A 136816-nucleotide genomic window follows, 5' to 3' on the forward strand; every position below is an offset into this window, starting at 1 on the left:
GATCTATATCCAGTCCATCAGTAAGCTAATAAAACTCCAAAATACATATGAAATCCATCCACTTCTCACCATCTTTTCTTGTGCTTGTGAAGGCACCCTTGACTGTTGCTGGCATGATAGTTATGCTGATTCAGATCCTTACACAGGCCACAGGGACATTTCAGGGGTCAGGCCCTCCTGCTGGTGTCACTCTGAATCTGATGGGCACACTGAGTTCTTTGCATTCCCTTCTCATGCTCAGTTACTGTTCTCAAAACCATACATGCATGTACACACACACACACACACACACATATTAAAGAGAGAGAGAGAGAGAGCACAATGTGAGCGGGGAAGGAGGGGCAGAGGGAAAGAGAGAGAGAATCTTAAGCAGGCTCCACAGTCAGTGTAGAGCCCAACATGGGGCTCGATCTCATGACCCTGAGGTCATGACCTGAGCCGACATCAAGAGTCAGATGCTTAACCAACTGAGCCGCCCAGGCACCCTGTCAAAACACGTAAATCTTCTCTACATGGAGAGATGGAGTACAGAGCTCTAACTCCAGCCATGAGTTGTGGCAGGATAGCGACCCATGTCCTCATGCAAGGGAATTGGGGCCTTGGTGTCTTTTTTTTTGCAGGCAGAGCTCAGTACCCACTTCCATCAACTAAGAATGTTGTAATGAGGGCGCCTGGGTGGCTCAGTTGGTTAAGCGACTGCCTTCGGCTCAGGTCATGATCCTGGAGTCCCGGGATCGAGTCCCACATCGGGCTCCCTGCTCAGCAGGAAGTCTGCTTCTCCCTCTGACCCTTTCCCCTCTCATGCTCTCTCTCTATCTCATTCTCTCTCTCAAATAAATAAATAAAATCTTTAAAAAAAAAAAAAAGAATGTTGTAATGATGTGACTTCACTGCTTCTGGGAGGTTCCTTGGCTGGAATGCAAGTTTTTCTGCTTCCTTCCCAGGGACCAGATCAAGGGGTAAAAAGAGGGGATGTCTTTTTCAAGACACCAGGGTCCGGTGTCACCCTTTGCCTGGAAAACACCAGGACCATGAGTCCTAACCTCTGCACCCTATCCAACCAGTGTATTGGAAATGTCAATGGCAGGCCCAGATACAGACATGACCTGGAAAAATCCAACAAGACTGGTTGGAAAAATCCAACAAGAAGGAAGCTGGTGCAGCTGGGATACACATCACTGAGATCAGCAAAAGGGACAGATGTGGGAACTTCTGGAGTCCTTCAGAAAGGCCCCACTGAGGAGACATGGCCATAGATGAAGAGTCTGAGTGAATGTGGGTCCTACCAGGCCTTCTGGACTCTCAGCTGCCTCTCCTTTCCTTTACAACGGCATCCCCAGCACTAACGTAATACCTGATACAAAGAAGCATTTGGTAAAACTTGGTTAAACTAATAAGTAAATCAGGGGCGCCTGGGTGGCTCAGTTGGTTAAGCGACTGCCTTCGGCTCAGGTCATGATCCTGGAGTCCCGGGATCGAGTCCCACATCGGGCTCCCTGCTCAGCAGGGAGTCGGCTTCTCCCTGTGACCCTCTTCCCTCTCGAGCTCTCTATCTCTCATTCTCTCTCTCTCTCAAATAAATAAATAAATAAAATCTTTAAAAAAAAATTAAAAAAAAAACTAATAAGTAAATCAGTAGTCCTCACTTAATTCCTAGATCAGCCACATTTCTGAGAAGCAGATACAGGCCCAGGGCTGGATAGCCACATCCACAAAGAACATGAGAGAGCTTACCCTTTTTGAAAAATTCAGTCATCCAAGTCCACTTCCTGCTGGTGCAGGTTCAAGGGCCCAAGGAGTGTTGTGAGGGTTGAGCAATCAGAGGCTTCTCAGGGTGGGTTTGAGGCTTCCTTGATAGCACAATTCCTTAAAAATTAGGAGACCTTCGGTCTATTTGGTTCTAGTCAGTTCCAATGTGAGTAACCACAGCCAAAGACCTTATCTGGACATGGTTTTCAAGTCTGAAAACTCTGATCTTTTCTTTATTGGCCATTCTCCCAACTGGATGATGGCTCTCTTCAGACCATCTGAAACAACACACTTGAGTGGGAAAGCACCATCCTTCCTTGCTAACAGGCCCACTGCTTTTCTGAAGAGGGCACTTGTCTTAACTCCTCCTACGACTGTCACTTCGCAGTCAACCCTCTTAAGTGCTTCAGTGCAGAAGAAATTGGCTCCTGCAAAAACTCTACAAAACTCAAAATTAAAGGAGTCTTGGTCAACTCAGATTAAAGGTAATAGCAAAGCATTCCTCCCTTAGTAAAGCTCTACAGAGTAGCTATCTCCAGTTTGAGTTTCTGTATTTCTTTCTCTCTAGTAGGATTTTGCTAAAAGTAGCAAGACAGAGCCAGAAAACATCAACATACTAAATTGTCCTGTCTTTCTACATTGCTATGATGCATTGCTACCTCAAGCAGTCTATGATTTGCCTTTCAAGGTGAGGTAGCTAGTGCCTGAAACTTACCCCCAGTGAACCACCTCTTCTGGTATTCACAACCATGTAGTACCCTCCCTTTAAATCTGGGCTGGTCCTTGACTAACTTTAAAACCTTAAGAAGGTCGGGGCGCCTGGGTGGCTCAGTTGGTTAAGCGACTGCCTTCGGCTCAGGTCATGATCCTGGAGTCCCGGGATCGAGTCCCGCATCGGGCTCCCTGCTCAGCGGGGAGTCTGCTTCTCCCTCTGACCCTCCCTCCTCTCATGCTCTCTCTCTCTCTCTCTCATTCTCTCTCTCAAATAAATAAATAAAAATCTTTAAAAAAAATAAATAAAACCTTAAGAAGGTCTGGCAGCTTTCATGTTTGCCTAACTGGGATCCAGCTACCACGTAAAGAAGCCCAAGCTCAGTCACATGGAGAAAGAGGTCACAGCCCTTCCAGTCATCCCACTCAAACATGAGGTGAAGTCCTTGGATAGTCCATCACCAGCCACCATCTGACTCATCAAAGACCCTTGTGAGACCAGCAGAAGAACCACCCAGTTGGAACTATCACAGTCAACCCACAGAATCATGAGAGGTAGTAACATGCTCATTGTTTTAACCCATCAAGTTCGGGGATGGTTTGCCACACGGTAATACGCAACCACCACACAATTTTTTGATCAAATGTTTTGCTACTGTATAACAAGAGTCACGAGCTTTCCAGTCTGCAGTGCCCGAGTCCTTGCCATCTGCAACCCAACGCACTCATTAATTAAGCACCTCAGTTTTGTCACTTGCAGTGCCCTATTTCTAGATACCAAATACAACATTAATTAGAATTAGGTTTACCTCTGACAGAAAAATTAAAGTGGTAGTGGCTTAAACTAAATAAAAATTTATTTCTCTCTCACATAAATGTAGTCCAGAGATAAGTAATCTAGAGCTGACTTGACCCTCCACAGTTTCAGGGACCCAGCCTCTTTTTTTCTTGTTCTACCATCCTCAACACATGGCTTTTCTCTCATGATCCAAGATGGCTGCTTAAGCTTCAGCCATATGGCTGCCTCTCAATCAACAGAAGGTGAAAGGGACAAAGAAAGATATGTCTCTCCCTCAAAGGACATTTCCTGAAGTTGCACAGGACACTTCTGCTTATATCTCCTTTGCCAGAATTTACTCACATGGCCACAATAAGCTGGAAGATATGCTGAGAGAGGTGGTCTTAATTCCAAATGGCTATGTGTCCCAATGTAAATCTAGGGTTCTACTAAGGAAGAGAAGAAGAATGTGGGGTGTGGGGCACCTGGGTGGCTCAGTCATTAAGGGTCTGGCTTCGGCTTGGGTCATGGTCCCAGGGTCCTGGGATCGAGTCCTGCATTGGGCTCCCTGCTCGGCGGGAAGCCTGCTTCTCCCTCTCCCACTCCCCCTGCTTGTATTCCCCCTCTTACTGTGTCTCTCTCTGTCAAATAAATAAAATCTAAAAAAGAAAAAGAAAAATGTATATTGGGGGTAAACTAGCAGTTTCTGCCACATATTGCTCTGATTACATTGGCTTTCTAGGCAATCCTGTTTTCTGGAGAGCAAGTCTCTCCCCTGTTCTTATTTTTCATACTTCCTTTGTCAATTCCAGAAGGAGGAGGAGGAGGAGAGAAGGAGAAGAAGGAGAAGAAGAAGGAGGAGGAGGAAGAGAAGAAGAAGGAGAAGGAGAAGGGGGGGGACTTAGAGTCAAGGAACACACCATTAACAATTCAGCATAGTTTAGTAAAATGAAAGTTCCTGTCAGTTTCACCCTGAGATGAAAGAAGAGAAAAGGCCAGAAGTGCCTGATGCCCTGGTACATCTAACCCCATGATTTGGTCCATCTTCTGCCCGATAGCAAACCAGCTAGGACAAGAAAAAAATCTCAATATTCAGATCAAGATAAGCCAATCTCTTATATCATGAGAAAGATCCAAAATCCATAAAAAGCCATATCCGTACAGAGAAACCAAATCTATAAAAAGTGGAAAACACAAAAGCAAATTTAAAACCGTACAGGCAACAAAAGAAAGACTCAGGACCTTCATACAGAACTCCACAGCATGTGTGATGAGTCAGATCAAGTCTCTGGAGGAACGTTAGCTAAAGATGAAAGACCTGATAGCTCACCTTGGGTAATAGGTTGGAATCAGGAGGTGGAGAAGGTATTTATGACCAGACAGGAGGAGCCAGGAGGATACTGACTGATGTTGAAAAGTCGAGTGTGCATTTAAACATCCAAGATGGAGAGAGACATCAATTCTACATCAACATTGCTAAAGAAGGGAACAGAAAAGCCAACATGACAGATCATCTTAAAAGTCTTCAGGATGAGGGGCGCCTGGGTGGCTCAGTCGGTTGAGCATCCAACTCTTGATCTTGGCTTGGGTCATGATCTCAGGGTCATGGGGTTAAGCGTCAGGCTCAGCGGGAGATCTGCTTGAGATTCTCTCCCTCTCCCTCTGCCTCTTCCCTGCTCTCTCTCTAAAATAAATAAATAAATCTTAAAAAAAAAAAATTCTTCAGGCTGAGCAAACCTCCGCTGAAAAAGTGCAGATCAAAATCTTCAGGGGAGAGGAAATGAAGTGACTGAACCTGTCAAGAGAAAGAAATGGAGTCTCTTGAGAAATTATCAGTCCAGGAAGATCATTATTTGGAGCAAGAGGAGGAAAGTCCTGAAGCAAATGACAAGATGAGCATGCAAATGATGAGCTGAAGACCTTCAGAGTGCAAGTCAAAGACCTTGAAGAAAAGCTGGAAAGCATCATTTATCCTTCTCAAAACCCAATTACTTCCCTTGAGCTAAAAGGTCATGATCATTGGACAAGAGCACAGGAGGCGGAAAGAAACTTTTTATCTCAAGACAAGAGATTGCAAGCATGAGACAAAGAACAGTGGAAGCAGTAATTGAACTTGAGCTTCTAGATGATGATCCAGATGGAGCAGTTTTCAGGGAGCAGTTGCTCTGGGCGTGGGGTGCTGTGTCTTCTGAGATGGGAGGGTCTCAGTGCCCCTCCTGTCAGACAAATCTGGTGTTTCCAATAGATTCAAATGGGAAGTTCAGGACAAGAAGACATGTACTTCCTCCCTGTATCAGAGAGAGTTCTGCAGAGAAACACAACCAGTAGGCTACCTATGCATACATATATAAAGAGTTATCTCAAGGAATTGGCTTCTATGACTTTGAGTGCTGGCAAGTCTGAAATGTGTAAGGCAGGCATGCAGGCTGAAAACTCTCAGGCAGGGGCTGAAACTATAATCCATAGACTGACTATAAATGTAGTCTTCTTCCTCAGGAAAACCTAGGTGTTTCTCTTAAGGCCCTTCAATTAATTGGATGATCATTGAGGATAATCTCCTTTACTTAAGGTCAACTGATTATAGAGGTTAACCACATCCACAAAACACCTCACAGCAACACCTAGATTAGTGTTTGATTGAATAACTGGGTACTATAGCCTAGCCAGGTTGACACATAAAACTAACCCCTCTGTTCCATGAAGACTGGATGAACCTCCCCCCCTCCTCCCCAGGTGGCTTTCCACCAAGAAGTTGTTGTGCTCCTTATCCTCACTCAAGGGCTGGGTTTTTCTCTGGACACTCCCATCCCACCTTCTGGGCTCATTGAGCCTCTGCATAACCCTTCTACTCAAACTCCTGAAACACGAAGGACCTTAGACCATCTCACTTAGTTTTTCTTCAAAATTATTTTTGAATTATCTACAATTTTTTAAGTTTAAACAACTTTTTACAACCCAACAATAAAAAACAAATAATCCAATTAAAAGTGGACAAAAAGTTAGAATCAACGTGTCTTTAAAGAAGATGTACAAATGGCTAATAAGCACATGAAAAGATCCTCAACATCATTGGCCATTAAGGAAATAATCAAAAAGATGGACAGTAACAACATTGGTGAGGATGCAGAAAAATTGGAACTCTCACAGGCTGCTGATGGGATTATAAAATGGTGGAGCCACTTTGGAAAATAGTTTGACAGTTCCACAAAATGTTAATCATAGAGTTACCATATGACCCAGCAATATCACACCCAAGAGAAATAAAAACATATATCCACACAAAAATTCTCACAATGTTCTTAGCAGCATTATTTATAATAGCTAAAAAGTGGAAACTACCCAAATGTCCATCAACTGATGGATAAATAAAATATGGTATATCCACACAATGGAATATTAGTTGTCGATGAAAGGGAATGAAGTACTGATTCATGCTGTAACATGGGTGAACCTTGAAAACATCATGTTAAGTGAAAGAAGCCCATTACAAAAGGCCACATATTGCATGACTCCGTTTATATGAAATGTCCAGAATAGGCAAATCCATAGAGACCAGGTAGATAGTGGTTGTTGCCAGAAGTTGGGGGGAAAAGGGTTTGAGAGTGACTGCTAAAGGGTGTAGAGTTTCTCTTTGGGGTGATGAAAATGTCCTGAAATTAGATAGTGGTAATGGTTGCACAACTCTGAATATATTAGAACGCTGAATTGTACACTTTAAAAGACTGAGGAGTGCCTGGGTGGTGCAGTCCGTTAAGCATTCGACTCTTGGTTTCGGCTCAGGTCATGATCTCAGGGTCATGGGATCAGGTTTTGCATTGGCTCCCACTCAGCCCTGAGTCTGCTTGAGTTTCTCTCTCCCTCTCCCTCTGCCCCTCTGGCTCATTCTCTTTCAAATAAATAAATAAATAAATATTTAAAAATAAAATAAAATGGGGTGCCTGAATGGCTCAGGCGTTAAGCGTCTGCCTTCGGCTCAGGTCATGATCCCAGGGTCCTGATATCGAGCCCCACATCAGTCTTCCTGCTCAGCGGGAAGCCTGCTTCTCCCTCTCCCACTCGCCCTGCCTGTGTTCCCTCTCTCTGTGTGTATCTCTGTGTCAAATAAATAAATAAAATCTTAAAAAAAAAATTAAAAAAATACTGAATTTTATGGTATGTATGTCACTAAATGATTATTAAAAAACCTTTTACATAACTGGTTTTTACTTTTGCTCAAATTGCACCTTAATATAAATTTCAGAACTTTAAACTAGAGATAGCATGTTATTCTCATTATGTTACACTCTAGAAAATGTAGGTAGCAAATTTTAATTTGATAAGCCAGTCCACTATTCTCTAAACAATATATTGTATGAGCTGTTCATCCACTAGAGACATTTGAAATAGCAAAATGCTTTTTTTTCCTCTGCCAATGGTTCTATGCACTAGTTACAGGAGAAACCTGAAAGTTACTTGTTAGCTTGTTGGTCTCAATATATTTTAGTTGATTAAACAAACCAGCTCTCAAAGCCAAGACTTTGGGAGCTGGGATTCCTGCTATGCTTTCAGAGTCTCTCACCTGTCAACCTACACTCTTTCCAATGGTCTACACAGCTCTGGAAATTAGAAGACAAACTCAGCAGTAATTGTCGTGGCTTCAAGGTCTACGAACTCCCAGGAATTATATGCAAAATGTGATATGTGTGTGCATTTTTTCCCTGGGCAGAGTCTATACCTCTTATCAGCTTTTCAAAGAGGGTCATGGACCCATATTTTAGAGACACAAGCCAGATGGGGTGGCATTTAGATTCTGTAACGGGATCTGTGGTTTTAGTTTACCATGTACCATTCCCTTTTTCCTTGACAGAGCACCCCCTCTTTGGGAGGTTGGTGGGGGTCCTCCCTCTGAATTCCACACTGCTGCTGGAGAATCTTCCGTTTTTCATCTAGTTACTAAATCCAGAGAATGTCATCTAGAACCTGTCTGCACTGCTCGCCCCACTTCCTCCTTCTCCTTCCCCTCTTTACCTCCCTTGCCTCCCTTCTTCCTTCCTTCCTTCTTCCCTTCCTTTCTTCCTCTCCTTCCTTCTCTTCCTTCCCCTCCTTACCGTCTTTCTGTCTTCCCTCCCTTCCTCCCTCTCTTCCTCCCTCCCTTCCTCCCTTGCACTGTGAGGCGCCAATTTCAGCCAGAAGGCAAGGGTGGGACATTCCAGGGACAGAAAGGCACAGGGTCAGAAACAGCGTGGTTTGGGAGAGCTGGTGCCTGGGGCTGCAGAGAGACTGTGAGCTCAGCGGCTAATAGGATTGGCCATGGCGAATCCCCCAGCAAGGCACGCACTGCACGAAGAGGCGAAGCGCCAGGGTGACTCAGGGTCAGGATTACCGAAACTCCGAAGCTAGAGGGAAGCTTAAAGAGCCAGGCTGTGCTGCCAGGACTAGGGTGATGGCACTGTCCAGCCAGGCGGGAGAAGGCAGATTTAGACGCGCTCCGACCGAGGGAGGAGGACTAGACCTGCCCCTCCGCTCCGGGAATCTTAAAAAGATACCAGGCCAAGACCACCTCTGAGTCACGGATGATTTGTTATCCACTGAACTGAATGACAGGGTCCGCGGCCGATATAAGTCGGGAAGGTTGGGGAGTGCCGGAGAGAGGACGATTTTCTCTGGGATCTGTTTGCCTCCTCTTTGCCTCCCCCTTCCGGCTCCCACTTGGTAGCATCTTCCTGATCCCCTTATCTCTTAAGGCGCTCAGGGAAATGCTCCCTGCAGGAGCCATCTGGGAAATGCTACCCTGGCGGGCCAAAAACCATGAGTCCTGCAGCCCCGGTAAGGAACAGGTCTCTGGGACAGGAAGAAGGGCCCAAGGCAGGGTGGGTGCCCCTCTCAAATAGGGTTTGTGTCCAAGAGCCCTTCAGGCCCCCGACAGCCCCTGTTCTCTGAATGACATCCTGGGTCTGCTCTTAGCTGGGGTGGGGTGGGGGTGGGGGTGGTTATGGGTTTGAGCTCTTCAAGGAAGTGATCCTGGAGAGGCAGACCTGGTGGTAGATACAGAAACGGTCTTCTTTTTCCAGTCAGGCCTCTTCCAATCATTTTGAACTATGCCCTAAAGAGACCTTTTCAACCCACAAATCAGACCACCTAACTCTTGAAACCCCTACTCCGCAAGCTCCAGCCACTATGTCATAAGAACCAAGCAAGTCTTGAGCCTGTCATCCGAGGTTTCATGTTATGTCCTTGCAAACCCTGCAGCTTCATCCCCTGCCACTCCCCATGCCCTCCCCCCACCCACCCCGCACTCTATTTTGCAAACACACTGAAATACTGGGCACACTCTGAACTTCCTAATCAGTGCTCATATGATTCTCTTAGCTCTCCCCTGGGAAACTCCTACTCAACCCACAAGAACCCTTTTTAGCTTCCTTGGGCGGCCTTCCTGAACCTCTTGGGCAAAGTGAGACTCTTCTCTCCCGTTGTTAAATCATACGCTGCGCTCTAATTGTGTTTACATTTAGTCTCCCCCGCCAGACTGGAAGCTGGGGAAGGAAGGAGGAAAGGCCTTGTCGGATGCTCCTTTGTGCCCTCCACTAGCACCCAGTACAGTGCTAGGCACAAACTGAGTATTGAGAAAACATGACAAAACTAGGAGCCTGGCTCCTCCTTGTAACCTTACTTTTTTTAGAGAGTGAGTTAATGATTCCTAGGAAATGTATTTCATAATAAATGAGTGCACAAATGTTTAGCAAAATAAAATTACAGGTGCAGCTTCTCACCTGTGCTCCCGGTCCGCTCAGGGTTACCACCCAGGAGAGGCCTTGTAGAGCCCAGCTCTAGGGCTGCAGACTACAAGTCCCAGCAGCCTCGTGGGCGCGCATCTCTCCCCGCCCATCCCCTCCCTGGAGGTGGGGCGGGGCCAAAGGGCGGGGCCCAGGGGTAGCCTGGCCCAGGGCGCAGCCTGGGGGTTGAAATGCCCCAGGCGTTCTGGGGCACACAAAGCGCAGGCGCAGCAGCTTGGGGAGTAGCCGCCGCAGCAAGTAGCGGCCGTTTTGGCAGCAGCCTCCGCAAGAGGTGTGGACAGGTGGGTGCATCCAGGGGAGGCTGGAGAGGGAGTTTGCAACTGACCCTCTAGTCTGGCCAGTGTTAGGGCTTGGAGAAGGGAGGGAGCCGCAGGAGAAGCAGGGACAAAGTCGGGCCTTCCACTCAGGTGTGCCAGCCATTGCTTCGCAGCAACAGGTGTGAGCAGGTGGGGGCGGGGCAGAGGCACCTGCTCGCAAGTAAGTCGCCCTCAGGAACAGAGGGAACCTGGATTCCAGGCCAAGCTCCTTCACATACATGGACAAGTCATTTGCTGTCCCTCAGTTTGTCCATCTGAAAAATAGGAGGAAAGATTCTACCCATCAAATGGAGTTACAGTGGGGACAAGGTGAAGTAGCATAGTATGTGCAGCGATTTCCGAACTTTGCTGCACGTTAAAATCACCTGGGATCTTTAGAGACTACCAGTGCTCGCCTCCCAGCCCCAGACCTTCTGATCTCATTGGTATGGCATATAACCTGGGGATCGAGAGTTTTTAAAGCTCCTACTGGTGTAATGGTTAGAAACTGGGACTGCTGGGTGTGAGGGCTGCCTCCCCTGCTTACTAATCAGGGGGATCTGCATGAGTGATTGAACTTCTCGTTTTCTGGTAATAACAAGGATTTTTGTGAGGCTTCACCAAGATAAGAGATGCCAACACTGAGAAGCGTGCCTGGCACATAATGCTCAGGCAATCAGAGCTGCTTTTGAGCTATCATTTTACATACTTTGTAAATGCTTCAGGAGAGGTGCAAATGGGAGGGAGGCTTTTCTTATCATGAAAGTCCCTCATTCATTGCCATGGTTTTAATATTCTGTGCTGTCAGCATTTCGAAATTCCAGGGTTTCCAACACTGTAAGCATTCCTCACCCCAGCCTCTACCTGCCTGATAGACACACTTTCACAGATCTAGAAATGGAAGCCGGGCAGAAGGGACAAGGTCAAGGTTATAGAGCTGAGGTTGGAATCCAGGCTCCCGACCCCCACTCCCACCCTCGCACAATGGGTGGCTGCCCTGCTAACCCCACAAGAACAGTGCTCCCATTATCCTGCTGAAGCAGAGAAGGAGAAGGAGACAAGCAGGCTTGCCCTTGTTTGTTTGTGAACACTCCTGTAAACGTTTCCTCGGTGGCTCCCCCAGGGAGGACCAGCGAGGACAGGGCTGGGGCTTCTCTCCGGGAGCTGCTGATGAGGCCTGTGTGTCCTGTGGCTCTTCTCACAGGTTCCGCCTGACCCCATCCTGGAAAGTCCTTTTGAAGAAATGGCCCTGGTGAGGGGCGGCTGGCTGTGGAGACAGAGTGAGTGACCCTGGGCCAAATCCTTGTCTGTCTGTACCTTGTCCAGGGATGGGGGGAGGGAAGTGGCTTGTCAGATGTGCCCCAGTGAACCACTCTCCCAAGAAACAAGACCCTCATTCCCCCTCTCCTCCTTTGTCCAAACTCCTGTTCCTGCTTGGAATGCCCTCCCTGTTCCTGACTGCCTGGTAAATGTCCCCTTCTGTGACGAGCCTTCTCTGACTTTTCCCCTAACCTCCGCTCCAGCCTCTGCTGTAGCACCAAGCTGGGTTAGAGCCCCCCACACTGTTCCCAACGCTTCATACATACCTCCATGATAGCACTGACCCCCTACAACAGAACCGCCTTTACCTATGGGTCTTACCACACCGCATACTGACCCCAGACTGTGAGCTGCTCAAGAGCAGGGGCCGGGTTTGATGCTCTGCAGATCCACAGCACCCTAGCCCAGGGCTGGCCACAGAACAAGGCTTAGAATAAAATGAAAACACCTCTGTGCTTTGGAATCTGTAAAGCCCTAAGAAGCTGCCTTATGTCTTTGCCCTTTGTGTTAAGATTTTCAATTGTAAAATGTCTGAAGGTAGAGCTCAGGCTTCCGGACCCACCTCTGGCCAGAATCGTGATGTGAATGAGAGCTATCCTAGGTTAGGAGCTCCCCAACGACCCATGACCACACTCAGTTCATTCAGTTCAGCAACCACCGAGCCCAGGTCCTGCTGGGTGCCAGGTCCAGTATAGGGAGCTGTGGGCCCCCCAGTCTGGTAGCTACACAAAAGACTGTCACACAAGTCAGAGATAAGAGATAAGATGGAGGTTCAGTGTAGGGAGAGGTCTTTGTCCTTGAAGAAACCTGGGGCTTGGCCTTGGAAGCCCCCAAGGAAGGAATCTGATTATTCATTTACCATTCAACACAGTTATGGGGTCTCTGTTATGTGTTAGGCCCAATGGGAGGCACTGGATGAGCAAGACAGAAAGAGCCCTGCCATCATTTCAGGAGGTAGATAGATAAGAAAGGGGTGGTCACAACACCGGGGGTTGGGGATAAGGGGATTCTGGGAGCCTGTCTAGGGCTCCCCCCGCCCCACCCCCCAGCAGGCTCTGCTGTCAGCCTGCATAGCAAAGGTGGAATATTGCACAGGCTCCATTCTCCGCCGCTGGAAGCGGAACTGGTTCGCCCTGTGGCTGGATGGGACCCTGGGCTACTACCATGATGAGACGGCGCAGGACGAGGAGGACCGCGTGCTCATCCAGTTCAACATCCGCGACATAAAGATTGGCCAAGAGTGCCACGGTAAGAAGCCATTTTCCCTCTGGCATTGCGACTATGGCCATGGTCCTCCCACTGTGTTACCCTCTGGTAACACCTGCCTCAGGCTCTTTGCAGCTTCAGAGGGCTTCCACAGACATTGCTTCTGGGCCTCTATCAACTCCAGCTCATGTGGGTGTGAATTAAAAAATGAGTTCCTTATTGAGTTCCTACCCTGTGCTGGGCCCGGGTCCTATGCTGGGATCACAGAGGTGAGTCCAACATAGTTCCTGCCCTCCAGCTGCCAGGAACAGGTTAAAGATGAAAAGAAATAAGGAGGATTAGAGAAGTTCAGTAACTGGCCCAGAGTCACACAGCAAATCTCCTCAGCCAAGACTCAGGCCACAATTATAACACGGTAATTGATAGATGTCTCTAACTAGGGCAATGGGCAATGTGGAAAGGTTGGAAGGCTCTAAAGAGTAAAGCAGAATCCCCAAAGAAATTGTGTGGGATCAGAGGAGGTTGGCAATGGCCAAGAAACAGGACCCAGAGGTCGGTTCCTATTCTTGTTACTGGTTCATTGGGAGACCTGGGCCTGTGCTTCGTGAAAAGCCCATATATGTGTGTTTGCCTTTAGATGTGCAGCCCCCAGAGGGCCGGAGCCGAGATGGCCTGCTGACCGTGAACCTACGGGAGGGCTCCCGCCTGCACTTGTGTGCAGAGACCAAGGATGATGCCATGTGAGTCCTCCAGGAGAGGATAGGGTGGAATCTTGGGGAATGTAACCAGATGCCTCCTCTTTGCTGGGCCTTCTGATTCCCAAAGGGTAGGAAGGGGGGGTAGACAAAGATTAGTCATCAGGGTGGAGGCTGGGCGGAGTGGATTTGAATGGCTGATGGTGATTGGTAGGGTACCCAGGAAAGTCCTCACACAGAATGTGATGGAACTTGGGACTGTTGAGGGAGGAGTGTGCATACCTGCCCCAGGTGTGTGGTCCCTGATCATACAGAGTCTTGTATTTAGCCGGCTCGGAGATAAGCCCTCACTTGGGGGTGATACAAAGGAAGAGACAGCTCTGTGACATCCATAAAGGACCCTCCTTCCCACTATGTTCTGAGAAGATGCCTTGGCGGGTGGCCTTCAATCTGAGGCACAGACCCTGACCCGCCAAACAGAGGCAGCCCACTATGTTGGGGACACCCAATGTCAGCCCACTATGTTGCGGGGACACCCAATGTCAGATGCAGATCCACACTGTGAGACTGGGTGTGCCTGCTTCCTCACATTCTTTCCCTTCCTACCCTCTGGCCGAGAGTCAGTCAGCCTTTGCACTGTAGAGAGTGAAAGAGACGGGGTGTGTGGGAGTGGGGGAAGCTGAGCTCTGGGCAGACAAAGCACAGAGCCGCCTTGTCCACCCCAGCCAGGTGCCATGGCAACCAACAAAGGCCCGATTGTCCAGTGTCCACTGGGCCTTCACGGGCTCTGGGGTCAGAGTGTTGGGGGACTGTGTTGGTAGGTTTGGGGTGTGGAGGTGAGCTGCAGCGAGAGAACCAGCCCAGGCGTGACAGAATCTAAGGCCCCGAGGAGACCACCCAAGCCCAGCTGTCCATCGTCTAGACAGGGAAACTGGAAGAGGGGAAGACTGGGGGGCTAAGAGTGAATTAAGAGGCTCCAGCTCAAGTGAGGGCTCTGTCCGTGTGACTGGGGTGGGAGGGGGGGCCACCTTTGTCTACCCAAGGGAGTCATGGGGATCTCCACCCTTTACAAGAGACTGGGTTGAGGACGAAAGTAGGGGCCTACATGTAGGGGCCTAATCTCCCCCCTCCCTCCTCATGGTTGGTGGGTTCACTTTGCAGAGCGTGGAAGACGGCACTGCTGGAGGCGAACTCCACCCCGGTGAGCCCCCATTCTCTCCTTTTCTCCCCTCCCCCCCCCCCCCCCCCCGCTTCCTGCCATGGAATCATGGTGACTCAGACTCGGTCTCCGCCTGCAGGAGTTCTTACTTCCCCTAGATGTGAGCGAATAGGTTTGTGTGGACTCCAGTGCGCTGAGTCCTGAGTGGAAAAGGACAGAAGACAGACAACTGGTGCTTGGAGGGAAGAGAAAGAAGGAGGTGGCATGTGAGCTGGGGGCAAGGAACTGCCTTTTATGGAGCACCTATCGTATGCCCGGCTTGACGCGGGTAGTCCTCGCGGCTCCTCGCAGCAGTCCTTTGAGGAGGGATGGTTGTTCCTTCTCTGCAGATGATAAGATTGAGCTGCATTCATCCACACAACAAATATTTACCGAGTTCCTACTATGTGCCAGGCACCGTGCCAAAGGGCAGGGACCAAAGGGGAACTAAGTCAGGAGATGTAGGCCCTGCCCTCCTGGACTCAGCCTAGTGGGCAGCCCGGTGTGAAGCAACTAATCACAGTGCATGATTCTGTGGGGGTCGTGGTAACTGCTCTGACAGAGATGTGCTGTATGCATTCAATGTGTGACCACCTTGGTGGCCTGATCCTGGTGGGAGTTCAGACAAGGCTAAAGATGAGACCTGAAGGATAAACAGAAATCGACTGGGTGAAAGGGGTGGGATGGGGTGAAGGGAACAGCTTTCCAGGCAGAGGAACCGCATGAGCAAAGGCCCTGAGAAAGGTTATGACTTTAGCAAGTCCGAGAACAGAATGAAGGCTGGGGCAGCTGGAGCTTAGGGAGGGAGAACAGGAGAGGAGGGTTGGCAGGGCCAGGCATTATGGGCTGTGTTACTGACGTTGGTTTCTGCTAAGAATACCAGGAGGTCATTGAAAGCTTTTCAGCAGCGGGAGGAGATGAACAAATCAGACCAGATTTGTATTTTTTTAAAAAGATAGTCTGGCTGGTAGGTCGGGAATAGACAACAGAGAGTTAAGAGTAGATGCCAGGAGACCAGTTAGAAGGCTGGGACAGAGCCCTGGTGACTGGCTGGAGGTCTGGACTGAGCTGAAAAGGATAAGACATATTTACAAGGTAGAGTCAATGGAACTTAGTGATTGATGAAAGTGTGGGTTTCCACACAGGAGCCGCCCAAAGCCCGCAGCTCGAGGGTGGCCCAGCTTGGCCCCTGTGCCTTACTCCACATTCTGTGCTTGCTCCTTCTGTCTGTGGCATGGTGGAGCCCAATCTCATCTAGAGAGAAAGTCTGCTGGCAAGCAGCAGAAAAGACCAGATTTGCATTTAGAACCCTTCTTGGGCATGCACCTGCTGAGGGCTGGGCATCGTGCTCAGTACCTTCCATTGCTTATATCATTTAACCTTCCCATAGCCTTGGTAGGGTTGGTACTTTTAGTCCCATTTTACAGATAGGGAAGCTGATGTTCAGAGAGGAAGTGACTTATCCAAAGCCTCATAGTCTTAAGTCAGTGGAAGAACCTGTACTGGAACTGAGGCCAGTGAGATTGGGAGGGAAGGGCGTTATCTGCAGAAAGAACTGCATGAGCAGAAGGTGGAGAAGTGAGGTGTGCGTGTGCGTGTGCGTGTGCGTGTGTAAGGGCCCAGAGTCTGGCCTGGCTTGATGATAATACATGGAGGGAAAGAAATGGGAGAGATGACCTCTGGGGAGCAATAAAGGGCATTAAGCAGGAAGGATTGTGGCCAGACTTTGGGGAGCCAACTCAGGCTTCTGGGTGGAGGTTGGATTAGAATCTGGGAGTGAGGAGGCTGGGGCAGCAGTCAGCAGGGTTGGCTAACTTGGCTCTGAGCTCCAAATCGTCCCCCCGCAGGGCAAATCAGTCCCACCCAAAAGAGGCGGAAGGAGGTGAGGGCTGACCGTTCTGTGCTCTGTGACTCTATGAAGCTACCGTGTCCCTTTCTCTGCCTGCGCACCTTCCCGCTACTCTGCTTACCACAGCTCCCTGCTCTGATGCTCTCTGCACCTCCCACTACCCTCCCTTCACACCACCCCTTTGGCCCCAGGCTTGCTCGAGTGGAATGTGTTTGTGCTTCTGTCTCTGTACCAGGGTCTGCCTGGCTCTGAGTGTTCATGCCTGTGTGTGGCTTCTCTCCGTCCCGTGCCTGTGTAGGAGTGACCTGCACTTTGTCCCTCTGCGTCCTGCAGATTTATACCCCCTTCTGGATGGAGGCCGTTCCAGGGAACACGGGGCCAGGGACACAGCCAGGGGCAAGGCTGGGAGGCCAGTGAAGGGGGCAGGTGGGTGGGAGGGCAGATCAGAATTGTTCTGTCCTCCCTGGAGACTGGGAGCCTCAGCAGCCTAAAAGAGGTGAAGGTGGGCTAATTCTGGAGAGACACTACTGATCCTTCTCCGTGTGACTTCGGCAAAGTCACTGCCCCCTCTGAGCCTCCCTCCATTACCAGGGGCTGAGGAGGCGGACAACTCTTTCCCATGCCCAGCTGGCAGAGGGCTCTGGGAGGGCCTGTCAAAAGCTCTGAGTTTCTCTAGATATAGAGGGCCTCTGACACCTCCCTCCCTCCCTCCCCCTTCTTGGGTTTCTGTGGCTTGAGCAGGCCCCAGCTGGAGCCACCGTCCCTCCCAGGAGCCGCCACGTTTGCCCCAAGGTCAGGTGTGTGACCCGCTCGTGGAGCCCCTGTAAGGTTGAAAGGCGGATCTGGGTAAGTGGGGCTCAGCCCTCCCTGCCTCCGTTCTGGCCTCGAGGCTGTGCCTCCAAAACTGGGCCCAGTCACATCCCTTCCCTGCTCACAAACATTCCATGGCTCCCTGTCACCCACAGGACACCACCCACAGCCCCATTTCCAAGGCCCTCAGGATCTGGCCTGGGCCAGTCTCGTCTCCACATCCCCCTCCTCCCCTGCGCTCCCGGTGCTCTGCTGTTTGCTCTGTTTCCAGCTGCACCAGACCTCTTCCCTCTTCCCTCTTCCCAGGCTTTGCACGTGCCATTCTCTCTGTTGCGAAAACTCTTAGTTTCCTTATTCACCTGACAAACTGATGCTTAGCCCCTAAGAGCCACTTCAAAGGCTGCCCCCTCCTCAGGGAGGACTTCCCAGACCTCCACTCCCAGCCTGCTGCACTAATGCTTAGTATTGTCTTATTAGGCCTGGTCTCAAGTCCCTTTATTTTGGTCTCTATTCTCCCAGGAGACCTGGGACTTCCTCCAAGGTAACGACCAGGTCTGATCAGCTCTGCCCCTAAGGTGCCTAGCACAGTGCTGGGTATACAGCAGGTGCTCAATGAGTGCTCAGTGATAAGGACAGTCTGTTTTGATCCCTTGTTCCTGGTGCATCGAGCTAGGGCACGAGTGGGTCTCAGGCAGTGTTTGTTCACCAAATGAGCGGATGAGTGAATGACTAAAGGGAGGAAGGAGGAGTGAAAACTCTCTGTTAATGGCATCACTACCATGTGTCATAATTTAGTCTATAACTGTCTCCCTTCCCCACCTCAGAATCTCTGGGAAGCAGAAGTGGGGGGATGAATCCTCTCTCTGTCGCTAGTAATCAGCAGGGTATGGGGTAGGTGCAGGGCAGGCTTGTCTCAGAATGCCTGTCCTCTTACAGCCAACTCGGAACTCCTTCTCTGGCACCGTGGTGTTCGATGTGGTTCTGCCTTTGAATCACTTCAGGACTTAAAAAAAAACAAAATCCAAACATTCAGATCCTACCTCTGGATGCTGTAATTCTGTAGGTCTGGAGTGTGGCCTTGGAAATCTGTGGTTAAAAAAAAAACTTATTCAGGGGCGCCTGGGTGGCTCAGTCGTTGAGCGTCTGCCTTCGGCTCAGGTCATGATCCCAGGGTCCTGGGATCGAGCCCCGCATCGGGCTCCCTGCTCAGCAGGAAGTCTGCTTCTCCCTCTCCCACCCCCTGCTTGTGTTCCGTCTCTCGCTGTGTCTTTCTCTGTCAAATAGGGGAATGAAATCTTTGAAAAATACCAAAAAAAAAAAAAAACCCACAAAAACTTATTCAGGTAATTCTGATGTGCAGAACCACTGAACCCAGAAGTGCCAGGCCCACCTAGGTCCAGTTGCATAGACGTGGCTCAGCTGGATTCTCCTTGTGCCTTAGAATGCGCATTGTAGGAAGGACTGTTCCCATTTGCGATGTGAAAACCGAGGTTCTGAGAGGTGATATAACTTGACCAGGTCGCTTGATTCATCAGTGGCAGGACTAGGACTTCTCTCCCAGCATTCTGAGACCTCCCCCTTGCCCAAATGAGGATATAAGTTTGTTTAAAGTGGAGATGCCTAAAAATGGGATTTAAAAAGCTGTAAGCCAAGTAACAACAGCTTTTCTGAGGGAAGGGATCTATTTGTATGTGACCTCCTGATTGGGTGACCCTGTGCTTGCAAAAGAGGCTGGGCTTGCAGAGAGGAAGAGGATCCGAAATCAAGCCCTTAGGTTCTATCCATGAGGTCGCTGGAGGATCCCCTGCCCTGTTGCCAGGTGACCCACATGAGTTTACCTCTGGGCCTCCCAGACCAGAGGGTAGAAACAGGTGCCACAAGGGGTATGAGGTGGTATTTTCCACTCTCTCTCAGGCCCGACAGGGCCACTGGCTCACTGTGCAGCTGCTGGGCAGGTGCAGGCTCTAGACCTCAAGTTCTCTACAAATAAAAGTGGGGATCTGAGTGCTTGGCTCTCTCTAGGCCCTTCTAGGCATGGAGCTCAGTTCCTGGCCACCCTCCACCAGAAAGCCTGATTGGATCACCTTTAGGGGAGAGCACAGTGAGGGAAGTCACTTGAGACTGAGCATTGCTTGTCTGAGCCTCCTGCATTACCCTGGGACTGGTCATTGTCCCTAACTTGAGGTTGGACTTAGAGCTGGGTGACTCACTGGTATTTGGCTCACTTGAGATAAATTCAATCCATTAGGCACCTATCATGTTCCATTGAGGCCTGATTAGACCCCACTTCATGGGGTGGGGGTCTTCAAGTCTGATGGGAGAGATACACACTCACAGGGATATGAACAATGACACTATAGAGTGATTGGTGCTGTGATAAGGGGAGTCTAAGGGCCCCAGATGGGACCCCATCAGAACCTGAGGTTCAGGGAGGGTGATACTTGGGTTCAGTCTGAAAGATAAATTAGGTAGTTTGATGAAAAATGGGGAGAAAGGCAACCCCATCAAAGAGAAATGGCATGGAGATTTGAAATCACAGGTGTCCTTGGAGAACTCCCCTTTATAGCCAAACTTTTTTTTAATTTTATTCATTTGAGAGAGAGAGAGAGCACAAGTGGGGGTGGGCAGAGGGAGAGAGACGAGCAGACTCCCTGCTGAGCGGGGAACCTGATGTGGGGCTCAATCCCAGGACCCCAAGATCATGACCTGAGCCGAAGTCAGATGCTTAACCGACTGAGCCACCCAGGTGCCCCCTACAGCCAAACTTCTTGAAAGAGATGTCATGACATGTTGATTCCATCCTTCACCTCTCAATCATTCTTCAGCTCTCCATGGTCTGGATTCTTACCTCAGCCACTCCTCTGAAAAATGTTTTTTCAAGGTCACCCACAACTTCCAAGTTGCCAAAACCAATGGCTTATTCTCTTGGCACTGGCCAAAAAGATGGACAGAAGAGCATATTTAGAAGTTAAAATCATGAGACCTGCCTGGTAGCTGATGTGATGTAGAAGACAAGTGTGTGAAGTCAAGAGGTGCCAACCTGATGTCCTGGTTTGAGTGCATGGTGGTGGCATTTAGAGAAAAGCATTTATAGAAGAGCGAGTTTGGGAGATGGAAGGGTGATGACATCACTTTGAGATTGGAGTTTAAGACACCTGGACTTCTAATGGGAGTTGGACCATTCACGTGTGACACCCAGTTAGAGATATAAAGTGGGGGGGGACTAAGAAGAAGGGGCCAGGAGAAAAGGGGATCCTGCCCCCTCTCCAGGTCTGCTCCCCCGTGGATAAAATGAGGGGCTTGGATTAGGAGCTTCCATTTAATTCAGCATATATTTATTGGTTCTTGCTATTCATTAGGCCTTACATGTAACAGAAATTAATCAGAGTCCTTGCTTATAAGTAGCTCACATTTGGGGTGCAGGCAGGAAAGGCCAGGAAGAAAGATAGGAACAGAAGGCCCAAGCAGAGTCCATAGAGAACTCAGGAAGAAAGGATTCTTTCTGAAATCAGAAGGGCTTCCTGGAGTGGGTGACTTTTGAGTTAGGCTTTGAGGGGTTGATAAAATTCTAATGGAGAGACTGCATGCCTCCCTCCCAGAGACAGCAATGACCATTCTTCTCGGAGCCCCCGTCCCCAGCTCTGTGGTAATGTGACGATAATGTCTGCAGTAATGACTAGAGGAAGTAACACAATATGGTCACTTCCCTCAGGACCTGGTACATGATGGATGCTCGATAATACTTTACTTTCCCTCCCTACCCTTCCTTTCCTTTCCTTCCTCCCCAACCTGCTTTTACTTCTGGGCCTGGGGCTTGGCCAGGTGCCCCACCCCATGACTAGGAGAATAGAGAAATCCATTGGATTTCTCCAAATGGGACCGTTGGAGTGGCCAGCAAATAATAGACTGTGTAGGGAAGTTGGGAGCCATGGAGAATTTTTGATCAGGGGAGTCCTAGCTAGGAGGTCAGGGCAGGAAAATGGGATCACTGGGAGCTCTGGATGTAGGGGCTAAGGTTTTAGAGGACAAGGACCATGGACCATGTGGGGAGGCAGGGCCTTTTTCCAGGAGCTTGCTGGTTCCTAGGGAACCATTTCAAAACTTGGGGAAGTGGTTTGGTGGGCCCAGAAGGACCTAAGCCGGGTGTGTTGGGTAGGAGACCAAACCTGGGCCAGAGAGTTCCCGGGCAGCTAACCCAGTGGAGCTCCCCAGGTGCGTGTCTACAGCCCGTACCAGGACTACTATGAGGTGGTACCCCCCAACGCGCACGAAGCCACATATATCCGCAGCTACTACGGACCGCCCTATGCAGGTAAGTCTCCCGCCTGGTCCGCCCCCTGCCCCTGTACGGCGCCAGGCCCCACTCTTGTAGTGACCACGGATTTTCCCAGGCGGGACCCTCCACTGAGCCCTCCCCATCCGGAGACTCTTAGACCAGCGGCCCTCCACGCTCTATAGAGCTGACCTCTCCTCTCAAGGGCGGCCCCTTTTCACTGGCTGTCCTGCAAGACCCGTTTCTGAGCTGGTGGCGACCCCTGGTGGCTAGATGCGGGAACGGCCACCTCCTCCCGCCCCAAGGGCTGGCGGTTGGGAACGCCCATCCTCTGGTGTGGCCTGGAGGTTCTTAGAGATCCCGGAGTTTCCGCGCTGTTGCACCCTAGATGCACAGCCCCAGAACGTCCATAGCAGATTCAAGCTTGTAAGCCCTGGGGAGAGAGCGCAAGTCCTTCCCGCATCAAGGCCTCAGTTTCTCCAACTGAGATGTAGGAGAGTGGGCTCAGCCCCTTGTCCTGGGTTGGGCATGAGTCTAGGGGAGGAGAGGGACGAAGATCTCTCTGTTCTCAAGTCCCCAGCCCTCACGGCTCTCTCCACAGGCCCCGGCGTGACACACGTGGTAGTGCGGGAGGATCCCTGCTACAGTGCTGGCGCTCCACTGGCTATGGGCATGCTTGCCGGGGCTGCCACAGGTGCAGCACTGGGCTCGCTCATGTGGTCGCCCTGCTGGTTCTGAGCCCTGGGACTCGGAGCGTGGACCCTGTGCATAGACCAACAGACCCCTGTTCTTACTTGACCCGGCCCTCCACTATCTAAGCCCTGCCATACTTTGGCTCCTTCTCCATTAGCCGCTTCTGGACTTGGATCATCCATCCCACTCCCCCACCCTCTATACTGGAAGAAGCTATCATCCCAGGCACAAACATAGTCAAAATCCTCATATCTACTACCAGACACCCCAGAATTTTGTTATATATGGACACGTTTCCCCCCAAATATACCAGGACACAGAAAACACAGCTCAATGTGACTTAAAGTTCCCCTGTGCTGGAGACACAGGAGTCAGGTTCTTTCCTCCAGCTGCTCCAGGGTTGGTGGGAAAAACAGAAGTAAACAAACACTTGACAAAGCAGAGTTATCCGTCCTTTGACACATGAGGGTAAAGAGCAGAAGAAGGTAGGCTAGGAGTAGGGTTGTTGGCAAGAGTGCAGAGCAGTGAATATCATGGCATGTCCAAGGAATTAAGAGTTCATTTAGGCTGGGGTGAGGACTGGGATCAGATCATGATCATCTGATCAGCTCTTTAGCTCCAGGCTAAAGAGCTTGCCGGGTAAAGGCGAGATGTGAGCTTTTTGGAAGGAAGTTTCATGAATGTGCCTATAATGAATATATTGCCTGTTTTGTTAATACTGACACATGCTCAAATCCAAAACACTCTCTGAAGTTAGCCCCATCCTTTCCACTACCACCTTCCTGGGTCCCCTGTTCGTTCAGTGCTCAGAAAACATCTGTTCCCCATGTTAGGGTGCCTGGGGCAGCAACTGAGCTGAACCTGGGGTCCCCTTGCTGGGGGACAGATGAGCTCTGTTTGAGACCTCCAGCCCTAGGATTGTGCCTCCATCAGGAAATGCATTCCTGGTTCCCAGGAACTTGGACCTCTGTCCATAACTATGGCTGTCACCATCTTGGGCTTTGTCTCTTCCTTCACTCTGGGGGAGATGGCAGTGTTCACCTCTCGGGCCTGATCCACTGGGAAGCCCCACATGTGCCTCCCTGTCGGGTGGCCCAGCAGTCTCTCCATTTGGCTCCCTTCCAATTTCTTTTCCCATCCTTTCCTAATAGAAATGCTAACATTCCTACCCAGTAGCCAGAGTAGCCTGCTAAAGTTCCCTTGTAGGCAGGGGCTCCGGTGGCCCTGCTGCAGAGACTAATAAAGATGTAATTGGCTCTAGCCCTGGCTCTGGCTTTTTTGTCCACCCCACCCCCACCCCTGCCCCATGGGCCTTATTTCCCTGGGACATATCAGTGACTCAGCACCTACTAGTGCCTTCTTTGGTGTAGTGGGAAGAGTGTGTGGATTCTGAGGGCAAGTAGAACTGGTGACAGCATGTTAACTGAGCAATTTGGAGGCAACTCACTTAACCTTTCTGGGTCTTGCTTTTCCCACCCATAAGGTGATGGGTTGAAGGTGTCCATCCCTGAGGGCTCAAAGGGAGAGGCTGTATCAGGGTCTCTGTCATCTGATCTGATGGGTGATCCAGGTTGTGCCCTGTCTGCTGAGAGTCTGGTGGTATAGAGGTCTTTTCCAGTACATTCCCATCCTCCTAGAGGTGAATCAATGAGTTAGTCTCATAGAAAGCAGGTGTCTAGGGAAGGAAACACAACCATCTTGCACCAGGCCTTTTGAGGCTGCAAGTAGCAGAAACCCCCTGCTCAAACGGATTTAAGCCAAAGAAGGAAAAGCACTGGGTTATATAACTGAGAAGTCCAGAGACTGTTTGATGCAGGGATTCAAACAGTGTCCCTTAGACTTTGTTTTCAAGTTTGGGGCATTGTTGCCAGAAGTAGGATGAATAGATGAGAAAGAAGTGGCAAAAACATAGGGTGTCTGCCCTAGCCATATCCCCAGAGACACCAACTTGGAGACATAAACACCAATGATTCAATGAAGTAGGTAAGTGAGGAACATGGTACGGTGGGAGCTCTGAGGAGAGGTATCCAACTCTGCCAAGGAAATGGGAAAGCTCTGGGACAGGAAGTAGAAATTTAGGATGAGCCTTGAAGGATGAGTAGGAGTTTGCCAAGCAGGGAAGGGAAGGAGAGCTTTCCACACAGAACACATGGAAGAAATGGCATGAGCAATGGCCTTAGAAGACTTTGGTCTTGAGTACACTGTGAAGTTCAGTCTGATGTCACAGCAGATTGCATGGTGAGGAGGGATGGTAGATGAGGCCATATTATAGAGAACCTCCCACAGCTGGGTTAAGGGCTCTTTGTGCCCCTACAACTTCAGGGCTACCATTTATCATAATCCTAATGAGACCCTGGTTCTTTCCACTCACCCCACTGAACAGGGCAAGACAAATACAAATGGATGCTTCAGATGCAGTTTGCTTCAAAATCTCTCCACTAATAGGATCATAGCATGATTTTTTAATCTTCCAGCTATCCAGTAGACAATTATTAAATTATTCACACAAAAATTAAGACAAACATTCTCAGAAAACACAGTCTGACCTAGAGGTAGCTTATGGATCACATCTGGCTCACATATTCTTTTGTTTGGTCAACACAGTGTTTTTAAGAAGTTTTGAATTAAAATGTGGTACTACTACATGCCCACCTAAATAGCTAAAGGTGAAAAAGATAGACAACATTAAGTACTGATGTGGAGCAAATTGAAATCTCACGTGAGTGTAAATTGGCACAACTGCTTTGGAAACTAATCAGTAAAGACAAGGATATGCATACTTCATAATCCATGAATTATACTCCTCGGGTACACCAAACAGAAATGTGTACATATGTTTACCAAAAAGTAATAGGTACAAAAGTATAAAAGCAGCGGGGAAAAAAACCTCAAATTCTAGAATAGGTGGATTTATGGTATATTCTATTCACAAAATGGATATTCAATGAGAACTAATTACCCATAAGTATATGCAAAACTGGGAGTGAATCAAAAAAATAGAACAAGGGGAATGAAGGGGACATGGGAAAATAGAGTTATACTGTGGCAAGTTTTCTGAATTTTATGTGAAGTAGTACAATATTAAGTGTATGCTAATAAGTCAAGGATGCACACTGGAAAAAACAAGTGTTAGTGAGGATGTGAAGTAAAAGGAACCTTCATGCACTGCTGGTGGGAATGCAATCTAGCACAGCCACTATGGAAAACAGTATGGAGGTTCCTCAAAAAGTTAAAAATAGAGCTACCCTATGATCCAGTAATCACACCACTGGCTATTTACCCAAAGAATACAAAACACTATTTCTTTTTTTTTTTTAATTTTTTTTTCGATTTTATTTATTTGAGAGAGAGAGACAGAGATAGTGAGAGAGCACAAGTGGGGAGGAGAGGAAGAAGCAGGCTCCCCACAGAGCAGGGAGCCCGATGAGGGACTCAATCCCAGGACCCCGGGATCATGACCTAAGCCGAAGGCAGACGCTTAACCGACTGAGCCACCCAGGCGCCCTACAAAACACTATTTCAAAGGCATACATGTACCCCCATGTTTGTTGCGGCATTATTTCATACTTATATGAAATAGCCAAACTATGGAAGCAGCCCAAGGGTCCACTGATAGACAAATGGATATTGAAGATGTGGCATATATACACAATGGAATATTACTCAGCCATAAAAAGAATGAAATATTGCCATTTGCAACGACATGGATGGATCTAGAGAGTATAATGCTAAGTGAAATAAGTCAGAGAAAGAAAAATACCATAGGATTTCACTCATATGTGGAATTTAAGAAACCAAACAAAGAAAGAGACAAACCAAACACCAGACTCTTAACTATAGAAAACAAACTGATGGTTATCAGAGGGGAGGCAGGTGGGGTGGTGGGTGAAATAAATGATGGGGACTAAGGAGTACACTTATCATGATGAGCACTGAGTAATGTATTGAATTGTTGAATCACTATGTGTACACCTGAAACTAATATAACACTGTATGCTAACTATATTGGAATTAAAATTAAAAACTTTATAAAAAAAAAGATGCACATTGCAATCCTACAGCAACCACTGAAAATATAATGCAAAGAGGGTAAGTAAAAATGCCAGTACAGGAATTTAAAAACAGATGCAGCAAATAGATAACAAATACCAAAATGGCAGACCTAAATCCAAACATATTAATAATTACACTAAATGTAAGTGGACAGCAGTGCCTGTGTGGCTCAGTCATTAAGTGTCTGTCTGCTTCGGCTCAGGTCATGATCCCAGGGTCCTGGGATCAAGTCCCACATCGAGCTCCCTGCTCCGCAGGAAGCCTGCTCTCCCTCTCCCACTTCCCCTGCTTGTGTTCTCTCTCACTGTCTCTCGCTCTGTCAAAAAATAAAATCTTTAAAAAAAATTTTAAAAAATGTAAGTGGACAAAAAAAAAAAACACAAAGAGATTGTCAGAATGAGTTAGCAAGCAAGACCCAACTATATGCTGTGTACAAAAGATATACTTTAAGGGGCACCTGCGTGGCTCAGTCGGTTAAGCGTCTGCCTTTATTATGATCCCAAAGGTCCTGGGATCAAGTCCTGTTTCGGGTTCAGTGGGGAGCATCAGAAGGCTAGTATAGCTATTTTAATATCAGACAAAACAGACTTCAAGACAAAAATTATTAGAACTAAAGAGGCATTTCATAAAGACAAAGGATGACTATATCAGGAAGATGATAGTAGTGTCACATGAGAGATTTATAGCTGTAAATGCATACATTAAAAAAGAAGAAAGATCTCATATCAGTAACCTAACTGTACACCTAAAGGAATTTTAAAAAGAGCAAACTAAACCCAAAGCTGGTAGAAGGAATCAGGTACCTGGCTGGCTCAGTAGGTAGAGCATGCAACTCCTATCTTGAGGTCATGAGTTTGAACCCCACATTGGGTATAAAGATTACTTTTAAAAAAAAAGTCCACTAAAAATATATTAAAAGAATTAAAGAAGACAGATATAACTAAAAAAAAAAAAAAGAAATGCTGGTGGAAGGAAATAATACAGACTGTGTGAGATAAATGAAATAAGAGTATAGAAAATAAAATGGAGAAGGAACAAGATGGCAGAGGAGTAGGAGACCTAAATTTTGTCTGGTCCCAGGAATTCAGCTAGATGGTTATCAAACCATTCTGAACACCTACAAACTCAACAGGAGATTGAAGAAAAGAATAGCAGCAATTCTATGAACAGAAAAGGACCACTTTCTGGAAGGTAGGACTTGCGGAGAAGTGAATCCAAGGCGATATTCAGGAGGCTAGACGGCGGGGGATGGGGCCTCCGTCAGCCGCTTCTGGCAAGTGATAGAGCCGCGGAGCACAAAATCAGAACTTTTAGAAGTATGCTCCACTGAGGGATGTCACTCCAGTGGCAAAGTGGGGGGTGGAACCCTCGCTGGGACAGTGTGGTCTCAGGACCCTGGAGTCCCAGAAAGACCAGGGGTGCCTGAGAGCAGCAGAGCTCCCAGGTATCGGAGTGGGGAAGCCGGCTGCAGAGACGGAGCCGAGGAGTGGGCTCTCAGCTCGGGGTTGCCATAAACTGTGATCCGCGGCACAGTCAGGCCACTGCTCTTCCAGCAGGGACCCAACAAGCAGCAGATCTGGGGAGACTCCCCTTCCTCCCCTGGGAGGAGCAGTGTGGGAGTGCACCACAGGAATCTGCCGGGTTTGGAGACTCCACATGGAGTCGGGTGCCAGAGATAGAAACACTCGGTCACAGGCCGGGTGAGCACGGAGTGCGGCCGGAGACCGGGGAGATGGGAGTGATTGACTGCTTTTCTCTGGGGGCGCACTGAGGAGTGGGGCCCCGAGCTCCTTTGGGGCCAGGGACCGGGAGGCCGCCATTTTCATTCTTGTCCTCCAAAACTGTATGGAAAGCTTGCAGGGAACAAAAGCTCCCAAGAGCAAACCCAAGCGGATTACCTAGCCTGGCCCCTGACGAGGGCAGTGCAATTCCACCTCTGGCAAAGACATTTGGGAATCACTGCAACAGGCCCCTCCCCCAGAAGATCAACAAGAACATCCAGCCAATCAATGAGAATGGCAAAACCCCAGCGCAAGGGGAATACAGCACATAGAATTCATGGTTTTTTTCCCATTATGCTTTCATCTTTTAAAGTTAATTTAAAAAAATTTTTTTTCTTTTCCTATTTTTTTAATTTTTCTTTTCTTTTTTTCAACTAACATCTTATCAATTACTCTTTGAAAATCTTTTTTAATTTTCATTTTTACAGTCATATTCTATCCCTTCATTGTATTTAACCTTATTTTTTGTATATATATAAGTTTTTCTTTCTTTAAAATCTTGGGATACAGTGTCTTCTAACAGACCAAAATGTACCCTAAGTCAAGTGTATGGCTTTGTTCTAGTCTCCCACCTGATCACATTCTCTCTCTCTCTCTTTTTTTTTTAATCTTTCTCCTTTTTTCAACCAACTTCTTATCAATTCCTTTTTAAAAATCTTTTTAATTTTCATCATTACAGTCATATTCCATCCCTTCATCGTATTTATCCTTATTTTTGTATATATATGTTTTTCTAATTTTGGGGGCAGTTTCTTCTAACAGACCAAAACACACCCAAAATCTAGTGTGTGGCTCTGTTATATTCACCAGCTTGATTATATATATTTTTCTTTCTTTCTTTTCCCCCTGATTTCCCCCCTTCTGATTTGTTTAGTGTATATTTTTCTGGGGTCGTCATTACCCTTTTAGCATTTTGTTCTCTCATTCATCTATTCTTCTCTGGACAAAATGTCAAGACAGGAAAACTCACCTCAACAAAAAGAACAAGAGGCAGTACCGACTGCCAGGGACCTAATCAATATGGACATTAGTTAGATGTCAGAACTAGAGTACAGAATGACGATTATAAAGATACTAGCTGGGCTTGAAAAAAGCATAGCAGATAGTAGAGAATCCCTTTCTGGAGAAATAAAAACTAAAATCTAATGAAGTCGAAATAAAAAAAAAAAGGCTATTAATGAGGTGCAATAATAAATGGAGACTCTAATTGCTAGGATAAATGAGGCAGAAGAGAGAATTAGTGATATAGAAAGACCAAATGATGGAGAATAAAGAAGCTGAGAAAAAGAGAGATAAACAACTACTGGATCACAAAGGAATTTATCACAGAGATAAATGATACCATAAGATGAAACAATATTAGAATAATTGGGATCCCAGAAGAAGAAAAAGAGAGAGGGGCAGAAAGTATATTGAGGCAAATTACACTGGAGAACTTCCCTAATTCAGGGAAGGAAACAGGCATCAAAATCCAGGAGGCACAGAGAACCCCTGTCAAAATCAATAAAAATAGGTCAACACACCGACATCTAATAGTAAAACTTACAAGTCTCAGAGACAAAAAGAAAATCCTGAAAGCAGCTCGGGACAAGAAGTCTGTAACCTACAATGGTAGAAACATTAGATTGGCAACAGACCTATCCACAGAGACCTGGCAGGCCAGAAAGGGCTGGCACGATATATTCAGGGCACTAAATGAGAAAAATATGCAGCCAAGAATACTATATCCAGCTAGGTTATCATTGAAAATAGAGAGATAAAAAGCTTCCAGAACAAACAAAAACTAAAAGAATTTGTGAACACCAAACCAGCCCTACAAGAAATACTGAAAGGGGTCCTCTAAACAAAGAAAGAGCCTAAAAGTGACATAGACCAGAAAAGAACAGAGACAATATACAGTAACAGTCACCTTACAGGCAATACAATGGCACTAAATTCCTATCTTTCAATAGTTACCCTGAATGTAAATGGGCTAAAACCCCAATCAAAAGACACAGGGTATCAGACTGGATAAAAAAACAAGACCCATCTATATGCTAATATCAGACAAATTAGATTTTAAACCAAAGACTATAGGGGTGCCTGGATCGCTCAGTCGTTAAGCGTCTGCCTTTGGCGCAGGTCATGGTCCCGGATCCTGGGATTGAGTCCCACATCGGGCTTCTGGCTCGGCGGGAAGCCTGCTTCTCCCTCTCCTACTCCCCCTGCTTCTGTTCCCTCTCTCGCTATGCCTCTATCTGTCAAATAAATGAATAAAATAAAAATAAAAATAAACCAAAAACTATAAGAGATGAGGAAGGACACCACATCATACTTAAAGAGTCTATCCAACAAGAAGTTCTAACAATTGTAAATATCTATGACCCTAACATGGGAGCAGCCAATTAACAAAATCAAAGAAACACATTGACAATAATACAATAATGGTAGGGTTCTTTAATACCCCCTGACTGAAATGGACAGATCATCTAATCAAAAGATCAACAAGGAAATAAATCTTTAAATGACACATTGGACCAGATGGACTTCACAGATATATTCAGAACATTCCATCCCAAAGCAACAGAACATTCTTCTCTAGTGTACATGGAACATTCTCCAGAATAGATCACATCCTGGGTCACAAATCAGGTCTCAACCGGTACCAAAAGATTGGGATCATTCCCTGCATATTTTCAGACCACAGTGCTTTGAAACTAGAACTCAATCACAAGAGGAAAGTTGGAAAGAACTCAAATACATGGAGACTAAAGAGCATCCTACTAAAGAATGAATGGGTCAACCAGGAAATTAAAGAATTTTAAAAATTCATGGAAACAAATGAAAATGAAAACAACTGTTCAAAATCTTTGGGATGCAGCAAAGGCGGTCCTAAGAGGAAAGTATATAGCAATACAAGCCTTCCCCAAGAAACAAAAAATCTCAAATATACAACCTAACCCTACACCTAAAGGAGCTGGAGAAAGAACAGCAAATAAAGCCTAAACCCAGCAGGAGAAGAGAAATAATAAAGATCAGAGCAGAAATCAATGAAATAGAAACCAAAAGAACAGTAGAACAGATCAATGAAACTAGGAGCTAAGATTAATAAACCCCTGGCCAGGCTTATCAAAGAGAAAAGAAATAAAATCATGACTGAAAGAGGAGAGATCACAACCAACACCAAAGAAATACAAACAATTACAAGAACATATTATGAGCAACTATATGCCAGCAAATTAGACAATCTGGAAGAAATGGATGCATTCCTAGAGACATATAAACTACCAAAACTGAACCAGGAAGAAATAGAAAACCTGAATAGACCCATAACCACTGAGGACATTGAAGCAGTAATCAAAAATCTCCCAACAAACAAGAGCCCAGGGCCAGATGGCTTCCAGGGGAAGTCTACCAAACATTTAAAGAAGAATTAATTCCTATTCTTCTGAAACTGTTCCAAAGAACAAAAATGGAAGGAAAACTTCCAAACTCATTTTATGAGGCCAGCATTACCTTGATCCCAAAACCAGACAAAGACCCCATCAAAATGGAGAACTACAGACCAATATCCCTGATGAACATGGATGCAAAAATTCTCACCAAAATACTAACCAATAGGAGTCAACAGTACATTACCAGGATTATTCACCACGACCAAGTGAGATTTATTCCTGGGTTGCAAGGTAAGTTCAACGTTGGCAAATCAATCAATGTGATACAAGACATTAATAAAAGAAAGAACAAGAACCATATGATACTCTCAATAGATTCAGAAAAAGCACTGGACAAAGTACAGCATCCTTTCTTGACTAAAACTCTTCACACTGTAGGGATAGAGGGAACATGCCTCAATATCATAAAAGCCATCTATGAAAAACCCACAGTGAATATCATTCTCATGGGGAAAAACAGAGCTTTTCTCCTAAGGTCAGGAACATGGCAGGGATGTCCACTATCACCACTGTTATTCAACATAGTACTAGATGTCCTAGCCTCAGCAATCAGACAAAAAAAGAAATAAAAGGCATCCGAATTTGCAACGATGTGGGTGGAACTAGAGGGTATTATGCTAAGTGAAATAAGTCAATCAGAGAAAGACATGTATCATATGATCTCACTGATATGAGGAATTCTTAATCTCAGGAAACAAACTGAGGGTTGCTGGAGTGGGGGTGGGGTGGGAGGGATGGGGTGGCTGGGTGATGGACACTGGGGAGGGTATGTGCTATGGTGAGTGCTGTGAATTGTGCAAGACTGATGAATCACAGACCTGTACCTCTGAAACAAATAATACATTATATGTTAAAAAAAAAAAGTAGGAAATGAAAAATGAAGGGGGGAAATCGGAGGGGGAGACTAAACATGAGAGACTATGGACTCTGAGAAATAAACTGAGGGTTTTAGAGGAGAGGAGGGTGGGGGGATGGGCTAGCCCAGTGATGGGTATTGAATGGAGGGCATGTATTGAATTGAGCACTAGGTGTTATATGCAAAGAAGGAATCATGGAACACTACATCAAAACTGATGTAATGTATGGTGACGAACATAACATAATAAAAGAAAAAAAAAAAAGAAAGGCATCCAAATCAGTAAAGAAGAAGTGAAACTCTCACTTTCTGCAGATGATATGATACTTTACGTGGAAAACCCAAAACACTCCACCCCAAAACTGCTAGAACTCATACAGGAATTCAAGTAAAGTGGCAGGATATAAAATCAATGCACAGAAATCAGTGGCATTTCTATACACTAGCAACAAGACAGAAGAAAGAAAAATTAAGGAGTCGATCCCATTTACAATTGCACCCAAAACCATAAGATACCTAGGAATAAATCTAACCAAAGAGGCAAAGAATCTGTACTCAGAAAACTATTAAGCACTCATGAAAGAAATTGAGGAAGACACAAAGAAATGGAAAAACATTCCATGCTCATGGATTGGAAGAACAAATACTGTGAAAATGTCTATGCTACCTAGAGCAATCTATACATTTAATGCAATCCCTATCAAAATACCATCCACTTGGGCGCCTGGGTGGCTCAGTTGTTAAGCGGCTGCCTTTGGCTCGGGTCATGATCCCAGGGTCCTGGGATTGAGTCCCATGTCGGGCTCCCTGCTCCGCGGGAAGCCTGCTTCTCCCTCTCCCGCTCCCCCTGCTTGTGTTCCTTCTCTCACTGTCTCTCTGTCAAATAAATAAATAAAATCTTTTAAAAAAAAATACCATCCACTTTTTTCAAAGAAATGGAACAAATAATCCTAAAATTTGTATGGAACCAGAAAAGACCCCGAATAGCCAGAAGAATGTTGAAAAAGAAAAGCAAAGCTGGTGGCATCACAATTCCGGATTTCAAGCTCTATTACAAAGCTGTAATCATCAAGACAGTATGGTACTGGCAAAAAAACAGACACATAGATCAATGGAACAGAACAGAGAGCCCAGAAATGGACTCTCAACTCTATGGTCAACTAATCTTCGACAAAGCAGGAAAGAATGTCCAATGGAAAAAAGTCTTTTCAACAAATGGTGTTGGGAAAATTGGACAGCCACATGCAGAAGAATGAAACTGGACCATTTCCTTACACCACGCACAAAAATAGACTCAAAATGGATGAAAGACCTCAATGTGAGACAGGAATCCATCGAAATCCTTGAGAACACAGGCAGCAACCTCTCTGACCTCAGCCGCAGCAACTTTTTCCTAGAAACAGCACTAGAGGGAAGGGAAGCAAGGGCAAAAATGAACTATTGGGACTTCATCAAGGTAAAAAGGTTTTGCACAATAAAGGAAACAGTCAATAAAACCAAGAGACAACCGACAGAATGGAAAAAGATATTTGCAAATGAAATATCAGATAAAGGACTAGTATCCAAAATCTATAAAGAACTTATCAAACTCAACACCCAGAGAACAAATAATCCAATCAAGAAATGAGTAGAAGACACGAACAGACATTTCTGCAAGGAAGACATCCAAATGGCCAACAGACTCATGAAAAAGTGCTCAACATTGCTTGGCATCAGGGAAATCCAAATCAAAACCTCAATAAGATACAACCTCACACCAGTCAGAATGGCTAAAATTAACAAGTCAGGAAACGATAGATGTTGGCAAGGATGCGGAGAAAGGGGAACCCTCCTACATTGTTGGTGGGAATGCAAGCTGGTGCAGCCACTCTGGAAACAGTATGGAGGTTCCTCAAAAAGTTGAAAACAGAGCTACCCTAAGACCCACAATTGCACTGCTGGGTATTTACCCCAAAGATACAAATGTAGTGATCCGAAGGGGCACATGCACCCCAATGATTATAGCAGCAATGTCCACGATAGCCAAACTACGGAAAGAGCCTAGATGTCTATCAACAGATGAATGGATAAAGAAGATGTGGTATATATATATATATATATACATATACACACACAATGGATTATTATGCAGCCATCAAAAAAATGAAATCTTGCCGTTTGCAATGACATGGATGGAACTATAGGGTATTATGCTAAGTGAAATAAGTCAGTCAAAGACAAGTATCATATGATGTCACTGATATGAGGAATTTGAGAAACAAGACAGAGGATCATAGGGGAAGGGAGGGAAAAATGAAAACAAGATGAAACCAGAGAGGGAGACAAAGAATAAGAGACTCATAATCTCAGGAAACAAACTGAGGGTTGCTGGAGTGGTGGGGGGTGGGAGGGATGGGGTGGCTGGGTGATGGACATTGGGGAGGGTATGTGCTATGGTGAGTGCTGTGAATTGTGTAAGACTGATGAATCACAGACCTGTACCTCTGAAACAAATAATACATTGTATGTTAATTTAAAAAATAAAAAGAATTTTAAAAAGACCATAAAAAAAAGAAAAGAAAATGGAGACATTCAATGAAACCAAAAGTTGGTTCTTTGAGATCAACAAAATTGACAAACCTTTAGGGACGCCTGGGTGGCTCAGTCATTAAGCATCTGCTTTTGGCTCAGGTCATGGGCCCAGAGTCCTGGGATCAAGCCCCACATCGGGCTTCCTGCTCTGCAGGAAGCCTGCTTCTCCCTCTCCCACTTCCCCTGCTTGTGTTCCCTCTTTCGCTGTGTCTCTCTCTGTCAAATAAATAAATAAAATCTTAAAAAAATTTTTGACAAACCTTTAGCTAATTAAAAAAAAAAAAGACTCATGAAAAAAGAGGAAAGACTCAGAGGGCACCTGGGCGGTTCAGTCATTAAGCGTCTGCCTTCAGCTCAGGTCATGATCCCGGGTTCCTGGGGCGGATCCCCGCATCAGGCTCCCTGCTCAGTGGGAAGCCTGCTTCTCCTTCTCCCACTCCCCCTGCTTGTGTTCCCTCTCTCATTGTGTCTCTCTCTGTCAAATAAATAAATAAAATCCTAGAAAAAAAAGAGGAAAGACTCAAATTACTAGACTCAGAGATGAAACTGGGGAAATCACTACCGATTATACAGAAATAAAAACAGTTATAAAAGAATACTGTGAACAATTGTACACCAACAAATTGGATGACCAAGAGGAAATCGGCAAACTCCATATAGCCTATCAAAATGATTCATAAAGAAATAGAAAATTTGAATAGATCTATGACTAGTAAGTAGATCAAATCAATGATCAAAAACCTCCCAATAAAGAAAAGCCCATAACTAGATGGCTTCAGTGGTGAATTCTACCAAACACTTAAAGAATTATTAAACTCAAAATGGATTAAGGACCTAAATATGAGACCTGAAACCATAGAAATTCTAAAAGAGACTGTAGGAAGTATTTTCTCTGACATTGACCACAGCAATATTTTTCTAGATATGTTTTCTGAGGCAAGGGAAACAAAAGCAAAAATAAACTATTGAGACTACATCAAAATAAAAACCTTCTGTACAGCAAAGGAAACAATCAAAACCAAAAGACAACCTACTGAATGGGAGAGACATATCCAATAAAGGGCTAGTATCCAAAATATATAAAGAACTTACAAAACTCAACACCAAAAACCCCAAATAATCCAGTTAAAAATGAGCAAAAAAAAGGAACAGGTATTTCCCCAAAGAAGCCACACTGATGGCCCAAAGAAACATGAAAAACTGCTCAACATCACTAATCATCCGGGAAATGCAAATCAAAACCACAATGAGATATCACCTCATACCTGTCAGAATGGCTAAAATAAAAAACACAAAAAAGCAAGTGTTGGTGAGGATGTGGAGAAAAAGGAAACCTCGTACACTGCTGGTGGGAATACAAACTGGTGCAGCTACTGTGGAAGACAGTAAGGAGCTTCCTCAAAAAATTAAAAATAGAACTACCCTATGATCCAATAATCACACCACTGGCTATTTACCCAAAGAATATATAACAAGAATTCAAAGGGATACAGGTACCCCTATGTTTATTGCAGCATTATTTACAATAGCCAAACTATGGAAGCAGCCTAAGTGTCCACTGATTGTTGAATGGATAAAGATGTGGTATATATACACAATGGACTATTACTCCGTCATAAAAAAAGATTGAAATGTTGCCATCTGCAACGACATGGATGGATCTAGAGAGTATAATGCTAAGTAAAATAAGTCAGTCAGAGGGGGGCCTGGTTGTCTCAGTTGGTTGAGCATCTGACTCTTGGTTTCGCCTCAGGTTGGGATCTCGGGGTCATGGGATCGGGCGCTGCATCAGGCTCCCTGCAGGGTGCAGAGTTTGCTTGGTAATCTCTCCCTCTCCCTCTGCCCTCCACCCATTCACTCTCAAACAAACAATAAATAAAATCTTTTTTAAAAAGTCAGTCAGAGAAAGACAAATACCATAGGACTTCACTCATATGTGGAATTCAAGAAACAAAACAAAGAAAAAAAGAGACAAACCAGAAACTGACTCTTAACTATAGAAAACAAAGTGAGGTTTCCCTTAAGATCAGAAAGAAGACAGAATGCCCACTTTTGTCACTTGTATTCAACATAGTACTGGGAGTTGTAGCCAGAGGAATTAGGCTAGAAAAAGAAATAAAGGCATCCAAATTGGAATAGAATAAATCATCTCTGTTTACAGATGACATGATCTCATACAGTTGACCCTGAACAACACAGGTTTGCATGGGTCCACTTACATGCAGATTTTCTTCAAATAAATACAGTACAGTACTGTAAATATATGTTCTCTTCCTTATGATTTTAACATTTTTTCTCTAGCTTGCCTTATTGTAAGAATACAACATATAATACCAACAACATGCAAAATATGTGTTAATTGGCTATGTTATTGGTATGCCTTCTGGTCAACAGTATTTGTAGTTAAGTTTTTGGGGACTCAAAAGTTATATGCAGATTTTCTTTAATTCCAATATAGTTAACATACAGTGTTATATTGTTTTCAGGTGTACAATATAGTGATTCAATAATTTTGTACACTACCCAGTGCTGTTCACCACAAGGGCACTCCTTAATCCCCATCACCTGTTTCACCCATTACCCCACGCACCTCCCCTCTGATAACCATCGGTTTGTTCTCCATAGATGAGAGTCTGGTTTTTTGTTTCTTTTTTTCTGTTTGTTTTGTTTCTTAAATCCCACATATGAGTGAAATCATATGGTATTTGTCTTTCTCTAATTTCACTTAGCATTTTATTCTTTAGTTCCATCCATGTTGTTGCAAATGGCAAGATTTCATTCTTTTTATGGCTAATATTCCATTGTATGTGTGTGTGTGTGTGTGTGTGTGTGTGTATCATATGTATCACTTCTTTATCCATTCATCTGTCGATGGACACTTAGGCTGTTTCCATAGTTTAGCTATCGTAAATAATGCTGCAATAAACACAGGGGTACTTGTATCCCTTTGAATTAGTGTTTTCGTATTCTTTGGGTAAATAGGCAGTAGTGTAATAACTGGATCACAAGGTAGTTCTATTTTTAACTTTTTGAGGAAACTCCATACTGTCTTCCACAGTAGTTGCACCAGTTTGCATTCCTACCAGCAGTGCATGAGGGTTCCTTTTTCTCCACACCCTCACCAACACTTGTTTCTTATATGCAGATTTTTGACTGCACAGGAGTCAGTGCCCTTAACCCCTGCATTGTTCAAGGATCAACTGTATGTTAAAAACCCTAAATATTCCACAAAAAAATTGTTAGACCTAATGAGACAAATTTAGCAAAGTTGCAGGATATAAAATCAACATAAAAATCAGTTGCATTTTATACACTAGCACTGAACAATCCAAAAAGGAAATTAAAAAGATGCCACTTACAATAGCACCAAAAGGAATAAAATAATTAGGAATAAACCTAACAACCAAGGACATGAAAGACTTGTATGCTGAAAACTAAGACACTGCTGAAAGAAGTTAAAGATGTAAATAAATGCAATGTGTTATGGTCTGAATGTTTGTCTACCTCAAAACTCATACACTGAAATCTTAATCCCCCGAAGGTGATGGTATTCCTAGGTGGAGCTTAGGGAGGTCCTTAAATCATGAGGGTGGAGCCCTCATGAATGGGATTAGTGACTTTATAAAAGAGGCTCCACAGAGATCCTTTGCCCTTTCTGCCATGTGAGTATACCACAAGAAGTCTGTGACCCAAAAGAGGCCTCACATGACTATGCTGGCACCCTAATTTCATCGGACTTCTGGGCTCCAGAACTGTGAGCAATAAATATCTGCTGCTTATAAGCTACCCAGTCTGTGGTATTTTCTTAGAGCAGCCCGAAAGGACTAAGAAAAATTGGTACCAAGAAGTGGGATTGCTCCTAAAACCAATACCTAAAAATGCGGAAGTGGCTTTGGAACTTGGTAATGGGCTGAGGTTGGAAGAGTTTGGAGGTGCATGCTAGAAAAAGCCTACATTGATTGCCGTGAATGGATTGTTAAGGATAATTCTCTTGATGGCTCAGGAGAAGGTAAGAGCTATAGAGAAAGCTTCAGTCTTAGAGGATACTTAAGCAGTTGTGACCGGAGTAGTGGTAGAAATACGGATGGAAAAGGCCATTCTGATACGGTCTCTGACAGAGAAAAGGCAATCCTTAATATAAGGTGCCCAAGAGCTTGGCTGAATTGTGTTCATGTCCTAGTTTTTTGTGGAAGGTAGAACTTGTGTGTGATAAATTGATATTTGGCTGAAGGAATTTCTAAGCAAAATGCTGAAGGAGTAGCTTGACTTCTCTTGAATGCTTACAGTAAAATGTAAGAGAAAGGATTTAAAGGTGGAATTATTTTTTAATTGCATAATTGACATACACTATTATAAGTTTCAGGTGTATAACATAGTGATTCAACAATCATATGCATTACAAAATGCTCACAAATGTGGTTACCATCTGTCATCATACTAAGTTATTACAATATTATTGACTATATTTCCTACCCTGTACTTTTCATCCCTGTGAATTATATAAAGTTTGTATTTCTTAATCCCATTCAACTATTTTGCCTATCCCCCAAACAAGTTTGTTCTACACTTATATCTACTTCTGTTTTTTATTTGAAATATAATTGACATATAGTGTTATATTAGTTTCAGAGTACACTTATCGTGATGAGCACTAAGTAATGATTCAACAATTCCTAAAAGTGGAATTCTTAATCAAAAGGAAAGCAGAAATTTAAAATTTAGAAAATTCTCAGCCTATCAGTATTGAAAGAATAAGAAAGCTAATTTCTGGAGAGTACATGAAGGGTGTGGCTAGATTTGATAAGATTGGTGTGAGACTACCATCTCACAGAAGCTAAGAATTTATTGGCCATCTAAACAGAAGCCAGGACATATCCTCCAAAGCAATAAAAGTATGACTTCTAAGGCATTTCAGAAATCTTCAGGGCTGGCCCTCCCATTGCAGTTGCAGATAGCATGGGCCTGCAGGGCAGGATTTCAAAGGAGATCTCCAACGCCAGGCACCCCTTCACGTAGCAGGCTCTGCTCCCCAAATTCCAGCGCATAGCACTTCAGCTGCCTTAGGAGTAGGGCAGGCTCCAGTGGCATCCCCTTCAGAGGGCACAAATGATAAATCTTGGTAGCATCCACAGTGCCAGGTGTGACTATCTTCACCTAATTTCCAAAGAATGGATTGTCCAGGAGCCTGTGGAATGCAATCCAGATTGAGGTCTGCTTTGGAGTCAGGCCATAGCAGACAACTCCCACTAGGGCAATGCCCAGTGGAGCCATGGGGGCAAGACTACGTTCAAAACACCAAACCAGTAGACACTGGGGTGAGATTCCACCTCCAGAGAGCCACAGGTACCAGACTCCAACCTATGAGAACTGGGGCAGAGCCACCCATTATTCCAGAATGCAGAACCCTGCCTCAGTGTGCCTTAATGTTTTGGACTTGCTAGGAACCTATTACTCCTTTTTTTTTTTTTTTTAATTTCTCCCTTTTGGATTGGGAGTGTTCATCCTGTGCCTGTCCCATCATTGTATTTTGGAAGCAGTGACTTCCCCAGGTTCACAGCTGGAGACCCATTGCCTTAGGATGAATCTGCCTTGAGTCTCACCCATATCTGATTTTTTTTTAGAAGATTTTTTTTATTTATTTGACAGAGAGAGACACAGCAAGAGAGGGAACACAAGCAGGGGGAGTGGGAGAGGGAGAAGCAAGCTTCCCGCCAAGCAGGGAGCCCAATGCAGGGCTCGGTCCCAGGACTGTGGGATCATGACCTGAGCCCCGAAGGCAGATGCTTAAGGACTGAGCCACCCAGTCGCCCCTCACTTATATCTGATTTAGAGGAGACTTTGGACTTAGACTTTGGAGACTCTGAAGTTGACACTGGAACAGGTTAAGACTCTGGGGGCCTTGGGATGGAATCAATGTATTTTGCATATGAGGACATGAATTTTGGGGTCGGAGGCAGAATGTTATGGTCTGAATGTTTGTGTCCCTCCAAAATTCATATACTGAAATCCTCCCAAAGGTGATGGTTTAGTAGGTGGGGCTTGGGAGGTGCTAACATCATGAGGGTGAAGCCCCCATGAATGGTATTAGTGCCTTTATAAACGGGGCTCCAGGCTCCAGAGAGATCCCTCGCTCCTTCCACCACAGGAGAACACAGCAAGGAGCTAGCAATGAATCAGGAAAAGGGCCCTCACCAGAAGGTGACCATGCTAGTGCCTTGCTTTTGGACTTTGCAGGCTCCAGAGCTATATGGATAATAAATTTTCTGTTGTTTATTAGTTACCGAGTCTGGTATTTTATCACAGCCCAATGGACTAAGACAGAAGGACATCCTGTGTTCACGGACTGGAGGATTTAATAGCGAGATAACAATACTACCCAAAGCAATCAGAACAAGTTGCAGTACAGTACTCACATTTCCAGACTTCTAAACTTACTACAAAGCGACAGTAATCAAAACAGTATAGTACCAGCATAAGGACAGACATATAGACAAATGGAACAGAATAGACAACCCAGAAATAAACTTAAACATATGGACAATTGATTTTCAAGAGTGCCAAGACCATTCATTCAACGCGGAAAGGACAGTCTTTTTGACAAATGTTGCTGGGGAAAAGATATCCACATGCAAAAGAATAAAGTTGGGCCCTTATCTTACACAGTATACAAAATTAACTCAAAATGGATCAAAGACTTAAACCCAAGAGCTAAAAGTATAAAACTCATAAAATAAAACACAGGAGAAAATCTTTATGACATTGATTTGGCAATGATTTCTTACATAGAACACCAAAAGCACAGGCAGAAAAAAAAATAACTGAATGATCAAAATTTAAAACTTTTATGCATCACAGGACTCTAGTGAAAAGAAAACCCACAGAATGAGATAGAGTATTTGTAAATCCATAGATCTATTACAGAATTAATACCTAAAGAACTCCTATAACTCAACAACACAATAAGCAACCCAATTTAAAAATGGGCAAAGGACTGAAGACATTTCTCCAAAGAAATTCTACAAATGGCCAGGAAGCATGCTTAACATTACTAGTCATTAGGGAAATGCAAATCAAAATCACAATGGAATAGATCACTATACACCCGTAAGGATGACTATTATCAAAAAAATCAGAACATAAAAGGTGTTGATGAGGATGTGGAAAAATTGGAACCCTGATACAGTCATTGCTGGTAGGAATGTAAAATGGTGCAGCTGCTGTGGAAAGCAGTTTGGCATTTCCTCAAAAAGATACATAAACATAGAATTATATGATCCAGCAATTCTACCTCTAGGTTTGTACCAAAAAAAACTGAAAATAGGGACTCAAACAGGTACTTGTATACCAACATTCTTGTCAGCATTATTTAAAACAGCCAGAAGGTGGAAACAAACCAAGTGTCTACCAACAGATGAATGTATAAACAAAATGTAGTATATACATAATTTGGACTTTTATTCCACCATAAAAAGGAATGAAATTCTGGTACATGCTACAACATGGATGAACACTGAAAACATGTTAAGTGAAAGAAGCCCAATATAAAGGACAGATACTGTATAATTTCATTTACACGTGGTACCTAGAATAGGCAAATTCAGAGACAGAAAGCAGAATAGATTACTAAGGGCTGAAATTGAGAGTTTTGAATAGTTTACACTTCCTAGAATTTTACATAAATGAAAACATAAAATATGTACTTTTTGGTCCAACTTTTTTCACTTAGGTTATATTGAGATTCATGTATCAAGTTTATTCTGCTTCACTGCATATGCCATCTATCATGTTTATATATTCACCTTTTGGTGGACATTTGGATTGTTCCCAGTTCTTGGCTAATACAAGCTATGAGTATTTGTGTGCAAGTCTTCACATAGACACATGCTTTCATTTTTTTTTTAAGATTTTATTTATTTGATAGAGACACAGTGAGAGAGAGAACACAAGCAGGGGGAGTGGGAGAGGGAGAAGCAGGCTTCCCGCTGAGCAGGGAGCCCGACGCGGGACTCGATCCCAGGACCCTGGGATCATCACCTGAGCCAAAGACAGACGCTTAACGACTGAGCCACCCAGGCGCCCCACATGCTTTCATTTCTTGTGGGTAAATACTTACGCATGGATAGCTATGTTATGTAAGTGTATGTTTAACTTTCTAAAAAACTGCCAAACTATTTTTTCACAATCTCATATTAGCTGTGTATGAGAGGTCCAGTCACTTATCTTCACCTACACTTGATAAGGTCAGTCTTTTAAAATTTGTCTGTCTAAATATGTGCGTAGCGGTATTTTGCTGTGGTTTTAATTTGCATTTCTCTAATTAATGATGTCAAACGTTCTTCATGTCTTTTTTGCCATTTGTGTATCTTCTTTAGTGAAATGTCTGGCCAAATTTTCTACCTTTTCATTGAATTGTTTTCCTGTCAAGTAAGAGAGTTCTTCATATATTCTGAATACTGGCCCTTTATCAAGCATGAAATTTGCAAGTATTTTCTGTCTGTGGCTTGTTTTTCATTCAGTTCCTTGCAGTCTGTTTTACTGAGGACATTAGTTCCTCACTTGCCGGAGCCTGCTGTCAGCTCTTTACTACGTGGGCCTCTCCACAGGGAGCTCACAACATAGCAGACTGCTGCACTGAGGCAAATAAGTCAGAGAGATTGACAAAACAAGTGTTTTTCATAACACAATCTTCAAAGTGACATCTTGTTTTTGCTGTATTCTATTCCTTAGAAGCAAGTTATCAGGTTCACCCTACACTTAGGAGAAAAGGACTGTACAAAGGCATGACACCCAGGAGGCAGGGATCAGGAACCATTTTAAGAAGCTGCATTCACAAGATATGCGGATGGTTATCATAAATACTATCTTCATTTTCAGTACTTGAGGTTCTTCTTGTTTTATCTTTCTGGAATTGCTACCAGATGTTAAGTATACCATTATCCTATCTTTTCTATTTCTTTGCTTTCTAGGGAAAGAGCTCATTTTAATGTTCTCATCAGTGGAATGTAGTCTACCATTGATCGCATGTGTTATTTCAACTATTATATTTTTCCACACTTAATAGTTATATTTATTTTATGATTCTTGTTCCATATTGCTAATATCTTCTCTAAAATTTTTGGCCTTTTCAAATATTTCTGGTTCAGATGATATTCACTTTTTCTTTTGAGACAGTTTCAGCCAACTATTCTGGCTTGTGGGTCCAAATTCTCCTGGGGGTATGTGTTACAAGTCTGAGAAGGTATAATGGGCAAGGGTCAAAGACCAGAATGTCAAGTGTTTTAGGAACGGAGGGGACAAACTGTGGGACAGTGTTGCAGGAACCACAAAACCACATGTAATTGCTCCCATTCAGTCACATCCCACCAAACCACAGTTTTTTTTAGAAAGACTTACCTTTAAACTAGTTTAGAAAGCAGCAGCTCTTGGAGGAGGCAGCGACCTGGATTACAGACCACTAACTGAATTTTTTAAAGGGAAGGGTTAAGAGAGTGAAAGGCCTAAGGCAGGCAGGTCCTCTCCCCACCCCCCATTTTATCAACTCTTAATTTATCAGGGATTTTATACGGCCCTGATATTTTACCCCTGTGGACACTGTACCAGTAGTCTGACCTGTGGCCTCCCTTTCTGTAAGGGAAACAGCTATCATTTGTGCCAAGGCAAGAGTTGGCCCTTTTTCTGTAAAGGGCCAGAGAGTAAATATTTTTGGCTTTTGGGGCAATAAGGTCTGTCACAACTACTCAACTCCACCTTTGTAGTGAGTTCCAATAAAACTTAATTTAAAAACATGAAGCAGGATGGATTTCGTGGGAGGGCAGTAGTTTGCTGTCCCTGTCTCTAGGACAAAGTGGGTTAGGAGGAGGCAAAAGCAGAACTTAAACCAAGTTTCTTAATATATTATATTATTGCCTCCACCAGTGGCCCTGTCTTTCAAGTTGTAGCCACTCTCCCTCATTCTGAACAGTTGAAATTCCAGGGGTTTCTTATTGTTGTTTTGTTATTTTTCTGGATTTCAAGTTCCCTTTACAGTTCTAAGGAGGAAGTAGGAAACTCATGCTAATTTACTACCTTGGCAGGAATAGAAAACCAAGTCAGTAATTAAAACTTTCGTTTGTGTTTTATTTATATATTTTTGGCAGCAAAATTGTTTATTAAAAAAAAATCTGGACTATGAACACACTTCACTGCTTCAGTTGAAGAACCCCAAGCCAAATAAAAGGACCAATATTAAAAAGCAGCATAACTGGTTACTGTTTTAAAGATACATAAAAAGAGTCAAACACTACAGTGTAGGAAGACAATCACCCCCATGTCAGAAATCACAACTTCTTCCAAATAAAGAATATGACCCATCTGCCATATTGAATTGATATTTATTTCAGGACATGCCATGTCAAAATAAAACAAAAGAGTCAACCCTCGTCTTTAACAATAATATTGTATTATATAAAAGCACTTTACAACTCCATCCCATCTTTGAGTACAAGTTAGTGGTATGTGGGCTAAATGATTATCTGAAAGCATTTCTCTATTCAGAACCATAATCCAAGTGCTCTCTGAATATTACAAGGTGACAATAAGTGGGAATTGGAGAAGGAAGAGGAAGGAGAGGGGAATAAGGTTCTCCCAGTTAAGGGTTTTGTTGCAATGAGGGGATGAAGAAGTATGAATTATTTTTTGTTGTCTTTTCATTTTTATACTGTGTTAAGTAATGCTTACAACGTAAATTCAGCAGACTTTTCCTGAGCTGTAACTCAGAAATTTTCTTCCTGCAAACAATGTATTTACAAATGTGTTTATTAACTTACACAGCAATCTCACAATAACTAGTAAAGATTAAAATGGTGCACTCCTAGTATATTTGTTTACCGTGTTTTAAGGGAAATATATATTGCCATGGTGATGAAGCTCTGAACAGACTAGACAAAAACCTAAAAATTGAAAGTAGTTTAAAAAAGGCAAAGAAATAAATATCACCAAAGAAAAAAGATTAATTTTAGCTTAAATATAAAACTAAATCACTGGTTAATTAACCAAACTATACAGACCTAATAAAAAGCAAAACCAACATTTAAAAAAAATGCTAAAAAATAAGGCATAAATCTGCATAATATTGAGTTTTATTTCCATTCTCTCCTTTCCCTCTTCTATTTATGCTTTTCCAGATCTGCCTCTAGGGGCTTATAAGAAACCTGTTTCCATTTTCAATTTGACCTCAAATGTCCTGAGCAAAGTATTTGCTATTCTGTTGAGGATTCTTTTGTTGGTAAACTTTAGATATCATTGTTTCTACTGGTTATTGTAGTTTTGATCAAGGTGCCAAGTTTAAATTCTTCCACTGGTTCTTCCTAAAGGAATTTGATTTCTATAGTGCCTTGCCTACATAGCATTTTTTGAAAAAAGAAAACCCAAGAGAAATCTATTGCTTACAAAAGTTTTCTTTTTTTTTTTTTTAAACAAAGAGAATAACTTTATCTTGACAATTTTAAATCCTGGGAGAAATAATTCACTGGAAGAATTCAGTATTAAAAACATGTTCTGAAGCACTGTTACCCTTCTCTCCCAGAGACTAACATGTGAAAGGGTCATCTGTTTTGGTCTGAAACACACTTTATGTTCACTTAACTTGTTAAGTACTCAGTGTGTTCATTAGGACTCATTTTGAAGATGCAACAGAACCCTTGTCTTACTCAAGCACTGCCTACCATGAGAGTTGAGGTTTGACCTCAAAGTCTAAGTAATTTATATCACTGCTCAATAATAATTTTGGACATTCTGGCCCAAGGTTCGAGCAAGTGGTATCGCTAAATTTGAAGGATCCAATGGGCTTGGTCTGATTGCTGCTTTGTCATACCTCATTTGTTTTTAGGGAGAGAAAGAATAGGGAATGCAGTAAGGTAGAGGTGAGAAAAGCAGAGAGATCGAGTAGGTAGGCAAGTGCTGCTTTGAACAATTGCTCCTTAACCAAACCATATACTGTTAAAATTTCCATCATTTTAAAGTACATTATCATAACATTGAAAAGGAAAAAAAAAAGTTGGGAAAATGTATCTAATTTTTAAAGTGGAATATGTTGGAATCATTTGGCTTTTTGTAAAATATAAATAATGAAGACACTGACTTTTTTGTGCTTGTGAAGCTAATAGATAATCTCCACGAGACAGGCAGCAATGATGAATTGCAATACGTTATTACTGAAGGGAAAAGGTTCAAGCCAATATTCACACTGCAGTCAATGAAAGAGTAAGGGGGCCAAAGCAGTGAGCTTCTGGAGAAAAGTTAAAGATGCCATGGGGGATTAGCAGGAGCAGCCTCCTTCACTGACTGGTTGCTCCTGAGGCTTTTCCAGTTTTATGTCAATCACTGAAACAAAAGTTAAGGAGCTATAAATGGGAAAGTACAATTCCAATTCTGAACACTGACATCTCTTGCAAGCCCTTTCAATTCCTATTGGTTTCAGAGTGGATATAACCATTATTTCCTATATAGCTAGTTCACTGTACGAGGTGCTCAAATGAAATAAACTTGCCTGTATCTACTATATGCAACAAGGGTCAGGATAAGGTTAAGCCCTATTCATGGGAATCGGTTCTAAGTAAATTACAGGAGCAAAAAACAAGATGAAAGATGATGCTCCTTATGGAATTATCTATAATAAAAATCTGAAAATAGCCTACAAAAGAGTTCTAGCAAAGGAAGAGAATTTAATAGATGATGGGACTTCAACTCTGTAGAACATATTATCCTATTAAAAGTAATAAAGGCTTAGAAAACATAAAACATTTAGCAGTGGGAAAAGCTGAACACAAAGTGCTATGAATTCTATGGCATAATAAAAATGTATACAGAAAAACACTAAAGGTAAATATAAAACAATTAAAATTAAAAATCCTTTAAAATAACTATTATTAGATGTGCTTCATTATGTCCTGTTTCTGAAAGCAGATGCCACAATAAAACTCCAGACTACTTCCTGCCTGTGCCAAGCAGAAACCTTGAATGTTAGAAAAAGCAAGGGAGGAAAATATGATATATATTGTACGGGAAAAGCCTAGAGCCAACAGGACTCAAAATTAAAAGGCAGAAGACTTGTCTTGTAAGTTTCCTGTTCATTAAAAATCAAGCAAGTAGGGGCGCCTGGGTGGCTCAGTCGTTTAAGCGACTGCCTTCAGCTCAAGTCATGATCCCAGGGTCCTGGGATCGAGCCCAGCCATTGGGCTCCCTGCTCAACAAGGGGCCTGTTTCTCCCTCTCCTCTGCTGCTCCCACTGCTTGTGCTCTCCTGCTCTCTCTGCCAAATAAATAAATAAATTAAATTAAATCTTAAAAAAAAAATCAAGCAAGTAAACACAAACCTTCTCAGTGATTAACTGTTGTGAGCAGCAGGCCGCAAAGGGTACACATGAACTACCAGATCTCTTTGCCATAGAAAATCTTGGAGCTTCTACACTCCTAAGCTATTAATTCCTGGCTTTAAAAGGCAATAGCATAATATTCCTTAGCCAACCAAGTGGAGCTCGAAAGACTAGTTAACAAATTTTCAGATGAAACAAAAAGGATACTGTCTTCTCTGCTTCTGTCCTGTGTGCTTTCCATTCCAGGCAAAGCTGCTGCAACACGTCGAAAGAGCTGTGGAAAAAAGAAATATGGTAATTGGAAAGGAAAATTTAGCAAATGGTATCAAGTGAAAGTGGATGACACTGGATGTTAAGTTAAAAGATACGGCTTCTGGATTATTTCTCACTTAGACCTTAGCATAATGAAAACATATTAAAATGTCTTTATTTTATAAGTACTATATGCTGTATGCCATATACAAAGAGGTATAAAGATATGATCCTTACTTTCTCACTGGTGAGATCAGACATGAACAAACAGCTAAGAAATAAGCAGCAAAAATGTGATTTGAGTCATAAAAACATACTATAACAATTCAGAGTAAGGACAGAAGATTGCTCATTTAGGAAAACTGTATAACGTAGCATTCCTATCGTTCATAAACGGTTAGTTTCTGAAGTCAGTGATATATAGTAAAAGTCAGTCTAGTCAAAATTACCCTGGGTAATTCCTTAGGAAATCACCATGTTAGAGACCAACACACCACCTCTCAAATCCAATGCAGATGGCTTTTCCTCCATCAATAGAAAAAGTACCAGTGGAAGTAGTTGGCTTGTGTCTGAGATATGACTTATGAAAAGTTTCTTTAAAAGGAGAATCACACTCAAGGACGAGATGGTCACTTTGAGAGGCATGTGGGAACAGAAACTGACCGAAGGAACAACAGACTCACAGCCCCTATTATGTGTCCAATACTAGGCATATACTCACTGGGTAGAATGGCAGGTGAAATTGGCTGATTATTTCAATCATTTCTCTTTTTGGCATGCAGTATAAAATTCCTAAAAGTTAAATGCATGTGTGATATAACTCCCTTGTACTAAATACCTGCTTGTTTGAGTAACTGTCTCAGGTTCTCTAGGGACAGAGAAATGAACAAGATGTAGCTTTTTAATTCGAGGGAGCTCACAGTCTGGTAAGGGAGACAGATGCAAACAATTCGTTATGTTATAGTGTGATAAGTGCCATAAACCAAGGAAATACAAAATGATATGAGAACACAGATATAAGAAGGCCCTTCTCAGGACACTGGGAAAAATTCTTTAGGTGGTGACATTTCAGCTGGGATTTAAAGGCAGTTTAAAAATTTCACTTGGCTGAAAAACATACTATGCAAAAGTGCTCGGAACTTAAGTGCTTCACAAATGTTGCTGAGTTGAAATGAGAAGGAACAGAAACAACAGAAGATCTACTGAAAACTAGAACTCTACATAATCTGTTTAGGGAAAGGAATATAGAAAAGGAGCAAATTTTTATCTGTAGGCAGTAGCCTGGTGGGGTAGGATTAGGGAAGATTTGAGAAAAAGTGTAATTGTTTTGGTTCTATAAGGTTTAGTAGCATTTTAGAGATGTATCGAAGTCATTAGCTTCAATATTCTTTTCCCTTGTCCTTGAAACTACTGAAATCAGAAATGTGCTGACTATACATTATGGCTAGATGGCTAAGTGTTAAAATTACTGAAGCCAAGACTGAATATCACTATTATAGAATGAATTTCTGGGATGCACAGTGCCCATGTGTATCCCATCTGGGACAGAGTGCCACATTTGTCACTACTAGACAATCAAATGCCCAAACCATGTTCAGAGAAAAGCACAAGGTATAGTCAGTTTAGGTAGTCCAGACTGGCTAGAGTACAGAATATGTAAAAGGATTAGAAAGAAGCTCTATATATTAAAGGCCAGACTAAGAAAGACCTGGAAAGGAGACAAACTTTGTCCTATGGGCAAAGGAAGGCATTAAAAACAACAGTTTGCATTAGGACTTTTATTGGTGATTCTAATTGTTTTACTATGGCTACAAAGATCTACCAATCACATACTGAAAGTGTTTTAAAGATAGGGCAGAATGGCAAAAAGTTAAAAACTAAAAGGTGAAGTGTGAAGTTTATATTCTGGGCAGGCCACTTAGGTGACAGGTCATCTTTCTGTTTCTCAGTTTTCTCATCTGTAAAATGGGCTTAAAATAATAGTATACTTAACTGACTAGATTATTGTGAAAATTAAGGGAGATCATGAGGTAAACTGCTTAGAACTGATCTGTTATACAGAAAGTCTGTAATAAACAGTAGGTCTATTTCTACTAAAGACTAGTCATAGTAATTCATGGTCCTGTGGGCTAGGGGAAAAGAAAACTTTTCCAAATATTATGAAATGGAGTGAATTATAGGACTATAAGAAGACGCCAATAAGTGTAACATTCTGCTTTAAGAAGCTATTTAAAACTGTTGGGAATGGTGTGGGGATTGGGAAAAACCTTCTGAAAATATTAGGGCAGAAGTGAAATGTTCTTAAGAGTATCTAGAAATCTTCCCAAGATCTCATAGTTTGCTTCTGACATTAAATATTTATTAAACTGTTTAAAAATGCACCATCTTCAGCTCTTAAGGATATCAAAGTTTATTACAGGCTAGCTTAAAAATGGAGGCATTGGGAAGGTTTGTTTACTGTCTGTGAAAATGGAATAAAATGGTTTACAAGTTTTGACGCTTTAAAAAAAGTACATAATTAAAGAGGTCTTTCAGAGATGGTATTGTTATAGTTTTACCTGTCTACCTATTCTCATAATATAACACAGTATTTAATGTGTTTCTAGAAAGAATATAAAATTCGAATCAAGAAACTGTAGTACTAACTACCCCATTATTATAGCTTTGCTTTGTGACCTCAAGGATATTAATTTCCCTAATCTTTAGAGTCTTTCTAATAAAAAGGGGGCTATAGTTGTGAAGTTCAACTTATTTTTACCTTTGAAAGTAATCAGAAAGAAATATTTTAGGGAAGTTTCCTTGAATGGTTATGTGTAAAGTCCTTCCCTCTATACCAGTGGTTCTCAATACCTACCATGCATCAGAATTACCCAGGAAACTAAAAGCAAACAAAACCAGATGCTTGGGTCCCATGTGCAAAGATAGATTTAACTAACTTGGGGTGGGGTGGGGCCCTTAGTGTTTCATTAAAAGATCTCTGGATGATTCTAATGTGCAGCATGGTTAAAGACCTATGCTGTAACACTAACTTAAAGTAATCAAAAAGCTAATATTGAGTGCTTACTTTGTCAGAATCTTCACGTTTTCTCATTTTAATCCTCACCGTAACTTGTGAGGAAGATATTAATACTCTCATTTTATAGAAATCTAAGGCTAAAAAGAATATGTACCATATACCAAATAAACAGCAGAACTGAGATTTCAAAGTTCATATTTTTTTTCTAAGCAGTATAAGGAATATTATACTACTTAGTATAAATGGAAGTTTTTTCTAGATGGAAAAGCACTGTGGAAAGGCCTGTGTGAAGAAACAGCTAACAATCCTGGGTAAGAGGAATTTGCTTTGTAAAATACTATTAAACACACACAAATCACAGACATAAAAACTTAATCCATTTTCTTAGGACTTAAAACATTTTATCTATAGCTTTAACCAGTGTATTTGAAAAACTTGGTGTTCCCTCAAAACATTTCAATTAGAGTAAAGGAATCAATGCCACTAACTGAAATTCAACCCAGGACACCCTAAAATGAGCCAAGTAAAAGTTTTACAAAAAGCAAAGTTCTATCCTTACAGAAATATATGTAAGACAGGAAGGAAAAGACCCTAGGGGATTATGTTGTTTTAAATAATCATCAGAGGAAAATCCATTTCTTAAATACCAATGATACACTAACAGAGGCTTCTGCTTTATTAGGAATCACAGATGACTAAGATGGGGCCTCTCTTGATCATCCTATCTATATGTAATCTTATTCATTTCTTCAATATATACCTCCTTGTGACAGCACTGATTTTACATCCCAATTTCTGTGGATCTTACTGTCTCTATAGTATTGGCTAAGCATTTATCATGTATTACCTACCCTTTACTACATAATTTTCATGAGAATGTGACTCTTCTCAACTATATCATAAGCTTTTTAGAAATTAAGAATCATATTTTACATAACTTTAAATTCTCCAGGGAAACCACAACGGTCTTACAGACTGTAGGTAACTGATACTTGTGAATTAAGGTACATGATAAAAGTATAAGATGAAGACCTGTTATGAGCCAAGAACTATGGCAGACATGGGATATAATGGTGTAGAAAAGTCATTATCCCTACCAATGCTTAAAGTACACATGCTTCTCAGCAGGTATAACATAATTTACACACACACGTGCATGTGTGCACAACCCCACTCTATGTATGTAAGCTTTCATTGATCTGTTAGTACTGATGTATATCAGCTATCACTAATTTTCTTTCAAACAAATCTTTTTTCTTCTGACAAGCACTGGTATTTTAGAAGTTAAAGATCAAGAAGTGTTTCTCTTCTTTTCCCATTTGCCAATAATGTAAAATTAGAGAATATAATAAGAAAGGTGACATCCACACACTTAACACTTCACAAAAAGAGTATATTAATTCTCAGATGAAAAGTCAGGTGAAGTCTTAACTAATTACCTTCTCATTACCATTTCCTTCAGCAATTTAAGCACCATACCACTTTCACAAAAGAAAGCAATATTACTGCATTTTAAAAAACAGAAAAATAAGGGTTAAAATATTTACCACGGGCTATTTGTTTTTTTGTGTGTGTATGTGTGTGTGTTTTTTAAGATTTATTTATTTATTTTAGAGACAGAGAGAACAGGGGGAAGGGCAGAGAAAGGAGAAGAGAATCCTCAAGCAGATTCCCTGCCAAGTGCAGAGCCCAATATGGGGACTGATATCAGGGCACTGAGATCACGACCGGGGCTGAAATCAAGGGTTGGAGGCTTAACTGACTGATCCACCAAGGTGCCCACAGAGGCTACTTTGCTATGAAATATTGAATGGAATGAAAGATATTACTTAAATATCCTATATAATATAAATGATCATGCTAAGTATTATTACTTACTGTAGTTCTAGCCCTGATATTTAAGAAAAAAAAACTATAACTATTTTTTAAGACATACACCGGGTTTTGGAGTTAAGTGCTTACACAAGATTAAAGAGCAGAGGGGTTAAGCAGAGAACATTTTTAAATAAGAAAAAATAGCAGTACTGGTCAGGAATAAATTTGTTTTATTTTAAGCCAAAATTTTTAGGCATTAAGGCCCAATCACTTGAACCATAGTCAGACATTAATGATGCATCATTAATGAAATCTCTCCTAGAATTGTTTATGTATAATGTATATTATAATCCAGTATATAAGGGAGTAGGGAGAAGGAATCCAATTAGCAGATTAGCAGAAAGCTAGAAAACATCTATATGGAAAATACAACTAGTAGGTACCTTTAATACTGATATAAACACATCTATACAAAAAGACTACCATGTAATTTCCAGTGAAAGCACATGATGATTTTGTTAAATAAAATGAGTACAATGCACAATCATCAAAAGTAATTGTGCTTTGCAAACATATACGGCTGAACAAACATATGCAATGCTTACTTAACAGGCATGTAAGACTGTGATTCCCAATGTTTTCCAAGACAATGACTGGACTATGAAATTTACCTGATAAATTTCTGAATACCAACACCATTTCTGAATTGTGACTGACATACAATACAAATCTCAGAAGGGGTCTGAGATTATTTCTTCATAGTAATTTCTGTTAATATGTGGTACTTATTGAATATATAATTTAAGTCAAAAATCCACTTATTTTAATGCTAGATAAATAACATACAGAACTCAGGAATAAATTGGCCTTCCATGTTAGAAAAACCTAAGTATGTACATGCTAAATAGTCTCAGTTGTTACATTTATCAGATTTTTTTTCTTTAGATTTATTTATTTGAGAGAGAGAATGAGAGAGAGAGTACATGAGAGGGGGGAGAGTCAGAGGGAGAAGCAGGCTCCCTTACTGAGCAGGGAGCCCGATGTGGGACTCGATCCCAGGACTCCAGGATCATGACCTGAGCCGAAGGCAGTCGCTTAACCAACTGAGCCACCCAGGCGCCCCTATCAGATATTTTTTAAGTTTTACCCCCCATAAGTTTGTTTTTTAAGATTTATTTATTTATTTATGGGGGGGGGGAAGCTCATGCAAACAGAGGGGAGAGGGAGAATCTCCAGCAGACTCCTCACTGAGCAAGGAGCCAGATGCAAGGCTCAATCCCATGACTCTGAGATCATGACCTAAGCCAAAATCAAGAGTCAGAATCAACCAACTGAGCCATCCAGGCGCCCATGACCCCCATAAGTTTAATATCACCTCCAGTTTGGGTAATAGCAGACTAACTTGTATAGGACTAACACTCTTGCAGATGGCAATTATTAACTCTGGACAAACTGTAAAAAACAATTATTTGAAGGCTATCAAGAGCAACACAAAGCAGATACAAATTAGGGAGAATTCAACACTGGGAAGAAGGGAACCCACACTCACTGGGTGAGATCCATGTTTATATAGGTGTTCCCAAGAGCCATTCCTAGCCTGTGCAATATGATGTAGCCAGAACTCATGCAGAAAACTAGAGTTTTAAAGTTTTGCAGTGTCAGTGGACTGCTAGTGGAGGAAGGAAATAACTAAGGAGGAAGCCAAGAGGAGGAACCCTAAATTCTACACATAAATTTCCTGCAAATCTCAACTGTCTCTTGAATGGTACATATGTAGGAGAGACTGCAAGAAGGCCATCTGAAAACAACAGCTAGAAGGCTGGAAGAAATGAGCAGAGATTTCAGTTACTGCCTGCTCCAGGGATACACTTTAGAGTCTGAATCCCACCGAGACAGAAAAGTTTGATAGATACCTCAGGCTTCCTACAGATCCACCCAAACAAAACATAACATCAAGACTCCACAAGTTCAAGGTGATCAGCCAGCAATATAACAACCTGCCATAATAAAACTCAGCATTTTGCAGAGAAAAATAACAGAAATCAGAGTCTCTATGTATTATATACAACGATGAACATACAACCAAAATGGCTAGACACATAAGAAACAGGAAAATTTAACCTACAGGCAAGAGAAAAATAGCCAATAGAAACAGACTCAGAGATGACTCAGACGTTGGATCAGCAGACAACAACTTCAAGGCAACGATTATAGATATGTTCAAGGACTTGAAGGTAACAATGCCACAATGATCAGATGGGGTACTCCAACAGAGAAACGGAAACTTAAATGGAAAAATCTAGGACTGAGTACAATATCTGAAATGATATTTCACTGGATGCACTTAATAGCAGTTTGGATATGGGAGAAAAGGACTGGTGAACCTGAAGACACATCAATAATATTATCCAATCTTAAAAAGAGTACAAAAAAGATAAAAAACAAGGGGCGCTTCAGTGACCATGGGAAATTATCAAGCCATTTAACAGATGTGCCATTGGAATTCCAGAAGAAGAGTTAAGAAGAAAATGAGGGAGGAAAAATACTTTAAGATAACACATTACATATAGAGAACATACAAATTAGAGCTCACTACTTATTAGAAACAATGGAAGTCAGAAGACAATGAAATTGCATCTTTACAGTACTGGAAGAAAAATAATCTGTGAACCCCAAATTCAGTAACTAACAAAAACGTTCTTCAAAAATTTTTCTTCAAATGGTCTTTTGGGCTACGTGAAAGCCAGGCAAATTCATCACTAGGAGATGTCAATAAGAAAAAATAAAGTTATTTAGGCTAAAGGGAAATAAAACCAGATGAAACTCATATCTGTAAGAAGAAATGAAGAGCAATGGAAATGGTAAATATATGGGTAAACAGAAAAAGCTGTCCTTTTTCTTAATTACTGTTTAAAGCAAAAATTAGGGATGCCTGGGTGGCTCAGTCATTGGGCGTCTGCCTTTGGCTTGGGTCGTGATCCCGGGGTCCTGGGATCGAGCCCCGCATCGGGCTCCCTGCTCAGCAGGAGGCCTGCTTCTCCCTCTCCCACTCTCCCTGCTTGTGTTCCCTCTCTCGCTGTGTCTCTGTCAAATAAATAAATAAAATCTTTTTTTTTAAGATTTTATTTATTTATTTGACAGAGAGATAGAGCCAGAGAGCACAAGCAGAGGAAACAGCAGAGGGAAAGGGAGAAGCAGGCTCTGCACTGAGCAGGGAGCCCGATGCGGGACTTGATCCCAGGACCCGGGGATCATGACCTGAGCCGAAGGCAGACGCCTAACCATCTGAGCCACCCAGGCGCCCTAAATAAAATCTTTAAAAAAAAAAAAAAAAAAAGCAAAAATTAAAACATCTATTACGGGGTTCATAATGTATGTAAATATCAAGTATGTGACAACAATAACACAAAGCGAAAGTGCACAGGTACAAAGGATGAAATGGTATATTAACTCTAGTTTAATCCCTCGAGCAACCACTAAAAAAGTTATGAGGTTTAGCTAAAAAGAGTTCAAAAAATAATATAAAAATATTTGCTTAAACTAAAAATGACAGACAAGCACATAACAAAGAGCAAATGACAGACATGAACCCAACTACATTAATAATTACATTAAATCTAAATAAACCAAACACTCCAATTAAAAAGCAGAGATTTTCAGACTGGATTTTAAAAAACAGTGAGATCCAACTAGATGCCATCTAACAGTGACCTACTTTACAAGGAAGAAGATATACCAAGCAAACAATAAGTAATAAGAGAACTGGTGGGGCTATACTAAGATCAGATAAAGACTTGGAAACAAGGAGTATTATCAGAGATAAAAAGGAACTTTTCTTAACACACACACAAAAAAAAACCAAAAACAAACAAAAAACCTACAATACATTAGGAAGACAGTAACAATCCTAAATATGTATGCACTCAATAACAGAATTTCCAAACACATGAAGTAAAGCTGACAGAACCAAATGGCAAAACAGGCAAATACAAATGTTGTAGATTTTAATACCTCCCTTCTCAGTAACAGATAGAACTACAAACAAAAAATTAGTTAGGACTATTTAAGATATGAACAATGCTATCAACTATCTTGATATAGCTGATATTTATAAAACATTATACCTGACAACTATACAAAAACATTGTCTTCCAATGGGAACATTCACCAAGACAGGCCATATGCTAGGCCATAACACAAATCTCAATAAATTATGAATGACTAAAATGTTACATAGTATAGTCTCTGACCACAACAGAATTAAATCGGAAGCTGTAATAGTACGAGATCTAGAAATGTCCCAACTGTTTGGAAATTAAATAACATATTTCTATATCTTCACTGATGTAGTCATTACATCTACATAAACATTTATCAAAATTCATCTAAATGTAAACTTAAGATGTGTACATTTCACTGTACATAAATATTTACCTCAATAAAATAATGGGGAAAAAAAGTTCAATGTTAGCTGATTTCAAAGAAACTCAAAAGGTAGGAGTATCTATGTCTAAATTGCAGTGAAAATACTGAAGTATAATTCCTCATGTAACCTAGATTCTCTAAGCTTGTTCAGTATGTCTTGGAAAATTCTTAAGACAGTCAACCTCATTAAATAGATTTTTTTCTTACGGCATAACATGGTAGCTCTAAGTTTCTGCTCAAAAGATACAGCATATTATTCTTTTTTTTATTAAAGATTTTATTTATTTATTTGACAGAGAGACATAGCAAGAGAGGGAACACAAGCAGGGGGGAGTGGGAGTGGGAGAGGGAGAAACAGGCTTCCTGCAGAGCAGGGAGCCCGATGTGGGGCTCATGACCTGAGCCAAAGGCAGAGGCTTAATGACTGAGCCATCCAGGCGCCCCAAAAGATACAGCATATTATTCTTCCATTCAATAAACATTTACTGAGTTCAGTATGGTAGGAGACAGAAGTAACAAAAAAACTTCTATATTAAAAGAAAGAAGGGGTGCTACATCAATAATTAGGAAAGGCACTTAATCTACATTTGATTATGTCTGAACCGAGTTTTTAATTACAAATAACAGAGAAGAAACTATTCTGGAAGAGGGACAGTAACATACAATGGAAATATGGGAACACAGTAAACCTGGGGGACTTTAAGCAGTGTAGTACAGGTATACAGTGGCCAAAGATCAAGATTTTGAGTAGGAGGGCATAGCATACTAAGGGCTTTGTTTAAAATTCAGGATAAAATTCAAAGTAACCTGATTAAATCTGCATTTTAAAACAATCACTAATAGCAGGATGGAGGATAATCTAAAGTGCGGCAGATATCAGTTAATAAACTATGGTAGCAGGCAAGGCAATAGACAACAGGGCGTAATACAGCAGAATCAACAAGAGTAGGTATCTTAAAAACAAAAAAAGATTTTTATTTATCTCACAGAGAGAGAGAGAGAGAGAGCACAAGCAGGGGGAGCGGGAGAGGGAGAGGGAGAAGAAGACTTCCTGCTGAGCAGGGAGCCTGACCCAGGGGCTCACTCCCAAGACACCGGGATCATGACAGGAGCCAAAGGAAGACGCCCAACCGACTGAACCACCCAGGCGCCCCCTGTGAAGACACATATTGGCACCAGAATACATAATATTTAATTCCTCATGTACGAATTTGGCTTCTACATAATACTGAGCCTCTTAAATGTAGGAAGTCTGTCTTTTGTATCTAGCAGGGATTAGAGAATACTTGTCCAAACAATTATCAAACTGAATAGATTTGACATACTTGCTCAATCATCTCCATGGCTTAATAGGTCTTTTTACATAGTATAGTTTGCATGAGAAATCCCCTGAGATTCTTGTTAAAAATGCAGATTTTTAGGGTACTACCCTAGACTTAATGAATCAGTATCCAGAAGTAGTGCCCCAGTTATTTTATGTATTTTATGACCTGTTATTTTATGTAAGCTTCTAGGTGACTATTATGCACATTAAAGTTTAAAATCATTAAGCAATTCTCTAATCCTAAGAGATTTTCCTGGGGAAAATCTGCCATTCTAAAAACCTCTGTCCTTTCTTACCTTTGTTTGGATATCAGGTACTCTATTCTCTACCAAAGAAAGGATGAAGGAAAAATACATTCCTAATCTAAACAGTAAGTAAACTGTATGGGTTTCAAAAATATCTGTCTTAGGAAAAACTATTGTCACCAATTTCCCCCTACTGACAAAGTTTCCAATGGCATGATAAACATTAGATTTGCAAAGTAAGCACTGAACACAAACCACACAAGCTGCATTGTCCAGAGTCAGGAATTGGACAGTGGTTATATTTGGTAGATTTGATTTAGATTTCATTTAGGAAAATTTGAATTTTTCCATATACCTAATATATCAAGTGATATCAAAGGGAATGGTTTCGTGTTTTTTTTTTTTTTTCTTAACGCTGGAGTGATTTGTAGTGCAACTAAAAGAAAAACCTTTTAACATTTCTAGTCATTTAAATAATTAATTTTTAAAATAATGATTTTAAATGATTAAAATGATTAGTTTTTAAGCTCCTTTACAAAAACACATTCAAGGAATAGACAATCCATAAAAAGTAATGTGATGTATTTCTTAGCTAATATTAAAATCAGTCAGTAAGTTTCCCACACAATAGAAATGTATTCCATTCCAGATTAATCACTGACAAAGGAGGCAGATTTTAACCTATTATTTAAATGTGTTTATTAACATAAGATTTAAATTTTTTCTGGTTTCATTCTCTCAATTGACAGGTGGGAGAGTGAGTGTTTCCAGGATTTTTGTCTTTTTTTATATATATATATTTATTTGAGAGAGAGAGAGAGAGAGAGAGAGAGAGAGCATGAGCGGGGGGAGGGGCAGAGGGAGAAGGAGAAACAGACTCCCTGCTCAGCAGGGAGCCCGATGTGGGACTCGATCCCAGGACCCTGGCATCATGACCTGAGCTGAAGGCAGATGCTTAACCGACTGAACCACCCAGCGCCCTCAGGATTTGTGTCTTAACTAAATTATGTAAGATGACAGGGGCGCCTGGGTGGCTCAGTTGGTTAAGCGACTGCCTTCGGCTCAGGTCATGATCCTGGAGTCCCGGGATCGAGTTCCGCAATCGGGATCCCTGCTCAGCAGGGAGTCTGCTTCTCCCTCTGACCCTCCCCCCTCTCATGCTCTCTCTCTTTCTCTCTCTCTCTCAAATAAATAAATAAAATCTTTAAAAAAAATAAAATAAATTATGTACGATGACAAAGCAAAGGTCTATAAATATTGAAATAAAATTCTAATACACCATGGTACTCCCTACAAAATATAAAGTAATGGTTTCTGTGAGTTAAGAAAGAAGCTACAAAAAAATTAAAAGGCAGCTCTCTTCCAAAATTTGAAAACAGTAATTTTGATCATATTTATATTTAAAAGATAATAAAATCAAGTCCCAACAGAATCAGGAACTTTAGCAAAATCACATGTTCAGACATATCATCTAAATAAAGAAAAATAATAAAACAGCAAATAGGTTTTGAATTCAGGGTAAGACTATTTAGTAAAAGAATTCTCTCTTCATTATCACTGACGAGCTATGTCTGTCTGTACGGGTCAGGCTTTTAGAAAAAATTATGTGCCTAGTGCTGAAAAGTTCTAAAATCAGATTGTGGTAATGGCTGCACAATGCCTTAAATTTACTTAAAAAACTCCTGAGTTGTACATTTAAAACAAGTGAATTTTGTGTATGGAAATTATGCTTCAATAAAGCTGCTAAAAAAATTATACGTGTTTATAAAATAGCAAATGAATGACCAATCTCATTTTCTCAACATCCTGAGAGTTATCTTAACTTAGAAGCAATTAAATATCATGAAGACACTAGCTATCACTAGTGACCACTGTATGCTGATGATGTGAGACTTCCGAACCTATGAGACTATTCAGAGTCAGGCGTAGGGGGCCATAGCAATCCCTTTAGACATTAAGACCGAAAGATGTCTCAGAGAAGGCTATACTTTGACATAGAAGCAACTAGCTCATTCAATCCTTATCAAAATGTCATTACTGGTGAAAGCTAGATAAGCTATGCACTGCTTTGTCATAGAACAGTGATAAATAATAATAATTGTGCTAACTTCTATTACTCAAGTTTTTTAATTGTCTGTGCTCCCATGAGTTCATTTACTTATCATTTTCTAAATTCCACAGACATTGGTAGGTTCTGGGAATATACAATTTTGATGGGGGAAATATTTCCAACATAATGTGGTAAGTTCCAGGACAGTGGTTTCACAAGGGTCAGGGGTTTGAGAAAACACAGAAAAGTATCATTTATTGTTAAAAAAAAAAAAAACAGCCCGCAGGTATGGTATGGTAGAGAATGTCAAAAAAATTTCTTTGAAGAACTGACATCTAAACTGAAACTTGAAAGGATGAATAGGTATCAGTCAGGAAAGAAGAAACAGCATTCTAAGCAAAGAGAACAACAGCAGGAACAAAGATTTAGAGCCATGAAACAGTATACTACAGGGAGGGAATTAGTGACAGTTCAAAATTACTTACATATATTTCAAGGCAAGGAGATATGGGAAAGAAAGTGAAAACTATATGAAGAATTTTTCATAAAGCTCAACTTACTCAGTTTAAACAATTTTATTTTAACTTTCTATTGATCATCTAGAAGTGAAAAAAATATTGGGTTGAAAATCCTATAAATCTGGGACCACTACTCCATCTTTTAGAAAGTCTGATAATGTGAGATGTCCCCATATTTTCCTCTTCCCCCTAAACATTCCTGTTATAAACACTGTTAAAACAGCAGGTTATTGAAGATAAAGTAACCAGAATATACTTTCACAACTACAAGCAAAACACCATTTCTGACAGCAAATAATTGCTTTCTTTTGTCATTAAACTCTTAAAAAAATATAAAAAATTTTAAAAATTTACCTTAAAACAATGCAGTAAGGATGCAGTGAGGGTAGGCTAAGTTAACAACCTTGCAATCATAATGAAATAGTTGTCCTGTGCACAATCTGAAGTTCGTCAAGCCTTTTCTCCTTTTCCAAAAACTATGCCACATTTGTATTTTTTCACTGTGTAATATGTTGCTAGATCATGAGGCCTGCTGTTACCAACTAGAAGAAAATCTTACAGCAGAGAATACTCACACAATTATTTCATAAATTTGATAACCTCCATCCATACTCCAAGATCACTTACCTGTTTTACATTGTATCCTGCTTTTGCACTTGTTTCAATAAACATAACATTCAGCTCTTTGGCTTTCCTTTCTCCTTCCTCAATGGATACTTGCCTGTAAAAAAATGTTTTTAAGATAAATTCTTCTTTTTGCAAGACTGATATTATAAAGACTACAAACAAGATTCTGAAAAGAACTCTTCTTGACAGGGGTGTTATACAGGTGTGACTAGTTTGACGGTTCATCAAGCTGCAGTACATTTAAAACTTGTGCGCTTCTGTGTATATGTTATACCTAACTAAACAATTTTTTTTAAAAGACTGTTTTTAATGATTTAATGATTTGCTTTTACTTGGCTGGGCTCATCCTGTAATTTTTTTTGTTTTTAAAAACTTAATAGCCTATTATTTTCTCTTCATATAAGATCGTAAGAATTTAGCCTTATGATTAAAAACTTCACGTAAAATAATTTTTTATGACCAAACTGTTAAAAATGTTTTTTTCAAATTTTATACTACAGTGGAAAATGCTGCTATAAATATCTTTTTGCATAATATTTTGTGCACTGTGGGTCATTTCTTTAGGATGGATTTTGTGGATTTCTGTAAGTGGACCAAGTCAAAAGACATGTATGTTGAAGTCTCTTGATACATTTTATAGGGCATTTGGTGATGCATTATAATTAGCAGTGTGTCTCAAACTGTAATACACTCTTCAAGTGCAAGATAATGTCACTTATCTTGGTATTCCTAGTGCCTAGCTGAAACATAGGTGTTTAATAAATATGCAAATATTCTAACTAAATGGATCTAAAATATCAGCTGACAAACCCCACTTCATACAACACAGAAAACCAAAGCAATACAAGAGAATTTCCACAAGCTCTCACGGCATCAATCCACTGATCTACATGTGTGTGCCCTTATATTCTACGTCTAGTCCTGCTACTATGAAGGAAACTGCCCTTATTCCCCAAACTTACACCTTTGTACTAGATTCCACTCTCTTGTCTATAAGATAGTATTCTAGAAATTCTCCACTCTCTAGAAAAGTCACCAAAGAAGAAAATGAGTATTCTAAGCAAACAGCACAGACATTCTCTTATATAACAATCCAACTGTTAATCTTTTGCTACATATTTGTTTTATCATTCTCTATGTATTTACATGTGTATCTACATTTTAAAAAACACGTATTTGAGAATAAGTTGACAATTTGCAGACCTTTAGCCCTAAATATAGCAACAGTGTGAATTTCTTTAAAATAATTCTGTCAGGGAGCGCCTGGGTGGCTCAGTTATTAAAGCATCTGCCTTCGGCTCAGGTCATGATCCCCGGGTCCTGGGATCCAGCCCCACATCAGGCTCCCTGCTCAGCAGGAAGCCTGCTTCTCCCTCTCCCACTCCCTTGCTTGTGTTCCCTCTCTTGCAGTATCTCTGTCAAAATAAATAAATAAAATCTTTAAAAAAAAAAAATTCTGTCAGATGCCCTAAAATTTACTCCTTGGACCTCTACTTACAATTATTCCCTTGGTGATCCCATGCAGTCTTGTGGTTTTAAATACCATCTACATGCTGATTATTCCCAAACTTATATATCTAGCCTGGACGGGTACTCCAAACTCCAGACTCCAATATCCAATTGCCTACCTGACATCTAATTAGATATTAGGATATCTAATATCAAGTCTAAATTTATTTGTTCATTTGAGAGGGAGGAAGGGGATGAGGGAGAGAATCTTAAGCAGGCTACACGCCCAGCTCGGAGCCCGAAGCAGGGCTCCATCTTACAACCCCGAGATCATGACCTAAACCAAAATCAAGAGTGGACGCTTAACAAACTGAGCCACCCAGGCACCCCTAGCAATTCTAAATTTAAAATGACCAAAACCGAAGTCATGATATTCCATCCCAAACCATTCCTTTATGTAGTCTCTCCCTATCTCAGTTAACGACAATTACTCAGGCTAAGAATCTAGGTGTCATTTTGAATCCTCCTTCTCCCACAACTCCATATTCTGTCCATCACTATGTATTCTATCCACTGCATGAGTTTATCTTGACAATTTCATCTTCAAAATATATCTGAACTTGAGGGCGCCTGGGTGGCTCAGTCGTTAAGTGTCTGCCCTCAGCTCAGGTCGTGATCTCAGGGTCCTGGGATCGAGTCCCACATTGGACTCCCTGCTCCGTGGGAAGCCTGCTTCTCCCTCTTCCACTCCCTCTGCTTGTGTTCCTGATCTTGCTATCTCTCTCTCTCTGTCAAATAAATAAATAAAATCTTTTAAAAAAATTAAAAATATTTATCTATCTGAACTTGACCACTGATCACCACACAAGCTGCCACTACCCTGGTCCAAGTCATCATTTCTTGCTTGGATTACAGTCTGGATTACCCTCCTCGCTTCTACTCTTACATAATTTCCAACAGAGCAAGCATTGATCTATGAAAAGTTACTCTTCTGCTCGAACCCTTCAATCTCAGAGTCTTCACTTTGTCCCACTTGACCTGGCCTTTATGATCTTTTTTTTTTAAACCATCACCCCCTACACTTTTCATCATTCTCTTTATCAGCTATATAGGGCTCCATGCTGTTCTTCAAATAAACTAAGTATATTCCCAACTCAGGGATTTTGCATTTTCTGGGCCAGAAATTTGCATGGGTGACTCCCTTCCTTCCTTAGCATGTGTACTCAAAAGACATCAGTCATCTTCTCAATGAAGTCTTCCATTCCTTTTTTTTCTTCTTGAAGATTTTATTTATTTATTTGACAGAGACACAGTGAGAGAGGGAACACAAGCAGGGGGAGTGGGAGAGGAAGAAGCAGGCTTCCCACGGAGCAGGGAGCCGGATGTGGGGCTCGATCCCAGGACCCTGGGACCATGACCTGAGCCGAAGGCAGACGCTTAACGACTGAGCCACCCAGGCGCCCCTGAAGTCTTCCATTTCTATCCCATCTAATATTTCAAACTCACACTTGACATTTCAAATTTCTTTTTCCTGCTTTATTTTTTACTCTTAGCATGTATCATTATCAAACATACTATATATTTCTTAAATTATTATTTTTTTACTTATTTACTGCCTGGTTCATTCTCTGAAATAAAAGTTCCTTGAAGACTTGTCTTTTTTTGTTCACTATTCTACCCTAGAGTAGCATCCTCTGAAACATAAGTGATACTCAATAAATACTTCTGAATGATTACTATGAATGATTATCCTACATATAAATGATTCCAGACAGAAATTCTTTCTAGTTTTAGAACTAGTCGTCACCCTAATAAAATGGTTGAAGATTAGCTACAGCAATTGTCCCAACTATGGTTTGATTTTTGTCAGAATCACCTAGGAAGACTTAATTAAACATAAATTCAAGGGTCCCACACTAAACTAACTGAATTACAGCATCTAGAGGTAGGATATAAAATCCTAAAATTTTTAAATTTGACCATGATCCTTCACAGCCAGAACCTTTTTTTTTTTTTTTAAAGATTTTATTTATTTGACAGAGAGAGACACAGCGAGAGAGGGAACACAAGCAGGGAGAATGGGAGAGGGAGAAGCAGGCCTCCCGCGGAGCAGGGAGCCCGATGTGGGGCTCAATCCCAGGACACTGGGATCGTGACCTGACAAAGGCAGACGTTTAACGACTGAGCCACCCAGGCGCCCCCTTCACAGCCAGAATCTTAAAAGAGGGTCTAATGAACTACTGACCAATTGATTCTCAGGTTTGGAACATCTGGGAATCACTGGCTACAGAGAATAGAAAGTACTGCATATTGAGGTGCTTATATTGAAACACTGGAACAGATATACTCTGGTATTTCCTCCAAGTTTTTACCAAAAAAATATAATTCTCAATGTGATAAAAACATTTAACTTTGAATCATTTTTATTAAAACTTTTTCTCGCAGGAGTGCCTGGGTGGCTCAGTCATTAAGCATCTGCCTTCGGCTTAGGTCATGATCCCAGGGTCCTGGGATCGAGCCCAGCATCAGGCTCCCTGCTCCACAAGAAGCCTGCCTCTCCCTCTCCCACTCCTCTGCTTGTGTTCCCTCTCTCGCTGTTTCTCTGTGAAATAAATAAATGAAATCTTTTAAAAAAAATATTAAAACTTTTTCTCCTGATTACAAAAGTAATTTTTTAGAAGACCAATCATTAACATTTAAGTCCTCCATAATCCCATTCACTTCCCAAAGATGTATAGTGACAGTTAAGTTCCATGTATGCTTAATGCAGATCTGTTCCAAGCAAAAGAATATATATATCTCTACCACCTTTAATTTTTTTAACAGAAAGGATATCATGCTACACATACCGATCAAGTGAATTTTTTTAAGCTTCATGTGTTAGACATCAATAAAGTCCTCTCATTTTTTTTTAGTAGCTACAAGTATTTCATTTATAAAATGCTACTGCTCCTGATGGACATTTAGATTTTTTTTTTTTTTTAGTATTACAAATAATGTTGCAATAAACGTTCTTATGCGTTCATTTTTTCACATTTCTGCAGGTATATCTGTGGAATAAATTACTGGAGGGAGGTTTGAGTCAATGAATATTCCATTCATTCATTCATTCATTTGAGAGACAGAGAGAGAGAGAGAAAGGGAGGGAGAACATGAGAAAGAGAGCATGACCAGTGGGGAGGACAAAGGGAGAGACAGAAGCAGGCTCCTCGCTGAGCAGGGAGCCCAACATGGGGCTCCATCCCAGGACCCTGGATCACGACCTGAGCCGAAGGCAGACACCCAACCGACTGAGCCACCCAGGTGCCCTGAGTCAATGAATATTTTAAATTCTGATACTGTTGAACTGTTTCATCCCCAAATTACACTGGTTACAGGGTGCCTGGGTGGCTCAGTTAAGCCTCTCCATCCCCTTCCGCTTGTGCTCTCTCTCTAAATACATAAATAAAATCTTTCTAAAAAATTATATTTGTTACATTTTCAGTGTATGAGTTTTTTAACCTTCTTTTATTATGTTATGTTAGTTACCATACATTACATTAGTTTTTGATGTAGTGTTCCATGATTCATTGTTTGCGTATAACACCCAGTGCTCCATTCAATACATGCCCTCTTTAATACCCATCACCAGACTAACCCATCCCCGCACCCCCCTCCCCTCTAAAACCCTGTTTGTTTCTTAGAGTCCATAGTCTCTCATCTCTCATGGTTCCTCTCCCCCTCTGAATTCCCCCCCCTTCATTTTTCTCTTCCTACTTTCTTTTTCTTTTTTTTTTTTTTTTTACATATAATGTATTATTTGTTTCAGAGGTACAGGTCTGTGATTCATCAGTCTTACACAATTCACAGTGCCCACCATAGCACATACCCTCCCCAATGTCTATCACCCAGCCACCCCATCAACCCTCAGTTTGTTTCCTGAGATTAAAAGTCTCTTATTGTTTGTCTCCCTCTCTGGTTTCGTCTTGTTTTCATTTTTCACTCCCTTCCCCTATGATCCTCTGTCTTGTTTCTCAAATTCCTGGTATCAGTGAGATCATATGATACTTGTTTTTCTCTGATTGACTTATTTCACTTAGCATAATACCCTCTAGTTCCATCCATGTCGTTGCAAATGGCAAGATTTTGTGGTTTTTGATGGCTGCATAATATTCCATTGTAGTTCTTATTTATTTAGATTCTTGACAATACTGTGCATTATCAATCTTCTGAATAATGGCTGATTTAATAGGTGAATATGATCTTTATATTTATATATTTATATATTCAGACTTAATATATATTAAATTATATCTATTAAACCAATCTTTCTCTTTATGGCTTTAGGATTTCATGTCATGCTTATAAAAGGCCATCCACCTACTACCAAAAAATTTTTCTTCTAATGCTTTTTTAACAAACATTTAAATCTTTTACTCATTTTAAAATTAAAGGGTGATAGTTTGGCAAAACTTGCTGAGAAACACAGTAATTCCGAACCAATGGACAAATATTACCTTGAAGAAAAAAAATCACTTTATGTATAATTGAGATAAATTTCTAGCATTTATGTACTCAACTGAAATATGACACAATAAAAGAACAGATGCTATATGCATCCTTTTAGATAACTCTGGCTATTATAACAGAAAGCAATTCAGATATACAATTTTCCTATTTAAAAATGAAAGTACTAGGTACTCTCTACTAGAAGAATATATACCTACATGATCTACAAATTCTTTTTTTTTTAAAGATTTTATTTATTTATTAGAGAGAGAGAAAACACAAGCAGTGGGAGTGGCAAGCAGAGGGAGAAGCAGGCTCCTTGCTGAGCAAGGAGCCCGATGCGGGACTCAATGCAGGACTCGATCCTAGGACCCTGGGATCATGACCTGAGCCAAAGGCAGACGCTTAACCAACTGAGCCACCCAGGCGTTCCATGATCTACAAATTCTGAGTGGAGATAAATAAAATAGTGAAAACTCATGATGCCAACTGATGTCCAAACAAGTATTTTCATAAAGGAAAGATGATCATACTCTGAGTTTACTTTTAAATCAAGACAGACTTTTTTGTCATTCTACTGCCAATTCCAAATGAGGTACCATGGGAAGAAATGGGCTTAACATTTCCACAAGCCTTTGAACATATTGGATTTCTTTGCAACATTTTCATTAATAGTACAAGTTCAATACCTGAATTTCAATATCTATCTCATGAATAAACAAACAGCAAATAGTAAAAGCTTCTACTATTAAGTAAAATGGTCAAGACTATTTAAAGCAGAAAGAATATCCAGTAGATTACTTAGGATGCTGAAGGCAGATATTCAAGCCATGGGTTCTACAGTGAATGTTAATAATTTTGCATCCTGTGACTTGAATATGGCTTTGCTCATTTGACTAAGGTATCACAATCAAGCTATTCAGTTCAACTACACAGTCTGGTTCAACCATACAATTTAAAAAAAGAAAAGAAAAACTACACCACTGAATTATAATGAATATTTATAAGAAGACTACCAAAAGAGTGGGCATTTAATCATTATGAATAATTTTTAAGGATAGGATTTGTTCTTAAAACATTTTGTTCTTTAACAGAATACTGCTCATGTTTATGAGGCCTAAAAAATGCAAAATAGTTACCAGCTTCATTTCTAAACAATCTTCTTTTCCCCCATGTGTAAACAATTTTGCACAAAAGCTATTTACACATGGGCTTACACGAAACAAAAAAACTCATTTTCCTTTAAGCACTGAGTTTAATGTTTACATTTATGTTTCAGGTTCCCACACTAAAGAAAAGGGAAGTATAAACTTAAGAATTAAACACGTTTCCTTTCAAAACAATTCTTCACTAATAAAAATAACAGGCTGCTTAACAAAGATATCAAATATGTGATACATATACGAAATCACTCTATACCTTTTGTCAGCAAGATCTGTTTTATTTCCTACTAGCATGATGATAACATCACTTCCTCTTTCTGTTCTGACATCATCAATCCATTTTGTAGTTTGCTGGAATGAGTTAACATCTGGTATGGGAGGGTGGACAGAGAGATTAGTGTTACTGCAAAGCTTCCCCGAGTGATAAACCAAACAACAACAACAACAACAAAACAAATCCTGGAAGTTGGGGAGGGGGTGGCACATTAGGACCCACTTTTTAATGTGCCTGCAACATGACTCCATTTTATCTGAGAACAACTGTCAGTGATATAAACAAATCAAAAGAATAAAGTCCTCAAGGTTCCTTTTATAGTAGTTTAAAATTTTTGGACATGACCAAATGAGTGCAACGTAACATATGTAATGGGGGGGGACCTTTTTAAAATGTACGACAGATAATATGGTGTCACATTGCCACAATGTTTTTTTTGATTACTTACACATACCCAGCATAACAAAGAAAGCATCTCCAAAAGTAGGTCAGCCAGTAAATCCCAACACATCCAGAAAATGTATAAAGCCTTTAAATAGCTTTCAACACCACTTTGTTTGCATTGCTTGTTCAGTTTGTGATCACTTTAACTTGAAGTTCATTAGTTTAATGCACCAGAATCATTTGTAACAAAATCCATCTTTCCTAGCACTGCATTCTAACTAGAATACTTCAATATTTTTTACAGCAGCTCCAGAAAACAGTATACTAATGTTTTAACCACATGTGCACAATTTTTAAAGAAAAATACACGAGGTTTCACTTGATTTGGTTAAAGTAAGCACAAACATTTTAAAGCTGCAAAACTTGTCAATGCACAATAATGAACATACACATTTTTTAAACAAGTAGCAACCCAAAGTAAAGCTTTAAGAAAAGAAAGATTGCATACAGCACCTAACCCATCCCCCCAAAAAAGGTCTCTGAATGCAAACTTATAATTCTGCCATAGCAATTATTAAGTAGATATGACTTCTGGTTGAGCACATATGCAAAAATGTATAGTAAGAATATCACTAGCTCAAACCAATAGTTTATGTAAGATTCTTTTTAAAGTAAGTTTAAGATGTAACATTATTCTGGTTTTCCTACAAATTATGGACCACTATATGGAATGATGGCTTAATATTGCCTAATATATATAATAAACCAATTTACAAAGACAATTTTAATCAGAGAGCATTTCCCTGTCAGTCACCATATTCTGTGGAAAATTTACAGGCACTTAAAATGCCAAAGACCTTATTTAGTCTTTGGGGAAAAGAAAAAGGAAGATCATTACTTGTTTCAATCTCCTATTTAAAATTTCTTCTTGGAAAGAAATGAAAGTAATTTGTTAGCAACAAGTCAGTCAGTCACAGAATCCAGATGTGATTCAAATGAAAATGATTAATAGAAAACTGCACATTATATGTTTTCTCTGCCTTCCTCTATAGAGAAAGGATGGCTGGAAGTGGAAAGCAGAGAAAAGTTGGCTAGCGGAAGCTTTTAATAGCCTCAACAGAAAGCCTTGGCGGATTTGAAAATTTTTGGCAAGAGGCTTAAATGCAGATTATTTTATTTTAGAGAAATCTGAGATCAAGTTAAATGAAAAAGGAGACATTCTTCCAACCATAATTACGGTGTGACTTAGGGATAACAGGATACTAAGAAAGCCTTCGAGAGGATCCATAATTAGATCTGAAGGAAAATTTCCAGGGCAAAAAAAATCTGGCACAGTGGAAATAAAGCATGTTGGTACAAACACCAAAGCAAATATTTCTGACCTAACTGGTATATGATAAGGTTTACTATGACAAAACTCATTTTTACATGCTAGTATAGAAAACAAGCACAAGACAAGAACATGCATGCAGCTAAGCTAAAGGTTGAAAGATTAGAAATGCATAATTCCCCCCACTCACTTGTGATATCATAAACAACAACTGCCACAGTGGAGTCACGAATGTAGCTAGGAATCAAGCTCCTGAACCGCTCTTGACCTGCTGTGTCCCATAATTGCAATCGTACCTAACAACAAAATCAGTCAAACAAGCAAGAAAAATAAGAAAGGTCAACCCATTGCAAAATACCTACTTGTGATATCGTAAACTACTACGGCTGCAGCAGAATCACGGATGTAACTGGGAATGAGGCTACGGAAACGTTCCTGACCCGCAGTATCCCACAGCTGCAGCCTGATCTGTGGGATGGGAAAAAATAAATAAAAAAAAAAAAACCAAACTCATACTAAAAAGAAAAAAGAAATAATGTTTTTAAAAGGGGGAAGGTGGGAAGAAGGTAAAAAGTAGACTCATGCAAAAGGTTGCAGGGATGTGAGGATTGAAAATAATACAAAATTCCTTTCCTTTTTCAAAAGGGAGTATATTAAAAATTTGCTTGCTTTGAAGGTATGTGACTTAAATATGGCAATGTGAAAGACTTCATAGAATCAGAAATACAGCTTTTTTTCACTCCCTATAACATCTCTTTGAATCTTATGCCTTCCGGATAGCAAAAAGTAGACTGTGTTGATGTTCAAATAGTGAGCATAAAAGGGAAAACTGAAGGTAAACGCCAATGAGCAGCCCCGGCTATCAGAGTAAAGGAATGAATGCTTCTCTGAAAGCCTCTCTGAAGCTAGAATCCGTCTTTTATTGGATTCAGAACACTATGAAATTGGGTCTCTGACTACTGTGCTTATGTTTCTCCTACACGTTTCTTCCTAGAACATTGTGTATAACCTAACAAAAAAGGAGAAATACCTTTTTGCAACTCTACATAAAAATGTTATTTTCTTACTTTTTCATATCTATATTTGAGGAAGAAAAGCCTGAAAATAAGCAGTTATCTTACCATTATAAAGCAATTTCTAAGCTTTGAAAATTTAAGAAATGACATGCTGTATATTAAAACATAAAAGAGAACATCCAAAAGAAAAACTCACATACTTATATGAAAAAGCATTAGAGATACAATAATTTTTTTTGGGTATAGGTCCTGAAATATTACATTTAATAAAACAGTCACTGTTTAGTTGATAGGAATCTTTTCCAGGGACAGTGGGCTAGAATACAGAATTTACACTATGCTTAAAGGGAGCATTCCAAAAGATAGGCGTCTAAATCCAACAAATAAATACACATTACCTCTACCTATTCACTGGTCACTTTGGTATACAACATATTCTGACAAATAAAATTTTGAAATTCACAAATTATGTGATATTCAAATGAAATATTTTTGAATGCCTCAAGAGGAGCACTCAAAAGGTCTTTAGCAGCTCTAATTTCTTCATGAAAACACACTTTTCATTATCTCAATGCTCTTTGTTATCATTTTTCCAAATCAGGGTGACAAATTTTGTTTAGCAAGCCTACGGCATTCAGTATTTTCCAAACAACTTGGCTTTCTCTCCTCTTTGGATTTTACTTAGGGATTAAGCCAGAATGCTAAGTACTATCACTCTGTTAATAATAGTTTTTCTCAAAGCCTATAAACTAACTTTCTCTACTTTGCTAAGAGCTTCCCATGGTGACAATCATCGATTATAGCTTTGATCAAAGTTTTCTATCCTGGAGTGTTGCAGAAAATTGCACACTAAAAACATTACTCACTGTTCGATCCTCCAAGTACATTGTTTTTGATAAAAAGTCAATACCAATTGTTGCCTGTAAAACAGAATAAAACAACGAAGTTAAAAAATAAAATAAAAATAATAATAGTTTAGGTGGTGCTTGGGTGGCTCAGTCGATTAGGCGTCTGCCTTCAGCTGGGTGCCTATCTCGAGCCCCGCATGGGGCTCCCTGCTCAGAGGGAGTCGGCCTCGCCCTCTGCCCCTCCCCCCACGCATGCACTCTCTCAAATAAATAAATAAATTGAAAACATAATAATAGTTTAATGGCAGTTCAGGGTTCAAATGGTAATTATGATTGTAGGAGAAATAATGAATTATACACATAAACACATCACAGCCAAGTATGAATGAACAAAATTTTCAGTGATAATAGTCTCACCTACTGAGCACATGTGCTAAAGAATTCTTTTAGGCCTTTTACAGGATCATCTCTAATCCTCATCTCTGCAAGGTAGCTACTGCCATTCTTATTTTTATCATTTTAACAATACTGGGGTTCAGGGATGCCTGGTTGGCTCAGTTGGTTAAGCGTCTGCCTTCGGCTCAGGTCATGATCCCAGGATCCTGGGATCAAGTCCCACACAGGGCTCCTTGCTCAGTGGGGAGCCTGCTTCTCCCTCTGCCCCACCCCCACCCCGTTTGTACGCGCACGCTCACTCTCTCTCTCTCTCTCTGATAAATAAATAAATAAATATCTTTAAAAACAAAAAACCCCAAAAATACTGGGGTTCAAAGAAGTTAAAAAACTTGTCTAGGGGAACAAAGCTTCTGCTGTGGAGATGGGAGTAAAAGTCCAACTCTTTCCAATATATAATGGTTATAATATATATATTATATATGTTTAAGTTGTGATAAAATACATAATAAAAACACATAATAAAATTAACCATCTTAACCATTTTTTAAAATAGTATTTTTTGGGAGTAGTCTTAGGTTCATAGCAAAACTGAAAGGTGCAGAGATTTCCCATATACTCCCTTACCCCCACATAGGCATTAACATGCCCTATTGTTAACATCCCCTGCCAAATTGGTACATTTGTTACAGCTGATGAACCTACACTGACACTCATGTATTTTTTTAAGATAGATTTTATTTTTAAATTGTGGTAAAACAAATATCATAAAATGCGACATTTTTGGGCACCTGGGTGGCTCAGTTGGTTAGGCAGTTGCCTTTGGCTCAGGTACCGAGCCCTGCATTGGGCTCCCTGCTTCATGGGAAGTCGGCTTCTCTCTCTCTTTCTCTACCCCTCCCCCCCACTCATGTGTTCATTCTCTCTCTCAAATAAATAAAATCTTTAAAAAAATAAAATGTAACCACATTAAATGTACAATTCAATGGCACTGATTATATCCACAAAGATGTATGTCAACATTTTTAAAGCATTTTTTATAACCTCAAACAGAAACTGTACCCATTAAGCAATAACTTACCACAATGTATGGATAGCCCACAATTTCTTTTTTCATTCATCTATTAATGGATATTTGGGTTGTTTGCACCTTTTGGCTGCTGTGAGTTCCTATACTGAATTCTTCAGTATATACTAGTAGAACTGCTAGGCCATATGATAATTCTATTTAAACTTTGTGAGGAAATGCCACACTGGCTTCCACAGCATCTGCACCACTTTAAATTTCCAATAGCAATACATGAAGGTTCCAATTTTTCCACATTCTTGCCAGAATTTGGTATTTTCTTTTTATATATAATACTCATCCTAGTAGGCAGGAAGTGGAATCTTTTTGTGATCTTGATTTGCAGTTCTCTAATGACTAATAATATTAAGCATCTTTTCATGTGTTTGTTTACTGGCCATTTGTACAACCTCTCTGAAGAAATGTCTATTCAAGTGCTTTGCCCATTTTTAAATGGAGTTTGTCATTTTATTATTGATATGCAAGAGTTCTTTTATAGATCCTAGATATTAAACCCTTCTCGGATATGTAATTTTCAAATATTTCCTCCCATTATGTAGGTTGAGCCTGGTGTTTTTGCTGAAAATCAATTGACCGTGCCTGGGTGGCTCAGTCTGTTGAGTGTCCAACTCTTGATTTAGGCTTGGGTCACAATCTCAGGGTCGTGGGATCTAGCCCTGCATTGGGCTTCATGCTCAGTGGGGAGTCTGCATGAGTTTCTCTCTCCCTGTGCCCCTCCCCTGCTTTGTGCACAAGGGCATGCTCGCACTCTCTAAAATAAATAAATAAATCTTTAAAAAAATTTTTAAAAAAGAAAATCAATTGTCAATAGATATGTGGATTTACTTATGAATTCCCTATTCTATTCCAGTGGTCTATAGGTCTATCATTGTTCTGATTACTGTAGCTTTGTAATAAATTTTGAAATCAGGAAGTGTGAGTCCTCTTTTTTTTTTTTTTAAAGATTTTATTTATTTGTCAGAGAGAGCGTGAGCAGGCTGGGGTGGGGGGAGAAGCAGGCTCCCTGCTGAGTAGGAAGCCCAATGTGGGGCTCGATCCCAGGACCCTGGGTTCGTGACCTGAACCGAAGGCAGATGCAAAACCGACTGAGCCACCCAGGTGCCCTATTTTTCTTTTTCAAGACGGTTTTGGCTTTTGCAATTTAGAATCGGCTCTTTCATTTATACACAAATGGCAGTAGAAATCTGATACGGACTGCATTAGATCAGTAGATTGCTTTCAGTAGTTAGTATCGACATCTTAACAATATTATGTCTTCTAATCCCTTGGCCTATGATGTCTCTCCATTTATTTAGGTCTTAATTTTTTTGAGGAGCGTTTTGCAGATTTCAATTATACACAGACTTTTATTAAGAAAGCAAGCAAGGGGTGCCTGGGTGGCTCAGATGGTTAAGCGTCTGCCTTTGGCTCATGTCATGATCCCAGTGTCCTGGGATCAAGACCTGCATTGGGTTCCCTGCTCAGCGGGGAGACTGCTCCTCCCTCTGCCCCTCTACTGCTCCCCCTACTTGTGCTCTCTCTGTTAAATAAATAAGTAAAATCTTAAAAAAAAAAAAAAAAGCAAGCAAGGTAGCTTTCCCCTTTTATCCTAAACTATGTGACTATGTATTTCAATTACATTTCTAAATTTAGGGCTTAAATATACATACCCTAAGTACGAATTCCCTCTTACGACATTCAGTCTGAAAATGCATATCCCGTTCTGCTATAGGCTGGGATAATGGGTTCATAAATGTGAATTACTGTGCACAAGCATCTAACTGACAAACCTGAGGAATGTACAGGAATGGTATGGGCTACATTTAACAAATCTCACCCAGAGAACCTCGTTTAATCAATGTGGTAGAAGCAGCTAACTTTCTACACAAATATCCACCTTCCCCTTATTAAAACAATCATTTATTTGAATCCATACTTTTCTCATTAAAAAGACTACATTTTCCAGCCTTCTTTGAGCTTTAAATAAATGGGGCTGACTCAGTTGAGAGGTGCACTCTTGGTTTTTTTCCTTTCCTTTTTCTTGCCTGGATGTGGGATACCATGGCCAGAACTCCAGGAACCATTCAATAACCATGAAGCAACCTCCATATGGAAGTCATATATTAGATTTGGTTAAAAGTCCCAGATGACTATGGAGCTGCCATACAAGCCCTGAACTACTCTACTTACAGACTTCTTTTATATGGGAAAAAAAATTCTCATGTCACTTACTAATGTTATTTTGTGTTTGTTATAAACAGCCCAAAATAATTTTTAATAGCTACAAACCAAAATATACCTTGTCAGACCTCACAGCCAAAACACATAAATGTTTTCAAATTAGTGCAAAGTAAGACTTTATGATAAAATGTATAATAATCCCCTCCCTTCCACTGTACTATCCTACTTTTGGTACATCATTTATACACCAAACTCATAAAGATTAAAATTAACCTGAAAAACATAGCCTGTTTCTGCTCTTTTCAGTTAATTTTATTCCAAGCAGAACTATGGCAAAAAAGTTAATCAGCCACAAGAATTAAGCCAACAGCAGGAAAAATAGAAAGAGTGGATGCAAAACTAAACATTCCAGCATCCTGAATGCTACTGATGTAGAACTAATTCAAATCTTCATAAAAGACGGATGAGACATTAGTCCTGCCTCTTGCTGATCCTCTTTAATGTAGAAGGCAAAAATTGTAGAAGAAACCAAAGGTGAGACAAAATTCTCCCATATATCTTAATTTATAGCTTCCACATTATTTTAAGTGTTAATTAATTCATTACATTGGGAAAGTCTACTTTGTAAAAAAAAAAAAAAAAGAGAAATAAAAAAATTAAACTGGGTACTTGTACTGTGGGAGCACACAGTTCAAGATTAAATAATGGCTTACCCAAATATATCAGCATCAAGATAATAATGATAACTATAGTTTAGATATTTGTATTTGGATGCTCTCCACTCAGAACAGTGTTTATCTGCCCCAACAGCAATTTTATAAAATATTGCAGACGTAAACTAACTATTCTGTCTGATTTCCCACGTACTGGTTTGTCACCTGTACTGATGCCGCATAAAGCCAAGAGACCCATCAACATCATGATTTTCCATAAGGGACATGAGTTTTCCTACATAAAAGTAATTAAGTAAGGAAAACAAGTTTTTCTCTGTACCAAGCAATGATAATCAGCTTCCTTCTGCGGTACAAACATATAGAGTTCTGTTGCCTGGCTGCTGCTTTCTCCAGCAGGAAACAGAGAAAGAGTAAGGCAAAGACTAGAATAAAGGAAGAAAAGAGTGGACAAGTTAAAGAAGAGTCTAACATTGACTAACAGAGATAAAAAGAAAGAAGAAAGGCAAAGGATCCCAAAAGGAGGATACTGATACAGGTTCCATTTAGGAAGGTAACCATCCATTAATAAATATGTTTATATATATTTATGTATGTGAAACTTGTATATATACTTTTCTCTTAGATATCTTTGTGCCACATTACTTAGGAGAAAAACTATGTGGAGTCTGTCAACTTTAGAAATGAGTCATTATAACAAGCATAAAATTTTACTTATGTAAGGTGAACAAGTTCTAAAGATCACTGTGCATATACATAATACTGTATTGTACACTTATTCTGATTAGAAGGTAGATTTCATATTAAGTGTTCTTGGCATAGTTTGAAAAAAACTCTTCCCCCCCCCATAAAACGACAATACTTCTGGTAGGAGAAAAAAAAAAAAAGAGTCCTTAAAATTTAAAGAAAATTAAAAACCAAAAAAACATTGGATGAGAAAAACTGCATACAGGGGGTAATTTTATTCCTATTGGTAACAAACTAGAATTATGTGTAGAACAATTTAAAGCTTTAACTTGAAGAACTTAAGGATGTATTCGATCACCACCATCTTCCATCTTCCTGGAAAAATTCATTTACATTGTTTTAAATGTTTCAATGGGGGCACCTGGGTGGCTTAGATGGTTAAGCGTCTGCCTTTAGCTCAGGTCATGATCCCAGGGTCCTGGGATCAAGTCCTGAATTGGGCTCCCTGCTCAGTGGGGAGTCTGCAACTCCCTCCCCTTTGTCCCTCCCCCCTACTGGTGCTCTTTCTCTGTCTCAAATAAATAAAATCTTAAAAAGGAATAAAAAAAATAAAAAAATTAATGTTTCAATGTTTTAAACTATGCCACAATGAATTTATGTTTGTTTGGTTTTTTTTTCCATTTAAGACAGGGAATATTTTATTCAAAGATTTTTTTTTTTAATTTATTTATTTGACAGAGAGAGAGACAGCAAGCAAGCGAGAGCATAAGCAGGGGGAGAGGGAGAAGCAGGCTCCCCGCTGAGCAAGGAGCCTGATGTGGGGCTTGATCCCAGGACCCTGGGATCATGACCTGAGCCAAAGGTAGACATTTAACCAACTGAGCCACCCAGGCATCCCTGGGAATACTTTATTCAAATCCACCAGAGAAAAGGACATCTTGAGTCTGTAACAAAGTGTTGTGTTTTAAAGCACAGGTCAGTAATTGTACATGAAGAGTATATACTGCTACATACAAATTAACTGATCAGAGCTCAACTTTTCAATGTTTACACAGAATAAGCTTCCCTGTAAAAGCAGCACCTTTGTGACAAATTTTAACTTTAGTACTCCTCTCCTTCTTCAAGCTCTCCTTCAACTAAATCCATACCAACCTCCTCATAATCCTTCTGAAGGGTAGCCATGTCCTCACAGGCCTCAGAAAACTGTCCTTCCTCCATGCCCTTACCTACATACCAGTGAACAAAGGCATGCTTTGCATACATCAGGTCAAACTTGTGGTCCAGGCAAGCCCAAGCCTCAGAAATGTCTGTGATGTTGCTTACCATGCACACAGCTCGCTGTACTTTAGCCAGGTCTCCACCAGGTACCACGGTGGGAGGCTGGTAATTAATGCCCACTCTGAAGCCAGTGGGGTACCAGTCCATAAACTGGATGGTACGCTTGGTCTTGATGGTGGCAATGGCAGCGCTGACAACTTTGGGAACTATGTCGCCACTGTATAACAGGTAGCAAGCCATGTATTTACCATGGCAAGGGTCACATTTCACCATCTGATTGGCTGATTCAAAGCATGCAGTGGTGATCTCTGCTACAGAGAGCTGTTCATGGTAGGCTTTCTCAGCAGAGATGACAGGAGCATATGTGGCCAGAGAGAAGTAGATGCAGGGATAGGGCACCACATTGGACTGGAATTGTTAGATCAACATTCAGGACTCCATCAAATCTGAGGGAAGCAGTGATGAAGGACACAATTTGACCTATCAACCTAATTAGGTTAGTGTAGGCTGGGCATTCAATATTGAGGTTTCTATGACAGATGTCATAGATGGCTTCACTGTCGACCATGAAGCTGAATTTGTTTATTGTCGACTTGTAACAGCCTTCGGAATAAATCTTCTAAATTCAAAGTAATCTCAAAGTTAGTCTACAAACAAAAAACAGGAAAAAGAATGAATCTACTCTAACTGTGGGAATTTTTCTTAAGCGCTTATTTATATTAAGCTGAACCATGTAAAACTGACAATATTCTATCATTTTGAATTATAAAAATAACAACATAATATGGTTCAAGCTGACATACTTTAAACTGTTAAGAAAATCTGTGAGTTTATAACTGGAAAAAGAAGGTAAGTGGTGAAAAACAAGAGCAACTTTAAGATACTCAATTCTAGGCTCTCTAGTTAGAAAGAACAGTTTTTTTGTTTCACTCTGAAATACTGTCTAAATTTTGGTCAATTAAAGACTCTTCTGGCCAACCAGTTTCCTCCTTTTTAAATGAAATTAATTCAGTGCAAAGGAATCATACATAGAACATGAATTACTAACAAAATTTATCATTTTTGTGAAATAAAACTTCACTTAAACTAAGTGAATAATGATATATACATTACATATGGCTCATATAAGCCCAAGAATAATTTCTAGCAAGGAGACTAGCTCCTTAATTATTCATTTCAGAAGTCTTTCTGTTGTGTGTGGTGGGGGTCGGAGTAGGGAATCTTCAAATGATTCACTGAAGAACTCTTCACCTGGAAACTAAGTTGGCAGCTAGTCACACAAAGGTCAATTCTTCATATTCAAAGATAATACTTAACATACTGTCAAGCTGATTTCCCTAAATAAGGATGTAGGGTACTATATCATCTAAATTTTCTTGTTAGAGCTAAACTAAAAGAACATCTAGGACTATATCTAATTGTTATAAAACCTTGTAACTCACATTATTAATTAGCAAAACCTACAATGATATTTTAGCTTTTTTTTTTTTTAAGATTTTATTTATTTATTTGACAGAGTGAGCACAGGCGGGGGGAGTAGCAGGCAGAAGGAGAGGAAGAAGCAGGCTCCCCACAGAGCAGGGAGAGCCTGATGCGGGACTCCATCCCAGGACCCCGGGATCATGACCTGAGCCAAAGGCAGTCGCTTAACCAACTAAGCCACCCAGGTGCCCGATACATTAGCTTTATTAGCAACAACTTTCCCACAAACAACACAATCTTTCCTTATCTGTCAAATTCTATCAATATCACTACCTTTATGTCAACATCACTATTCTTATATATGTCTGACTGAACAGCAGCATGAAGAAACAGCAATGGCACTTTCAGGTATGCCTGAAAGATTTCCTTAATTTCACTGGGAACATGGATATAACAAAATCCTTTAGGAACACCCAGAGAACTCTAAATAGGCTCCAGCTAAAAGTGTTTTAGCCTAAGACTCTGACCTTAGTTCAGATTTTTTAGCCTATGGTAATGGTTCTACTACCCAAAGATCTGAGCTTACACTTTTCAGGAATTTTCCATATGTGGCTCAATGACATCAATACTTTTGTTAGTCTCTGAAACTGGCATCTGTAGCTCTTCTGATGAGAAGAGACAGAGCATTGCTCAGAATCAAGACACCATCAAGACCTTCAAGAGAAGGTCCTCTAGGTGAAGCCTATAGGCCGTAGAGTTGCAGGGACCTAGAAAATTGGGGATATCTGACCTAAAGGAGTCCAGAAGAAAACTGAAGCACTCTTACTGATTGAGCTATTTTTCATTTCTAAATTTGCTCTTTTCACGTCTAATGAGGTGGCTAAACCATTTCTGAGATATTCAAAAGAATGATAATAAAATATATACAGTACATACTAATTAGTTTTTTTTTAAGAAGTGACTTTCCTAAAATGTCAGATTTATATATGTCAGTCATTTCTGTTCTATGATCTTTATGGTTTTTAATAAAAGGCTTAATTAAAACAAATTCCTTTTGGAATGAAAATGTTCCTAATCTTGATGGTGGTAACTTCACAGATGTACACATCTACTGAAACTTGTCAAAATGTAAAGAATTAGTAATTCTTTACTACTCTGTGATTTAAGAGTCCCGTATGTGTTGGATAAAAGTTCTTTGTCATGTGTCTTTTGCTTGTTTTAGGGTTAGTTTACTTCTCAGTTTCTTAAGACAGAAGGTTAAATTATTGATTTAATATGTTTCTTCTTTTCCTTATAGCACTGCTTTAGCTGTATCCTATAAATTTTGGTATGTTGTGGTTGTTGGTTTTTTTTTTCCTTTTATCTCAAAGTATTTCCTAAATTTCCTTTGTGAATTTTTTTCCTTGACTCGTTGGTTATTTGGGAATGTGCTGTTTAATTTCCACATATTTGTGAAAATCCCAAATCTCCTTCTGTTAATGATTTCGAATTACACCATTCATTTATTCTTGACTTTAAGTATAGATCAAAAAGTCACAGAATCCTAGGCTTGAACCACATATGAGAATATCTATAATCACTACTACTTCTATCCCAAGTGGTAATTAGTCATAATCTTTCAATGGACTTTGGAAGAAGAGATAAAGAAATCAAGTGAAAAGATTGAGGACTATGACCAAAATTAGTTATACTTTGTATTTATATAGCATTTATAGATTACAGAAAGTGCTTTTATATAAATAAGTAGATTTTTGGAAAGACCTTAAATATTACTTCTAACCTAAAAGAGAGACAACGAGTTAAGTCAGCAAAAATAAAATACCTGATAGGTGTTGTCAAAACTGTCATACATGAATCTGGTGATCAAGGATGTCTTTCCAACTGAAATGAAAAGGAAAAAAGATTCACTTAGTTAAAACAATATACTGTGATTCTTCTACAGAGAATTGCAATTAAAGTCAATGGGAAATATCTGCAATGGTTCTACTAATAATTTAGAAACATATAGCCCATAGCTTGTTGAAACACCTTTCTCTAATAACAGATAACAATCTCTCAAATTAAGAGCACAGGTAAATAAAGTTTTATTTAATAAAGAGTTGAGGAAAATGAAAAGATGGAGGAAAATAATAAATTATGTTGACATCTCTAATTCACAAAAGACCAAGCAGATATTACTTGGGCCCTAACAAAAAGAACTAGGATTAGACTTGAGAAGAAGCCTCTTTATATAGCAACAGTTGAACTATGAATTTCTTTATTAAACAGTACATAAAGTTTTCATTTAAAAAAAAATGCTCACCATCTTTTTCACATAAAAAAGTAAAATGCATACTGTATTTTACTGGTGGTACAGAAAATTACAGGAACAAAGTGAAAATTATGTATATCATACCACTTATATACAATTAATGTTGGTCTGTGTTTTTCTGTAATATTTTTTATATATAAAAACATGTACTTAAAGGTAAAACTCTAGAACCATTCATAGGAAAGTCAGGAAAAATGTACATACTACTGTTTTCAACACTGACTGGACTCTGTAAAAGTAAATGTAAAAATCTGAAGAGATAAAAGGCAATATGCATTTCACAGAGGGGGAAATGGTGGATAAAAGCAAGGAACTATATAAAATACATAACAAAGAAATATAAAATAGCTTGTTAAAATAGTTTTTATTCAGAGGCGCCTGGGTGGCTCAGTCGGTTAAGCAGCTGCCTTTGGCTCAGGTCATGATCCCAGGGTCCTGGGATCGAGCCCCACATCAGGCTCCCTGCTCAGTGGGGAGCCTGCTTCTCCCTCTCCCACTCCCCCTGCTTGTGTTCCCTCTCTCTCTGTCTCTCTCTCTGTCAAATAAATAAATAAAAATATTTTTTAAAAATAAATAAAATAGTTTTTATTCAAAGGATTAAAAATTATTAAGCATTTTATTTTTAAGTAATCTCTACACCCAATGTGGGGCTTAAACTCACAACCCAAAGATCAGGAGTGCATGCTCTACTGACTGAGCCAGCCAGGTGCCCCTAAGTATTTTAAATACGATTCACTATGGAGTCCTAGTAAATATATTGCTCTTGTTTACCTCAAACTTCCTGTAAAATGGTATGCAAATGTATAATGATTTGCTACACGTTGTTTTTCCTAAAGGATTATAAGCTCCAGGGGCACCTGGGTGGCCCAATTGGTTAGGTGTCCAACTCCTGGTTTCGATTCAGGTCATGACCTCAGGGTTCTGGGATCAAGCCCTGAGTCAGGCTCCCTGCTCAGCAGGAGTCTGCTTCTCCCTCTCCCTCTGCCCCTACCCCCACTTATGCTCGCTCTCTCTCTCTCAAATAAATAAATAAAAGTAAAAATTATATTACAGTTTATAACATAGAGAATGTAATATATGAGAACTAAAACACAAAAGATGGGGAGATATAGTTATACTGTTGTAAGGTGTCTACAGTTTATGTGAATAGTACAGTACAGTCTGTGAGAGGTTAATGATGCATACCATAAGCCCTGGCAAAACCACTAAAAATATATGCAAAAAGGAATGGCCAACAAGTCAACAGAAGAATCAAAATGGAACAGTAAAATAATAACAAAAATCAAAGGAGACAAAGCCAATCCAGTCCTATCAATTTATAGAGTAAATGAAAAGATTTAAAAACTCCAATTAAAAGACAAAGATTGTCAGAATGGATAAGAAAACACAAATACTTGCTTTCTGTAGAGACACACTTTAAATACAAAGAAACAGAAAAGTTTAAAGCAGAAGGACATAAAAATCTCCCAACAAAGAAAACTCCAATTAAACATTTAAGGGAGTAAGACCAATCTTATATAAACTTTTTTTTTAAAAAAGAGAACACTTTCCAACTCATAACATGGGATGAGCATAACCCTAACAAGGACATTTCAAAAAAGTGAAAATTATGGATCAATCTCTCTCATCAACACAGACTCAAATTCCTTAACAAAGTATGAGCAAAACAAATCCATATATAAAAGAGTATTCATTTATTTTAGAGAGAGAGCGCGTGCATGAGTTGGGGGGATGGGGCAGAGGGAGAGAGAGTCTTAAGGAGACACTGTGCCCAGCGCAGAGCCCACGGCAGAGCTCGATCTCCCCACCCTGAGATCACTACCTGAGCCACACTCAAGAGTCGAGGCTAACCGACTGCACAACCCAGGTGCTTCCAAATCCATATGTATATATAAAGATACCTCATAAGTAGGGATTATCCCAGGAATAAAAGGTTAGTAAATCATACAAAATCAATTAATGTAATCTAAAATATTAACAGAATAAAGAAAATCCTTAAGCTCATCTCAATACACTTAGATGAAGTATACGACAAAACTCACCCGATCATTATGAAAACTCTAAGCAAACTAACAAACCAGGAAAGGAAACGGCATCAATCAGATAAACAGCATTTACAAAGAAATCTATAGTTAACATCATATGTAACGCTAAACTCCAAATGGTTTCCTCCAAAGAATGCAGTAAAAAAGCAAGACTGTCGAATTCACCACTTCTATTCAGCATGGGTACTGGTGGTCTTAGCCAGTGCAATAATAAGCAAAAGAAATAAAAGGCACACAAAATGGCACTGTTCTCTTTCACTGATGACATGACTAGTCATGCAGAAAAATCCTAAGACACTAATTTTAAAAATCTACTAGAACTAGGGGCTTCTGGGTAGCTTGGTTGGTTAAGCGTCAGACTCTTGATCTCAGCTCAGGTCTTAATCTCAGGCTCCACACTTGGCACAGGAGTGAGCTTGAGATCTCTCCCTCTCCCTTTGCCGCCCGCCCCCCCACCCCCAGCTAACACGAACGTGTGTATACGCCCACACTCTCTCTAAGACAGACACAACGAGAGAGAGAGGGAACACAAGCAGGGGGAGCGGGAGAGGGAGAAGCAGACTCACTGCTGAGCAGGGAGCCCGATGCGGGCCTCAATCCCAGGACCCTGGGATCATGACCGGAGCCGAAGGCAGACGCTTAATGACTGTGAGCCACCCGGGCACCCCGAATGAATGAAATCTTTAAAAATATTCCTATGGACATCACAGTCTGCTTCCCAAACTCAAAGGATATGAGGTCAGTATTTTATCAAGTGTGATGTTATTTGTAGGGGTTTTTTGGGGGGTGAGTGGGAGGGGTATGGGTAAATATCCTTTATCAGATTTTAGGATGTTCACTTCTGTTCTTAATTAAAAGTTTGTAGCTGATTACAAACAGGTTTTGAATTCTGAGAAATGCTTTTTCTGCATCTATTGAAATTTTACTCCTTTATGTTAATGGGGTGAATTAGAATTACTTTCAAATATTAAATCAATCTTGCTTGTATAACTGGTTTTTTTTAAATGACAAGATCAGCGGTGCCTGGGTGGCTGGTTGGTTGAGCAGCCAACCCTTGATTTTAGCTCAGGTCATGATCTCAGGGCCGTGGGATCAAGCCCCACGTTGGGCTCCACCCTCAGTAGGCCATCTGCTTGAGATCCTCTCTCTCCCTGTATCCCTCCCCCTCCCAACTCTCTCTCTCAAAAAAAATCTTTAAAAAAATAAAATGACAAGATTATAGAAAAAGAAAATTATAGGCCAATACCACTCATGACTAAAGATGCAAAAGAATCCACAAAAATTTTAAATGTCAATTTAGCAATGCCCAGAATACAGTCACTATACAAAACTCAACTGTATTTCTACACACTAACAACTAAAAACTGAAATTTAAAAAGTATGTTTATGAGAGTATCAAAAACAAGATACCAGGGGCGCCTAGGTGGCTCAGTTGGTTAAGCATCTGCCTTCGGCTTAGGTCATGATCCCGGGGTCCTGGGATCGAGTCCCACATCAGGCTCCTTGCTCGTCTGTTTGTCCCTCTCCCTCTGCCCCTTCCCCCGCAACACCCCTAGTGCTCTCTCAAATAAAATCTTAAAAAACAACAACAACAAACAAGATACCTAGGTATCTAACAAAAATGTGCAAGAATTCTACACTGAAAATTGCAAAACACTGCTGGGAGAAATTAAGGAAGACCTAAATAAATGGAAAAATATACAATGTCCAAGAATTGGAAGACTCATTGTTTCAGTATTGCTAAATTCAATGCAATCCCAGTTAAAAAAAAAAAAAAGGCAGGGTTTTGGCTAGTTTGGTATTTGACAAACAGATTCAAAAACTTATTTATGGGGTGCATGGGTGGCTCAGTCGGTTAAGCGTCTGCCTTTGGCTCAGGTCATGATCCCAGGGTCCTGGGATAGAGCCCCGCATCGGGCTCCCTGCTCGGACAGGGAGCCTGCTTCTCCCTCTCCCTCTGTTGCTCCTCCAGCTTGTTCTCTCTGTGAAATAAATAAATAAAATCTTAAAAAAAAAAACTTATTTATAAAAGCAAGTAACTTCAGGGCACCTGGGTGGCTCAGTGGGTTAAGCATCTCTCTTTGGCTTAGGTCATGATCCCTGATCCCAGGGTCCTGGGATTGAGCCCCGCTTCAGACTCCCTGCTCAGCAGGAGCCTGCTTCTCCCTCTCCCCCTGCTTGTGCTCTGTCCACCTGTCTGTCTGTCTCTCTCTCTCTCTCTCAAATAAATAAATAAATAAATATTTGGAAAAATTTTTTTTAATTAATAAAAAAAAGCAAGTAACTTAGAATAGCCAAGACAATCTTGAAGAATAAAACTGACACTACCAGATTTCAAGATTTACTATAAAGCTACAGTTCTAGGGGGGCCTGGGTAGCTCAGTTGGTTGAGCATCTGCCATCAATTCAGGTGATAGTCCCCCGGTCCTGGGATTGAGCCAGGTGTCAGGTTCCCTCCTCCTGTTCCTGCTCTCTCTCTAATAAATAAATAAAATCTTCAGAAAAAAAAAGCTATAGTTATAAATAAGACAATGTAGTATTAATCTACATACAAACAGGCCAGTAGAACAGAGTCCAGAAACAGCCACATGTGTATGGCCACTTTACTTATGACAAAGGTGTCAATGGAATTCAGCGGGGAAGATAAGAGACAACTGAATATCTGAATGGAGAATAAAAAAGAACCTTGACCCCTACAACACTTCACACCGCACACAAAAAATTAATTTGAGACGGATCACAGCCCTAATTGTAAAAGCTTAAACACTAAAGCTTCAAAAGTACAGGATACTATCTTTATGTGCTGGGGGAGGCAGAGATTTCTGAAACAGGACTCAGAAAGTAATATGAAAGAAAAATATTTAAAAGATGAACTTCATCAAAATTAGAAACTTCTGTTCATCTAGAGACAAAGAGTGAAAAGGCAAGCCCAGATTGGGAGATATGTAACAGAAATAGTTCCAGCATGACATTGTAAGGAGCTACTTACAACCACTCTCCAGTGAAACTGGTAAGAACTTAAACAAAACAAAACAAAAAACATTTAAAATCTCTGGAAACAGTCCTAAAGGCATAAAGCAAATGACAAAACATTTATTCAAGAAGATATATACTAAAACTCAAAAAGAAAAGTCCATGGTACTTGAACCAAAAACACCATGTACAAAAATGTTCCTAACAGTTTCATTTGTAACGGCCAAGGATCAGAAGCAATCCAAATTTTATCAATAGGAGAATGGATAAATTGTGGCACAGTCCCATAATGAAGTATTACAAGGCAAAAATAACATCTTATTCATATGTACAACAACATGGACAAATTTCACAGACATTACAGAGTAAAAGGGGCCAGATACAAAAGAATACATACTGTATGATTCCACTTATATGAAATTCAAAAGTGGCAAAATTAATTGATGGAGATAGAAGTCAAAATAGTCGTAATTTCTGAAGTTTCTAACTGGAAAAGGGAGCCAGGGGAAATTCTGAGTGATAGAAATGACCTATATCTTGATCCTGAGTGGTAGTGACAAGGATGTATAAAGTATGTTAACTTTTCAACAAGTCATATACTTAAGATCTGTCCCTTTTCTGCCCTTTACTGGATGTTACACTTTAAGAATCTAAAAAAAAAAAAAAAAAGTAGGGGCACCTGGGTGGCTCAGTCAGTTAAGCTTCTGACTCTTGTTTTTGGCTCAGGTCATGATCTCATGGTCTTGAGATCAAGCCCCACATCAGGCTCCCTGCTCAGTGGGGAGTCTGTTTGAGATTTTCTCTCTCCCTCTCCCTCTGCTTCTTCCCACTGCATGCACTCTCTCTCTAAAATAAATAAATAAACCTAAAAAAAAAAGGTAAAACGTTTCATTATATGTACTTTATTTTAAATAAAGTGTATACATGTATGTGAATTTTATGTACCCCCTGATATATTGTCACAGTTGCAGTCTAAACACCAGAAAAACAGACAAACCCAAACTGGGGGGATATTCTTAAGGAAACCTGGCCTCCAGATTGTTAAAATCAAGCAAAGTAGAACTATCAGAGACCACAGGAAACCCAGGAAATGGGAAAACAAAATACAATGTGGCACCTAGGCTGCATTCTGGAGAAAGGAGATTAATGAAAAAAACTAGTAAAAGCCAAATAATGGCTAGAGTTTGGCTGTAAATAGTAATATACCAATACCAGTTTCTTAGTTTGGGTAAGGGTACCATAGTAATATAAGATGCTAAAAAGGGGTAAACTAGTTAAGGGGTAAATGGGAACTCCACACTGTTTTGCAATTTTTCTGTAAGCTTAAAATCAATCCAAAATAAAAAGTTTATCAACAAGGGTAAGGCACTTATATACAATCTCTAAATAAAAAGCTTGAGGGGCACCTGACTGGCTCAGTCTGTAGAGCATATATGACTCTTGATCTCAGGGTTGTAAGTTCAAGCCCCATGCTGGGTGTAGAAATTACTTAAAGAAAATAAAATCTTAAAAAAAAAAGTTTTGGGGGCGCCTGGGTGGCTCAGTCATTAAGGGTCTGCCTTCGGCTCAGGTCATGATCCCAGGGTCCTGGGATGGAGCCCCACATCGGGCTCCCTGCTCCGCGGGAAGCCTGCTTCTCCCTCTCCCGCTCCCCCTGCTTGTGTTCCCTCTCTTGCTGTCTCTCTGTCAAATAAATAAAGTCTTAAAAAAAAAAAAAGTTTCAAAGATCTCTACACTTCACTACATATATATTATGCCTAAATTAAAAAAAAAAAATCTAACAAGCCTCAACCTACCCTTAACAAGGTATCAACCCATACCTATGGCTTGATCCCTCAACAGTCTTTCCCTATACAGTGGGTCACAAGATTCTGTTTACCTGATACCAACAGTAAGGGTAACAGTATCCTGATTCTGAAGTATACTCACATCCATTTGAGTAAATCTTTCATTCAAGTTGGGTACGATCACGATAAAGGTCAGAAAGCAGAGACTTTATCAAGCTTACACAGACCTATGAACTATTCTATTCTTGCGTGCTAATAAATGGTTAATAAATGTTTATTATGCATGGCAGAAAAGGGGAGCAAAGAAGGAAAGAAAGGATGTAGGCAGGGAGGTGGGTAGCTAACTAAACCAGGGTACCAGGGAGGAAGTAGATGAGAGAAATAAAGTAAGAATTGGCAAATTGTTAATAACTGAAGATCTAGGATAGTATTTGGAGATTGAAAACTGAAACCAATTACACTCACAAGGCTTACTGTCTGCATAAACATGACTTTACCATTCTACTGTTATCAACCTGACTTTACTACTACGACAAATTCTTTTCTAGGAAAATAAAAGTTGCCCATAACTATTATTCCTTCAGGAAATTCCCAAAAGTCCATTCAAATGAACATGAAACTGTTCATCTTGTCAACAGATACCATCAAATGATTGTTCTCACAGATGCTTTGAATCTTGTCACAAAACCCTCACTTTGTTAAGCCCACAAATCTTAAAACTAACACAATACTTACCCAATCCTGATCAAGCCCCCATATTAAAACTGCCACCTTAGGGGCGCCTGGGTGGCTCAGTCAGGTAAGCATCTGACTCTTGGTTTTGGCTCAGGTCATGATTTCATGATCTCATATCCTGACATTGCCACGTCAGGCTCCATCCTCAGCAGACAGTCTACTTGGAAGACTCTCTCCCTCTGTCCCTCCTCCCACTCCCTCACTCTCTCTCTCTAAAATAAATCTTTAAAAACAAAACTACTACCACGGGCGCCTGGGTGGCTCAGTCTGTTGGGCGACTGCCTTCGGCTCAGGTCATGATCCTGGAGTCCCGGGATTGAGTCCCGCATCAGGCTCCCTGCTTGGCGGGGAGTCTGCTTCTCCCTCTGACCCTTCCCCCTCTCATGTGCTCTCTCTCTCTCTCATTCTCAGTCTCTCAAAATAAATAAATAAATCTTTAAAAAAAAAAAAAAAGAATAAAAACAAAACTACCACCTTAAATCAGACCCCAAAATCCAGACATCCCAACTTTGCCCTCTTCCCTCTCTAAAAGGCTACTGTATTGGGTTGAATAGTATATCCCCCAAATTCACGACCACCCAGAACCTTGGAAATGTGACCTTAATTGGAAATAGGGTCTTTGCAGATATAATCAAGTTAAAATGTGGTCATACTGGATTAGGGTGGGTCCTAATCTAATCTGTTGTCCTTATAAGAAAAGGTAAATCTTGGGGCACCTGGGGGGCTCAGTCAGTTAAGCGTCCAACTATTGATTTTGGTGGTCATGATCTCAGGGTCGTGAGATTGAGCCCCCAGATAGGCTCCACACTCAGAGAGGAGAGCTTGCTTAGAATTCTCTCACTCTCCCTCTTCCCCTCCCTACTGTGCACATGCACATGTGCACACTCTAGCTCTCTCAAATAAATCTTTAAAAAAAAAAAAAAGAAAAGGGAAATCTAGACATGGGCACACACAGGAAACACACAGAGAGAAGAAAGCCATGTGAAAACAGAGGCAGAGACTGGAATCATACTGCCACAAGCCAAGGAAAACCATGAGCTAGGACAGAAGCATGCGATGACGGTTTCTTCCGCAGAGCCTTCAGATGGAGAATGACCCTCCTAACAACTTGACTTGGGACTTCCACATTTTTTTTTCTCAGGTAGGCTCCATGCTCAATGTGGGCGTTGAATTCGTGACCCTAAGATCAAGCTGACTTGGGACTTCTAGCCTCTAGAATTGTGATATAATAAATTTCTGTTAAGCCACCCAATTTGTGGTAATTTCTTATAGTAGCCCTAGGAAACTAATATAGCTACTAGGTATTATCTCACTTACCACGCTAAGCAATAAACTCAGATTTACCTTAACAGTAGGTTGTTTGGGTGCATATTTTTAGGAAGTCAGCACTGAATGGAGTTCACTATACTATCTGTACTATTACAATATATGTTTGAAAATATCCATGATAAAAAATATTTTAAAATATATTCAGAATCTGGGCGCCTAGGTGGCTCAGTAGGTTAAGCGTCTGCCTTTGGCTCAGGTCATGATCCCAGGGTCCTGGGATTGAGTCCCGCACTGGGCTCCCTGCTCAGCGGGGAGCCTGCTTCTCCCTCTCCCTCTGTCTGCTGCTCCCCCTGCTTGTGCTTGCTCTCTGTCAAATAAGTAAAATCTTAAAAAGATAAAAATAAGTAATTTTTTTTCAGAATCTATTAAACACAGCATGGCCCCAATGTGAAAATCACCACTTTACAATCAAACCATTACTAAGAATCAAAGGTTGTTGTCATATTCTAATTCAAATGTCCTATTTTCTGCAAAGCCTTTATCCAAATACCCGAAGTGTTTGCAGCTCCATGCTCTATGCTCTCCTAACACTTGGTACATACAGCCTTAACTACAGCCCTTTTCCTTAGGTTGAATGGGTCCTTCTCCAAAGGAGTGAGCCCTGACTATAATGTTAAGAAAGGCTATGAATCCTAAATAGTATTGTGTAGCTTAGTTCATTTAATTACTTTTTCTCACTTAAAATGGAAGAAGGATTTTGGGCATTTTATTTCAAATTCCAGTATTAGTAAAGCTAACAAAAAATATTCCATGAGTAGGAGTCTAAACCAGCACAGTGACAGCCTTTCCTACAGCCCCACTTGGTAGTATTCATCAAAAACAGTAACTTGCAGGGCGTCTGGGTGGCTCAGTCGTTAAAGGTCTGCCTTCTGCTCAGGTCATGGTCCCAGGGTCCTGGGATGCAGCCCCACATCTAGCGCCCTGCTCCGTGGGAAGCCTGCTTCTCCCTCTCCCACTCCCCCTGCTTGTGTTCCCTCTCGCTGTCTCTCTCTCTGTCAAACAATAAATAAAAATCTTAAAAAAAAACAGTAACGTGCAGATGGATTCAGCATGCAGTCTGATCTAAACAGGTATCTTAAAGGAAATAATCAGACAAGTACACAAAGATTTAGGTGTAAGGCTGTTCGCTGTAAGAGTAAAATTTAGATACAGTTTACATTTCAACAGGACCATGGTTATATAAATTATGATGTCTTCATAAGGTCCACAGTATTATATATCTATTCAAATTGCTACAGAAATTTTCGTGCCATCAAGTTGTTAAAAAGCTATAAATTTATTACAGTTTTGCTAAAGCAAAATGTTCATCATCCATAATGACAAAAAAATTACACCTAAAATCATTAAAAAAATTTTTTTAAAGATTTTATTTATTTCACAGAGAGAAACACAGCGAGAGAGGGAACACAAGCAGGGGGAGTGGGAGAGGGAGAAGCAGGCTTCCCGCTGAGCAGGGAGCCCGATGCAGGGCTCGATCCCAGGACCCTGGGATCATGACCTGAGCTGAAGGCAGACGCTTAACGACTGAGCCACCCAGGCACCCCATAAGTTAGGTTTTTTGTTTTGTTTCATTTTTTCTTTTAATTATCTTCTTTTGGGGCACCTGGGTGGTGCAGTTGGTTAAGCATCCGACTCTTGGTTTCAGCTCAGGTCGTGATCTCAGGGTCATGAGACTGAGCCCCACAATGGGTTCCGTGCTCAGCACAGAGCGTATTAATACCCTCTCTCCCTCTCTGCCCCTCCCCCCTACCTCTCTCAAATAAATAAATCTTTAGTCATCTTCTTTTATGTGTATTACTGTAAGCAACCTTAAGGTTTTTTTGAAGCTAAGTAGAGAAAAAAATCATAATTTACTTATTCAAATATATTTAGTGAGCTTCTGCTACATGTCAAATATTGCAATGTGCTTAGAATATAGTAAGGAACAAGAAATTCATGACTACTACCCTTGTAGAACTTATAGAACAAATGTAAAACAGAAATTTTAACAGTCCTGAATATAAGGAATGGAAACCTATTCTGAGGAAGTCAGTAAAGACTTCTTTGAAGAGTGACTTGAAATGAAAACCTAAAGGATATAGTGGAGTTAACCAGGCAAAGGGGAAGAGGGAGTCTGTAACAAGACAGAGATCAGTGAAGAGTTACAACTAAAAAAAGGCCAGTAAGACTGAAACAGAGAGAGCTGGTGGAAGATATGTTCAAGGTAAGAATGGACAGATGGAGAGGAGCCATATTATGCAATGTGGGCCATGTAAATCATTTTAGAAAGATTTTAGATTTTTTGAAACCAAGTAAAGGAAACCTTACTTAAAATGGAGTCAGGAGGCCAGAAGAGGGAGCTCTTAAACCATACCATTCATTGGAGGCCTCTGCAGACCCAACAGGAAGAGACTTACATTGCATTCCCAACAAGCAGTATCCTACTTTACTACCCCCAGCAGGACGATGGAAGATTTTTTTGCCTGCCTGGCAATAGCAATAGCCCAGCCAATAAGAGATAGTCAACTCAGCCAATGAAAAGCCACTATATTTTCAACTCACAATTTACTCCAACAGACTTTTTGTTATAGCAACCCTGCCAAACTCCTTCCTTACCTCTATAAAAGAATGCTCCCCTTCCCTTTGCTCTCCAGACTTACCTATGGTTTACCATGACTAGCTTGTCCTGAATCGTAATTCCTCTACTATTTCCAAATAAACCCGTTTTGCTGATAAAATAACTGGCTGTTTTATTTTCAAAGTCAACATTACTTGGTACAAAAGCAGGATCCAGAGAAGCCCCCAACAACTCCAAGGTTCGTGAGCAAACAAGTGCTGGTAACCACAGAACCCAGTGAGTTCACTGCTTTCTCAATGACCATAAAGTCTAAGAGTCTCTCCTGGATCCGAGCTCTGCTCTCCTTGCATTTAAGCTCTCTGGCTTAAAAGCCTTTAAGCTTTTTCCTTTTTGTTTTTATGAAGGGATTACCGTAGTGAGTACTCTTTTCTATTTCTGTTCCATTTCTGCTTGCTGAAGCTTCATGGTAAGACACTCATCCTGTTCAAAAGGGAGAAAACACGTGATTCCAGTGTTTTAAACAGCTGTTGGGAAATAGTGTTGCTAGTTAAGATATCCAGAGACAAGATAGATTCCACCTGGTCCTTGGACCAGCATCTTGTGCCTTTCTGAAAAAATGGGTAAATTTTTGGATAATTTGGAAACGTAATAGCCATTTGGGGGAAGCTCTTAGATAAATCCATGTTAAGGAGCACTCTTAAAAAAGCAGATCCCAAATCTCTCAGAGACAATGGAATGCATTCTTTGATATTCAGAAGCATCTAAAAGATAAAATGACTTCAAAAACAGCTCTGAAAGGATCCTTAGAGCCTGCAAATAAAAATGTTTCATTTAAAAAAAAAACTTTGACCACCTGAGCAGATTAACTTAGATTAGTCCATCTGCCAGAAACACAATTTAGATCCAACTATTCTTTTTAGTTTTGTACCTGAAAGAAGGGTAAGATTTTTTTTTAAAGATTTTATTTATTTGAGAGGTGGGGGGCGCCTGGGTGGCTCAGTCGTTAAGCGTCTGCCTTCGGCTCAGGTCATGATCCCAGGGTCCTGGGATTGAGCCCCACATCGGGCTCCCTGCTTGGCGGGAAGCCTGCTTCTCCCTCTCCCACTCCCCCTGCTTGTGTTCCCTCTCTCGCTATCTCTCTCTGTCAGGTAAATAAATAAAATCTTAAAAAAAAAGAGAGAGAGAGAGAGAGAGAGAGAGAGAGACAACCAAGCATGGGGAGGGAGAAGGACAAGCAGATTCAGGGCTGAGTGCTGAGTGCAGAGCTCTATGCAGGGCATGATCCCAGGACCTGGAGATCATGATCCCAGCGGAAACCAAGAGTTGGACTATCAACCAAATGTGCCACGTAGACACCTCAAGGCTAAGACCATTTTTATTTATTTTTTTATTTTTTAAAGATTTTATTTATTTAGTTGACAGAGAGAAACACAGCGAGAGAGGGAACACAAGCAGGGGGAGTGGGAGAGGGAGAAGCAGGCTTCCCGCCTAGCAGGGAGCCCGATGCTCACCGGGATCAAGACCTGAGCCAAAGGCAGATGCTTAATGACCAAGCCACCCAGGCGCCCCAAGGCTAAGACCTTTTTTAAAACAAAAGCTGTTAAGATCTCTGTATCTGTATGTTTATGTATATCTATATATACAAATGAGACTTTTCTACCTCTGGATGGTATTGCCAAAATTAATTTGTAAAGAGCTCTATGTTAATTGGCTTAAAGAAAAACAAGTGCTTATAAAAATTAAGTAAACTAACCCAAAAGTTTTTCAAGTTCATATAATCTGGGATAATCTTTGATAAGTAAAATCTAGTTTTAGTTTATTGGGAGTTTTTTGTTGTTTTTGTTTTTTTGACAAGTTTGTTGGTTTAATTAAGACAGACATGTCTCAGAGTTATCGACATTGAATATAATACAAACATGCAACTTTTATTCCACCTGGGTTTATTAGTCAAATATGTTCATGTTATCTTTGTTGTGAAATTTGATGGCTGACTTTGACTAATGTCACATGAAGTTTCTGTAACCTAAACCTAATTGGTTATGAAATTACTCAGATGAATGAAAATGGGTAAGAGTTTTTATGTAAAACAATTGTTATATGGTATGTATGCTTTGAAAAAAAAGCAGCTTTCCTAAACGTTTCCTGGTAACTCGAAACTTTATAGTTTTGCCAAGTTAAATTAAATGATATAATTTCATTACATTACTGGGGTCATTTTCTAAATATGATAAAATACTGCAACATTAATTACTAAACATAGATTATCCATTTTGGCTTCTTATTAGAGAGAAACTAAAGCTATTTAGGTCTACTAGTAAACATGTTTTACGCCATGCTGAGAGGGCATATTTCTAGAAATTTCAAAATGTATTTATAAACTTGCCAGACTGCTTACGTCTTAATTTTCACTGAGAATTAAGAATTCTAAGAATTAAGAATTCCAATTAATATATGTAAAGCTACTAAAAAACAATAAAGATGAAAGAAAACAACTGTATATGAAAAGTATGAAGGGAAATAGGATGCCTGTTTTCAGTAAAAGAAGGTATGAGGAATGGAATTGCACTGTGTTGAGGGAAACAAAAGTGATTTTGTCCTAAAGTAAAGCTGGTTATTTTGGAAAGGCAAAGAATAAGGGACAAACTAAAATGGACACAGGAAGTTATAGAAGGTTTACGGGAAAGAAATCTTGGGAAAGGAATCATATGGGTAATTAAGCTAAGATCAAAATGCATTTGTTTAAAAATAAATTTTAGGGTGCCTCGGTGGCTCAGTTGGTTAAGTGACTGCCTTCGGCTCAGGTCATGGTCCTGGAGTCCCGGGATCAAGTCCACATCAGGCTCCCTGCTCAGCAGGGAGTCTGCTTCTCCCTCTGACCCTCTTCCCTCTCATGCTCTCTATCTCTCATTCTCTCTCTCTCAAATAAATAAAATCTTAAAAAAATAAAAAAATAAATAAATTTTAAAATTAGGGTACGTGGGTAGCTCAGTCAATCATCCAACTCTTGATCTCAGACCAAGTCTTGATTTCAGGGTCGAGTTCAAGCCCCATGTTAGGCTCCATTTAAAAAAAAAAAAAATATAGTATCAAAAGTACATTCGTACAAAATTGGAATGGCTTTTTTTGTTAAAAAAAAAAAAAGAAGACCAAAATTTTCTTAGACTATCAGTCTGTTCTTAAACTGTAAACAGTTTCTTTGCTGTTAGGAAACAGAGATTCTGTGTTTTGTCTTTATCACATCTTCGATTACTTAGAAAAACCAAGTCTTCTCTATTCAAAAAGAACTAAAGCTTTTGCAGCTATATAACCTTCTATATTTGTCCTTTAAATATTTTTTCACTTTAGCCAAGTAGATAGTTTCATAATTTTCTCTGAACCTCTTTAGCAAAGTGTCCAAATCTTTCAATATTCTTGACAAACTTCCCAAAATTTAAATTCTAAGTGAAGTTTTTTTGACCTTGAACTAACTATTTCCAGAGGGTCCTTGGAATATCTCAAAAGATTTGTTCTCTCTCCTTATACAGAGAGATGTTACACTAATTAGGCTTAATATGTTAAATTACTTAAGAAACATTGTCAAATAAGAATACTGAGCCTTCAGCAGGGAGTCTGCTTCTCCCTCTGACCCTCTTCCCTCTCATGCTTTCTATCTCTCATTCTCTCTCTGAAATAAATAAATAAAATCTTAAAAAAAAAAAGAATATTTAAGTTTAAAAAAAAAAAGAATACTGAGCCTTCATGGATTGGAAGAAAAAATACTGTTAAAATGTCTATGCTACCTAGAACAATCTACACATTCAAAGCAATCCCTAACAAAATACCATCAACTTTCCTCACACAGCTGTAACAAATAATCCTGAGATTTGTATGGAACCAGGAAAGACCCCTAATAGCCAAAGGAATGTTGAAAAAGATAACCAAAATTGGTGGCATTACAATTCCAAGTTCTATTACAAAGCTATAATCATCAAGACAATATGGTACTGACACAAAAACAGACACATAGATCAATGGAACAGAATAGAGAACCCAGAAATGGACCCTCATCTCTATGGTCAACTAATCTTCAACAAGGCAGGAAAGAATATCCAATGGGAAAAAAGTCTCTTCAGGAAGTATGGGTGGCTCAGTTCGTTAAGCGTCTGCCTTTGGCTCGGGGTCATGATCCCAGGTCCTGGGATCGAGTCCCTTGTCGGGCTCCCTGCTCAGTGGGGAGTCTGCTTCTACCTCTCCCTCTGCCTGCTGCTCCCTTTGCTGTGCTCTCTTGCTTACATTCACTTGCTCTCTCTCTCTCTGGCAAATAAATAAATAAATACTCTTAAAAAAAAAAGTCTCTTCAACAAATGGTGTTGGGAAAATTGGACAGCCACATGCAGGAGAATGAAACTGGACCATTTCCTTACACCACACACAAAAATAGACTCAGAATGGATGAAAGACCTCAATGTGAGACTGGGAGGGATGGGGTGGCTGGGTGATAAGACACTGGAGAGGGTATGTGCTATGGTGAGTGCTGTGAATTGTGTAAGACTGCTAAATCACAGACCTGTACCTCTGAAACAAATAATACATTATATATTTAAAAAAGAAGAAGAAGAAGAAGATAGCAGGAGGGGAAGAATGAAGGGGGGAAAATCGGAGGAGGAGACGAACCATGAGAGACTATGGACTCTGAAAAACAAACTGAGGGTTCTAGAGGGGAGGGGGGTGGGGGGATGGGTTAGCCTAGTGATGGGTATTAAAGACGGCACGTTCTGCAAGGAGCACTGGGTGTTATACGCAAACAATCAATCATGGAACACTACATCAAAAACTAATGATGTAATGTATGGTGATTAACATAATAAAAAAATCAGGGAAAAAAAAAAGAATCCTAGAGGAGAACACAGGCAGCAACCTCTGTGACCTTGGCTGCAGCCACTTCTTGCTAGACATGTCTCCAAAGGCAAGGGAAACAAAGGCAAAAATGAACTATTGGTACTTCATCAAGATAAAAACTTTTGCACAGCAAAGGAAACAGTCAACAAAACCAAAAAAGACAACCGACAGAATGGGAGAAGATATTTGGAAATGTCTTATCAGATAAAGGAATAGTATCCAAAAGTCTATAAAGAACTTAACCCAACACCCAAAGAACAAATAATCCAGTCAAGAAATGGGCAGAAGACATGAACAGACATTTCTGCAAAGAAGACATCCAAATGGACAACAGACACATGAAAAAATGCTCAAAATCACGTGGCATCAGGGAAATACAAATCAAAACCTCAATGAGATACCACTTCACACTGGTCAGAATGGCTAAAACTAACAAGTCAGGAAATGACAGATGTTGGTGAGGATGTGGAGAAAGGGGAACCCTCTTGCACAGCTGGTGGGAATCCGAGCTGGTACAGCCACTCTGGAAAACAGTATGGAGGGTCCTCAAAAAGTTAAAAATAGAGCTACCCTACGACCCAGCAATTTCACTAGGTATTTAGCCCAAAGATACAAATGTAGTGATCTGAAGGGGCACCTGCACCCCACTGTTTATAGCAGCAATGTCCACAATAGCCAAACTATGGAAAGAGCCCAGATGTCCATCGACAGATGAATAAAGATGTGGTGTATACATATACAATGGAATATTATTCAACCATCCAAAAAATGAAATCTTGCCATTTGCAACAACATGGATAGAACTAGAGGGTATTATGCTAAGCAAAGTAAGTCAATCAGAGAAAGACAATCATCATGATTTTACTCATGTGGGATTTAAGAAACAAAACAGAAGATCATAGGGGAAGGGAGGGAAAAAATAAAACAAGGTAAAATCAGAGAGGGAGACAAACCATAAGAGACTCAATCATAGGAAACAAACTGAAGGTTGCTGGAGGGGAGGCGGGTGGGGCGATGGGGTAATTGGGTGATGGACATTAAGGAGGGAATGTGATGTGATGAGCACCGGGTGTTATATACAACTGATGAATGACTGAACTCTACCTTTGAAACCAATAATAACACTACATGTTAACTGAATTTAAATAAAATAAAAAAAAAATTAAAAAAGCAAAAAAATACTGAGCCTTCTTTAGGCTGTATTTATATAGGCATATATTAACATGTTTCAAAAATAATATGAAATTCTTAAAATTCTGGTATGTTCTAGTATAATGTTATCAGTCATCATTTTAAAACGTACATCACAGGGCACCTGGGTGGCTCAGTTGGTTGGGCGACTGCCTTCGGCTCAGGTCGTGATCCTGGAGTCCCGGGATCGAGTCCCGCATCGGGCTCCCTGCTCGGCAGGGGGTCTGCTTCTCCATCTGACCCTCTTCCCTCTCGTGCTCTCTATCTCTCATTCTCTCTCTCTCAAATAAATAAATAAAAAAATCTTAAAAAAATAAATAAATAAAATAAAATAAAATAAAACGTACATCACAGGGACACCTGAGTGGCTCAGCCGGTTAAGCCTCTGCCTGCGTCTCCTTCGGCTCAGGTCATGATCCTGGGGTCCTGGGATCGAGTTCCACATCAGGCTTCTTGCTCAGCAGGGAGCCTGCTTGTCCCTCTGTTGGCAGCTACCCCTGCTTGTGCTCTCACTCTTTTTCTCTGACAAATAAATAAATAAAATCTTTTTAAAAAATAAAATAGGGACGCCTGGGTGGCTCAGTCATTAAGTGCCTGCCTTCGGCTCAGGTCATGATCCCAGGGTCCAAGGATTGAGTCCCACATTGGGCTCCCTGCTCAGCGGGGAGCCTGCTTCTCCCTCTGCCTGCTGCTCCCCCTGTTTGCGCTCTCTCTGACAAATAAATAAATAAAATCTTTAAAAATAAATAAAATGTACATCACAAAAAATAGCCAAATTTACTTGTTAATTCCATCAATTTTTTTTTTTGGTATGTGTATTTGAACTCTTACCAGATCTTTGTGGCCATTTTAATGTCTTTCATCATTTACAATTATTGTTTTACTCTGATGGTTTACAAAAAAATGTTCATCCTCAAAGAGATCCATGAAAAAGGAATTTGGTAAATACTCTAGAATATAGTTCTTGAAAACTTTAAGATCATAACACTGCACTGAGAATTTCTAAAACTCTAATGGAACACTGACTGCTTTAATGTTTTGTTTCCAGATTTAAAGGACCCCTTTTATCCCCTCCTCTTGTTTAAGTAATCTAATAACTTAGAGCAATCTCATAGTAAAGTGTATCTTTGCAACAAGGACCGAAACATTTACCTATTTTCCCCCACTTGATCCCTTCAGAATTCTGAAACTCTTTTAAATATTCTTGATTTTCATGACAATATATGTATTTCTGTAAGTTCAATGAGAATCTGTTCTCCTTGTAGCAGCATACCCTATGCACCTAGCCCCTACTTCCTTTGATCCACAGCTGATAAAAGGGAATATACTTCAGTTTTGCAAAAACATAATCAAATCCATAGAGAACAATCATACTTTGGTAGGACAATCTTTCCACAGTGCAGTCCTGGATGATGAAAGCATCAGATGTCAGAATCTGCAGCCTGGAGATTTCATCTATTGGAAAAGACATCTCCATAAAGAGTTTCTTCAAGGCCCTTATCAGATACTGTTAACCAACCCTTTAAACGTATCACATTTAAAGAACGCACCAAAAAGCCTGACTGGACCTGCACACCAACTGGTGTCCTGAAAGACTTCCAGGAGTTGAAGCATATAACAGATGAAGGAGACAGCTTTTCCAAGATGACCGAACCAGGCCTATACACTTTTTTCCTGCTGCTGCTTCTTACCTTATTTCTCGCTCTTTTTTTGGAAAGACAATGGTCTCACCCATATTCCTCAATCTACTACAAAAGGGGGAAACCTTTCTGACCGCTGGATCCATCACCAGAAACTCCAATCTGTTCATGATGTCAGAGATTCCTTGGTCTTATCTGTAGGCAATTTCCCCAATTTCCCCCCTGCACTCAAGAGTAATACAAATGGGCTAACTCCTTTTTGCAAGACTTTTAGAAAAGACCCCTTTAGTATGGGATGGTAGCTCACAGAATGTCATCCCAATTCTTCTGATCCCAACCAATGGGGCACCTGGGTGGCTCAGTCGGTTGGGTGTCTGCCTTCAGCTTGGGTTGGGATCTGGGATCGAGGCCCACATCAGGCTCCCTGCTCAGCGGGGAGTCTGCTTCTCCCTTTCCCTCCCGCTCTGCCTACTTGTGCTCTCTATCTCTCTGTCAAATAAATAAATAAAATCTTAAAAAAAAGAAAGAAAGAAAAGGTCAATCAGGATACTCCAGCTAATGCATGTATCAACAACCATACTGTAGCTGGAGTCCTCTGCGCTTCAACTGGTTTCATTTTTGTCTACAGTAGATGGCATTTCCCATGGGCACACACATGTTTAGAAAGCTGGCCAACTGGAGGTCAGTGCTTATTGGGACTTTTAACTGTCCCTGTCAACATCCATAATAAATCATAAACCTGATATTGATTCACCCCATTAAACCTCCACAGCTGCCTTTTTTTTTTTTAAAGATTTTATTTATTTATTCATGAGAGAGACAGAGGGAGAGAGAGAAAGAGGGGGAGGGAGGGAGGGAGAGAGAGAGAGAGAGAGAGAGAGAAGCAGAGGGAGAAGCAGACTCCCAAGGAGCAGGGAGCCCGATGCGGGACTCGATCCCAGGACCCTGGGATCATGACCTGAGCCAAAGGCAGACGCTTAACCATCTGAGCCACCCAGGCGCCCTCCACAGCTGCCTTAAAAAGGAGGACTATATGACTCCAGGTTTGCCTACCTAAGTAGAGCTTTCTCCTCAGGATGGAGTAAGAGCCAAGGAATGCATCATGAGAAATCTCTCCCCAACTTTAGGAGAGTCACAGCCAAAGCAATAGCAGCCCAACAATGATCCCCTGAATCACTGGCTAAAGTAGTTTTGGATAATGACATAGTCCCTGATTACCTACTTGCTGAACAAGGAGGCATTTGTGCAATAGCAAATACCACCTGTTGCACATGGATAAATGCCTCTGGAGAGGTAGAAATTCAATTACACAAGATCAGGAAACAAGCCCATTGGTTACAACAAATTTCAGCTAATGACCCCTGGTCTTTTGACCTATTTAGCTGGTTACCTTCAGGTTTGGGCTCTTGGTTTTCAGAGAAAGATCTTAATGTAAAGGGGAAAAAAATACAGAAACCTCATTTAAAATGGAGTCAGGAGGGCGCCTGGGTGGCTCAGTTGGTTAAGCGACTGCCTTCGGCTCAAGTCATGATCCTGGAGTCCCTGGATCAAGGCCCACGTTGGGCTCCCTGCTCAGCGGGGAGTCTGCTTCTCCCTCTAACCCTCCCCCCTCTCATGTGCACTCTCTCTCTCAAATAAATAAATAAAATCTTTAAAAAAAATAAAATAAAATAGTTTTTTTTTAAATGCATTATTTGTTCTTAGTATTTATTTATTTATTTTTTAAAGGTTTTATTTGAGAGAGAGAGACACAGCGAGAGAGGGAACACAAGCAGGGGGAGTGGGAGAGGGAGAAGCAGGCTTCCCGCAGAGCAGAGAGCCCGATGCGGGGCTCGACCCCAGGACCCCGGGACCATGACCAGAGCCGAAGGCAGACAGACACCCAACGACTGAGCCACCCAGGCGCCCCTAAAATAAAAGTTTAAAAAAAAATGGAGTCAGGAGGACAGAAGGGGGTGCTCTCATGCCATACCATTCACTATAGCCCTTCGCAGACCCACCCTGCAGAGACTTACCCTGCGTTCCTAACAGGGAGAAGCCAGAAGGATGAAGGAAAATTTCTTCCTTGCCTAACAACAGCGCAGCCAATAAAAGACTGTCACAACTCAGCCAACAACAAGTCACTATGCTTTCAAACTCCCAGTTTACTCCAATGGACTTTTTGTTTATAAAAGCCCCTCCCAATTTCCCTTCCTCTGTAAATGAGAATTTCTCTCATTTGTTCTCCAGACTTGCCTATGGTTTATGATGGCTTGCCTATCCCGATCTGCTATTCTGAATAAACACATTTTGCTGGTGAAATAACTGGCTGTTTTATTTTCAAGGTTGACTTTATTCTAAAAGTGACCAAATAAACCTACAAAAGTAGGTTTGAGTTTTCTGAAAATTAAAATTTTTACTGTGATAAACTATACATGTCATAAAACTGGCCATTTGTAAGTGTACAACTCAGTGGAAATAAGTACATACACAATGTTTTTAAGGAAGTTACTCTGATTTACATTTAAAGTTTATTCTGATAATGTAAAGGATGGACTGGAGGAGAGGTTCAAGAACAGAGATTAGAAGGAACAGAGCAATGTAAAAGATTTAAACCTAATTTACTGCTAGACTGTAAGCAAGAAGAGAACAGAGATAATATCTGATTTATTAACAACTATGTCCTCCAGGACCTAGCTCCGTGCCTGGCACACAATGAGCATCTGTTAAATGGAAAGTGATCTTTAAGTTTCTATAATTCTGAGAATGGAAGGCATGCATTCCCCATAGCATGTAACATCTTAACGATGATTAAAAACACTTTTTTGTAACATAGCATAATAAAGCGTTAACAGTAAAGGGTAAAAATGAATGCTAGGAATAAGATTAGACATAGGATGGTAGAAGCAGGACTATAAAATTAACCCATGCAGAAGAGTTTGGACTTCATCTCAAAGACAAGTCTATTAGGGTGTCTGGACATGGTTTTATGCAATCTCACAATGGCACGATGGGTTAACAGTACTGCTTATTGTAAGTTAATTTAAAGAAAAAAAATTTTAGAATGAATCATGCAATATTTATCCTTTAGTGACTGGCTTATTTCACTCAGCATGTCATCAAGATTCACCCATGTTGTAGCATGTATCAGAATTTCCTTCCTTTTTAAGGCTGAATAATATTTCATTGTATATATATAAAACATTTTGTTTACCCGCTCATCCAAAAACGGACACTTGGGTTGCTTCCATCTTTTGACTAATGTGAATGCTACTATGAACATGGTTACAAATGAGCTGGTTTTAATTTTATAAAATGTATTTTTAAAAGAAAAGGGGGGGGCACCTGGGTGGCTCAGTCAGTTGAGCGTCTGCCTTTGGCTCAGGTCATGACCCCAGGGTCCTGGGATTGAGCCTTGCATCCAGCTTCCTGCTCAGCAGGGAGCCTGCTTCTCCCTCTCCCTCTGTGGCTCCCCCTGCTTGTACTCTCTCACTTCCTGTCTGTCAAATAAAGAAATAAAATCTTTAGGGGCGCCTGGGTGGCTCATTAGCTAAGCATCTACCTTTGGCTCAGGTCATGATCCCAGGGTCCTGGAATTGAGCCCCGCATCAGGCTCCCTGCTCTGCGGGAAGCCTGCTTCTCCCTCTCCTGCTCCTCCTGCTTGTGTTCGCTCTCTGGCTGTCTCTCTCTCTGTCAAATAAATGAATCTTTAAATAAATAAATAAATAAAACCTTTAAAAAATAAAAAAAACTTTAAAAAGAAAAAAATAACAGAAACAGAAAACCCTAAGCAATTCTAAACATCTAAAAGTACGGGTTCTCAGAAAATCTTAATCATCCAAGTTAGAAGGTAGAAACTAAATGGAAAAGTGGTAATTGACCTAATAGGTTCTATAAAAAACAATTTTAAACTGACAATAGAGAAAGCTGAGAAAAAATCTGATTTGTGCCAGAGAACCCCCTTAATGGCTCAGGAACTGCTGGCACCAAGTGTATCTAGAAATAAGGATAAAGGTGGTGATAAAAACAAAAGTCTGTTTAAAAGGTAGACTGACACCCTCTCACATTCCCTCCACTGTTCCACACAGTGGAACAGGTCCCTCTCCCACCTCACCAGAAGATTAGAGGATTATACCATGAAAAAGGAAAAGAGGGAGGAGCCTGGGTGGCTCAGTCATTAAGCATCCAACTCTTTGATTTCAGCTCAGGTCATGATCTCTGGGTCATGGGATCAAGCCCCACACTGTCTCCACGTTTTTGAGATGAAGTCCAAACTATTCTGCATGGGTTAATTTCATTTAAAAAACAAAAAATTGAATGGGAAAGCTGTTTTCATATGTACTAATAATATGAAAAGATCCCTATGATATATTAGCAAAAAAAGGTGTGGAGTGTAAGTCTGATACATCTTATGTAAGAGAGAATAAGAAATTATATTCATATTTGCTTGTGTTTGCATAAAGAAATCCCAGAATATACACAAGAAAACAATATATATAATTACTAAAGGAGGAGGGGGTGGAGTGGGGAATGGAGTCACAGGAACAGGGGTGGTAGTTAAGTTTTCTAAACGCATCTTTTTATGTTTGTATTACCTATTAAAAATAAAGTTAGAGGGCACCTGGGTGGCTCAGTTGGTTAACTGTCTGCCTTCAGCTCAGGTCATGATCTCAGGGTCCTGAGATGGAGGCCCATGGGTTCCCTGCTCAGTGGGGAATCTGCTTGTCCCTCTCTCTCTGCCTCCACACCCCAACTCCTGGGCACGTGAGCACACCCTCTCTCTCAAACAAATAAATAAAATCTTAAGAAAATAATAAAGTTAGGGGTGCCTGGGTGGCTCAGTTGTTTTGAGCATCCAACTCTTGATTTTAGCTGAGGTCATGATCTCAGGATCATGGGATCAAGTCCTGCGACAGGCTCCCCACTCAGCCAGGAGTCAGCTTCTCTCACTCTCCCTCTGCCCCTCCGTGTGTGCTTGCGTGCTCGCTCTTCTCTCTCTCAAGTAAATAAATAAATCTTCTAATAAATAAAATTAGAGGGGGAAAAAGTGGTCCAGTTTTAAAGCCCTAAGAGAAATGGATTAGATTGACTCCAACTCTGGAATGCTCTCATTCAAGAATTTCAGCTAAAAATTGGTTAGTCATTTATAATGATTTATAATGTGTCTTCCCTGGAACTCCATGCTCTCATCACTTCTTTATACCTTTTAACTCTATTTTTCTAAGTAACTATATTTATCACATATATTGTTTTAGGTATTATATATTTCTTTCCCTATAAGATGTAAATTTCTTAAACTAATGCTCTACCAAATCACTTGACAGCATAGCAGTTTTACAAAAACATTTGTTAAACTAGGGACGCCTGGGTGGCTAAGTCAATTAGGCATCTGCCTTCAGCTCAGGTCATGATCCCAGGGTCCAGGATGGAGTCTGCAGTCAGGCTCCTTGCTCAGTGGGGAGCCTGCTGCTCCCCCTGCTTGCACGCTCTCTCTCTGTCTGACAAATAAAATCTAAGGGGGAAAAAAAGAATAAATATTTTATTTAAAAAAAATTTGTTAGGGGCGCCTGGGTGGCTCAGTCGTTAAGCGTCTGCCTTCGGCTCAGGTCATGATCCCAGGGTCCTGGGATTGAGCCCCACATCGGGCTCCCTGCTTCACAGGAAGCCTCCTTCTCCCTCTCCCACTCCCCCTGCTTGTGTTCCTTCTCTCGCTGTCTCTGTCAAATAAATAAAATATTTTTAAAAAATAAAATAAAAATTTAAAAAATTTGTTAAACTAGTTACCAAGAACTTCCCATGTGCCAGGCACTCTTCTAAATGCTTCACATTTATTAACTAATTTAATCTTCACAATAACTCTATATGATAGTTCCTATTACCTTTATTTTATAAATAAGGAAATTGAAGCATAGAGAACTCAAATCTGTCCAAAGTCAACGGCCAGTGCTAAAATATAAAACCCAGACTATGTGCTCTTAATCACTAGCTCTACTGTTTAGTTTTAAGACTCCAAAACCAAGTATGGAAAACATTCTTGATTGTCCTAACCTGCAACATGAAGCTCCATGGTACAAATGGCTTAATATCACCTAACAACAGTTCTTAAAGTGTGGTCCACGGACTGCCAGGATTCCCAGGACCCTTCAGTGGGGGGTCAAACCATTTTTATAATACTAAGATGTTATTTGGCCGGGTGCCTGGGTGGCTCAGTCATTAAATGTCTGCCTTCAGTTCGGGTCATGATCCCAGGGTTCTGGGATCGAGCCCCACGTCGGGCTCCCTGCTCGGCGCAAGGCCTGCTTCTCCCTCTCCCACTCACCCTGCTTGTGTTCCTGCTCTCACCCTCTCTCTGTCAAATAAATAAACAAAATCTTAAAAAAAAAAGTAATTTGGCTTTTTTTCACTCTCATTCTCTCATGAGTATACAGTGGTGTTTCTAGAGTCTATACGATATGTGATATTACAACTGATTGAATGTAGAAGGATCTATGAGAATCCAGGTGTCTTCTAGTAAGTCAAAGACATTAAAGAGATCTGCAGGGGCGCCTGGGTGCTCAGTCAGTTAAGCATCTGCCTCCAGCTCAGGTCATGGTCCCGGGGTCTGGGGACTCTGCTCAGTGGGAGCCTGCTTCTCCCTCTCCCTGCCATTCCCCCTGCTTGTACCCTCTCTCTCTGTCAATTAAATAAATAAAATCTTAAAACAAAACAAAACTTAAAAAAAAAGATTGTAAATATGTAAAGCAATGCCACTTTCACTAAATTTTTGTTTGGAAAATCGTTCTTTCATGTAATGGATTTAATACTATTATTTTTAAATGAATTAAAAAATTTTAAATGTTCACTTTCAATACAGTAAATATTGATATAAACCATACAAATAGAGCTCTTTAGGGGCCTCAACAATTTGTAAAAGCATAACAGGTAACGGTATCTTGGGAAGAAAAAGTTAAAATCGCTCATCTAGCCAATCTAAAATGTTCAGTACTCCTGGTTTCTGATGGTAAGACACATTTTCCCTACCTACCATGTTTTAATTCAAAAGAACTGATGTAAAAAGGGTACCATAGAGTGAAAAACAGTACTAGGCCAGGTATGTGCTTCTACCTGAGATTACATTTCCTAATTTGTAAATCTATTTTGTAACATTTGTTTGTAGTAATATCTTCTACTATAAACCATGAATGGCATTCCTAAAAGTGCCTCTGCATTTCAAGACAGTAGCCAGAGGTAGCAACAAAAGAGACTTCTCAAGGAAACTTCAGATTTAAACTATATACTTCAGGGGCATCTGGGTGGCTCAGTCATTAAGCGTCTGCCTTCGGCTCAGGTCATGAGCCCAGAGTCCTGGGATGGAGCCCCGCATCACATAGGACTCCCTGCTCTGCGGGAAACCTGCTTCTCCCTCCCCCACTCTCCCTGCTTGTGTTCCCTCTCGCTGTCTCTCTCTCTCTCTCTCTAATAAATAAATAAAATCTTAAAAAAAAAACAACTGTATACTTCAACACCCCTTTATTAAACCAGGTATACTACTGAAATATAAAGAAACCCTAAGAATTTGTAAAAAGATTACCAAGACTGATGTCATTAACGCAGTCTAAAGCTTCATATACTGAAACTCATCTTTGTTACAAAGACAGAACCTTAATTTTTGATAAGCTAAAGAGAAGTCTACTAAACTCCCAATCAGTTCCTTGAACACGTCTTTAACGTCATTTGACATATTTTTAGGTGCTATAGTAATAAAAAATAATTTAACAATATCTTTAAACAAAACTAATTTTGCTCAACTCAAAAAAAAAAAGTACAAAATCCTGGTTCTATTTTTTTAAGCAAAATGGAAAGAGCTATAAATTATTGGGTTCCCTGCCCCCTCTAGTATCTAGAGTATCCCTGCATACAATCAAATAATGTAAATATAAAATGTTATTGTTAAACTATTAATAGCATAAGGGTAAAAACATAGATTCCACCACAGCAAAGACTGATAAAGACTACCAGCTTTGGTTCCTAGTAGATTCAACCACCACTCATTTACAAAAATATTTCTGAGCACCTACTATGAGCCTGGTATGCTAGGCACTGGGGATACAATAAACAAAAAAATAAGTTTTAATCTTCATGGGACTTGCATTCTGCTGTAAGACAAACACACAAACACACACACATGTAAGAATTATAAATGTGGTAAATGCTTTGCCACAGATTAGTTTTTGAAAGCTGAATTGTGGAATTCTAAAACCTAAAAATAAATAATTCATGAAGAGTTACATCAAGATGACATGGGTTCTACAGATCTTTACTAATGCATAAGAAAACTACAGACACTGCCCATGAAAACAAAGATCAATCTTTCATTGTCAAAGCTAGCAGATGGCATTACTTGGCAATATAGTAGCCTTAAAAGATAATTGACCTTACAGTTCGAGTTAAAAAGCATGTAAACACAATCCTTAAAAAAACCTCTAAGAGGAGCCTAAAGAGGCACAACTAAATGTAATGTGGTATCCTGAATTGAATGCTAAAACAACAAAAAAAAGATAAAAACTAAGGAAATTTGAATAAACTATGGACTTTAGTCAATAACAACATATCAATATTGGCTCACTCATTATAACAAATGTAACATACTAATGTAAGATGTTAAGAATACTGAGGAATGCTGGGGAAACTGGGTGGGGCTGTGTGGGAATCCTCTGCACCATCTTCTCAATTTTCTCTAAACCTAAAACTCATTCTAAAAAATAAAGTCCATTAAAAAAAAAATCTAACATAACTTCAGGGGGGGCGGGAGGGGGGAGACGGGGGGTGTTGTCAAGACTTAAAGAAATGAGAAGCCACCAAACTCTGCAATGTGAATTAAAACATAAATACTCAAAGAATTCAAAGGAAACCTGCAGATACTAAAGTTATGATCACTACTCATACTAAAATCTTCCTAGGACAGGGGCACCTGGGTGGCTGTCGTTAAGCGTCTGCCTTTGGCTCAGGTCATGGTCCCAGGGTCCTGGGATGGAGCCTCGCATTGGGCTCCCTGCTCCGCGGGAAGCCTGCTTCTCCCTCTCCCACTACCCCTGCTTGTTGTCCCCTCTCTCGCTGTGTCTCTCTCTATCAAATAAACAAATAAAATCTTTAAAAAATAATAATAATAAAATCTTCCTAGGACAGAGATTAATGGATTTGTCATGCAAACTAAATAGCTCTGCATCATAACATAAGGCCAGCAAGAACATCCCTAGAGTGTACAATAAGCACTTTAGATCCTATTTATCAATAATGACCAATACACTGTATTTTATGCGTGGCATTGTCCTGAAATTGCCATAAAATACCTAGACTGGGATCACCCTCATAGGTCTTACCAAGTTACGTCAAGAAACAAGCTTATACTTGCTTCAGGAAAATTCATAAGCAAAGAAGAGACTATATTTTTCCTTGGTAGGGAGGGAGGATGTAAATATTATATATTGAAAAGAGAAAAATGATTTCTCAGCTCCAACTGGAAGCAATTTTGCAACTAATGTTAACCTATTTTAATGCCATATATATTAGTATAAACAGTTCAAGGCAGTAGTAAAAGCTCTGAATTTATAAGTTACCTGCTTTCCAATCAAAAGAAATTGTCTTCTCTACAGCCTAACCTAAGGTACCTAGCAGTTAACTCAGTGTCTGATGACTTGGGAAGAACTAACCTCTCAACGTCTGAATTTTAAAGAGGGTCATGAGAAGTGTGAGAAAAACAAAGGAGGACGATAATCTCTACATTGCCCAGCGCCAACTTTCATAATTCAGCATAAAACTGGAATCATCACAAGAAACGATTTTAGAGAAAACCATCACAAAACTAGGATCTTGTATATAATACAAAGTAAGCAACATCAGAAGCCTGACCAGGTAAGATCATTCCAATCATCACATACTATGGAATATTAAGCAAAAAGGGTCATTTAGCCAAACCGGTATTACATACTGAAATCTAATTTAAGATAACTAGATGATCAATCTATTCTACTCTACTCCATTACTCTCTCGCCCCAAAGGAAATCCTACAAAACAAAGATGTTCGTTATTCTCAGGCCTTCTCTCACAGGAATCCTAAATATACAATTGTAAAACACTAAGAAAAGGAATAATTAACATTTCTTCAATAATTCCTGTTTGCACCACCATAAAGAAAATTAGACACTGCTTCATGTTGAAAAGAGAAAAAGGAGAGGTGAGATGTGAAAAATTCCAAGTAAAACGATCATGACATAGCATCTGGCAGAGATCGGGAAAGCATCAACAGTGCCACAAGAATTGTCAGGGATCAAAGTCATGAGAAGAAAATGAGGTTTTCCGATAAGCCACAAGCCTAACCCAAGAAGCAAAAATCGCCACTGCCGCCGCCACCCCTTACTCCCCAACCGCTCCATCCTCAAGTCGCCTCCAATAGACATATACCCTCCATAACCCAAACTAATTCCCCACCCACGTGAAAACAATCCAAGAATTTCTACGACCCCCCGACTTCCCACCTCCCACAAGATCCGCACTTCCCAAGGCCAAGCCTCTAGGGAAAACAACGCCCTAATCCCCCCACCCTCCTTGTCCAAGGTTGAAGACGGTCGGTTCCCCGGAGTGGGGCTTCCCGAGGTGGGCCTTCTTAGAGCTGACGAACTGGGATAAAAGCCAAGAATAAGGGTGGGGCTCCAGAAAGGGGGGCTACGGTTGGTGAGACGACGGGACCAGAGGAAGAAAGGGATGGACAGCAGGCTGGGGCTGGGTGGAGTGAGGACTGGCGGGGGGGGGGGGGGGGGGGAGAGGCCCGGGCTGTGGGAAAAGGAGACGTCGGAACCGGGGACGGAAGGATCAAAATCTGTACGACGGATCAAGACGAAAAGGAGCTGGTGGCTAAGAGGGGTCGGCAAACACCAGGCAGGGCTGTGGACTAGCACGGAGTGCGAACGCGAGGCGGGTAGACAGCCTTCGCGGACAGAAGGCCCGCACTGGGGGCGGTGCGGGGAAGCCGAGGCCAGCTGCCAGGAGTGGGGGAGCCGCGCACTCACCGCTCTGCTCCCCCAGGAACACCAGCTTGAATTTCCTCAGCGGATTCCCGAAGTCTCCGCCCGCGGACATGATGGAGCCGGAGGAGCTGCCGCCGCCTCAGCCCAGAAACCTCTCGGACCGACGCTGCTCCAACCGGTTGACGAAAAAGGCGAGAGGAAGGACCGGTGCCGAGCTTTCTCGGACCCTCTAGGGCCCGGCGGCGGAGCAAGGCTGCAGGGCAGGACTCCTCCCTACAGACAGGCAGCGGTCGCCGCCGCCTCCCCGCAGAGTCGCCTAGCACCAAGCGAGGCCCGCGGCTGGGAAAGGGAGGATGGCGGTGTCGGAAGCAGCCAGGGGTGTGCTCGAGGTTCCCGAGGCTAGCGCCGTTCCCCTCTCAGCACCCGGCACCGAGACTGGGGTGAGAGAAGCGGAGGGTGGCGGAACTGGAGCCGCAGACGCGTCTGGGACCTCTCACGCGCAGCGCCCCAGCTCCCACAGCTGCCGCCGCCGCAGCCCAACCTGCTGAGTGCGCGAGCCTCTGGCGCGGCGCGCGGCGAGCCCGGGCGCGAGCGTGCCCCTCGCCGGCCGCCGGCGTGCGTGCGTGCGTGCGCGCGTGCGCGCCACAGGCCGGCGCCTTCCTGGTTTAGCTTGCTCTCCCGGCTCCTCCGGCGCAACACAGACCAGGGCAGGTTAGGTTGCCACGCGAGTCGGGAGAAACAAGGAGGAGGCGGGGCGGAACCCTGGGAAGGGCTGTGGGTGGAATAAGGAGCACTTGCGTCACTTACGTGAGAACCAATCGGAGGAAGCCAAGGGCGGGCGGGGATGGCAGTGAGGTGGCAGTGCGAGAGCGCGCGCGGCACTTGCGCGGCGGAAAGTGTCGCACTGTGACTGCCATGCCAAGTGTGGCACGTCGCAGCCGGAGGAGAGGGGAGGAGAAGGGAAAGGAGTGGGGAAGGAGGCGGGGCTGGCACGTAGGTTGAATTGACCCCAGCACTGTGAGGGTGTGGTCCGATAGCCCTAAGGTGTGTACGCTGTTCCTCCTCTCCAAAGCCCTCAGCCCTTTTTCTCGGTCTCCTTAAATCCGCCCTTCACCCGTGCACTAACCCACCTACTCCATCTTTTTTCTTATCATAATTCCTCACACGATATCTTACTAGGTACATTGTCCACTGTTGCTCCCAGGAGTTTCATAACTACCCTACATTTTTGCAGAGAGGAAATCGAAGCTCAGAGGAAGGAAATGACTTAGAAAATCCACAAAGCCATAAAGTGGAACCTAGGTTTTGTCTTTTCCCCCATTGAACCTCGGCAACCTCTTTATTGGATAAGCCCATCCACTTCCCTGATCTGATCTTTCTAGGTTATCAGCCTTTGTTACTCTGATGTAGACAATTGTAGGTGACGCCCATCTTCCACTGTGCAAGAAAAGGATTTAGACATCATGTAAACCAAACCCTTCATTTCACAGATGGTGAAACTGAGGCCCAAGTAGCTATGCAAAAAGGTCACACAACAAAGTAGAGGTAGACGCCTGACCTTGAGCCCAAATGTGGGGGGAGAGGATATTTTAAAGATCACCTTTTCCTCCTAGAGTGGGGCTTCTGAATCTCTTATCGGTGGACCTCCCTTAAATTAGACATCTGAAGCATGTGCATTTTTCTGTGAAGAGGATCCATACTTTCATCAGATTTTTAACCTAGTTTATGACCCAAAAAATGAAGGTTATGTCACAGCCAAGAGGAACCGAAGGAGACATGGCAACTAAGTGTAATGTAGATATAAACATGAAAACTCAGTGTTGGTTTTAAGCTGAATGGGATCCTAGAAGAGAAAAAAGACTTTAGGAAAAAAAAAAAAACCTGAATCAATATGGACATTAGTAATTATAGTGTATCAATATTGGTTCATTAATTGTAACAAATGTATCATACTAACATTAGTAATAAAGGTAACTGGGGAAGAAGAGGTTATGTGCGGACTCAATTTTTCTGTAAATTTAAAATTTAAAGTAAAATTTACAGAAAATTTAAAATCTAAAACTTTTTAAAAATAAACTATATTAATAAAAGATAAATAAAAGATTAAGAATCACCAAATTAGAGAATTCGGCATCCACACCTCACCATACTATGGGACAGCATCCAAAAAAGTAAGTCTGTCCTTGAGGAGGACCCTTCAAAAAACCAGTATCAATAAAAAGTGGGGGGTGACAACCTGGCTGGCTCAGTTGGTAGAGCATGTGACTCTTGATCTCAGGGTTGTGAGTTAAAGCCCCATGTTAGGAGTAGAGATTACTTAAAAAAAACTGTCAAAAATACTTCTGGGGTGCCTGGGTGGCTCAATTGGTTAAACATCTGACTCCTGATTTCAGCTCCGTTCATGATCTTAGGGCTGTGGGATCAGTCAGCTTCAGGCTCTGCACTGGGCATGATGAGGCCTGCTTGGGATTCTTTCTCCCTCTCCTTCTACCCTTCCCCCCTGCTCATGAGCCCAAGCTCCCGCTCTCTCTCTCAAAAACAAAAAAAACAAAAACAAAAAAAACTCCCAAGTTAATGATAAAATAAATCCTTACATTTGTGTATAGTGTCTTACCATTCACACAACACATTGATATACATGTGCTTATTATCTGGGAGTTATTATTTACTTAGCTATAGAAATGGCAGGATCAAGCAAGTGCCTTCTCAAACCCAGGGATGAATTGCGGAACTAGAATTAAGGAGAGGAATAAATTAAAGGGAGCTTTCTCATGAAAACTTAAAATACTATCCATTCTAGCCTATCAAGACAATAGTTATATCCCCAAACCTCCTTCTCTATCAAAATTTACTCACTTCTGTTTCCTCTCAACCAAGTAGCAAAAGGATTTTGGAACATGTATTTAAAATGAACAAAAAGAAAAAAATAAACAAGAAATGAAATAAAATGGTAAAAACCTGAGTCATGACATGGACATTTGTGTGTATGTGTGGGGTTTTTTTTAGTATTTTATTTTATTTATTTATTTGACAGAGCAAGAAAGAGCACAAGGAGGGGGAGCAGCAGAGGGAGAAGCAGGCTCCCCGCTGAGCAAGGAGCCCCATGTGGGACTCAATCCCAGGACCCTGGGATCATGATCCAAGCCAAAGGCAGTCACTTAACCAACTGCGTCACCCAGCTGTCCCTTAATATTTGATTTTAAAAGTAGCTTGTCAGGTCTGATTAGGCCCTCCCCACCAGTAACTCAAAACCCTGCCACATACAAAGAGCAGCCCATACCAAGAGAATATTTAAAAAGAAAACCTCTTGTAAACATAAGTAAAAACCTGATGTATACCAGGTTTTCATTATATTTCCTGAAATAGCTTTTAAAGTAACATCTGAGGATTGGAGCTATAATTACTTTGTACTTCCTCCAGAACTTTATGAATCAATTCCTCCCTGTTGCTTTGGTCTCTGTAGTCACTTAGACAGGTGATGCTTTTCCTATCATTTTGAAGAGAAGTGTGGTATAATCCACCTCTTACCTCAGATATTTTAATGTTTTAAGCTAGCATTTTTCATTGACACAGATATAGCCTCACTCACATTTACCCAGTATTCTGTATAAGTCATGTTTTGCCTTCAGAGATCTAATGGTCTAAAAAGTGTATATTAAATGCTCTAGGGTTCAACAAATGGAGAAATTACTTAGGGGAAGGAGGAGTTAAAGAGGCCTTTTTCAAAAGCACTTTCACTTCCGTGGTTTCCTATACACTATTCTCTTTACCTTGAACACTTTCCCCTCCCTTTCTCTCTCCAATTCCTACTCATTCCTAGGTATCATCTTTAAAAAGTCTTCAAGGAGACTTCTCTGTCTGTCTGCTTCTATCCCCACCGATAGTGTCAATACCCCTGCCTGTCCTCTGCTTGTACCTTATTCTTCCTCATCACTTAATTGTTATTGTTAATTGTCAGTGTTCCCCACCTGACTGTAAGCTCCATGAGGTCAGAGCTCATGTTTTGTATTTCCAACAATTGCAGAGTCCTTGACATAGTAAGCATGCAACAGATACTTGCTGAACAAATGAAATAAATGGGAGGCATTATTTTTTAGCTTTCATCAAAGGATGAATGAGATGTGGGCATGTGAAGATGGAAGGGTAAGAGCATTTTGGAGAAAGAGAACATCACTTAAAATCACATTATGTAAATTGATACATTTCTTAACACCACTTATGAAAAAGATGCTCAGAACAGACTTGTGACTAAAAATTGAGAGAGGACAGCTTTGGCAACTCCAAATCAAAAGTATCTAGAACAGTTTTCGTTAATCAATTTAAAAGGGATTGTTAATTTGAAGCCCATGAGATTTCCAGGAAGCTACCCCACAGAAATTGTAATATGGTTATAGCTTGTTGTTCTACCCAGAGAGACACAAGCTTCTCTAGGGAGGACTGAGATTTCATCTTATTCCGTGTCAGACACTGTTGGTTGCCTACCTAACAACACACACACAACACACCCCCACACACACATCTCCACAATATATATTGGAAATGACAGATAATTTTCTAGCTTCCCTTCAGCTAAGCTAAAGACACCCAACTTGATTTGAGTCAGAAGGAAATGTGCCAGAGACTTCTGAGATAAAGTTTCTTCCCTGATGAAAAGAGGTAGATGAGGGAAAACTGCCATTCTTCCACCATCAGATGTGGTTATATGAGGACATGGTATCTAGAGCTAAGGCATCTTATGAATACTGACATATAATCCTTAAGAAAAAGCCAACCCGTTGATGATGGCTAAGCTAAAATACACCATTGAGCCACTGTACCAATCCTGGAAATGGCCTTCCTCTGGATTTGTTTTTAGCAAAATAATAAATACCTTTGTACTTAATAATGTCTTCATATGTCTCTGTCATTGTTACTTGCCGCTGAAAGCATCTGACGTTCTCGTCTTTAGATCTCTTTAAACATCTCACACAATCCCCTGAACGTTAGTTACTCAATACTGTGTGTGTGTATACATAATATAGTAATAGTTATCAAACTGGAACTGCCTTTTTCTGTTTACTACTCCCCAAAAAGGATTTATTACTCTTAGAGAGGCAGGAAATCAATAGAAGGAGAAAACTGCCCAGGTAAAAGGATTGGAATCATATTGCTTATATTTGAAGCAAATAATAGCTCTGGCAGGAATTCAAGTTCCATCAAACGTGAAGCCCTTCTAACCCATTCTGCAGGTTATTATAATCATCACTGCTAAAAATAGTAGTGGATCAATATAGAAAGCATAAAAATGACAAATGCTCAATAATTCAAGGTGACCAATTAAATGAACACAATTAAAACAAGGTATGTTTAAGCAAGTCTCATTTTTAAAAGACGAAAAAAGAAAGAGGCGGAGGGAAGCATCATGTCAGTTTTCCAAATACCCTGACCTACAAAGATGTGCCATGGGAGAAGTATAAAGGTTATTCAATCAAGGTGGAGGAGAAGATGGTAAAACCTCAATGGAATTGTCCTTCCTGTGATTATAGCCAATTCATAAGCCAAGTCAGAAGATATTTTTGCTACCAATTAATCTACAGAATCTATTTTTGATGATTCCATTTTGTTCCGTTCATATGAATCATGGTCCTCATTATGAATAATGCGATTTCTCAGAGCCTTAGATGTGGGGTGCTACTTCCAGGCTTTGAAATTGCAGCGGGGGAAGAGGTTACTTCTTTCTATGCCAGTGCAGAATGTGTAATACCTGAAACATTGCTGGAGCTCTCCTCTCCCTGGTACTGTCTCCCCGACGAGTAATAAAGTCTCCTCCAAGATGTACAGAAGAATGAATCATTCCACTTGCCACTAAGAGAGAATCACTCTCAGAGTAGAAGAGAATGACTGCTTCTCCTGCTGTTTATGTAAAGAGCAGAGCATCTTAGAACAGAAAAGTGGGACCAATACTGTTTGCACTGAAAGGCCAACAGATTGTACAGCCAAATTGTAACTTGCCTAAGATGCCAGGAGAAACCATCTTTTCATGAGAATTTCTTCAGATTTTTGAATAGTGCAATGTGACCAGGACTTTATTTCTATAAAAATCAAAAGATAACAAAGTCATTACAGTAGTGTGTAGCTGAAACTATCCAGTGAAATGATAAGCCACATCATTTGGGAAAATTAAACAAATTTCCAGTTACAGGATGATAGACTAAAGATGTTTCTACTTCCTTCCTTTTCTGAAATTCTCCAAAACAAAAATAAAAAATAAAAATGCAAGCTCTGGCTTTGACATCTCTAACCCAGAGCCATCATATTTTAAGTTGGGAGACAAAGACAGACCAGTGGTGACTGAGTAAACGGAGTACAGAAAGTGTTCACTAAAGAGGAAAGTAACAAGAAGCAAGTCAAACAGAACCCCAGAAAGGTTCAGGAATGTGAAGTAACAGGTACTACAGAAGGAAGAGGTAAGGAAAGGGGCCAAAAACAAGGGAATTGTATCAAAGGCTATATAAATAGTAGTTATAAACCCACCCATCTCTATGGAGGAATTAAACGCAAGAGGTTCTAGGCTCAATAACCAGGCATAGTGGAGTACTAGGGTGAGGCGCTGCCAGAAGATAAGGGGGTTGGTAACCAGTGATCCCCCCCCCGGTACCTTTCATAACACTAGCAGTGTCTTTTATGCCCCCCCAAAAAGACTGAAAGATAAGCTGAAACATCCCAGAGAAAGGACCCATAAATTTTTTTTTTAAGATTTTATTTATTTATTTGAGAGAGAGAGAATGAGAGATAGCACGAGAGGGAAGAGGGTCAGAGGGAGAAGCAGACTCCCCGCTGAGCAGGGAGCCCGATGTGGGACTCGATCCCGGGACTCCAGGATCATGACCTGAGCCGAAGGCAGTCGCTTAACCAACTGAGCCACCCAGTCGCCCAGGACCCATAAATTTTTAATACAGAGGTAACTTCAATAAAAAAGCCAGTTTATCACCAAACCATCCTATAATGAACCCTTCTAATCAGTAAATGTCACCCACTCACATTGAGCTTCCAATTAGTTTGATGTCTTCTATTAAATATGAACAAAATTAAAAGTTTCCCATATATTTGATAAAAGTCTCCAGTGTGAAATAAGGAAAATAAAACAAACCAGCAAGAAATAAATAGGAAAGTCTATGATGAGAGAAAAGCATTGCATAACTATGAAGGAAGACTGATATCATATTTTTTATTTTTATTTTTTTGTAAGTATTTTATTTATTTGACAGAGAGAGAGACAGCGAGAGAGGGAACACAAGCAGGGAGAGTGGGAGAGGGAGAAGCAGGCTCCCCGCGGAGCAGGGAGCCGGATGCAGGGCTCCATCCCAGGACCCTGGGATCATGACCTGAGCAGAAGGCAGACACTTAACGACTGAACCACCCAGGTGCCCCGAGATCATATTTCTTAAAAAGGAACACTGAAACAAAAAGTCTTTCTTGGAAATTAAAATTATTACAACCAAATTTTAAAAACACAATAAAAGAGGGACACCTGGGTGGCTCAGTTAGAAGAGCATACAACTCTTGATCTCAGAGTTGGGAGTTCAAGCCCCATGTGGAGTGTAGAGATTACTTAAATAAAAATAAAACTTGAAAAGAGGGGCACCTGGGTGAATTTTGAATGATGAAGGACTTGAGGAGACATTTCTTTGAAGAAGATATATGGATGGGGGCACCTGGGTGGCTCAGTCGTTTAAGCTCCCAACTCTTGGTTTCGGCTCAGATCATGATCTCATGGGTCATGGTCTCATGGATCATGAGATCAAGCACTGTGTTGAGCCCCACATTAGGCTCTGTGCTCAGTGGGGTGTCTGCTTGAAGATTCATTCCCTTTGCCCCTCCCCCAACACATGCTCACTTGCTTGCTCTCTCTCAAATAAATAAACAAGTCTTAAAAAAAAAAATTAAGGGATGCCTGAGTGGCTCAGTTGGACAAGCGTCTGCCTTCGGTTCAGGTCATGATCCCAGGGTCCTGGGATCAAGCCCCACGTTGGCCCCCTGCTTAGCGGGGAGCCTGCTTTTCCCTCTCCCTCTGCCTGTCGCTCCCCGTGCTTGTGCACTCTCATTCTGTCAAATAAACAAAATCCTTTAAAAAATGTTTAAAAAAATAAATAATAAAAATTTTTAAAAAATTAAGATTATAGAGCCCCAAACTGAAACTACTGAGTCAAAATCTCTTAAGGTATGACTTAGAAAACTAGTTTTTAACAGGTCTAACAAGTGGGATTTTATGCACCCTAAGTTTGAGAATCAGTCTGTTACTCCACACGTTATGTCCTAGTTTGTCAATTAGACTGTAAGCTATTCAAGGTAGGAGTGTGCCGTATGCATATAAGGTACTTCTTGCGTTGTTTTTTTTTTTAAGATTTTATTTGTTTACTCAACAGAAAGACACAGCGAGAGAGGGAACACAAGCAGGGGGAGTGGGAGAAGGAGAAGCAGGCTTCCTGCAGAGCAAAGAGCCTGATGCGGGGCTCAATCCTAGGACCCGGAGACCATGACATGAACCGAAGGCAGACGCTTAACCACTGAGCCACCCAAGTGTCCCATACTTCTTGGGTCTTATATGTATTTGGTGCTCAGAAAAATATGCTAAGAATGGAATACTGAATCTATGTGCATGGCAATATACATAAAATTAGTTAAATAAATACCATCAGCAATCTCTAGAACTTATAATCTTTACTTGACCACATCATTTGCTCCTATATTAAGAGGGCATACATTTAAATGTGGAATTGAGCCAATATTAAATATTTACATAAATTATTATTAATTAAGACAAAAATTGTTACTAGAGACAAAAAAGCATTTTTTATAGTGGTAAAAGCATCAACTCATCAAGAAGATATAACACTAATATGAATATATAGACCTAATGATACATGAAACTTAAAAATACATGAAGCAAAAACGGACAGAATTGAATGGAGAAATAGACAATTCAACGATAATAGTTGGAGACTTTAATACCTTTAATACTTTAATACCAAACTCACGACTCTCAGTCATGAGTTTGAGCCCCATGTTGGATGTAGAGATTGCTTAAATAAATAAAGTTAAAAAAAGAGAGAGTGAGAGCAAAGACTCAAATTAATTTGGTGTGGGGTGCCTGGGTGGCTCAGTAAGTAAAGTATCTGCCTTCAGCTCAGGTCATGATCCCAGAGTCCAGGGATCGAGCCCTGCATCAAGCCCTGCATCAGGCTCCCTGCTTAGTGGGAAGTCTGCCTCTCCCTCTCCCTCTCCGTCTGCCCTTCCCCCTGCTTGTGCTCCCCTTGCCCAATAAAGAAATAAATAAAATCTTTAAAAAAATTAAGGTGAAAGAGGAGACATTATTACCAATAATACAGAAATCAAAGTGATTATACAGGAATACTACGAACAATTACATGACTACAAATTAGATAACTCAGATGAGATGATCAAATTCAAAAACAAACAAAAACCCATGAACTACAAAAACCGACCCAAGAAGAAAATCTGAATACATCTATAACAGATTAAAAGAACGAATTGGTAGTTAAAAAACTTTCCAGGAACTGGATAACTACACTGGTGAATTCTACCAAACATTTAAATTTGAATGAATACTAATTCTTTAAAAATTCTTTCAGAAAAAAGAAGATGAGATATCACTTCCCAATTCGTTCTATGAGGCCAGTATTAACCTGATACTGAAACTACACAAAGACATCCAAAGAAAAAAAAGGAAACTACAGACCAATACTCCTTATGAATACAGACACAAAATGCCTCAAGAATATACTGACCTACCTAATCCAGAAGCATGTAAAAAGGATTATGCACCATGACCAGTGATATTTATCCTAGGAATGCAAGTTATGGTGTGTCAACATGTGAAAATCAATGAATATATCATACGAACAGAACAAAACACAAAAATGCATGATCATCTCAAAAGACACAGAAAAAAACATCTGACAAAATCCAACACTATTTCATGAGAAAAATAGTCAGCAAACTAGTAATAGGAGGGAACTTCCTCAACCTGACAAAGCACATCTATGAAAACCCCAAAGCTCACATCATACATACTAAAAGACAGAACAAGAACAGGAACAAGGATGTCCACTCCCATCACTTGTATTCAACTTTGTATTTGAGGTTCTAGTCAGACCAAGTAGGGAAGGAAAAGAAATAAAAGGCATACACATTGGAAAGGAAAAAAATACCTCTTTTTGCACATGACGTGATCATGTATATATAGAGTCCTAAGACTTCACACAAACACACACAGTTACAAATAATAATAAATTAGTTCTATAAGGCTTCAGAATACAGGGGCACCTGGATGGCTCATTCAGTTGTGTCTGCCTTCAGCTCAGGTTATGATCCTGGGGTCCTGGGATCAAGTCCCACATCAGGCTCCCTGCTCAGTGGGGAGTCTGCTTCTGCCTCTCCCTCTGCCTCCCCCCACCCATCCCCTGCTCATGCTCCCTCTCTCTCTCAAATAAATAAACAAAATCTTGAAAAAAAATTTGCAGAATACAAAATATACGAAAATCAATTGTATTTCTGATGATAGCGATGAGCAGCAGAAACTAAAATTAAGAAAACAGCTCTACTTACAATAGCAGCAAAAAGAATAAAATATTTAGAAATAAATTAATAAAAGACATGGACGATATTTACACTGAAAACTACACAATACCATTGAAAGAAATTAAAGAAGACTTAAATAAATGGAAAGAGTTCCCATGTTCATGGATTGGAAGACTTAATATTGTTAATATTACCATGTAATTATTGTAAATACTTTCCAAATTGATCTACAGATTCAGTGTATTCCCTAGCCAAATATCAGCTGGCTTTTTGTTTGTTTGTTTGTTTTGCAGAAATTGATAAACTAGGAGTTGCAGGAGCAACTCACATGGAAATTCAAAGGACCCAGAATAGACAAAATAATGAAGACTGCAGCACTAGCATGAGGATACACATAGAAATCAGTGGAATCAAACTGAGAATACAAAAATAAATCCACACATTTCTGGTCAACTGATTCTCAACATGGTGTCAAGACAATGCATAGGAAAAGAGTATCGTCTTTTCAATAATTGGTGCTTGGACAACTGTATATGCACATGATAAAGAATGGTCTGAACTCCCTATTTACTACCATATACAAAAATTAACTTAACTTTAAAAATATATATGTAAATAAAATTTTAAAAATAAAAAAGGGACACCTGTCTGGCTCGGTTGGTAGAGCATGTGACTCTTAATCTCAGGGTTGTGAGTTCAAGTCCCAAGTTGGGAGTAGAAATTACTTTAAATTAATTAATTAACTCAAAATGGATCAAAGATTCATTTTTTTTTAAAGATTTTATTTATCTGTCAGAGAGAAAGAGAGAGAGAGAGAGCACAAGCAGGGGAAGTGGCGGGCAGAAGGAGAAGCAGGCTCCCTGCTAAGCAAGGAGCCTGATGTGGGACTTAATCCCAGGCCCTGGGATTATGACATGAGCTGAAGGCAGAAGCTTAACTGAGTGAGCCACCCAGGCATCCCTAGATCAAAAATTCAAAAGTAAGAGTAATTTTTTAAAATTATAAAACTCTTAGAAGAAAACATAGGTGTAAATCTTTATAAACTTAGATTAAACAATGAGATCTTAGATATGACACCAAATGCACAAGCAATGAAGAAAGAATACATATATTGGACTGCATTAAAACTTAAAACTTGGTGGCTCAAGTCGTTAAGCATCTGCCTTCAGCTCAAGTCATGATCCCAGGGTCCTGAAATCGAGCTCTGCATCGGGTTCCCTGCTCCATGGGAAGCCTGCTTCTCCCTCTCCCACTCCCATTCCCCCTGCTTGTGTTCCCTCTCTTGCTGTGTCTCTCTCTGTCAAATAAATAAATAAAAATCTTTTTAAAAATAAATAAATAAAAAATAAAACTTAAAACTTTTATTCATCAAAGGATACTATCAAGAAAGTGAAAAGACAACATTCACAATGGAGAAAATATTTACAAATCACAGATCTGATAAAGGTCTAGTATCCAGAATATACAAAGGAATTTTATAACTCAACAAAAAAAGACAATCCAATTAAAAAGGGACAAAGAATTGAACAAACACTTCTCCAAAGAAGATATATGAATGGCCAATAATCAAATGAAAATATGCTCAATATAATTAGCTGTTGGAGAAATGCAAATAAAAACCACAATGAGATACCACTTCATAAGTGACTAGAATAAAAAAAACCAACAGAAGATAACAAGTATTAGAGTGAATGTAAAGAATTTGAACCTTCATACATTGCTGTTGGGAATATAAAAGGCTGCAACCACTTTGGAAATCAGTGTGGTACTTCCTCGAAATCTTAAATATATGGTTACCATATGACTGAACAATTCTCCTTCTAGGTATACATTCAAGAGAATTGAAAACATATGTCCACAAAAGCTTGTGTGTACAAGGAGCTCCTGTGTGTCCATAGGAGCATTATTCCTAATATCCAAAAAGTAGAAACAACTCAAATTTCTTCTTTTTTAAAGATCTTATTTATTTGAGAGAGAGATCACAAGCAGGGGTGAGGGGTAGAGGGAGAAGCAGACTCCCCACTGAGCAGGGAGCCCCATGCGGAACTTGATCCCAGGACCCCGGGATCATGACCTGAGCTGAAGGCAGACGTTTAACCGACTGAGCCACCCAGGCACTCACAACTCAAATTTCTATCAACTGATGAATGGGTAAAAGAATCAGGATATGCATACAATGGAGTATTTTTTCGCCATAAAAAGGAATGAAGTGCTGATACACGAAATAACATGGATGAAACTGAAAAACATTATGCTAAGAAGCTGGACACAAAAAGCCACATATTAGCCTTTTCTTTTTGGGGGCAATGAAATGATCTGCAATTAGATAGTGATGATGGTTGCACAACATTGTGAATTCAATACAAACCACTGAACCATACACTTTAAAGGGTGAATATTATGGTATATGAATTATATTTCAATTAAAAAAGTAAACATAGGGAACCTGTGTGGCTCAGTTGGTTGAGTGTCTGCCTTCAGCTCAGGTCATGATGCTGGGGTCCGGGGATGGAGTCCTGCTTTGGGCTCCCTGCTCAGCAAGGAGTCTGCTTCTCCCTCTGCCATTCCGCTCATGCTCTCTCACTCTCTCTCTTTCTCAAATAAATAAATAAAATCTTAAAAAAAGTAAACATAAATACTAATAGTTTATGTTATACAGAGGCATTGTCATAGGTATGGTTTCTTCTTTATTTTATTTATTTATTTTTTATTTTTTAAGTAATCTCTACACCAAATGTGGTGCTTGAACTCACAACCCTGAGATCAAGAATCGAATGCTCCACTGACTGAGCCAGCCAAGAACCTCTTTTTTATCCTGATTGAAGGTAGGATGAAAAAGGTTTTTTTGTTTTGTTTTATTTTTTGTTTTTTTAAGATTTATTCATTTATTTGAGAGAGAGAGAGAGAGAGGAGGGGCAAAGGGACAGGGAGAGAGCCCCATACAGACTCCACGCTGAGTGCAGAGCCCAACCTGGGGCTCAATCCCATGACCCTGAGATCACAACCTGAACTGAAACCAAGAGTTGGATGCCCAAACGACTATGCCACCCAGGTGCCCCAAAAATGGGGTTTTAATGTTCATGTTAACTGGATGTTTATGTAAATATTCATGTTTCTGGAAAAATCAAAACTATGGAGACAGTAAAAGAATCAGTGGTTGTCAGGGGTTAAGAGAGAGGGAGGGGGGTGCCTGGGTGGCTCAGTTGGTTAAGCGACTGCCTTCGGCTCAGGTCATGATCCCAGGGTCCTGGGATCAAGTCCCGCATCGGGCTCCCTGCTCAGCTGGGGGTCTGCTTCTCCCTCTGACCCTCTTCCCTCTCATGCTCTCTATCTCTCATTCTCTCTCTCTCAAATAAATAAATAAAATCTTTAAAAAAAAAAAAAGAGAGACGGAGGGTTGAATAGGTGATTTTTAGGGCAGTGAAACTACTCAGTATGATACTATAATGGTGGATTATACATTGGCCCAAATCCACAAAATGTAAACTATGGTCTTTGGGTGACAATAATGGGTCAAGGTGGGTTCATCAATACTAACATATGTACCATTCTAGTCGGGGATATTGATAATGGGGGAAGCTATGCATGTGTCGGGGCAGGAGATATTTGAGAAACCTTTATATCTTCCTCTCAATTTTGCTATGAACATGAAAGTGCTCTAAAAAATAAAGTCTCCTAAAAAATAACAGTACAATAAATACCCATGAACCTATTCCCATGTCTCTACACAGTGTTTAATGTGTTCCAACATTTATTATGTACAAGTGAAACAAGGCAATGTGCTTTGTGCTGAGGAGACGGGAGAGAAAACAAAGCATGAGGGTCAACTTCATATAAACACTAAAACAAATCCTATCTTATTTGATTCTCCATACCTATTACCACTGAATTATTATATACTTTAAGAGGTAAAGGAAGGTATTTTTGTAATCCAAAAAATCTGTTTAGCTCTCAGCAACAAAATACAAAGAAAACTTCTAATGAGATTTCTAACTCCTTTGCTAAATCTCTTTCCTCTACACATTCTTAACATTTTACATTAAAAATTTACAATAAAACATAAATAATCATTTGTTTATTTATTTTTTGAAGATTTTATTTATTTTATTTGAGAGAGAGAGAGAGAGCATAAGTGGGGAAGGGCAGAGAGAGAAGCAGGCTCCCTGCAGAACGTAGAGCTGGACATGGGGCTCGATCCCGGAATTCCAGGATCATGACCTGAGTGGAAGGCAGGTGCTTAACCAACTGAGCCACCCATGTGCCCCAATAATCATTTGTTTATTTGATAATTTAATAAATTGACAATTTATTGTCCAGTAGATGAGGTACTTGTGTGAGGATATCTTTACATGTATTCAGCCATGGTGGAGCTTAGTGTAGTTGAAAAGGAAAGACATATGAAAAGTTTAAATGTTAACTATACTGGAATTAAAATAAAAATAAAATAAAATAATTTTTAAATTAAAAAAAGTTCCTAAATAAAAGTTTAATAAAGATTGGAACTTTTTTTTTAAAGATTTTATTTATTTTTGGACAGAGAGACAGTGAGAGAGGGAACACAAGCCGGGGGTGGGAGAGGGAGAAGCAGGCTTCCTGCGGAGCGGAGAGCCCTATGCGGGGCTCAATCCCAGGACCCTGGGATCATGACCTGAGCTAAGGCAGACGCTTAAGGACTGAGCCACCCAGGCACCCCTGGAACAACATTTTAAAACAATAACTTGAGGGGTGTCTGGGTGGCTCAGTTGGTTAAGCAACTGCCTTCGGCTCAGGTCAAGATCCCAGGGCCCTGGGATCAAGCCTCACATCAGACTCCCTGCTTGGCAGGAGGCCAGCTTCTCCCTCTCCCTCTGCAGCTTCCACAGCTAGTGCTCTCTTGCTCTCTCGTTCTGTCAAATAAATAAATAAAATCTTCAAAAAATAAAATAAAATAAAATAAAACAATAATCTCACAAAGCATTGCATGACCAACTGCCAAATAAAGTATGAAGGCAATTAAGAGATTAGAGGAGAGGTTACCTCATGACGCATTATACTTATGACAAGGATGAAATCTCAGTTGCATCTTGGCATATTAGTAGAATTTGAGTAGATGGAAGAGGAGAAAAAGGTAAAATTTCTCAAATTTGTATAAAAATATTATAATAACTACAAAGAACCAGTGTCAATACATATCTTCATGTCTCCTGAAAATTATTACTATTAGGACTGTCCCCTCGTGTTGAACATGCCAGCATTGTGTAGTAGAGCCAGGCTGAAAAGTCTCATTATTTTCATCAGCAAAAGCAAGATCCTAAATTGTTGTTTTTGTTGTCCAGATCTAAGACCATCAAGTTCAGTGTACAGTCTTTCCAGAGGAGCCTTGTAAGAACATCTACATTGCAGCTGTATTCCAATACCAATAAGGCTGACATGTGCCCTTTGTCCACACTCCGCTGGAGTCAGATGAGAAAGAGAGAGGGGGGAAAAAAAAAGACATAGGTTGTTTGCAACGTTATTCATTTACTAACATTATCCGGTAGGAATCCTTCAGCTGAAACAGAAAACCCAACTCTAAATAGCTTAAACAATACGGCAAATCACATCAAGAGGTTCCAAGCTATGGCACCTTCAAAGTTGGTTAATTTTCACCTAGCAATGTCTGCAAGGACCAGGTTCTTCTGCCTTTATTCTGCTTTCCTCAGCATATTGACTTTTTCTTTAGATACCAGCTTCCCCATAACGACAAGTTGGCTGTCATAGTTCAGGTTGACACATCTATGAAGTCTAAGGAGAGAAAATGGCTCTATGTATCTCTATAAGTGAAAAACTTTCCCTGGAATCCCCCCAGCAGACTCCTTATTACAGCTCACTGGCCAGAATTTCTTTATATACCTATCCTAAATCTGTCACTGGAAAGAGAAATGGGATTACTATGCCAAATACAAAAGCATATGGCTTTGTGCAGGGAGATGGATTATTGTAATAAAACTGTAATTTTGTTATAAGGAGGAAAAGATTGAAAATGACATTTGGCCGCCCACCACCAATGTTCACTACATTTACACATCAGTTCAGTTTCAAGTATGCTATGCCTGATGCATTCATTTGTTCATTTATTCATTCTACAAACACTTTTGCCTACTAGGTACCAAGCACTGTGCTTTCCTAATGGAAGGACAAAGCAGAAAAAGATTTGGTCCCTGCTCTTGGGTTTACATCAATCTCCTGGCGAGACAGCTATGTAAAAAAAATAAAAATAAAAATAAATTAGAATAAAGTAAGTAATAGAGATGCAGGTACATTAAAACTCTAACTTACAAGATCTGCTAAGAAGGGTATATTATGGTTTACAGACTTCAGAGATCATTATATATATGTGATCTTATTTCATCCACTACTTTGAAATTTAATCAGATATGGGTGAATCATACTTTCCTCCTCCAAGAAGAGGATTTATGTCCTATTTTAGTGAGTTTTCTTTTTTTCTTAAGATTTTATTTATTTATTTGACAGAGAGAGACAGTGAGAGAGGGAACACAAGCAGGGGGAGTGGGAGAGGGAGAAGCAGGCTTCCCGCGGAGCAGGGAGCCCAATGCGGGGCTCGATCCCAGGATCCTGGGATCATGACCTAAGCCAAAGGCAGACGCTTAACAACTGAGCCACCCAAGCACCCCATCTTTTCTTTTTTTTTAAAGATTTAGTCATTTATTTTATCATTTTTTTAATTAAAGATTTTATTTATTTATTTATTTATTTATTTGAGAGAGAGAGAGAGAGAGAGAGAAACAGCATGAGAGGGGAGAGGGTCAGAGGGAGAAGCAGGCTCCCCGCTGAGCCGGGAGCCCGATGTGGGACTCCATCCCAGGACTCCAGGATCATGACCTGAGCCAAAGGCAATCACTTAACCAACTGAGCCACCCAGGCGCCCCTACTAATTTATGTTAGAGAGAGAGAGCGAGGAGGGGGGTGGCGTTGAGGGGGCAGAGGGAGAGGGAGAGAGAAACTCAAGCAGAGCATAAGAAACTCCAAGCTGAGCATAAGCCTGACCTGGGGCTCAATCTCACGACCCTGAGATCACAACCTGAGCCAAAACCAAGAGTTGGGCACTTAACTGACTGTACCAGCCAGGTGCCCCGATGAGTTTTCTATTTACGTTTTATTATAATCAGAGCCCAAGAGAAGACCCACTGTTGGTGATAAGTCTTTTACTACTATACTATACTAGTTCAGAGTTCAGAACCCAAGTCTGAGCTGGAAACAGATTTTGGAATCGTCACCTTACAGGTGGCAGTTGTAGTCATGAGGATGGATGTGATCACCTAAGCAGAGCGTACGCTGAGAGGTCAGGACAGATCTTTATGGAATAGCAATATTTAAAGTTAGAGAAAGTAAAATAAAATAAAATAAAGTTAGAGAAAGTAATCTGTGAAGAAATACCAGAAAGTTAGGAGGAAAACCAGGAGAGAGTGGTGATCTAAAAGAAGGGAAGAGAAAGTTTCAAAAGGAAAGGTGTGGTCAGCAGTACCAAATGTATCAGAGCAAAAACATATGTTGTAGATCGAAAATCATTCTTTGAACCTGCTCTCAAAAGGTGAGTGGCTGCAAATGGGCACAGGGATGTTTTTGGGGTAAGAGAAATGTTCTAAAATTGGGTTGTGGTGATGATTGCACAACTCTGTAAATTTACTAAAAATCAGTGAATTACTGTACACTTAACGTGAGTCATTTTATCATATGTAAATCATACCTCAGTAAAAGGGTTTGTTTTGTTTTGTTTTTTTATTTGACTGAGAGACACAGCGAGAGACGGAACACAAGCACGGGGAGTGGGAGAGGGAGAAGCAGGCCTCCTACCCCGCAGGGAGCCCAATGTGGGGCTCAATCCCAGGACCCTGGGACCACGACCCGAGCCGAAGGCAGACACTCAATGACTGAGCCACCCAGGCGCCCCAATAAAAGGGTTTTTAAATTTATTTTTTAAAAGATTTTATTTATTTGTCAGAGAGCGTGCGCACAAGCAGGGGGAGCAATAGGCAGAGGGCGAAGCAGGCTCACCACCCCCCCCCCCCCAGCAAGGAGCCCTGCACAGGGGCAGGGCTCATCCCAGGATTCTGGGATCATGACCCAAGCTGAAGGCAGACGGTTAACTGATTGAACCACCCAGGCATCCCTCAATGAAAGGGTTTTTTTAAGGGTCATGGATGGCCTGAGTCAGAGAAGTTTCAATGGAGTCAAGAAGACAAAAGCCAGATTTGGATTCAGGAGGAAATGGGAAATTAAGTAATAGAAGCAAGACGTGAAGACTCATTTGAGGAATTTTAAGTCTTTGAAGAGAAGGAAAGAAAATAAAAAGGTAGCAACTAAAGACGCATACAAGGTCAAGAAAAAGAGGAAGATAGTGAGTTTAGTTTTAGACATATTTCATTTGCAGTAAGAATCCAAATAAGTAGAGGTGAATAATTATCACTGTTTGTTTTAGAAGTAGGCATTAAAGCAGAATGCTTAGTACAAGGTTCCACAATAAGTGGAGGTGGGGCTAAAGCTATAAAGAAAACAACACAAAGCAGATAAAGTTCCCCTCTTTGGTCTCTAGGCAAACTCCTTTTCCCAGAATTACTGAGCCAAGAGAACATCTGTAGGGCTTTTTCATCCCTATCAGCTTCCAGGCATATAAATATGAACTGATTCTTCAGTATATATAGAAGAAAATCTCTCCACTCTCCTCATTCCAGTTCCTCAATATCAGGAAGTTCTTCCTAATATTTAACCCAAATGTCTCCTTTCATAATTGAGTGCTTTAAAACTGTTCATCTAGGAGGCGCCTGGGTGGCTCAGTCGTTGAGCGTCTGCCTTCGGCTCAGGTCATGATCCCAGGGTCCTGGGATCGAGCCCCGCATCGGGCTCCTGGCTCTGCGGGAAGCCTGCTTCTCCCTCTCCCGCTCCCCCTGCTTGTGTTCCCTCTCTTGCTCTCTCTCTGTCAAATAAATAAATAAAATCTTTAAAAAAAAATAAATAAATAAAACTGTTCATCTAAGGAAAAAAAAAGTATGTTGTTGTGCTTTCTGTTCTCAGGGTTTACAAGGTCACCAGCTATCCTCCAAAAATACTGAATCACATCTTTAATCTCTCTAGCCTTGGTTTCTCCGTAAGAATTAAATTAAGTAATGCCTGTAGAGCATTTTGTACATTGCCTATACAGAGAAAAAACTCAATAGTTACTATTATTTGGAAGGAGAGAGATGAAAAGACAATGAAAAAAAATTTTAGATGTCGCTCTCTCGCCTCTTAGAATACCAACCTTTTTATAGTATTTTATGGAAAACTTAATATTAGTATCTGAACTACTAATCCATTTTCCTTATAAACTCATAGAGAATGAAATTACTCACATTGCAAAACAATTCATCAGTTGCAAAAAGGTTACAAGCTTTCTTTCTTCTTTTTTTTTAAGATTTTATTATTTTTTAAAGTTTTTATGTATTTGTCATAGAGACAGAGAAAGAGAGCACAAGCAGAGGGAGACAGAGAAGCAGACTCCCCGCTGAGCAGAGAGGCCTACATCCTGGGATCAAGACCTGAGCCAAAGGCCGACACTTAACTGACTGAGCCACCCAGGCGCCCCAACAAGGTTTCTTTAAGCACCACCTTCTTAAGTATTTCTTTAGGGACCATTAAATTACATGAAATTACTAACAGAAGGCAAAACCAAAAGCTCAAGTACAACAAACTACTATTGATTAAATATCAATCACAAATTAAGATAAAGCATATTTGAAATTTTAATGAAAAAAGAGCATTTGAGTGTCTAATTTTTCATTTTACTATATAGGCAATTAAAATACTGGACAGTCCTGTTCAATATCAGATATTTATGGTTTGGTAGCAAGGAACAGGCAAAAGTCATACTGATTCCAAAACAGAGCTTTACTATAGAGGGAGTACCCTCTTGCGCTTAGGAATACAAATACTGGTAGGGATCAATATTCAAAATTCAAAGAAACAGACTACACACAGATTGACAGCACTTTGTAGAAATATTATTATATGTGTACTTTTTGTTTGTTTATATATAATTTCAGTGTCCTGCCTTGTATCTGCCAATAATAATAAATTTTTGAGGACACAAATTTTACCTTCCTTTGACCTATGAAGCCTAGTCCAATGTTTTACTCTAGTGGTATTCACTAAAGACACTGAAATAACAAATGTAAAATATTGTTGTATTATGGATTGGGTTGCCAGAAAAAATATAGGATGCCTGGGGTGGCTCAGTCAGTAGGGCCTCCAACTCTTGATTTTGGCTCAGGTCATGATCTCAGGGTCATGGGATTGAGCTCCGGGTTGAGCCCTGTGTTGGACTCCATGCTCAGTGCAGAGTCTACTTGTCCCTCTCCCTCTCTTCCTCTGCTTCTACCCCACCCCCACCTCTACCCCCACTCCCCACACCCCGCTCGCACACACACCTGTGAGCTCTCTCTCTCTCTCAGACAAATAAATAAATAAAATCCTTAAAAAAATATTTAGGATGCCAAATTAAATTTCACTTAAAATTTTATATTCAAATTTAACTGGGCATCCTTATTTTTATTTGCTAATTCTGGCAACTCTAAATATGAGTAACTTGATAAGGAACAAAATTCCACTGAGTAAATTTTAAAGATTTTATTGGCCTTATTCAGTGATTCATTAATCAGGCAGCATCCAATCTAGCAGATAGAGAATAGCTCTGAGGAGCTATACAAAGTGAAAGACTTTTATAGAAGTGGGAACAAGGAAGTTATGCTAGACAAAAAAAGAGGATTGGTTATGGCAAGATCACTTTCCTTAGGGGATGGCAAGGGTCTATCAGGTAGATAATTATTGCTGATTAGGCAATGTCTGATTGACTGATTTAAGATTCGATTTCTGGGGGAGCCGACACTTAAGTTTGGTGGCATGGGGCTTAGCATAAGTGACTCCACTAGGCCTGTCATCTTGTTTTTAACAAACCTTTGGTAAGAAATCAGATCTTGTTGCCCCAGAGACTGGCTAAGGGCTTCTCGGGAGTGAAAATGTTCTAGCGCAAAAACCAAGGGATCTCACATGCTCATCAGAGAGATTGAACTAGAAAATATGTTGTACTATAATGGTTCCATTTTATAGGGAGGATAAAGTAAAATACTAACTATAATTCTTTGCAGAAATTTTGGGAAGGAGCAAAGGAGATAATTATTATGCTTTTTTATGTTCCTGAGAAGAGATATGCTCTGCAGGTACAAAAATCGTATTTATATCCACCTTTCTTTCAGATCTGTTTATTTTTAAAGCTGACTCTGATAGAAGATTGGCTCAAGGGGTGGAAAGGCTGGTGGAAAGATTTAAAAGAGGAAGATATTATTATTGGTAATTTCTCCACTTATAAAATTAAATGCTGAGTGAATGCAGCTTCTGTTTTGGCCAGAAATATTTTCTAAATTTCCAAAAGTAAAAGCTTCCATATTCTTTTTAAAAGCACAACAAAATATATCAATGACCCCACCACCATTACCACTTACTTTGATTAGGACAAAGTCTAAGGATTCCTCTATCCTACCTCGTGATTTCTAATTAATTATTATTCTCTCTCCCAAACCCTACAGTCTTGAAGGGGGAAGAAAATGATGCTATTTAAAAATGTCTAGAAATGGGGGCACCTGGCTGGCTGTCAGAAGAGCATGTGACTCTTGATCTCAGGGTCATGAGTTTGAGTCCCACACTGGGTGTAGAGATTACTTAAATGCATTTGTTTTTAAATGCCCAGAAATGAATGTGATGGGGAAGCATTGTCATTACATATACATCACATATGTCCTGAGTTGGATACATAATAGAAGGACTAGCCTTGTTTAAGTCCTAACAGAGAATATACCATGTCAATGTCCGAGAAAGAGAAATTCTCAGTATTTACAAATCAGTGGGTAATATAAGAATAAAGACTTAAAGTTCTCTATTGATATTTGTTGAATAAGAGGATTTTAAATTTCAGACATGGGTGCCCAATATTTTTAAAAAGCCAAATTTGGGAAGGGAATTTATATATACATATATATATTTTTAAGGATTTTATTTATTTATTTGACAGAGAGAGACACAGCGAGAGAGGGAACACAAGCAGGAGGAGTGGGAGAGGGAGAAGCAGGCTTCCCGCAGAGCAGGGAGCCCGATGCAGGGCTCAATCCCAGGACCCTGGGATCATGACCTGAACCAAAGGCAGAGGCTTAAGGATTGAGCAACCCAGACCCCAAGGGAATTTCTATTAATAAGCACTGGTGAAAAAATTAAAGTGAAATTCACATATTTACTCTTGGCTTCAATAGGAAGCTCCTCAAGTAATTCAGCCAGGAGAGATTTAGGTTTCTTTCTTTCTTTCTTTTTCTTTCTTTCTCTTTCTTTCTTTCTTTCTTTCTTTCTTTCTTTCTTTCTTTCTTTCTTTCTTTCTTTCTTTCTCTCTCTCTCTCTCTCTCTCTCTCTCTCTCTTTCTTTTTCTTTCT

General features: G+C 40.6%; 2 protein-coding genes across 6 annotated transcripts; one reads left to right on the plus strand and one right to left on the minus strand.

Moving 5' to 3' along the window:
- Window positions 1-10147: 10147 nt before the first annotated feature.
- Window positions 10148-23611, plus strand: PLEKHB1 (pleckstrin homology domain containing B1). Of its 4 annotated transcripts, none has more exons than XM_025848441.2 (8): window positions 10148-10292; window positions 11512-11587; window positions 12723-12875; window positions 13471-13573; window positions 14690-14729; window positions 17317-17421; window positions 21598-21697; window positions 22260-23611. In XM_025848441.2, the coding sequence occupies exons 1-8, from the start codon at window positions 10182-10184 to the stop codon at window positions 22394-22396; spliced, it is 825 nt and encodes a 274-aa protein (XP_025704226.2). In that variant the 5' UTR covers window positions 10148-10181; the 3' UTR covers window positions 22397-23611. The 4 variants fall into 4 exon arrangements, with proteins under 4 accessions (XP_025704226.2, XP_025704229.2, XP_025704227.1 ...); XM_025848442.2 differs by having other exon boundaries at window positions 10156-10282; XM_073879671.1 differs by lacking the exon at window positions 10148-10292 and adding an exon at window positions 11186-11249.
- Window positions 23612-45148: 21537 nt separating this feature from the next.
- RAB6A (RAB6A, member RAS oncogene family) lies at window positions 45149-114413 on the minus strand. Of its 2 annotated transcripts, none has more exons than XM_025848394.2 (8): window positions 113790-114413; window positions 83142-83200; window positions 73640-73693; window positions 72120-72225; window positions 70026-70137; window positions 62670-62763; window positions 48605-48671; window positions 45149-47406 (listed from the first exon to the last, which is right to left on the minus strand). In XM_025848394.2, exons 1-8 carry the CDS (start codon window positions 113857-113859, stop codon window positions 47342-47344), a joined length of 627 nt encoding a protein of 208 aa, XP_025704179.1. In that variant the 5' UTR covers window positions 113860-114413; the 3' UTR covers window positions 45149-47341. The 2 variants fall into 2 exon arrangements, with proteins under 2 accessions (XP_025704179.1, XP_025704178.1); XM_025848393.2 differs by lacking the exon at window positions 72120-72225 and adding an exon at window positions 71948-72053 and having other exon boundaries at window positions 113790-114405.
- Between the last annotated feature and the right edge of the window lie 22403 nt (window positions 114414-136816).

Source organism: Callorhinus ursinus, unplaced genomic scaffold (genome assembly GCF_003265705.2).
Source record: "Callorhinus ursinus isolate GAN/ISIS: 27379988/994484 unplaced genomic scaffold, GSC_fseal_2.0 scaffold35, whole genome shotgun sequence".
NCBI lineage: Eukaryota > Metazoa > Chordata > Mammalia > Carnivora > Otariidae > Callorhinus > Callorhinus ursinus.

What these genes read in the sequence shown, in the direction of transcription:
- PLEKHB1 (XM_025848441.2), top strand. Translation starts at nt 10,182, where the DNA reads ATGCCCCAGGCGTTCTGGGGCACACAAAGCGCAGGCGCAGCAGCTTGG. An exon ending in GATTGGCCAAGAGTGCCACG is followed by an intron (nt 12,876 to 13,470) that starts GTAAGAAGCCAT and finishes GTTTGCCTTTAG; the next exon opens with ATGTGCAGCCCCCAGAGGGC. An exon ending in AGGTTGAAAGGCGGATCTGG is followed by an intron (nt 17,422 to 21,597) that starts GTAAGTGGGGCT and finishes GGAGCTCCCCAG; the next exon opens with GTGCGTGTCTACAGCCCGTA.
- RAB6A (XM_025848394.2), bottom strand. Translation starts at nt 113,859, where the DNA reads ATGTCCGCGGGCGGAGACTTCGGGAATCCGCTGAGGAAATTCAAGCTG. An exon ending in TGTACTTGGAGGATCGAACA is followed by an intron (nt 72,226 to 73,639) that starts GTGAGTAATGTT and finishes CCCATCCCACAG; the next exon opens with ATCAGGCTGCAGCTGTGGGA. An exon ending in CAGGATACAATGTAAAACAG is followed by an intron (nt 48,672 to 62,669) that starts GTAAGTGATCTT and finishes TTTTTTCCACAG; the next exon opens with CTCTTTCGACGTGTTGCAGC.